At 33.0% G+C, this 144179-nt stretch overlaps 1 protein-coding gene and 1 long non-coding RNA gene across 2 annotated transcripts; one reads left to right on the plus strand and one right to left on the minus strand.

Moving 5' to 3' along the window:
• Nucleotides 1–9848: 9848 nt before the first annotated feature.
• Nucleotides 9849–78995, minus strand: LOC143250549 (suppressor of lurcher protein 1-like). Its single transcript, XM_076501277.1, has 13 exons — nt 78917–78995; nt 72099–72279; nt 67310–67524; nt 63554–63770; nt 60644–60870; nt 58725–58769; nt 39324–39516; nt 37928–38124; nt 35580–35618; nt 29750–29918; nt 17438–17637; nt 10979–11026; nt 9849–10277 (listed from the first exon to the last, which is right to left on the minus strand). The coding sequence occupies exons 1-13, from the start codon at nt 78984–78986 to the stop codon at nt 10201–10203; spliced, it is 1878 nt and encodes a 625-aa protein (XP_076357392.1). The 5' UTR covers nt 78987–78995; the 3' UTR covers nt 9849–10200.
• Nucleotides 33600–36866, plus strand: LOC143250555 (uncharacterized). Its single transcript, XR_013028242.1, has 2 exons — nt 33600–33854; nt 36580–36866. It is a non-coding gene; the product is annotated as an uncharacterized LOC143250555 (long non-coding RNA).
• Nucleotides 78996–144179: the final 65184 nt, after the last annotated feature.

The raw sequence follows: 144179 nt of genomic DNA on the forward strand, positions 1-144179 counted from the left end.
ACGTTTCAAACTCGAACTTTTTCCGTAATTATTAAAACGACATATCCGTTGCATAAAAAATCTGTGAAGAATTTTCAAATCATGACATTCGTTTATCTTTTATAAAATGGTTACGTGCTAATATTTCACTGAGACAAGGAAGGAAATGCACCTCATAACAATGTGTCATATTGATTACATGTTTTAAAACGTAGATAGAAAATATTTAAATCAAAGTATAACACAATACTCGTTTTATCACTCTTAAAACAAAACACATACTTCTAAATCACCAGTTAATAACCAAAATTAATTAATTGAGGTTATTAAACGGTGAATAAAACGACTTAAGCACTGTATAAACATTATGTACATGCTACCATTCTAAGAGGTTTAGATATATATTTATTAGTCTGGTGTTTCAAGCTGTGCTAATTAGTCTGGAGTTCACGAAACAATAGCCCACAAGAGAGAGTACCCGCGATCAGAGAAGATATTAGACCTCTATTCACATATTTTCTAATTTACCTATGGCGAAATAAAAATAAATATATAATGTCAAAAACTTACCTTCAAAATATGTTTTCTTTCTTCATCGTTAACAAGATTCGATCTATCATAAACAACATTGGGTTAAGGTTTAATAGATGTATGTACCATATAATTGTGTAAGAACCAATTCTTTCTGCTCTTATTAAACGTAAGTTATGTATTATATAAGAAAACACGTGTGGAATATTTGCAATAAAAAACAACTTAAATATTTGATTATTACTATATTGGCTGAAACAATTGGTAGTTTTGTTGCCAAGCAATACAATTCAGTCTTGTCTTTCGTGGAAAGTACCTTAAAACTACTTGTGCAATAGGCTGTATTCATACATTTATTCATTGTGTAAGAAACATTAATTAATTACAAACCCCATAATCCTGGAAAACACTTAGTTAGCAAAGCTCCACAAGGACAAATTATAAAAAGTATAGTGGAAGAGCCAACACCAGATTGATTGTTGGAGATATTGGGTTCTTGAATTACGTTTTGTCAGAAGATGAAGTTATGACAAACAGAAGACTTACTAGCGATAACTTGTTTTTCCGAGAATGGTTAGCTTCCAATACCAAATTTTGGTTACAGTTAACTAAAGACGTCACAGTAAGAAGGATATCAAGTGTTTGAATCTGTAAAGAGGTCTGTTCGCAGGTTGCTAAAATATTTAGTGGAGCAGTTTCAGTTGTTTGAAAAACCTCAAAGGAATTTTAATTTTTTTTGTGTGTAGCACTATTTATTTTTAAATGTAACTCACTACGAAATAATGAACATGATAATAAATAGAAGCTTATGTGTATATTTTCTTGCATTTAAACATGAGATATTCACCAGAATTGGGTTTTCAAAGGTGACAAAGTTACAAAATACAAGCAATATAAAAACTCCACTTCATCAAATGCCATTAATGATTGAACTGTAGATCAGCAAAAACTAAATTCATTTGATAATTCAGTTTATCTTCTCTAGGATCTAAACATCCACCCACGTATTTTTTGTGCATGGTGAGTGATCCGTGAATAAGAGAAAAAAATCCCTGTGGTTGAGAGGTCCATCCCTAACAATCATTTTGGCCTTGAATTCCTGTAAAGAAACGGTTTTGGTGATATCCCCCCATGGTCAATCGACTGGTCCACTTAGGCTAGAGTCGATCGAGTACCAGTGTTGGACTTTCTCAACGGGTTTTGTGGACATCGTATCTGATACTGGTGTTTGGATACAGTGCTTACGTAACCCTGACATTGCTGCATTGACCTTGTTTGACATTGTAGTGCGTACCCTTGTTGGGCTCCATGGTGGGTAGGGTCAACGGGTATCGAAATATTATTTCTATATGACAGATCCCACAAATCAAAATAAAATAGTGAAAAACAGACCATAGGTAAACAATTTGTCTTGAAGATTCTGAATATCAATCATCACCTTCTTCAACAACTGTATTTCATTTTATGATATTACATTCTTTGTAAGACAAATCTTCAGGAGAAATGTCTCTCTTTTATGTTCAGAATGGTAGTGTGGCTTTCTGGCTCTTCTATGTCAGTCATAATGCTACGTTGTGGGGACATCTTGGTGAAAACACCCACTCCAAAACACAATGAACTTCTCATGCATTCGAAAACCATTGGGGATAGTCCCATTGAGGTTACTTCCCATGCTACTTTGAATTTGTCTCGAGGAGCTATTGTTGAGAGGGATTTGAAGAACATTCCCTAGTCAGAGATCCTCGCTAGTTTTTATACCCAAGGAGTTTCTGCAGTGTGGCATATCTCCACTTGCAAAGATGGATTATAATGCCAACCAATGCCCTAATTTTGATGTTTACGTCCCCACGTTGACCTGTCTCTGTCAAGGCAGGTTATCAAAACTGCAAAGTTTGGTTGTTCGGTCACTCAAAGATATCATGTTGTGATTCCTTGGCGTGTGCTCGTTGCGGTGGCCAGAACCATGACGCCTACGAGGAAAAACATTTCTTACCCCGAGACTCGAACGTATGCTACTGCAGTCCATTTCACTGCTACAGTTCAAGTGCAGACAGATCTCTCTGTGTCTTCGACAAAACAATTTTCAAACAACTTGAAGAATCCTTTGCCCTCTGGAGTTAAGACAGTTGACGAGTGAACGTCAACACCTATATCTATCCCCATTATCCCTTCTAGTGGCTCTCCAGATCACTTCCTTTGGCTCCGGTATCTGGTGTTTCCTCGAATCCATCTTCTTCTTCGGCCCCGTGATACAGAAAGAGTATTCGCTCACGCTCTCAGTCACTGAAATCTTCATCTACCAACAGAGACCTTTTCCTTCGACCCAGGGGAGAATCCATGGAGGTCGACAGAACACTTTCTACTAAAGAGAATAAAGAAAAAAAAGTTTGAAAACTTGCCCAGTTCTCCTTCAGGTAAATAAAAATGGCTACATTAATACAGTGGAACTATCGAGGTTTTTGTTCTAATTTACATGACAACAAGGCATTGATTGATTCTTATCATCCTGTCTGTCGTTCTTTACAGGAAACGTTTTTGAAACCTGTCTAAATAGTCATCTTTCGGCAGTTTATCTCTATACCGCAACGACAGGTTGTGTAATAGATGAGTGCATGGAGGTGTTGAACTACTGGTTGAGCAATACATGGCTGCTCTTTCTTTGCCATTCGATACACCCTTTGAGGCTGTAGCCATCTATGTTTCCTTGGGTCTTACCATCACTGTCTACTCGCTTTACTTGTCTTTTCCTGGAGAAACCAATAAGAAATTGAATCTTTATGCTATTATTGAACAATAACTGTTTCCCTTTTTAATCCTGAGGGACTTTAATGGATATAATCCCCTCTGGAGAGGTGCTGATATTGATGGAAGGAGTCACTCTGTAGAGTGTATGCTCTTGGATCACAACTTCTCTCTTCAATACTGGTGTTTATACTTATTTTCATACATCTAGTCATTCTTTTACTGCTTTTGATCTCTTTGGCTGCTTTCCTTCACTTTGTCCTCACTTTTCTCGAGAGTTTACAATGACCCACGGGGCAGTAATCATTTTGAGAGAGACTGGCCATGGTTGATGTCACCCAACTCGCCCTTCTAGGTGGAAGCTTGACCATGCCATCTGGCACTCTTTCACTGTTCTCTCTGCCGTCGTCTTTAAGCCATCGACTGACGGCTCTGTAGCAACTGATTGTATTGCTCAAGCAGCTGGTCAATCTATTCCGAAATCCTCGACTCGTTTTCCACTGTGTCCTCGTCCATGGTGAAATCCACTGCAGAGCTGACATTCTTGGTGATGAATGGGGTCCAGCATCTTTAAGGCCAAGGTCCTGGCAGAGCCATAGACCAGTGAGCCATAGTCCAGTTTTGATCAAATAAGAGCATGATATATCTTTAGGATAAAACATCGATCAGCTCCCCAAGTGGTGGAAGAGAGCACACTGAGGATGTTCCGTGTTCTTGTATATTTGACCCGTAGCTACTTGATGTGTGGTATAAATGTCAGCTTACAGTCAAAGATAATCCCCAAGAACTTTGTTGCAGGGATCACATGTTACACAACTTCATCGATACGGACGTTCAGAAACAAGGTGAATACCCCAGAAGGTTCAATAAGGGACCTGGGATACCTTTCGTAGGTATCCCACACTTTCAAACTGCATCACTTTCCAGTAGGACCATGCACATGCTCGGCAAGTAAGACGTAAAAGCCAGAAGAAATTTTGGATTAAGTTCACAACTAGCATCTCTTCTACTATCAGTTCCAAAGTGATATGGGACAAGATTCAGAAGGTCAGTGGACAATATACTTCTGTCTCTTATCGATCTTGCTCTCTGATTGCCAGGAAGTTGCTGATGCTCAGAGCATTGCCGATACTCTCGGCAAAAGCTTTTCTCGTGCATCTAGTACTTCTGCTTCATCCACCACTTTATTAGCCATTAAGTCTTGGGCAAGGTGATCGTCTCTATGATCGTTCCTTTACACCAATGGAAAACTAAAGTTTGTTCTTCATTGGTCTGGCAGTATATCAGTTGGATCTGATGATATTCACTAAAAGATGTGCCATCTCTCACCTGCCTTTCTTGCTACTCGTTTGGTTGTTTCTAACTGGATTTTGCAGGAGAATGCTTTTCTTGGCACTAGGCTATTGTCTTTTTTTTTCCATGCCAGAATGGATCCCAAGATTCCTTTAAACTACTATCTAATTGCTTTGACGAACTCTCTCTGTAAGATCTTAGAGAGGATGGTTCATGCTCGTCTTTTTTGATTCCTCGAATTAAATAATCTCCTCTCACCCATCATTTACTTCTATCCAGATTTTCTGGACACCAGGCCACATTGGTATTCGCGGGAACGAGCTCGCTTGACACCGCAGCTAAGTTTGTCTGCTCTCGCGTTATCACTGCCGTGCCAGTTCTGTACATGGATTATGGTCCTGTATTTAACACTATGCTCCGCGCTAGTTGGCAGTAAACTTGGAATGAACAACGTTAGAATAAACTTTTCTAGATCATACCTTCTCTAGTTGGCAGTAAACTTGGAATGAACAATGTTAGAATAAACTTTTCGAGATCATACCTTCTATTGCTCTTTGTCTGTCTTGCTTCTGTAAAGATCGGAATGAGGAAGTTGTCCTGGCTAGGCTACACATTGGCCACAGCTTTTAACTTATTGTATTCTTTATCTGGAACTGATGCACCAATGTGTGGTCTGTGTGACACTCAAGTCACAATAACCCACATTTTACTGTCGTGTCATTGTTTCTACCGTGAGAGACGACAGCATTTTATACTTTTCTTAACCTAGGTTCACCCCTGACTTTGTGCAGTGACGCTGTCCACCTTACTAATGTTTTTGAATTTTTAAAGATCATTATACTTTTTAACTCTATTTAAGTTTTAAACAGCTATTTAAAATTTGTTGGTTTTGCATTGATTCATTTTTTACATTTTAAAACGATTTTATTTTTATTTGTTACCGGTTGTTTGGTGCAGATAGCTTAGTAGCTTTGCGCCAGTAAACGCCAATCAACCAACAATTTCATAGTATATTACTGGTTTGTTTTAACAAATACGTGGACGTATCATGATGTTATAATTTATTATTTACCAAAACTATATAATCAATACAATCCTAACCTAATTACATTGCTATTACTTCTTATTCCTACTTTATGGTTTACTGTTTTCATGATAACATAGAAGATGTGTATTATGATAGACTGACTTCATTTACATAAAAGTTTTGCTCTTGACCAATTAATTTTAACAAATGTGGTTTGTTTCTCATTCTCTAAACAACAAATAGGAACTTTATATTTTTATATAATAACTCATCCTTTGTTTTGTTTGTTTGTTTTTTGAATTTCGCGCAAAGCTACAAGAGAGCTATCTGCGATAGCCGTCCCTAATTTAGCTGTGTAAGACTAGAGGGAAGGAAACTAGTCATCACCACCAACCGCCAACTCTTGGGCTACTCTTTTACCAACGAATAGTGGGATTGACCGTCACATTATAACGCCCCCACGGCTGAAAGTGCGAGTGTGTTTGTTGTGACGGGGATTCGAACCCGGGACTCTCAGATTACGAGTCAAGAGTCTTAACCACCTGGCCATACTGTGTTGTATGAGAAATTATATCATACAATAGCCCAACATGCTCTAGTTACTCCTTTATTAAATTTCAAAAGTTAAAATATAACTATATAGCTTAAATGAGTTTAAAATGGGCGGAGCATGGTCTAGTTGTTAGTGTTGGCGTTCGCTCAAAATTTTCGTGAAAATTTTCAAAATTTCAGTTACGAAATGCCGCTGAACACGATCTGCATATTCGGTTGTAGCCTTGGAGATGACGATTACTGTTGACTGGTTTTCCTCTCCATGCAACAATTTAAAGTATCCATGAGCTAAGCCTTAATCTTGGAGCATCGTAGTTGACCGTTTAGTGTACGTTAAGCATAAGGTGCCTTTAACGTTAAAATTGCCAAGTACAGAATTTCAAACACCATGCTGTTTTTTTAAAATTTGAATCCATAAATTGTAAGAAACAGATGTGATTTTTTAGAAAGTTAGATAACCTTATTATTTAAGAAAAAGTAGATGAAAAGGCTTGTTTTTACAAAAAATAACAAGAACAAAATACGTAAATTTATGAGCTTTGCATATGAAATATTGTAATGTTGAATAAATCACAGTGTATCTAAAGCGAATCATCCGTGAGAAGTAAACCTTTATAACATTTGATTAACAAATGGAAAGTTTATAACTTCGTATATTGTTTTATCGAATATTTTGATTTGGATACTTCTTCTATCTGGCTTGGCATGGCCAGTAGTTAAGATACTCAACTCGTAATTCGCGGGTTCGATTCCCCGTCACATCAAACATACTAGTTTTTAAGTTGTGGGAGCGTTATAATGTGACGGATAATCCCATTATTCGTTAGCAAAAGAGTAGCCCAAGAGTTGGCGGTGACTGATGCTAACGGCCTCCTTCCCTGTAGTCTTGCCCCCCGCTAGTACAGCGGTAAGTCTACGGATTTATCAGAGCTCAGCAGATAGCCTAATGTGACTTTGCTATAAGAAAAAACACACACAATCCTGTAGTATTACACTGCTAAATTAGGGACGGTTATCGTAAAGAGACTTTGTGTAGCTTTGCGCGATATTAGAAAAACAAACAAACTTTTTCTATCTTAGCTCAAATAATGTTTTGCTTTCCTAATGAAATAAACAGATTATTAAGTATTATCAAGAAACGTGTACATTTCAATTAAAATGCGAAAACGTCTGTTGTTTTTTAGAATTTCTTATTAAATTTTGTTACATATAAAATTTTAAGTGTAAATAACAATAAATCAAGAGAATTAGGTTGAATGATTTATTATTTAGAATTAAACACAAAGCTTCACAATGGGCTATCTGTGCTCTGCCCACCACTGGTATCAAAGGCCGGTTTATAGTAGTGTGAGTCCCGCAAATATACCGCTGTGCCACTGGGGAAGAACTGTAGGACTGAAGTTGTTAACCTGAAGTATTCTTTCTCATGGCCAGGTGGTTAGGGAGCTCGACTCGTAACCTGAGAATCGCGGTTTCGAATCCCTGTCACACCACATATGCTCGCCATTTCAGCCGTGGGGGCGTTATAACTGGAACGGTCAATCCTACTAGTCGTTGGTGAAAGAATAGCCCAAGAGTTGGCGGTTGGTAGTGATGACTAACTGCCTTTCCTCTAGCCTTACACTGCTAAATTAGGGATGGCTAGTGCAAATAGCTCTCGTGTAGCTTTGCGTGAAATTTCAATTTCTCTATTTCCTGAAAACATGTTATAAACTAAAAAAAACCAACCTTCTATTAGCTCGTTAAATGTGAAACAGTGCTATTATAATATTTATTCTCTAATAAAAAATAACATTGGTAGAAGTGGAAAGTGGTTTTTCAATGCAAGTTAAAATGACTCAACCAAATGATACAGTGGTTTTAGCGTTAATATATTCACGTTGTTTTTGGGAAGTTACAAAATAATTGATGATAATTAACGGTTTAATATTGACTTAACTTGAGAAAATATAACAGTAAAGAATTTGTTCATCTTTAGATCATAGGACAAAATAACCCAGCTTCTATTTACAAAACCTTTCTTAAAAGGATATTTTTCTTCATGAAACTTTAATAAGTCTTTTCTTGTTTTGGTCATGTTTCACTTTTTGCTTCTCTACGAATAAATTTCTTCAAATCTACAAATTCACAGTATTAGTAACTTGTTTATTCGATTTAGGTTCACTTGTGAACAATATATAGACGTATTAACTATGCGAAGAATTTATTAATTGACTAAATTTAATTGGTTACATAAGTTATTTATGGTTGCTATTAATGTTTTGGTTTTTCACTCGCGCAAAGCTACACGATGGTTATCTGCGCTAGCCGTTCCTAATTTAGCAATGTAAGACCTTTGAAGGTAGTTCTAGACATCACCGCCCGCCGCCAATTCTTGGGCTACTCTTTCACCAGCCAACAGTGGGATTTATCATTACATTATAATGCCCTATGGCTGAAGTTTGGTGTGACGGGGAGTCGAATCCGCGTCTCTCAGAGTACAAGTCGAGTGCTCTAAACATTTGGCCATACCAGGCTTATCCTTTTTCCAAAGATATTTAATGATTGAGTATTTTGTACATTTTGTAATAACTGCTCTATGCAGATGTCTAAACATAGATTCTAATTTTGGTTTAGAGTTATGCATTTACGGATCAATAGAATATGTTTTTATTTTCACATTTGCTAGTAGTTGTTTTAAATGGTTGAATTGATGACAATATAGCAAATAATAGATGGTTTATATTATTCATCAAATTATGTAACGTTGTTTAAAAATGATTGAATGAGTTAATTTTTTGAACAAAAGATCTCATAAAGTAACACTCTGAAACAATTAGTTCAATAAAATTTCAACCAGTAAATTCTTGAACGCTTTCCTTCATTTAGTCCTACGTACACACCCTTGACTACAGAGATGACTTTTTATTATATGAATCTCGTCTGCTTTGAGATGCATTACATACACGACTGACTTGATATCTGAACCTTTGAACCAGAGAAACTGAAGAAGGCGTCCTCACTCAGTAAGGTCTATATTCGTCAGAATTAGCGCATATATTGTTTAAAAATGCCTCCTCACAAACCACTGAAGGACATTTTGTTTAAAAAAGTAAACAAATTACCTAATTCATTTTTTTTAAATTTGTAATGAAAGTTTTATAGACATGTTTATTAGCTAAAAAGAGGAATTTCCCGCTCCCTTTTAGTGTTGGGGCTGCGAAAAGTGATCTGAAGTGGTAAGATGACTGAAATACGTCAGTGCATCACGAACTTCGACATTTCCTACTAATCACTAATGAAATCATTCGTATTTCAGTTGAAGGGTAAACATAGAAACGTCACAGCAGAAGCATACAAGTTGACAGTTGCTTGCTTAATGATGCTGAGAATGTGGTTTACTGATTTATATACTGAATGTATTCCATCAGGTAAATCTTAGTGCTTGCTAGTATGGAGACTTGAGGATGCTGTGTTTTACTTTAAACATTTATTAATTAAGAAACGAAAACTTGTCTCAAAAAGATACATCCAAAACTATCATCTGTGGGAGTTTCCGGATTGAACTTATATTTAGCATTCAACAAATTAAAGTGTAAAGACAACCCTTGTCTCCTGAGGGACGTGTTAAACATTCTCACTTTACAAATTCAAATGGTTAGATGTATTTTACATTGTCATACAGAATAGCAATTCGTGCAGTTATTTAATTGTCTTAATACAAAAATGACCGAGAGACTAAGACTAAATCGCAGAAAAAACAAAGCAATATTTTATTTCCTTACGAAGAACATTAAACTGCCGAAGTACAATATGATTGGACAGTTCTTGCTTTCTTAAGGCATCCAAAAAACAACCACAACAGTTAAGTACGATATTAAATTATGTGATTATACATAAACAACGACCAACAACAGTGGCTTTACTGGAGATGTACGAATGACAATGCACGTCCAAAAAACCGGGACTACGTAGTCGAAGCATCTATCACAGTTTTGTTCTGTAGGGACGTCGATGTAGGCACTTCAAGGTATCCACCAGGTCGTCTGATTTTTCTATTTAATATTCTTGTTACAAAATAAAAAAAAAACAATTGACTAAGTCACAAGAATCAGTTTTAAATCCATGATTTCAAAGAGAATCACAGCCGTCAGCAAAATCGAGGACAAGTTATCTGGAAAAATATTCCAAATCAGTTAGATATTGAGAAAGAATATTGATTCATAAATATTTTACAATCAGTGTTTTTAAAACATGAAAAAATGGAATTATTGCGTAATTACGTTTAAGCAAGAGTAATTCGCAGAACTATTTTTCAGCCTATTTGTTTTAAGTGAAAATTTTCAATAAACTTGCACACTTGTTCAATGTAATAAACTAAAAAAAATATATAGTTTTGAATTTCCTGGTACGCAGCTAGTTTCATTATTGAAATTCCAAACTTAAACGTCTGAACTGAATTTATTTCGTACTTTTCTGAATGCCAAACTGAGTTGCATAATTATTAAAACTATTGATAACTTAGGCACTTTTTCACTGTGTTATTCTGTACCGGTAGAAATAAATGGTCTTAAAACGTAACGGATTCAAATTTTCGTCTTCTAACTTAAGCGTGCCCGCCAGTGGCACCGCTAAAAACCGTGTTTCAATATCCGTGTTGGGTAGAGCACAGATAGCCCACTGGGTAGCTTTGTACTCTCCAGAGCTGAGGATCGTAATTTTTATATAGTTATACATTAACTTTTCAAAGGTAATTACAAATGTACTACACAAAATGGCTTTGTAAAAAAGAGATAAAAAACTCCAAACATTATATATTAAGAAGTACAGGCAGAAGAAACTGTTTTCGTTGACTGATTAATGATTAGTACTTACAATATGGATTTCCTGCAGAATCGCGTATCCATCTTGTAGTGGAAAGACCTGTAACAAAAATTATTTATCAGAAAATATTCAAGTATGTAAAGTTGACGCCGTATAAAGAGAAGTTATAAATTATTCACCCTTTTGTGTATCAGTAAATATGCAACTTTGCATAGATAAAATGTTAATAAAGTGAAAAAAATGACGATTTCAGATTCTATGTGTGGAGTTTGAATGTTCTTAAGAAATAAAAATGTTGCAGTTATTATTTCTATGGTGATTCATCCATTGTTGGCCCGGCATGGCCAAGAGTGTTAAGGTGTGCGACTCGTAATCTGAGGGTCGCGAGTTCGCATCCCCGTCGCGCCAAACATGCTCGCCCTTTCAACCGTGGGGGCGTTATAATGTGACGGTCAATCCCACTATTCGTTGGTAAAAGAGTAGCCCAAGAGTTGGCAGTAGGTGGTGATGACTAACTGCCTTACCTTTAGTCTTACACTGCTAAATTAGGAACGGCTAGCGCAGATAGCCGTCGAGGAACTTTGTGCGAAATTCAACAAACAAACAATCATCCATTGTTATTATAGGACCAGATTATTATATATCTCAGTGTACAGAACAAATAAAACTATTAGTGGACAACATTTCGACTCCTCATGTATTTTGGAGAATTACTGAAAATAATTTAAATCGACAATCGTAGAAAATTCAACCCGATATTCATTATAGAAATATTTAGAAGACTTCTAATATTTTAGAATTTCTACAGCATAATCATAATGAAGGTATTTAGACGTTTCGGAAATAGCATTAGGAACAGAAACGACTTTTACTTTCCACATAATAACAAAGATACATTTCACCTAACGAAGAAGCAATGGTGAAATGTTGGACGAAATAAAAATATTTTTTTATCGTCAGTGGGGAGAACTTATTAATTCTATAGATTGCTATACGAGTAGATAACAATGATTGTGTATAATCTTGTGTATTTATTGATTAATGGTCATGAGTCATGAATCAGTTTGATCAATAACAGTAAGGTCTTAGTTTAAACATTAAACTTGCATCAATTTGATTAATAATAGTAAGATTTTAGTTTGCACATTAAACTTGAAATATGATCACCATACATTAGTTTTATTACAAACGTTGGGCCGAATGCTTCACAATAGTTAAAGTGTCAGATAATAGACGATTCTCCAGTGTAAGAATCAACAATGTATACCATCATTGTTGTCTTAGCTGAAATTTCTAGAAATTCTCTTCTTCTTATTCTTCAGCTTATAAATCAACGCAACAGACCAAGAAACAGTATATGCTGTTGGTTTGCTACAATTAGTACACTATAAACCTTGGAAGTTATAACTGTCATTAATGCTTATCAATCGGGAACCAATAGATATTTCACCAGGAACGTTTATAGACTTCGAATATTACAAACTGTTTAACTTTAGCAGATTAACTTCGGACATTAGTGTTTTTACGAATAAATTATATAACTTCAGCTCTGAAAAGCTCACGTGTGATCGGCAAATAGCTAGCTAGCTCTCTGTTAAATGAACTGTATCGATATCAACTCAGAATTAACTCGCTTACCGTAAAATTTCGATACAATATCCAGTTCCTGACCAGATAGAAAACTCAATATTGTTTGTATGTCTGTAAAACGTTTGTACATAAATAATTATTTGTGATAACTGTTTGTAATAACCGTTATTATTAATTGTATTATTGTTTGAATATTAAAATATATTTGCATAATGAAAGATTTTTTTTTTAATTTTGCGCATAGCTACTCAAGGGCTGTCTGCGCTACCCGTCCCTAATTTAGCAATGTTAGACTAGAAGAAAGGCAGCTAGTCACCACCACTCAGCGCCAATTCTTGGGCTGCTCTTTTACCAACAAATAGTGGGATTGACTGTAAAATCATAACGGCCCCCACGTTCGAAAGAGCGAGCATGTTTGGTGTGACGGGGATTCGAACTCGCGATCTTCAGATTACGAGTCGAACGCTTTAACCCGCCTGACCATGCCGGACTGCATTAAGAAAAAAAAATTGTGTTTATCGATCTTGTTGGCAAATATCATAGCTTTGATACATTTAGTTAACTTCCAAATGCAAATTATAATTTGACTCAGTTTTTGGTTGTTTTAAATAGTAGTACGTAACAATAAATTGGGGGCGCGTTCAGAATAAATTATTATACGTAACGGTGCAACAGAATAAAAACACGAACGTTTACAGGCAACATTCACAAAAACATATAAAACATTCCAGCTGCTTTAGTTTAATATAAAATAAAAACTTTGACCACAGCTGGTTTAGAACAAAGATAATGTACCTTTAAATTAGATGATTGTTATTAATGCAGTAGAAGAAATATTGAAGGACTTTTTTATATTATTGATACTGGAAATTTATAAGTGTATTATAAGTAGTAGCATTAAGCCTACTTCACAACGGCTTAAAACTAACTCTGTAACCAAATAGGGCAACACTATTGTTATTGTTGTTGTTGGTTCTTAGTTCAATGCTGTACAACGAGTCGTATAATTCTACACCAGGAAGAATTGAATTTCGAATTTTAGTGTTCTAAGTTTTAAACGAACCAATCACGTATTGGGATCAACATTTTTAAATAAGCTTTGGTGATAAATAAAGGTGAACTATTTTAACTCATTTTCTACTGCAGCTACTGTATTTAGGACACGGTGATTGTACATACACAAATAGACAAATAGAATTTATTTGTCCATTGTCGTAATAATATCTTTAAGGTAAACTTTTATCTATAATATATAAACTTGTTGTCACTGATGATAACGTTCTGCAGTCTGATAATCCACTACGTTAAGGTGCATGAGAAGTTTGTAAATGAAGAAACAAAACTTTGAATAACGACTTTTAAAAACATATAAAAACTAACATAAAATTAAACCTCAAGCCTTACTAATTAAAAATAAGATTATGTACAAAAATAACTTAAAATCATAAAACGGAAAGTTTAATTGGAAGGATTTACCAATATACTGATTTAAAAGGAAAAAAATCTGTTTCATAATCATGTTTTTGCGCTCATGAGATAAACTATAACAATAAAGTGAGTTTTTCACTTCATTTTCCTTTTCAAATCGGAATACCCAACTCAGTTTTGCTATTTTCAGCCATTTTCCTTTATAGGCTGTATATGATTGTATACAAAGGATCAGCTTTATGGCTCAGTTTTGTTTTACTCTAATCGTAGTTTTTTCTTTCTTCACTAAAATTTCTATTTGTCGTCACTATTTATATTGACTAGCTTTCAAGGTATGATTTCGTGCATTATTATTGAAATTATTATTTGAAATTTACCTCCGTAATTGACGAAGGGATATTTAAAACGGGAACATCCAAATGTAATTATGAGCGAAGATATACATTTATTATTATATAGCCTTAATTCTTTTTGTTTAGTGGCTAAGCCTTATCAAGGGATGACCGAAACCTCTGTTTTTTTCCTGAAATTAATTACACACACCTTCCTTATGTTAAACTTCTAATACAATAACAGTTATACAACCATACAGGATACTTCACAGAATACACTTGCATCTCAAATCAGTCAGTAAGAGATCCTTCCATTATTAAATCCTAAACACGCACAGTTGTGTACTGTACTTATTTAGAAAATAAAATGAGTGGTTCCCCATGACAAATGTTTGTGTTTAAAAATAAAACATGTTTAGCCACTCGGAAGGTAGTATATCATTCTACCTTGTTCCTGAAACTGTCTCAATTCGTGTTAAATATGAAACATTTGTTAATCAAATTCCTAAACCAAATTTATTAAATAATGAAGATGAAAACGGTTGATAAAACACAAAACATTTATTTACAAGGTTTGAACGGTTCGGAATAACTCATTCCATCTTCAGCAAATATGAAAATTATGTGGTTGTTTAATAAAAGATCTAATCTCTGTCCAAATTATTTTATCTTACACAAACAAATTACCCTTCAGTACAAAGATATGTTAAGTAAGGCCTATCTGGCTGATTTTTCTAACAAAGATTAAATGTAATTTCATAAGCAACAAAATTTAACCACCAACCAATGAACAATCCATTCCCAAATTTCTCTCACTACCTCACTTCCTTTACGAATTCTCACTTCCTACTAATTAAAGAGTAGCTCTTTCATCTAATAAAAATACTTCGACCCTCAAATTTAATTCAGACAAATATACAGATCTTGGCTTCGCATTAAACATTTATTTCAATATAAAAATCAAATACCTAAAGTTCTACGTTTGTGTCTCATATACAGATGTATCTGTAGTGACTGTAAAGTCACATAGGTTGGAAAAACAAAACACCATTCAAAAACTATAGTTCGTGAACATTTAGGAGTATCTAACAGAACCGATCGTCCATTGCTTAAACCCAGACACTAATCAATTTGTTCTGAAACCAAAGATCACAATATTTCATTTAATGATTTCTCTTTCGTTATCACAGGATCTTCAAACCTAGAACTCTACAATAAAGAAAGTTCTCTCATAGATAAAGATCACCTGACTATCAACGACTCATAAAGTTTTTTTGAATCTAAAATTATTCTACATTTACGTGCTTAAAACTAACCTGTTTTACAATGTGTCAATAATCCTTTGTTTCTTATCATTCCTTTTACCACTTTTATTTAATAACTAAGTAAACTAGAGGTTGATGATATTATAGTTTTCAGTAAATTTTCATATTTATAACAAGATTTTCAGATTTTCCTGAAAATGAAATGAGTTTATTCCGAAACGTTTGAATTTTGTAAACAAAATGTTTTGTGTTTTATCAGCCACCTTCATTATTAGATTTTGGCTTTCCCATGATGAAGGAGGCCAGGCACAGCAAGGTGGTTAAGGCACTCGACTCGTAATCAGAGAGTCGCGTGTTCAAAACCCCGTCACACCAAACGTATTTGCTCTTTTAGCCGTGAGGGCGTTATAATGTGACGGCAATCCCACTATTCGTTGGTAAAAGAGTAGCCCAAGAGCTAGCGATGAGTTGTGGTGATGACTAGCTGCCTTCCCTTTGGTCTTACACTGCTAAATTAGGGACGGCTAGCGCAAATAGCTCTCGTGTTGCTTTGCGCATAATTCAGATCAAACCAATCGTGAATAAGAAGATACGTTTTGTTTTTCTATTCATTATTATTTTTTATAATTAATTTGAACATTTAAAATATTAAAATATTTCAGTTTTTATTTCTTTGAAGTTATCTTGTCATATAATTATTAACACTTAATTGTCGTAGCAATGTCGTTTATTTTAATGTCAACAACAACTCTCTCAAAACATTCTCTATTCGGCATCTATAGTTTACTTAGTGTATATTTCTCTTTATATCCGGTACGTCTACGGGTTTACAACGCTAAAATTAGGGGTTTGATTCCCTTCGGTGGGCTCAGCAGATAGCCCGATGTGTCTTTGCTATAAGAAAACACACTCTTTATATCAAGTTATCAAAGTAAAATGTTTTATTCGTTTATTCACTAGGTTCCTTATTCAGTTCGAGTTAGTATAAAATTGGTTTGTTATTAGGTACAAAGTTACAGAATGGGCTCTCTTTGCTGTGCCCGCCATTAATATTGAAAGCTGGTTCAGTTACTGAAAATTTAGGTGCTGCATTTTTCTTTGAGCTATATCACTATAAGTAAAATGTTGAACTATTTTATGGTAAACAAAAACTCACAGATAATCAAAACCATAGTCAGTAAAAATAGTACCCTTGTACATTCATGATACTGTATACTATATTATCATGTGCACATCGCTCTTATAATGTGCGATTAACCAACCATATTTATAAAGAAGTTTAAATAAACTAATTTTAAACTTTATTTCAAAGTAGAATATGATTGGAAAGTTATTGCAAGTAAAGCAAGCTGTGTAAACTGATAACACGTTTAGATAGCTCTATGGATTACTAAAAAGTGTTAAAAACTTCTAAAGCACATTTATCAACAAAGTATAAAAGATGTGTTTATTTTTTTATTGTTGATATATTTGTAAAGTTTTTCCAAATAAAAACTGAAAAGAAGTAAGTGTTTATTTTTAGTCTTGATTAGTTAAGTTGCTAAAATAATTCACAATAATCTTTACGTAATATGAAGGTCAAAGGTTCGAATCCCCGTCATAACCAAACATTCTCGCTCTTTCAGCCGTAGAGGTGTTATAATGTGACGGTCAATCTCATTATATTCGTTGTTAAAAGAGTAGCCCAAGAGTTGGCGATGGTTGGTGATGACTAACTGCCTTCCCTCTAGTCTTACACTGCTAAATTAGGAACGGTTAATTCAGATAGCCCTCATGTGGCTTTGCGCGAAATTCAAAACAAACCAAACCAATAATCTTAAAATGATATCTACCATGACTATATTTGGTGGATTCTATTGGATTCAGCTTTATAAACAAACTTGAAATCCACTTACCTGTTTTATTCATAAATTGATAAAAGGCCTTAAATCCCATTCCGTCAAACTGGTTATTAGATCTGAACGTGACAAGGAAAAAGTCTCCTTCGGATTCAATAGTCTTCGGTTTATTTAATCCACAGTGACGAGCAACTTTCGAAACAGCAGAGCGACTACTAGAAAACTCTATGTAATCACTGGCAGTCTCTTCTGTGCAACTAATGGTAAAGATAAACAACAACAAAAAATTTAATTAAAGCCAACACGTGCATACATGTGTGCGTGCACTGTTATTTGCATGGAACTGACGACTTCTACCTAGATGAACACCATTGTATTAACGACATGCTTTGGTGAGTAATCTTACAATAAAGATGATTTATTATGTGTGTGTTTTAGCATCTGGAAACTCTCATACGATGTACAATGGCTATTTTGTATTCGATTTTTCTTTTTTTTTGCCGAGAAAGAATATAAAAGGAAACCTTGAAATTCAGCATATTTCGAATTTTTATTTTTTTTATAGACTTTAAGCTTCCATCATACAAAGTTGGCTGCTTCATTTAAGCTATTTTGTTTTAAGGTTTTCTGTCCAAGAATGAAAATAAAACAGTCTCAAGTTTTTAAAGAATTTTGCCTTTGAATTTAAAGACATACATACTTTCGTCTGTGTAAGATGAGTTTATGGTTCTATAAATCACATACTATTATTAGATCTTAAACATGCATCGTAACTTTATTTTTTTCACATGTATGGGAATTAGTATCCCCATGATAGACTAAAATTACTGTGTTGGCTTGCATAAATTATAAAACCCTTGAAAACGTGATAACACTTTCATTGTAGTTTACAAGATGTAACGCGAAAATGCTATGTGCCTTTTGTGTACTTAACTTTTCAATGAAATAAACTATATAAACATAACTTTGTTTTATCTTGAGTTTTGCGCACGGTTTTCAAAATGATAATTTTTAGCTTTTATCAGAAACTTGGTAATCTAGGAAGCTGAAATAAGTCTAATAGATTGACCTTAGGGTTAGCATGAATCAAATTACCAATAAATAAAGCACTTAACAAACTGAGTGACTATTGACCCTTCATGTTACAAAGTAACTCAAAACGTTTTACATGGAATGAGTTAAAATACGAAAATAAAAATAAGTGTTAAAATAGGTGACACTTATGTCTTTACTTAGAGGCTGTTTTAAAGAGTTAATTGAAGTTAAGGAAATCACTCAAAAGCTCTGAACTTCTCACAGTTTTAAGTAGTGTATTTAATATCAGTGTTCTAGCCCACTCGACACTGTTTTTCATATGTGAATATTATTCCTGTAGGATTCCAAGCTGCATACAATACCTCTTCATCAGCAATATCATTAGTCAACTTAAATTTGAAATGTTTGAAAATAAAACCAATCTGGAGCAATATTATATTTGAGTAATGTCTTTAGTTAACGTAAAAACCTTAAAGTCACATTTTAAGTGTTGAGATAAAATATTTTTAAAATTATTTTATTCATAGTTACGGTTTCCACGGTTAATTTTTCTTAGTAATTTGATTATATTTTTGTTTGTATTTTTCGTTTTACGAGAGAATTGTATAGCCTTATAAGGTAGATATTTTACATTAATTGGAATTTTAATTCGTCCACCAATATATTTAAGAAATTACCTCACGATAGAAAGTTAATATTTATTACAATTTTACTTTTATTCACCTAGCTTCTTCAAACGTACAAAAATATTTCAAGTTTCTTTAGCATTCATTTAATTTAGATTAGATACCTTCTCTCTCTCTCTGTCATTCAGATTTTAAAAATGAGCTTTTCTAAAATACGATAAACAATAATTATTAAGGTATACCTGTTCTCAATCAAAATAACAAAAGTAAAAATACTTTGCGCATTACTCTTGCATAACCAGATTTCAAATAACGAACTCCTCTGTACTAGAGAAAATGCATGACATAGTCCTCCCTAGTAAATATCTTTTACTTTTTGAACAAAAAAGCAACAGCTTCATAGCCCTGAAACATTTTCAGCAACAACCAAGCAGAAGACAGAACAGTAAAATCAATTTTTTTTAAATAAAGTCCATAATAATTACCACCTTATTTTTATTGGCAGACTAACTAATTTGTTTTTGATGTATTTTTACTATACCAAAAAAACAACAACAAACAAACCTCATGAAGTGATCTATATAAAATCACAAAATCAAATTTTCATTTTTCTTTTTAATTCCACCTATTATTATTAACTTTCAGCTGATTTCAAATACACAGTGTTCCTTTTCTCATCTCCTAAGAGTTTGTAGAAAACCCTCGAGACTGTAGAAAATAATATGTTCATTATTTTCACTTAACTAGTGTTCAACAATATTAATTACACTTAGCATGCGAAAACTTCTCATTTTAATGATTTATTATAAAGATAAAATAATTTCCTTGTAATTATTTAAATTTAGTTTAGTCAGTCCTTAATATAAGTTTATTTAAATACTTGCATGTATTTAAGAAGCAAAAACAATCCTCATCAAGTTACTTCATCGTTTATATCCTTAAAGATCCAAATTATATCCCTAAAGCTAATTAATAATTCCCCACATCTACCATCAGTAATACAAATTTTCAAACAAATATTATAAACAAGTGATAATTCTTATATTTTATTAGCATACTATCTAATTTCAGTGCAACATGTTGAGATGTAATATTATTTGTTCCCTTTGATTAAATAAAATATTAGTTTCCTGGCGTTTAGAATTGTGAGAGTTTTGGATACACGCATCCTCATTGCATAACATTACGGATTTTTACACTTTTTTCAGTAACGTATGTTACATTATAGAAAAAGCAGACAACGCGTTCTCATCGCTAAAGCAAATAAAACAAATTCTTAAAACTATATCTGAACAAAATGTCTCATAACTGAATATTAACTTTCACTGATGCTTAGTGGTAACTGATATTAAGATCGGTCTGTGAAAATGTTTATTCCTTTTATTATCTTATTTAGAAACATACGTAATAACAGCTTAAGTAAGCTTGATTTAATTACTCATAAGACAGACAATTGGAGTTAAAAATAACTCATAAAAGAGAGCATATAGCCTGAAATTAATATTATAATGTTTAATGTGATTAAGGTCTTATCTTACTAATTTTTGTTAAAGACAGTAGGAGTACTGTTTGTGCTCTTCTAATTCAAGGTATCAAACCAAACCTCCCCTCTGTAGCTTAAATTTAACCTTGACCCACTGTCAACTTTGAGACTGTGAAATAACTAACGACTAATGACTTTGTACTGTGTAATATACTTGGTATTATTGAGCTGCAATTTCTTGAAAGCTTGTTCTTCAAGAATGTTATCTTTGCCATGGGAAAGTGATTTTCTTTGCCAGATGTTAAGTGAGCGATTGGTTAAATATATAAGAGTGTCATTTCTTTGTTCTCTGAATTAACCCATCTGTTTGAATATCGGGATGTTTTTGTTTCCTATCACTTATCAGTTAGTTCAGACCTAAACCTTGTTTTGACAGTCCAAGCCCTAGTCATATGAAAAAAGTAAAATTTTGTTAACCCCTTTTGAATTCCTTTATGTGGTGAGGTGACCTTCTAGAAAAGTGTCTTCTCTGGGTCAAAACATCTACCCACATGTTTTCTGGGCAAGGATCGTGGTAACTGAGTAGTGTCTAGGTCATTGCAACTTGTCAATTTGGCCTTAAAGTCTTGTAAATGGAAAGCTTTGGGATAGTAGAGTTGTCACTTGCGGTTAGGATCAATCAAGTACTACTATCACATATGCTCAATGGATGTTGTGAACATTATTTCTGGTACTGGCGTTTCGGTACAGTTTCCACAAAACCCTTATAACGCTATGTTATCCCAGTTTACAGTGCAATGCTATCATTCAATTCCATCATAGGTGGGGTAGTGGGTATTTAACGTTTTTTTATACTCTTATGGCTCATTAAAAGCTAAAAAAACATTAATCATGGATATGCAAACACACAGATAAGATTTTGACATCATACAGTCGCCATTTTCACTAATATATACGACATCGTTTCTGAGTTTAGATTCTCTATTGCCTCCTCCATTTTTTTCTGGGAGATATTAAAATCACATTACACTCTGGAGGTCCCCCGCTAGTACAGCGGTATGTCTACGGAATTACAACGCTAAAATCGGAGGTTCGATTCCCCTCGGTGGGTTCAGCAGATAGCCCGATGTGGCTTTGCTGTCAGAAAACACACACACACACACTGGAGTGGTAACGATGTTGTTAGGAGGGGTCAATCTGTGAAGTGTATGTTCTCAGATCACAATGTATCTCTCTTAAATACTAGATTATTTATTGCTTTCAGGCACCAAGTGAGAACTTTACTGGCATAAATATATTTACTTGTTTCCATTCTCATTTTCCTTATTTTTCTTTGGAATATGAATAATGATCTCTAGGTAATGATCATTTTTGTATTTTTTAAAGAAGATTGGTCAAAGTCAGTACCATATCGCTTACGTGCCATAGTAGAAGATGGATAGGGCTAACTGAAAATATTCTATTATTCTGCACATTAAGCAAATGCAATGGTATTGATAATCTCCATATATTCTTTTCCACCTATAGGTTCTATATTGAAAATATACAGTGCTCTCATTTAATTCAAGCTAGACTATGGATCTTTGGTCTTTCCTTTGATGAAAAACTCTACATCTAAAGTTGTGCAGGATCTTTCTTCACTACTTTTGTGTAGAACTTGTACACAGATTTCTATGAACCTCCATTTCACCTATGAAGTTAACTACACTCTTAGTAGTATGCTACAAAGCCATGAACTTTCCCACAATGTCCCAACTGGCTTGTGTCTTCATGATTTGGTGGGCATTGCATTTTGCAAGTAGATGATCTGTAATTCCCACCTTTGGCCTTCATCCCCAGGCAAAGTTGACTTAAATGTATCTGATTACATTGCAAAATTTGATGATTAGCCACCCCTACCATGGCTAGTTATCACAAAAATTGTAATATATTTTTGATAGACCTGAAAGAATTGGACACCCCTTTCTATAAATATCAACTGCTTTATCTTCAACACCTTTTAAGTTTATTTTTCTGCTAGTAGTTTTGTAGATGATTCAAAATCAGGTGGCTATGAGGACTTTGTAGTTATTCACAAAATCTCATTTACAGATTCTGTGCTCATTGTTGAGTTTTATGCCATATTACTTGGTATGAATCTCCTAAAAGTAAGCAACACACTAACTGTGCAATTTATTCCCGAATTTTATTATTTTATTGCTAAATTATCTTAGACATTCAAGAAAGACTGGATTATATCATATTGTACATCTCATTCAGTTTTTCAGAATTCCAAACCATGTTGGACTTCAAGGGAATGAACCAGCTGACACGATGGCAAGTCAATGTGCACTTATATGGAAATGATTCTATTATTCTCCAATATACAGTGATCATTGAACTGTTTATTCACAAGATTTTTTTTACTGTTACAACCTAAATTCATTTTTATGATTATCTTCTGAATGCTGATTGCTACTTGAGCCTTGCAAGAATTTGGTATTTTAGTTACAGTTATTTTTTCACTTCTACTAACACTGATAACAAAAGTAAGTTTATAAGAAATACAACATTCTGTCGAGAAGATGACTGTGTTAATAAGGCTAATTTACAACCTACTGTAAACCACGTTTCTTAACGATATATGAGTATCTGTGCGAAGTCCAAAAAGACACAGTCAACAGAAGGCTGTTATGGTCTTAAAAACAGAGAGTGACAAGGAAGAGTGATTTGGTAGATATGATAATTTTCTCCAAGTCTTACTATTTGGTATTTTCTATATATAACTAACCATGGGGGAGATCATTAAGCTTTTTCACATGTGTACACAGTCCCAAGTCTGATATAAAGAAGTTTGATTGAAAAGAAAGATAGAGATTTCCAGCTTTAGTGACTAACTGCGAAGGTGTATTTGCACTTACAAAACTGACAGTGCATAATATGCATGGTGTTCTAGATAGGAAAAATATACAAGTCACAAGAGATGAGAAAGAAATTCGTCCATCCATTTAATTTTCAACAGTAAAAAAGAAACTGTTGCAAGACATAAGGAAAGAAGGCTCTGTTTGGGTCAACAAGAAGGCTGATGGGACTTGTCTGGAGGCCATCAAATGAATTTAACACATCCACTAATGCTTATTGTCAGAAACAAATTACCAAAATTGTTTTACAAATATCATTTGTAGTTATGCATGGTCACGTACAACTGCCAAGAAATATAAAATACATGTAAGAAGCATCACTAATTATCCTGTATCAGAAAGGACAAAATGAAGTTTTTAATTAGTATCTCTCGTAGCAGTGATGGGGACATGAAAGAGACGAACTCTCCTACGTTTATAATAATGGCAAAGATTTGGACCATTTAGCCAAGTCATACAATGTTTCTTCATTTTCAACTGGTACTACACAATAATAATAAGCACTTTACGATCATACGTTGATCAGACTGTACTGGAACACGTAAATATTTGTCGAGGAAGAATTAACAACTTAGTGAAGAGAAAGAACATAATACGCTAATTGGCAAATTTGTCATCCGATTAAGCTAAGTTTCATCAGGAAGACATTAAAGGAACATCATCACTAAATGAAGGAATGTCTGTTGATACATGCTACAGAAGTTGCTAGTAATTGCTTGCCTGACTCTAGTGTAGTATACAACTATATATTCATTTCTTATCAGATCAGGACTATACATTTTGAAGAGTCGTCTTCCTCAATGAGATCAAAAGGCAGAAGGAAATTGCAGATTACTCCATTCAAAGATGTGAGTTAAAGTGGCACCACATGATGGATAAGTTGTCCCATCTGTAGCTGAACTAGCGTATACATATTCAAAAGAACACATTTAATATTTGACGATAAAGAATGAAAAAACGTTGCTTGTCTTAAACTTGGTTAAGACGTTAAAACTACATTGTTAACATGCTCTTATTAAATATAATCATCCGTTGACAAATAAATGTTCAAGACCTATCCAAGGAATATTTTATTGGCATTGGATTTTGTGGAACCGGAAGAATGGTTTTATGAGAAAATTTTCAGTGTGAACATAGTCAAGAAGGGCTGTCTAAGCTCAGTACAGAATTGAGGATTACCAGGAATAGCTTTGACAAGACATGGACAGAACTGTTAAGAGTAACAGAACCACTTATCTCAGTTTCCTTTGGCAGCCAGCAATTAGTGAATGTAATTATGTACTAATGTGTTCATGACTTTATTCAGTTTTTGTTTTCAGTTTAATATGAAAAAGTAGTTATATTATAACGTTGTAAGTGATTTTGCTTTGCTAATACTTTCATTGTATGTCGTTTGTTACATGATGTGATTGGTATTAAGTTGTTTCCTATGAATGAATGCTTTATTTTACTATTATGATTTGCACTTGTGACATTACTTGTCAGATTTATAAACAATTATAAACCATGCTACTTTAGTTGGTGTATTTCATTTAGTGTACATTCCTACGTATTGTTTCTGTTTGCTTCATCTTGATTATGAAATTAAACTGTTATTTGTGCTCTGAAATGTGATGTCTTATAACAAACTTACTGTTTTCCATTATTCTCTGCGTTCATTTTATCATTATTTGCTTTAACTCTCTATATGAAAAGTTTAGTTTCGTGTAACAAACTTGAGTGGTCTGCTTCACATATGTCTTATGCTGTTTCTCCCATGTCTGTTTAGTGTCGTGTAACGTCATGTTTCAGTTCGTTTAGTTGAATTTATGTCTAAACGTAATTATCAATCTTAACTAACTTAGGTAAAGCTGAAATAATAAAGTGAATACTATGATGATCCTACTAGTTACATACAACTCTATAACTTAATTTTGAGAACATTCTAAATTCATTTAGTATTTCCAGACTGTAGTTGTCTTAAGACCAACGATCCTGGACTTTATCTGTGTTACATAATACTCCTTTTGTCTGTGTTACATAATACTCGTTTTGTCTGTGTTACATAATACTCCTTAGTTTTAATGTTTGGTAAGCGTATCTTGTTAAGTTATTTGCTTGACTTTTGCTACTCATTTAATAATATTTCACAATATTTCAGTGTGACTGAATAAAACTAGAAAAGCATAATACTTTTTTGTTCTCTGGTTTTACGTGTGTTTTGAATTTCAATATCTCTTTCAGTCTTGTACAAAATGTCCCCCAGCTCAGACTACTGTTAAAGGCATAACTTTTTTTATTTCTCTGATTTTACTTGTGTTTTTGTATTTCACTACCTACTTCAGTCTTGTACCAAATATCATCCAGTTTTAATCACAGCCGTAGCTAAGTGAAGATGCCAAGTTTTCTAGTTTAATGTCAAAATATTTTCTACGTGGGTCTCGAGTTATAAACAGATTGTAATATCATGAACGTTTGTATGTGGGAAGTGCTCTGTTCGTAATCTAAATACAGAAAAGTTAAATAACTTATTTAGTAAAAGTATTAATTAATAATTTGTAAGAAATAAGTTATTTATATATTTACATACCTCTCATGAATTGTCATATTCGTTCTACATTTTAGCTCTATTCACACTACAGTTGTTTTTCTCCTATTCTTATCAACTACTATTATTTTATTCTAATTAATACTACCATAATAGTGAACTATTTGTACTCATTTGCACAACAAGGATATGAAAATCCTATACAACAAATATCGACTTACCGTTCGAGCTACATCCTTAAATCTAAACCAAAAACGTTTTATTTGAAAACAAGTTTTAAAATAGGAGTGATTCATTAAGCGTTCCATAATCATTATAAGTCCATTACTAGTAATCTAGAGTTACAAAAAGTAATTGTAATTACAATTTGTTTTGTAATTTGTTCGTTTTGGACTTTAGATTTTTGATGATGGAATTATGAATATTCCGAAATGTTTAATAAATACTTGCTAATATCACGTTTGTGTTTTACTTTATCACTAAGTTACATTTTTTGATAAAAATGAGTCGATTACTAGTTATATTGGGTTGAGGAATAATTCGTGAGCGTTTTTTCAAGTTAGAAAAATATATTCATAAATGAAACGCTTTCGCAAAATATTTCATGTCATTTGGTAGATAATTTTTTGCTCTAATAGATGGTGTGTTTGATTTTCATATGTCTTTAATTTTTACTTTCATTTTCAGCTCATTAAATGGAATGTCAAGTGGACAAAATCGAGCATTTTCGACACCATCTGCTTTTCGCATTTAATATCTTGCAATTTCGTTTAAAACAATGCATACTATATACCTAGGTATTACATGAAATAAAGCATCATAATAAATGTTTTGGGTGTAATGTGTTCATGCATTGAAGTATTGTATAGTCTTGCATGTAATGCTTGAATGAAATTATTTAAAAACGCTCACGAATTATTCCTCAACCTAATATAACATACCTAACTGAATTTGCAAATGAATCATTGCACAGAAGACAAATGAAATGTTTTGAAACTAGCACTTTTTTGAATAGCATGTATGTGCAGTTGTAATACAAAGCATCGAGACTGAATATTAATAATTTCTGAGGTATTAATATTTACTGTAATCCGATAGAACACTATTTATACCTATATCCATAATATTTATTTTTTTCCTTTCTCATGCTTCTTTACTCGGTGTCGTATGAAAAGTCTTAATATTGCATGAAATAAGGAATCATTCATGATCACTTAGCATTATTGTTAGAGTTATTTATTTAATACAGAATCTATCTAACTGTAGCATTTTCATGTAAAGGTAATAAAATACCATTTTCATCGAGCATTGTAAATTAAACAGACGAGAACACGCATCTAATAAGAGAAGTATTTTTTATCATCGAACGAAATATTCATTGTTTATTAATCGGATATCACACTTGTTCAAACTGAACATCAATTGTGTTGCTAACTTTACTGTTTTATTTTGGAACTTTAAAAAAAAAACGTTTATTATTTTTGAATGGCAAGCTAGCTATAGCAATGTAAAATCTATACTTCGTAACAGTGGAACAGAAAAAAAAACAATTTAATGATAAATATCAACTTCTTCCATTTGCTATTGTATCAGTAAATTGTCTAATGTTTTCAACATAGTTAACCAGAAACGAACCAGTATTGATTGTGTATCATCACTAGAAACAGTAAACGTAATCATTAATTAAATACTTCTAGATTGTTACAGTGTCATTCACATTATCTTGATATATTTGAAAAGACGTTATAGCAAAATTATAATGTATAGATGGGTTTGTTTTAACATAAATACCGAGTTAAATATATAACTTTGTCAATTTCTCTAAATTTAAGGTATTGAGTTACGTAAAGCCTTATTTAAATATACGTTCAATATATATGGTCTTGATTAATCACATGCACATATCTTCACTCTGTTTTATAATGTAAATGTTATTGTAAGACATCACATAAAATATTGTACTCAATTACACGTAAACGTCCATTTATCACAACATCAAAAATAACTTTTCTTCACCAGTGTAGAAAGTTATGTAAGACTTCACATTAAAATGTATTTATACGTGTAAGTAAAACTTCTGTTGACACATTTAATAGAATACCTATGAACATTGTTCAAATTGCAGTTTAAACTTTGAATTATTAAATATGTTAGGTCTGAATTAGTTTGAATCTTATATTGTATCTTTTATATTCTAAATCTTTTAAAGTAGACTTACGCGGAAATCTTGAAGCAAAATGATTCTACATTTTAGCAGTGTTAAATAAGTTATTGCAAATACGATTGTATTTCATTGCGATGTAGTACATGAATATTTACAATGTAATTTTTAAATAACAGACTAGTAACAAATTCGTTGGATATATAAACGAAAGGAAATTATGATAAATTTACTTAATTTAGTAAGATGTTATTTCTTTCTTGTTTATTAATTTGTTTATATGAACAGCAAAGTTCAGTAAACACATTGTTTGAAACATCTCTTATCATTATGATAGTAAACTGATTTAGAAGTATGAAAACAGTGATTTATTACCTTTAGTATCAATGATAACCTTGTTTGGAACAATTTCAGGTATTCATTTAATATATTTTCAGTTTTAGGGTTAATTGTGGAACAAGGTGTTTAGTAGGGACGGTGCTAGAGTGTGAAGAGGTGTATTTGCACACCCAAATTTCACTTTAGTCCACCCAAGTTTTTGTTTTTTTAATTTCTAAGAAGAGTCAACAAAAGCTCCACTGGCCTAAAGTCTACCTACAAGGGTTAATTGTCTCCGAGCCCAATGAGCCATTTAAATCAGTTTTGACAATGAAATGATCACTGAAAGCTTATTTTTCTAAAATCTATAATAAATAACTTATTCTTTTAAACAATGGATTGAAACTGACAATATCAGAAGCTTTTGTGAAGTATTTAAATATATGTTTGTAAGTATACATTGTTGATATAAATTTTCATAGACAATTTGATCTTTGCGTCACTAAGCTTTTAAGTGACTTTAGTTATCCAGTTTGTTTTCTGTGAAGAATTTAATAATGTTGAATTAATTTAAAAGTATTAAAACATCATGCAGAGTATATTGTAATATCTCTTATAATTTGGTAACCTATAAATTTGGAATATTTTCCATTTCCATTATAACGTTACTTCAACAACATTATAAATATTTGATTAAAGTATTTGGAAAATAAGAATAATAACACTTGAGTATGCTTGAAGTATGTTACATTGTAGTTTCACAGTAATATTTTACTTTCATATAATGAACTTCCAAAGTCAAAGAGGTAGGTTAATAACTTGTTTCCAAGATGTTTTGACAACTTGACCGAGATGAATGATTTTGTTTGATCAATTAGTTTCGTAAAAATTTAAATTAAAGACTTACTTTTCGTTTTTATTATTATTTTTCATTATGTCACGCTTGTTCTGTTTTATGTTAAAATAATGTCAGTATTATTAAATATGTTCCTTAAGTGATTTACGTTTCGGTTAATAACGTAGAGTTAAGGAAGTTTCGTTTTGTAATAAAACATTCCACGTTTTTAAATATTAGTAAATCATAGAAAAACATAAAATATATATAACAGTGAAACTGAGACAGAGCTGATAAAGTTCAACATAATATTACCAAATCACATTCAAGCAAAAAAATCATATTCAAATCAGAGATTTTTTCAATTTTCCGATTAGTCTTGACTAACCAAATGAAATAAATAATTTCATTTTAAAGTGGCAGTAAATTAATCATTAAAACATAATATTGTATTGTGTAAAAGACGACAAATAAAGTAACTTACGGTGTTACGCCCTCTACATCAAAGTCAGTGAAGGTAATATGAACTCTCTCGGTTTTTCTCCCTATAAAGGAATAGTAGCATTCTGTGTTTCTAGGATACAATCCTGGATGGTTGGGTGAACAAAATGTTCCGTTAGTTTGTTCCCAGCTATTGAAGATGAAGCCGCATACTGTAAGTCATGTTATTACTTCAGTTATAAAATTATATATCTCTAAACAAGCCGGTTAGTAAAATATCTATTCAAATCATACATGAAGATAATATTACATTTCTTAATATTTGCTTTTATCAGTTATAGAAAATTAATTTATATAATATAAATCTTACATATTATGGTAATGTTAGAAGGGTAATTCTAACATTTCTTCTTTACCAACTCCTCTCTGTTTGCCAATTTTTGTTTATTTTTGACCCATTACCAACACATTTAACACAGAAGCAAATAACACTATGACATATCGTAAAACATATAATCATATATTTATATCTTCTTCTAACTTAATAAAAATTATTGTAATTGTGACACTGTAGTTTCCTATAGATAATTATTATGCTGTAGTGAGAAAATTTTTTAATTGGCAGTCAGAGTACAGCGTTAATACCACGTTTTTTAAACCATATGATAGCACCAACGATTTTAATCGTCTGTCAGAAAAATAAATGATCACTTTTGAAGTTGAAGTAGAATATTCTCCGTGGTAAGTTCTATAATGGCATATTGTTTTTTAATTATTAGTCTATTATCAACATCAAGAGATTGACTGTCACCTTTATGGAGCACCAACAACTTAAAGTACGAGCAACATTTTGTAATGTAGTAAGGATTCGAACCCGTCTCGTCAGTTCCAAAATCTTGAATCAACCCGCGACATAAAATCACCTTTCCATGTTCAATTTTATTTCAGATCTATATCTTTACAGCTTATTTTCCCTGTTATGAATATTCTGAGAAAAATGACCCTAAAATAGAAACATAAAAGGTTATAGCTGCTTATAGGTTTCCTTTCCAGAAATTTAATTTACATAATGTATGTATTTTGTTTGTTTGTTTGTTTGTTTTGAATTTCGCACAAAGTCACACTGGGGCTATCTCCACTATCCCTAATTTAACGGTGTAAGACTAGAAGAAAGACAGATAATCATCACTGTTAACTCTTGAGCTACCCTTTTATCAACGAATAGTGGGATGGACCGTCACATTATAATGACTCCACGGCTGAAGAAGCGAGCACGTTTGGTGTGATGGGAACTGGAACCCGCGACCTTCGAATCACGAATAAAGTGCCTTAACTATCTGACCATGCCGGGTTTAGTGTGTGTATAGTCAAAATAGATTTCGTTTCTACAAATGCACTGCTAAACCTCTGTAGTCGTATTCGTTAATCAATAAGTGCAGAAGTACAACAATTAGCTACGAAGAGTTGATAAACACGTAACATCTAAGAGCTCTTGTTTCTCTGTAGAATACAATGTGTGGCTGAAATAAAAGTTAAAAAACGCATTTTTTATAATTGTAAGAGAAACATGTTACATATTTATTTGTAGTTTGTAATTATTGGTTTTTTTATAAGAAAGTAAAGTCAGTAAGCTAAAAACTATTGAATTATACATTAGGTAAACAGTTTTTGTACCTTATATTTCTTTCCATTCATCTCTGAAGCTCTATGCTCAAGGACACAGAGAAATTAAAAAATCTGTAAATATAATTTTGTCATCTAGCGTAAATTCTTGTGTTTTTCGGTTATTAACATAACATTAAACACCGTTACATAAATATCAATACTTTTATTAAGGCTCGGCATGGCCAGGTGATTAAGGCATTTGACTCGTAATCTGAGAGTCGCAGGATCGAATCCCCGTCACATCAGATATGTTCGCCCTTTCAGCCGTGGGGGCGTTATATGGTAAATTCTATTAATCGTTGGTAAAAGAGTAGCCCAAGAGTTGGCGGTGGGTGGTGATAACTAGCTGCTTTCCTTCTACTCTTACACTGCAAAATGATGGACGGCTAGCGCAGATAGCCCTAGTGTAGCTTTGCGCGAAATTAAAAAACAAACAAACAAATACTTCTATCAAACGAGCAAATTTTTAACACTAATTTGCTCAAGATAAAGAGTAAATAATCGTTTTTTTTTAGATTCGTGTAGTTCACTTTAATTGTATATTGTTTTTTTATTGGCAAGTACAACTGCTCGAGGGTTCAAAAAAACGTGCCACTTTTCTCGCTGCCAAATACACTAATAATGTTTTTAATTAGTAGTAAAATACGTCTTGACAAATGAGCTTTGCCACAGACTAGCTTGAAGTATAATCGTCTATGAAACCAGTTTATGTCGGTTCTACAACGAGACGGGAAATATATTCAACTGAAAATCAGTTCTAGGTTATTGAGATTAGGAATGAAAAGCTCTTAAATTCATGCATATAATTTGCCAAGGAAGATTTAATGAAGTTTTTCTTAAGAAACGTTCCTAATACAAGCTTAAAACTTCATCTTGTGAGTACCTAATCATATAGGATAAGCAGGAAAAACTCACATTTAACTGAGGGCTTTATTGTGTATCAAATAAAGAGGACATTTCACGGTATCTGCTGAGTACTGTGTTGTTCCTTGTTAACATATTTAGTTGTTTTCATTTTAGGATAAAACTACTTGAAAATCTAGTTGAAAACACAGTTATTACTTTTATTGGTGACTGAATCTTGTAAACGCTAAGGGCGTGAACATAACTGTGCAATCTTAAAATTGATATGTCTGAGGACTTATAACACAAAAACGGATTACAATACTCCTGATGGGCAGATCACAGGTAGCTCCTTGTGTAGCTTTGTGCTTACCGAGAGAAAAACAAACATATAAACTTAAAACCGGCCCCGATTTTTAACAAGGATTCCTTTACAACCTTTAAAAGATAACTATAAAAAGATTGGAAGGCAAAACGATTTTGTATAATATATTTCTCAACTTTGACCATGACCTTAAGTTGATGAAAGTTTAACATGATATTGAAATGAATTTCCTTTATAAAGTACATAGTTTGTCAATGTTTAAAATGATCGATAAACATTGAATTTATGTTTAATTTCTCTGCATTAAAACATCCTATTTAACTATGTTAGATCGAGATCTCGAGTTTTCATCTTTAGCTACTCTATTTTATTCACTTAAACTATGTTTGGGAAAAGTGCATATGCACTTTATATATAGACTTCCCTACAGTGACATTTGAGACAGTACAAGAAGTTATCGTCCTACATAGAATTTAACTGGAAAATGTTGTGCAGGTATATACCCTCATGTGTATTTTGTTTATGTACAAAGTTCCTTATCATCACATATATATATATATATATATATATTTCCCATATTTAAAAGCATATTTACCAACGTAATCCCCAAAAGCATTCACGTTTCGCTTGAACACCAATTTTAGTGATTAAAATCGAAAATAGAAATAAAGAAAATAGTCACCTGATAATTGTGAAACATCTTCCTTTGCCATACTTCCTCCTGCACTTTGCTAAAATGATTTCTACATTAATTTTCTTTACGTAAATGTAAATGAAAAAAAATGAAAGTTTAAGTCCAGTTTTCTATTTTTTGTGGTTATAGTTGTGTTTATCGCCAAGTTATCCTTTTATCTTTTAGTTTATCTATGAATTTTTAGTTGCATTAAAACGTTAACTCACATTCTAGCTAATCATTTGCATTTTGAGTAAATATGTGTGTGTGATGAAACTGTCACCAAATTCCCTAGCGGCGACGTACAGATACTATTAATGTAGCATAATATTATTTAAATTAATGATCGTACGAGGTATACTCTCCCGATCTTCTCAGTGAATACATTTTTTCTCAGGAACTTCACTAACAGAGAAAGTCACGAGATAGTTAGTGAGTAACACAGCCAATTATTACTGTTTATCACTGAATATTGTTAACAAAATTGAAATGTAGTTTTGTGATGTTGTATTTTTTGACTTGGGATTTTCTTTATTGTTATTTTTTCCCTAATTGCACTATTTGAAATAATACCTGTATTTATGATATGTTATTCATTATTGTCAAGACTTGGCCACACTTGTGCTTATTAACTGCGTTTTGGTAAGTGTTGACTTTATTTCTAAATGTTTCTATAGTTAAGTAAATTGTTTTGTTGTTGTTGTTGCTGAACCCCAATTGTAGAGGCATGTTTATTTTAGGCCGTTGCAAGTTCTTAAAATAATGTATCGCACTACTGTACAAGCCCTTGATATCTAAAACATTTAAATAAATTAGAGAAATTGACGCAAAAAATATTTATGTTTAGTTAAAACAGTCGGCAGCAAAGAACTATAAGCTAAGGGAAAATTCAAGTTAATAGCTAAAATATTTGATCCTTAGGCGTATAACTCTGTATATTATTAAAGGAAGAAAGACAAATGATATTCAAAAGAAATACGATTCCTATTACAGGTAATGAAGGAACAAAAAACAATGACATTTAAGTAGTTTAAATAATGCTGTTTAAAGCCTTCTTCTTGTGGTAAGTAAAATATTGACTAGAAAATAGTTAATAAATAGTGATTTTATCAGCTGTCTCCACTAGCTCAAACTGCTCTTCTTTAAATGCTTTATTTTATTTGTTTGTCTTGGATATTCACGTAAATTTATACTAAGTGTCCATATTTTTTAATTAATAGAATAGGAGGAAAGCAGTTAGTCAGTAACACCCACAGACAATTTGACTATTCTAATTGGATACTGGGATTTGTACGTCACTCTTATAATATATTTACGCCCCTAGATGAGAAGTATAATTTTTAAAAAATGGGATGCGAACCGTGAACTCTTGGATTTTTCAGATCAGCAAGCTAACCATTAGGCTACGCGAAGCCGTTCTTAAACCTAATACCTCTTTTCAGATAAATACATGGACATGAAAGCAAATGTTTAATAAATATATAGCAGGCATTGACTTAATTATCTTTTTGACGCAGTTGAAATTATAAACATAAGTAATGTTTATATTGCAGGTGACAACTTACTCGTTCACAAATCATGAAGACGTGTAATCATTTAATGTTTTTAAATAATCCTTTGGAAAATATAATTATCATACGTAATTTTAGAAATTCTTTTAATTTTACTGTCATAGAAATGTTACGTTCCCAAGGAAAAGAAAATATTATGTAAACAAAATATTAGAAAACCAATAACTCATTTGTTTGGTTGTTTTTTAGAATTTCGCGCAAAGCTACTCGAGGGCTATCTGCGCTAGCCGTCCCTAATTTATCAGTGTAAGACTAGAGGGAAGGCAGCTAGTCATCACCACCCATCGCCAACTGTTGGGCTACTCTTTTACTAACGAATAGTGGGATTGACCGTCACATATAACGCCCCCACGGCTGAAAGGGCGAGCACGTTTACTGTGATGGGGATTCGAGCCCGCGACACTCAGATTGCGAGTTGAACGCCTTAACCCACCTGGCCATGCCGGGCCAACTCATTTCATCTCATTTGTACTCCATGTAATCATGCATAAGAGCGTTAAGTATAATAACTAAGCCTATAGACCGGCCATTATTAAAAATAAAATTAAATCATATATATTAATATTAAACTGTTGTTGATTTTGATATTTCTGTTAGTAATAATAAACTATACTATAAACTATACGAGGTCTTCTTGTAAAAGAGGTGTTTATACAGTCGTATATTTTTAATCGTATCATATCACGAAATATTCTCCACACTTTATTAAAAAAGATTATAAGTGTGCGAGTCACTCTCTCTAGTGGCGGTGGCCCTCTCTGTAATAAATGTAATATAAATACTGTTTTACACTTACCTGACTGCGGGTCTTGCCTCACTCCGTTGATTCCAAAATCTGGAAAAAATAAATACCATTTGTTGGTGCATTTATTTCAATATGTGTCGTTTACTGATCAAGTTATTAAACAAAAGAAGGAAATATACAAAAACAATCCTAATCAGTCAAATGCTGGTGCTTTCTATAACACTTAGGCCTTATAATAAAATAGGTGATAAACTTTATATGAAAATGGTAGTTTCTAAAAATATATATATATATATTTAAATTAACCCTTCAAATTATTCCAAATTAGAGAAAACTGTTCATCTCTAAGAGAAGATCATCACACCTCAGTACATTCGTTTTATCGACTTCCATTTGTTGTAATTTATTAAGTTGACATATTCTATCAATATTTCAAAATATCATGGATAAATCATTATATTTAAGTACATGTTACCCTATTCCATCTGTATATAACATGAAAAACAAAGTAAATGGGATAGGCTAAAATATTATGGAGATTTGAAACTTAGAGAGTAATGTAGCAATGTAATATTACATATAGTCTGATAAATTAATTATGTAAATAGTTCTTCATCCTAATGAGTTCTGATGTTGTGCGAAAGGTCTCGTCGGTAACGATACGTAAACACTTAATATATTATAGTTGAAATGCAGAATAGACATTTCATACTTGGAAACCTGTTATGAACCAATAATAATAGATGAGGCTAAAATGGTAATATTGTAACTCTTACTGAAATGTAATATAACACATTACCAGTTAATGATCTGTATACTGCGAAAATATTGCATTTGCGTCTATAATAGACAAACATAATATACGTTTCTGGGATTACACCTTCAGTAGATAAGCTAGTTGTTCGGGTGTAATAATATTTTTTACGAGTTTGTTTCCTTAGATATATCTACCTTCCTATAGTTAGTTTCCCAGAGTGCACAGTAGTTCAGGGGTGCGATGCCGCGGGTTTTAGTGTCCATATGTGCTATTAATTTCTTTTTTTTCTGACAGAAGTGAAGAAAAGTGATGCTTGTGAATGAAGATAAAATATGATAGACGGCGTATCTCTGCTACAGTGGGAGCCCTCCTATCAATACTTCTCTCACTAAAGGATGTTTGTTCTTTCCAGTAATCTTCGCACAAGCACATTTTTTTTAAATCATCAAGATGAGAAAGAAAAGAAATTCTAGATTAAAAAAGGGTGATTCAGCTCTGTGGTATAAATTTGTTTTGAAACATCCTGTGTCATATCCAAACTTTCCCAAATAAAACTAAATAAATAAATCTGTAAAATAATATTCAAGTTAATTATTACTTGGTTACCGATAAAAAAAAGAGAGTAAATGTTACGCAACATCAGAATATAATATCGTTTCTAGTTTTCAGCACTTAGCTGTTCTTTTTAATCTCGAATGACCATTTGGGTCCATACGTTAAATCTTTTTTCAAACACATCTTTTAAAACTATTTTTGAACCGAATTGATTGCAGACCCATAACTTGTCTCAGAAACACTTTGATCACGCAAAATATTAGCATAAAATTCCATACGTAATTAAGTATTACTACTTAATAGCCCCCCAGTGGCACAGAGGTATATCTGCGGACTTACAACGCTAAAAACTGGGTTTCGATACCCGTGGGGGGCAGAGCACAGATAGCCCATTGTGCAGCTTTGTGTTTCAAAACAACAACAACAACAACTAATTAATAGTAAAATAATGTACATCTTACATTGAAAATGTGCGATTGCAGTTAGTTTCTTTGGGGCCAATTCTTTACAGTGAGCGTTGTAATAGACAAAGATTCTCAGATTACGCTGTTTGTTAGAATGAGAGTATCCTTTGAATACTGAGAGCTAAATCAACAAGTTGGTTGGTGAACAGAGGTTTAAACCTATTCTTAAATGCAAGAACAACTAATTTATTATACACTCAAAATACATTTTCTGTTTGCTTTCTTGTCAAAAAAAGGTTTGTAAGTATACCGTAATGTTTTTATAATGTGGCTATTATGGAAATATATTTTTATATTATAATATATTAGATTTCAAGGCACTTTTTTTTTTCTAAACTTCCTCGAGACAGATAAATATTGAGGGAAAAAATACAGCTTAATAGCTCAAAAGTATAAACAAAGCAATTGAATAATTTACCATATCTGTTTAATACATTCAACTAAATCATTTATAGTTTACCACATTTTTTGTAAACGCTATGACCGTTGCAGAAACCTACTTGGTAAATTGAACCAGTTTCTGATAATAAAATGAGAATTCATATACTTGTTTACATGTCCAATGGTAATAAAAAATCTCTGTCTAATATATTTTTTAATACGTCTTGTAAAACTTCACCTACCAGAGACAAATCGATAAGTAGCTTGAAATCCTTTATAACTTGTAGAAGATTTGGCCTTGTTTGTATGGAACTCCATGATCATGTAAGGGCCATTGGACATTACCTGGGGAGGGAGGGCGTCTCCACAAAAATTTTTTAGTACTTCTATTTGACCTTTGATTTTGATAAATGCCTGGACAACATCAACTCCTTCACAACTAGAAAAATGTGTAACATCTAAAATCATGTGATCATGTAAGTAATTTTGTTAGTTAATGAAAGTTTGTATTCATTAAAGTTACGAAAAGTTCTATTATGGGTTGTTTTTGTGCTCTTATTAAGATGTTAGATTAATCAAAGTATTAGATTGCATTTAATAAAATTATTCCTTCATCGCTAGCAGTTTCTTCTATGATTTATATGTATTTTTCATGATCATTGGTTATTGTTTTTCACGCGTTCAAAAATATTTTGACATCCTAATTTAGCTCACCCAAAAAATGCAGAAAACATTGAGGTAATATTTACAATATTTTTTTTCTAATATTCTTTTAGCAAATCTGTTTATCTAGTAGTCGTGACCAATGTTTTTGGGGTTCCGTAATGATTTCCTGATAACAAACGTTTATTTCTAAGAAGAATATAATAATTTCTGAAGTATATTACCTACATATATATATAAATTAACTAAATAATACGTCGATATGTATTCGCTCATGTGCCATTTATATCAAAACACGATATTCGATCGTAACATTGTAAAAAATTCTTTCTTTTCTCACTATTAAATGGTCGTTATTTCGAAGAGAAATGGTACCTTCCGTTAATTTTTGAGTTAAAGATCCAGTTTTATGGAATTTTCACTTTAGTGTTTTATAGCAGTGGTTTTCAAATGAAGACCTCAATCAAATATTTCATAATTATAAAGCGTTTCATACTTTACTATGACTTTTTATCTAAGTCTTTTATTTATAGTAAAGTTCTGATATCTCAAGCTTACCACTAGGCCACCAGAGGGCGTGCCTCTGGAAGGTGAGGAATTTATTACCACTGGTTTTAATGTGTTATATATATTTAATTGAGAGGCTGTTTTCCATAACTCTTACAGCATGTTAGATAAATAAACAAAATCTAATATTTTTAATATTTTTCAACATTTATTTATTATATTAAATATACTATATTGATGTTTGTGGAATTTTTATAATAATATGAGCAAGATACCGATTTACAGAGCATCATATATGATATGTGGAAGTTTATAACAATATTAAAATAACAAAAATCGACTATATTTAAGAGAAATTAGAATTAAAGTTCTCAAAAACGAAAAATTACTGAATAAAAAAATTAATCAATTTTGTAAATATTTAAACAGTAAAGTGTTTAATATTAACATAAACAGAAAAATACATACTCCCTATTTGTATTGCTATGAGCTTGGATGTAAAGATCAAAATCGGTGAAATGGATCTGCACCCTCTCTCCTCCCCTTGCGGTGAAGTGGTAAGCACAGTGAACGTTGGAAGGGTAGGGCTCAGGATAATTAGGGCTTGCAATGGTTCCATTTTTGGAAACAGCACTAGTTACCCACATATCACAGTGTACACCTGCAGGATAGATAACATTAATAAATAGCTTCTTATATTACTTGTTAGAATAAACACAAAATGCATATTATGAGCCTAAGTTTTCTAATAAACATTATAGTAAGTGAAAAATTCGACAAGTGAAATAACATCCTATTGTTTTAAGAGATTCATCTCTTTTTATTTACTATTCAATTTTTTCGTGTAGAATTTGTTCTGATGTGGCCCTCAGTTGCACAGAGGTATGCTTGTGGACTCACGCCGCTAAAAATCGGGTTTCAGTATCTGCAGATATGTACAGATAATCCATTGTGTAGCTTTAAGCTTGGTTTGCTTTGTTTTGAATTTCGCGCAAAGCTACTCAAGGGCTATCTGCGCTAGCCGTCCCTAATTTAGCAATGAAAGACCAGAGGAAAGACAGCTAGTCATCACCACTTACCTCCAACTATTGGGCTATCTTTTACCAACGAATAGTGGGATTGACGGTCACATTATAACGCTCCCAAGGCTGAAAGGGTGAGCATGTTTGGTGTGAAGGGGATTCGAACCTGTGACCCTCAGATTAAGCTTTGTGCTTGATTGTAAATAAACGAAAGAAAACAAGCGCTGATATGTTACATGCAAATAATAAATAACTCAACTGCTTAGGTTAACCCTAAGTTGCAGCATTATGACAGCCAGTTTTCCGCTGAATTGGCATGGCCAGGTGGTTAAGGCACTCGACTCGTAATCCGAGGGTCGCCGGTTTCTAATCTTCGTCACACCAAATTTGCTCGCCCTTTCAGCCGTGAGGGCGTTATAATGTACGGTCAATCCCACTATTCGTTGGTAAAAGAGTAGCCCAAGAGCTGGCGATGAGTGGTGGTGATGACTAGCTGCCGTCCCTCTAGTCTTACACTGCTAAATTCGGGACGGCTAGAGCATATAGCCCTCGTGTAACTTTACGCGAAATTCAAAAACAAACAATGACAACAAATCTATCATAAAGCTGTCGATATTCTATTGTCACATTGGTATTCGGCTAAAATGCTACTAGTAAAAAATTAACTGGCTGATAGTAAGCTAACAGCAGAATAACAACATGATATATTAACTTCAGAAATTAGGGTAAAATATCATGCTATATACAAAGTGGTATATACACACAAACGTAGAGGTTCATTACATTAACGTTTGTTTTTTCATTAAATTAATAGATTTATTTTATTCAGAAAAAAATATAAACTACAATAGATTTCTATCCTGTAGGTTTATGTATTTTCGTTAGGGCTAGAAGTTAAAAGTAATAAACACACACAATGTGTGAATTTTATACAGCTCGTTTGTTTTATATTTATTCCCAGAACTTTCTGTTTAGCCTTTTATTCAAAAAATTAAATCAACAACTAAGTTTGAATAAGAGCAGATATAGTTGTTTAATTAACACTAATAATGTTAATAATGCTGATCACTGAAATGTATGTTATAGATTCAGAGATTGATCTTAAATTGGGACCATTTTATTTCAACGTTTTTATCCTTCTTAATAATTTCTCATTGCACTCCAACCCCGCAAACTCCACCATTCACGTTCGGAACAATATAGAAGTATTTACAACGAGAAAAGGAAATAATAATTGTATAATACTACTAACATCATGATACAACGAATAGACTCTAATCCAAACTTTCTGTTTTGTTTGAGTCAGATTGAATAGAATGATGAAAAAAATTGTCCAATATTCTAACTTTTGCAATAGCAAAAATAAAAGAGCAATCCAATATTTTTTTGTGTTTCTAATTAAGCACAAAGATATACAATGAGCTAACTCCTTGTCCAGCAAGAGTATGGAAAACCAGTTTTATCGGTGCGAGTCCGCAGCCGTACCGATGAATACTGAGGGGTTAATCCAAAACTAGCACATCCTTTATAATAACAGGGGATAAAATACTTCTAAATAAATACCTCTGTGAGATCAAGAGAAAACTAAATAGCTCGGTTTTATTATAATATTTCAGCAGGGTGTTGTAAATGCCAATGTTAAGAATTTGTCTGGTGAATGTGATGTTGAAATTTCGAAATAGTTTCCCAATTATTTTAAAAGTTATTGGACAAAATATAAAATTTAAAATTTCTTTAAAAGAACGACTGATTTAAATAAGGTTAAATACTTGATACAGTTATGTCTGAAATGTTCTTAAACCAACACAATTCGACTTAAAACACTATTCATAAAATTATTTAAATGTGAACTGGTGATGTCTTAAAATCTGAGTAAGAAAGTATTAATCGTAACGAAGTACTTAAGTAGATCTGTACTAAGTACGAATTGAGAGTGAAGATTAACAACCATCTGGATTAACAATGTTATTTGGCTTCATGATTTGTATATATGGAGTTACATGTAGTCTAGTGAATAATGTGCTGGACTTTATATATGATTACCCATATTATCCATTGTTCGCTCACCATTACTGTGTATATGATTACCCATATTATCTATTGTTCGCTCACCATTACTGCAAAATCTTGTTCCCATTATTTTATTACAGCAGCTCAAGAATTATTGATGGTCGTCCGAGACAAGATAGAAACGGAAAGTATACTTCTCATTGATCTTCCAAATTTTGTCTTATATGATTTTAAAACTGATGGTAGAAGAGATGCTTTGACATCTAACCTGATGTGCACTAGCACAGGCTCTCTGGAAAGCATTGTGGTTTGAAAGAGCGGGATACGTAGAAAAGGTATCCCACGCTCGTTTTTGAGACTTCCGTTTCTCCGGGTTGACAGGACATTACTATAGACGAGGATACCGTGGTAAACGGTAACATCTCCTAAGGTCTCGCTTAGGAATAGAATGAGCAGCTGTGTGGACGATATTATCAGTCATCGCTACCATGCAATTGTCTATCTATGGCAGACAGACGACGGCAGGGCCAAGTTCCGAAAGAGCAGTAAAAAAGGACCAGTTGGCCTGGCCCAACTTTCACCGATGCACGCAAGTCGGGTGTCATCGACCACGGTCAGTTTCTCTCAAAATGATGGAAAAATGATCACTGTTCCGTGGGTGACTTGGTAGTCAACGGTTCTACCAAAGAAAGAGGAAGTAAGGCAATGGGAAAGATCAAGCCAAAATAAAATACTAAGCAAGTTCAGACTGCAGTCCAGCAAGGACAATAAAATCAATAGAGTACATGTAAATATGCTGTGCAAAGATTGCTGACAAGAGTACATGTAAATATGCCGTGCAAAGATTGTTTCCATGAAATTAAATGTAGCACATGGCTCCCATACAAATGAATACTTTATCCACCTATTAATTGCTAACAGGAGCAAACCTGGTGAAATAGAAGCAGCCGAAAGACCCAAAATGTAGTCTTTGTTGGAGCATACAGCAGAGGAGTTTTAACAAGAGGCAGTTTTTCGTTAAGACATAACCAACTGCTCATAAAACTAGCAGCAACAGTGGACATTCAATGGTACAGAGCCAACAAAAAGAAGGCAACTACAAAACAGCCAGTTTACTTTCTCAGAAAGGGCACCAAACAGAGTGCTTTGAGAAAGCTCTCTATATTAACAACAAGTGCAACACTTGACATTAGAAATCAATGGGAGATAGTAGCCGATTTTCGAGATAGTTTGTTTGTTTATATAATTCTAAGAACACAGAGCAACACAAAGGGCTATAAGTATTTTGTCCACCACAAGTATCGAAACTCAGTTTTTAACGATGTAATGCCATGGACATACTGCTGTGCCATCAGAGTGCTAGAGAGTCTTGAAATGACATGATTTATTGTTTCATATTTTTCTACGTAAACCTTTCATTTTTAACACGCTCTCTACTCATTCTTTTTGCTATTTGGTAAATATTTACCTAATCCGTTTAATAAGAGCACACTATCACAACAAACATAGTTCAATTTTCTAACATTTCTCATTTAAAATAAAGCGCTCAAGTAATATCAAGAATATTATTTAAAAAAAAGAAATCAAAATATCCCTGACACAACAATATAAAATAATTTTTAGGAATGCTCGGGAAGGATACGAGATATGACACGCGCGTAGAACTAGTCAAGCTTGAACTCAAATATCATTACAATGTGAATTTACATAATTGTGAGCGTAGACAGCGCTAACTAATGCATTGACACATGTGAGACTTCGGAAGAAAATATTAAATTTAAAAAACAAGAACAACCTTAATTTGAGAAAACATCCATTTAGCTGACACTATTAAGCTCAGACTGGTATAACGAAATCAGTGCATCCTAACACGCCAATGTGCGTGATGCAATATTTTGTTTATTTTAACAGTATTTATGTACTATTCAAAAAGTATAATGAAATAAAATATACATATATACAAGGGTTAGTGCTAAGAAATAAAATATATGTACTAATTTATAATCCTTGCATTTTTTTCTAAATATATGTAATATAAAAAACTTTATATCGAAGCAGCAAAGAAAGTATGGTAAACAGCATCAACTTCAAACAAGGTGGGAGTTAAATTGTGCATTTCTTCAATGTTCTCCTATCAGAGGACTGTAGGGCTTAATTACCCTGTATGGCTGATTAGTTAAATCATGCAGTGCGCAAAATGCTTAGAGATAGAATTTGTACTTATCTTAGTTGGACAGTGAATAACTTTGTTACGTAAGAGTGTATTGGGAATGATTAGTTGGTCTGTCAGGGTAAAAACTGATGTTCTGCAATCCTAACAAGTAGTCCAGGTGTCTTTATTTATGCATGCTTTCATCAGTTATAAAAACACTATGGTATCTAAAGGTGGTGTTCAGTCCTTCATTGATTTCTTAGAATGCTTTCTCGATAACGACATAATTTGTGGTTTTAAATATTGCAATTTCGATTTATTTTGTTTGGTTCTTCAACCAAGGCACCTTCTTAAACAGATCCTGTATAATATGAATTCAGGTTAAGAAATACAGGTTTGTTTATTGTGGTGTGTAGGGCGTTGGAGTTAGCTCTCAGAGCTTCTCCAGCTGAGTGAACTGAATGGAACATACAATGAGTTGAAATAATTCTGAAATTTTATTTAAAGCCAAGACTGTCGTTTCTGAGACTAACAATATTATCAATAGATTTCAATTAGATACAGAGTTTGGTATCAATGTTTGTTGGTATTGTTTAAGGGCACTTGGATAAAATATAAGCATACATGAAAACGTAAAAGGATCGTCTACTCGGTTACCCATAGCAACAGCATTAAACTGATTGTAGAGAATACTTTTGGTGATGATTTGTTTTTGTTTTTGAATTAAGCACAAAGTTACTTAATGGGCTATCTGTGCTCTGCCCACCACGGGTATCGAAACCAGGTTTTTAGCGTCGTAAGTCCGCAGACATACCGCTGAGCTACTAGGGGGGGCATTTTTGATGATGGTATTTCTAAATTACACACACGTCATCTATGTGTTCCACTAAACAACTAGCAGAATAAAGTGCAACAAATTTTAAAGTTAACAATACTATTTTATTTGTCACCATATATCTTTCACTTGTGAGCCGATAAAACAGAACCTACATATTTTCCAAATGTGCTGGTATATTTAGGGTTTAGTGATAAAAGTTGTTCTGTGAGTTTAACAACATTTTCAACTAGCCTGCTGTAATGGTTACGAATAATTTAAGTTAGCTACTAATATATATATGTACTATAATTGTTTGTAATTGTAAGGGTATGTGTTAAAATTCAGTTTAATATGAATGTAATTTTGATTTGTTTTGATGCTGAAAAAAGAAAAAATATCTTTTTTTTTTTTTTTTTACAGCAAATAACTTTAAGCTATATTTCACACTCACATGTGTTTCACCAGCATTAGCTAATATTAGAAATCCGAACTTTGCTGTGCAAGCTCGTGAGACGATGACAGGGTCTCACATAAGTGATGTATTATAATCAATCATTTCTCGCGCACCGTACTTAAATTATCGCGACATAGATTAAATATAATGACAACTTGATACATAAGAAAAGTAACATTATTGAAACGGATTCGGTATGGCCAAGCGTGTTAAGGCATTCGACTCGTAATCCGAGGGTCGCGGGTTCGAATCCCAGTCACTCCAAACATGCTCGCCCTCCGAGCCGTGGGGGCGTTATAATGTCACGATCAATCCCAATGTTCGTTGCTAAAAGAGAAGCTCAAGAATTGGCGGTGGGTGATGATGACTAGGTGCTTTCCATCTAGTCTTACACTACTAAATTAGGGACGGCCAGTGCAGATAGCCCTACAAGGAGGCATATTTAACAACAATGTGCATTATTGTGATGTGGGCAAAGTATTTTTTTCTTAATAGCACAAATATACAAACTTTAAACAAAAATACGAAAGTGAAATATATGTATGTATTTGTGAGATCCAAAACTTAATTCGCACATTTTTCTCGTGTGTCTTTTTAAAACAACAACGCACACAATGCGCGCGTGCAGCTGGTTCATAAATGACTGTCAAAAAATACAATATATATTTATTCAAGGAAACCAAATTCATATTAAATTTTTCCATAGATACAAAAACATTACAATGTTTTATAGAATAACCTGCATGTCGTTATAATAATAGCTATTGTAACGAGTTGAGTGTGAACAGAACATGCCATACTACAAATCAAATACTGTAAATAAATCTCTTAGCATTTTGGCTCGTTTTCCACAATAATCAAAATGTACAGTATTAATATATCTATTTACAATGCAGAGAATAAATATATTATTGCTGTTTAAGTTTTCTTCTCTTTTCTGATTTCATTTATTTAATTTTTGGTGTTCACTAAGGTTAAAATAAGTGCTTAAGCCTGAATTAAAGAAGTAATTTATAAATTAAGTATTTTTAGAATATCCCTTATTTCTTCATGTAAAATACAGGTACTGTAGAAGCAAAGTTCAATATAATTATTATGTACCAAATTCAGACAGTAGAAATCTTGATCACACTCCCATTGTAAAATTTACTGCTTTAAACAAGAAGTGACGTGCTGCTTTGTCATTTCCGCCAAGTTTCTCGTCTCTTTTGACTTCTATGCCTTCTCACTTACAATCTATTTCTCCTGTCTTATACATGTTTTCTTGAAAAAATGAACGCACCTGAAAATCCTCGCAGAGAATTTACTAATTTTTAGCCAGTTCGTGGTTTGTTTTCGCATTTTCAAGAGAAAAGAAGACAGAAGAGTGTTATGTCCTTAAAACAACCAGCAAAATTTTTAAAGTAAAACACTTAAAGTGTATTACAAGAGCTTAAAAAAATACCATCGTGAACTAAGAGTTTACTTTAACTTGTAGAACTTCACCAAGGATACATAAGTTACTTCTCAGAAGATCAGTCCACTTGCACATCTACTAATTTTTATGCTTTATATAGTAAAATGTCCGAAACTAATGATATGAATATATTGTAATATTGGAAATGGATCACATGATATAGTGTGTAAAGAAACTAATACAAATGATATTTGAAAATGAAACCGAATCGAGCACTGAGCTGTAATTTTCAATGAATTATTTAAATATTTGTTTTTTCACAAAGTCTTAATGTCGTCGTCGTGGTTAGTAGATCATCTACAACTGTCAGTATATTCAACTTCTAATGTAGTAGATCTTTACTGTTAAATAGGACGTAAGTCCTTCTGTCAAAAAGATCCAATATCGAATCGACAAACATAGCTCTTTTCAGGAAAGAAATGAAGATTACAACCGAAAAGTAAGAAACTTATTAGTAAGTATCAATAAAAAATAATCAAATTAATAATCCTATGAGTTACTAACCATGACAGAGATTGATATCCGTTCGCTACAACCTTACAGAAAACTACGTTTGATGTACGCTAATTACATTATCAATAACAGTTTTTAAACACAACATAGTACATTGTAAGTATCTAAATAAAACTAAAAATGTTAATTAGCGATAAAATTATGAATAATTATAAGAGTTCTTGCTCAGTTAATTCATAAGTATTTTATTAATTCGAATTCCTATTGTTTATTATAGTTTCGAATATTTAATGTAAATGTAAATAATAGTTTTATAGAACGACAGTGCAGTAGAACTTGCAGAATGATAAAATAATTAGAGGACGAAACTTGAACTGAAAAATGAAACTAAACTTATGGAAAATCGTATAAAAGCATTATACAATACAAGCGTAAAAAGACTAATCTTATAGTTTCGCCACCATTTAAGTCAGGAAATAAACATCAAAATCAAACAATTAAAATTATTTGCTTGAAACTAGGTTCAATTAATAAACACTTTGCACACTGTATTTTCCTTCAGGTATTTTTGCTGAGCAGATAGAAGAGTAATGAATTCGCCGAAGTAAAAAGGAAGAGAAAAAAAGTGTAAAACGTAAACCTATCTATATTTAAAATCATAATAAGAGACGTTATGTCAAAATTAAAATAAAGAAATAAATATTAACGTAAATCAGAATATATTCACATATGCACTGACGATATAATTATCAAAATATTTCATCATTTATTTATTGTTTCTAGTTATAGTTATTTTTCATGTTTATTCATTCAATCCTGTATTTATTGACCTATTTCACCCTTCATGTATTTATTATATCTATAATACTCATTTGTTTTGATGTTATCGTGGCCACAGTATCATTTTCGCCATTTACAAAATTCGTTTTAGGCCTAGCTAGTAACGTTTCTTTACGTCCCTAATTAATTTAACAGTGAAAGACTAGAGGGAATAACGAATAGTGCGGGTCACATTATAATAAGCCCGCGGCTGAAAGAGCAATCATGTTTAGTGAGATGGAGGTTTGATCTCACGCCCTTCAAATAACGAGTCTTGTGCCTTAACTATCTGAGCATGCAGGGTCACAGTGGCACGAGGAGGAAGTGTGTTTCTAGAATCATTGTTTTGTTTAGTGAGACATTTTGTGACAAATTCCATGGAAGAAAATGCATATACATGTATACGTATAAATATTTATATATGTATATATTAAGGGCGTAAGAGCTGTGAAGCCAGAGGCATGCGTCTCACAATAATTTATACACAACACGTCATGTGAAACGCACAACCATTTATGAGTAATCAATTACAATGTCTGCATTTTAAAGCCAGAGAAATGTTATAGATTGTAGAATAACACTTGACTGGTCTAAGCACAAATAATAAAATATGTTAAATTCACCTTACTGAAACAAGACAATAATTTGTATTTATTTATTAAAACCAAACTACTGTTGACTGTATTATTGACCATGAACGATGTACACCCTTGTGCAAATTAATTGAAACAAATGGTCATTTTACAATATTTTCAGCATTGCGGCCGGTGTTTATTTTTGGGATATATGACGAAATTTTGAGGAATATTACGTCATTCGAAATTGCGTTTGAAGGGCAAGGAGACCAGTCAAAAAAAAACTTCTTATGAACTTAATGAAGAAAAAACGGTATCAATGGGGTTTGAAATACAAGAAATGCAAGTACAATGGAGGAAAATGTTATTCAGTGACGAGACTCATTTCTTCGTACAGGGTCAAACAAGTCTGCATGTTCGCAGATCTCCAGATGAGAAACTTCGAGAATCTCACATCAATCAGTTCGTAAAACATCCCTTGAAGAAGATGTTTTGGGCCTTTTTCAGCTACTATGGCGTCGGAGGCTTACATATCGTAGAAGGTATGATGCGAGGACCACAGTACATCGAAGCTTTGCAGAGAAGAGTCGTTCCAGAATTGAAAAAGAGATGGATCTGGCATTTTTCAGCAAGATTTGGCTCCATGCCACACATCGAAACTTGTGAAGAACTTTGTGACTACAACGCTAATAAAGGTACTGAACTGGTCTGGAAACTCTCCGGAGTTAAATCCTATAGAAAATCTTTGGGCTATTTGTAAAGAAAGACTTCAGGGAAAAGACTGTACTACGAAAGATAAGCTAATTGAGGCCATAATTGAGGTGTGGTATCGTGATCCAAAAATTAATAAAGATGGCAGTCAACTCGTGGACTTAATGCCAAAGCGAATTAATGATCTTCTGAAAAATAAAGGCGGTCATATCATGTATTAATTTGTGAGTAATTTTTGGATTCACAGAAACAAAACGCAAAAGTTAAAAAATCGTAATTTTCCGTCTTTTTTCAATTAATTTGCACAAGAGTGTATTTTGTTGCAAGAATTGTCTCTTCAACAAATTAAACAAGCTGCTAAAATGTTATCTTAGAATGTACTCTAATTCTATTTGCACATTTCAACAAAAGGGCCAAGCATGGCCAGGTAGTCAGGACGCTTGACTTGTGATCTGAGAGTCGCTGGTTCGATTCCCCGTTACACCGAACATGTTAGTGCTTTCAGCTGTTGGGGCGTTATAATGTGAATCCCACCATTCTTTGGTAAAAAGCGGCCCAAGAAATGATGGTGGGTGGTGATGACTCGTTGCGCTCTCTCTAGTTCTTCATTGCTGAATTAGGGATGGTTAGCGTAAATAGATGTATTTTTGCTCGAAACTCAAAAACAAACCAACAGTTGGTTCATACCATAAAATGGTATGATCTTAATATAATTGTATATATGCATATGTGCGTTAGTGTTACCAATAAGTAAAATATAATCCACGTGGGTTACGCTCTTTATTGCATTTAAATATGGTGCCATGAGTATAATCAATCATATTATTACAATATAAATAAATAATACTCTAATGTTATGAAAATGGTCCAAATGTAGATATAAGTGTAGCATCTTAAACAAGAACACTTAACTATATTCAAAGAATCTTCAAGTTTGTATTTAAAGATTTATTAAAGTTTTATGAATTTAGCCTAGGATTTAGAGAGGAAGGACTGAAGCAACTAAAACTTCAATACACTGATAGAAGTGAAGGTTAGGCCTGTGACAACTAGTATTTGTATAGGCTGAAGTTATAATAACGTTGTGTTTCTGTGGTAACTGAACATTTACTGCTTATTTCCACTACAGATTAAAATATATTTCACTAATACGTACTGATAGCTAATAGATACGTTCATTTATTCTTATATTGTAATATAATATCTGTTTAAAGAACAAATAATTCACTGAACAAATAACAAAATAATATATGCGAAGATAGGCTACACGTTAACTTCCACTCAACCGATTTAATCGACTTTGTTGGTTAGGATGAAATTGAATCCAACATGAGGGACAATATTTATTCTCAATATAACTTATTTCCCGTCGAGTAATTGGGTAGAAACCTTTGGTTAACTGGAGGCTTGCCAGAAAATGTATTAAGCAACAAAATTCAATCTCAGCTAAATTTGGCACAAAGAAAAAATAAACCTGGACAAAAGATGCACCGGGTAAAATAGTAGTTATTTCAAATTATACTCAAACAACAATCAGCGTTAAAATAACACTGATTGTTTTTTGAGTGTATTCTAAGAGAAATATGAATTACATATTAAGTTACTGAGTGTGGGGAGAATTCATGTCAACATGAAAATTAACAAATATTAACAGAAATAAAAAATATATTTATAAACACATTTATTGCTACATTTATCAATTTATTTCAGACTGTTGTAGGCTGAGTAAACATTAGATTATATATTAACAGTGAAAAGTCATTAGTCTAAGAGTAAAGCCACTTCATGTGGCTGACGGTGACTCTCGATACAAAACAAAAAATGTTGTATTCCTTTAATATTTCCCGTCTTTTATCAGTGGAAAAAGTCACTATAAAGTTTGTTCGACATTACATAATATTTCTCACAAAAAATTGCACGTGATACATTTATTGCCTGATCTGGCTCCGTGAGTAACCAGGGTGAAAGAAATTTAATGACTCTCTTGATCAACATCCTACGTTAATAAAAACAATCGATATGAAACGAAGTTTCGTAAGAATTGAGAATATTAACTAAGGAATTAGGAAAGGTATGGTGTACCTGTATACCACATTATTATTCAAGAGACTCAATGAAAGCCTAAAGTATAATATTTAGACGTTATTTTTAGGAAAATATCTTTAGAAAGTTCGTAACATATATCTGAGAGAAATGCACAATTTGCAGGTCATAATAATAGAGTGTACTCTTACATTCTTTCCTCGCATATAATAGATATATCGATCTCATGAATGCTGGATTAATAAACATTGATATAATTTCGTTCAGTAATTTTCGATTATCAATCCATGAAGGATTAATTATTTGTAGAAATGATATCATTCCGTAGTTTTTATTGGAACATCAAAATGTAACAATTAAACAATACATTTAGAAGTAAATAAATGAAGAAATGTGGAAATAAATAAATACAGAAAACAGTAGTGCCCCTGGTGGCTCAGCGGTATGTTTGTGGAGTTACAACGCTAAAAACCAGGTTTCGATACCCGTGGTGGGCAGAGCACCGATAGCCAATTGTGTAGCTTTGTGCTTAATTCAAAACAATAACAACAGAAAACAGTAAACAAATTTCAAATAAATATGTAAATAAACATAGTAGTGATGACTTTATAAATATACTTTATTTAATATTTTTATTTTAATTAATATTTTTAATTTTTAAATAAAATATCCTCTATACATATTTAGTACATACATATGATATGATACAACAAAAAACTTCTAACGAGATTGCTCCTGCGTGATAATTGCTGCGCACGTCTGTCAAAATTAATCTAAATAAGATTATGACGTGGACCATTTGGTTAAGTAAATTGGCGGCCAAAAATTTTGATCAGAAAATATATGCATGGAGAAGCTAATAAAACCATGCAAAGCCTTACACTCAAACATGTTTCAGATTCAGAGCTGGCAACGTAAGGGACATAAATATAATCAAAGAAAATGAAATTATATTTACGTTTAGTCTACCTAACTGGTATCTTTCACTAAAAATAACGTAAACAACAACTTGATAAACTCAGGATTTATGATAAGCGTAAAATATTTAAAGTGTTAGTAATCTCGGACGTCACTGCTACATAATGATAAAAACAACAGGCTAATTTTACAGTCTCAAAAAGCAATCATAAAAGCTGGATATGAGTTGTCAACTAAGCAGAAATTTCAAGGAAGTAATCAGTCAAAAATATAAAAAATTATTAAACGCTGTAAATGATAAATAGCATAAAAATAATCCATTAAGCACATAACAATTATTTGCACATTTGTTATTTAGATATTTTTCTACACACTGTTTAAACTGCATTAGCTAACAAATCAAGAAACCAATTTCGGCGAAACTCATATAATTGCATTTCTCGAAATTAGGATAATTATTTCATTGGTTTATAGTAAGCTCGGGTTTCGATACTTGCAATGAGTACAGCACACGTAATCTATTGTATATTTCTGAGCTTAACAACAAACAAATAGATCACTATTTTATATCTTCGTTAATATCGTATATTTAGAGAGCTATGGAATTAAAACCGTCATAATTTTAGGTATGTCTTCCAAACAATCATTATGCCTTAGCTATAATTATTAGGCCCAGCATGGCTAGGTGGTTAAAGCACTCGACTCGTAATGCGAGAATCGCGGGTTCGAATCCCCGTTACAGTAAACATGCTCGCTTTTTCAGCCGTGGGGGTGTTATAATGTGACCGTCAATCGCGCGATTCGTTGGTAAAAAAGCAGCCCAAGAGTTGGCGGTGGGTGGAGATGAGTAGCTGCCTTCCCTCTAGTCCTACACTGCTAAATTAGGAACGACTAGCGCAGATAGCCCTCGTGTAGCTTTGCGCGAAATTTAAAAACGAATAATATAATTATTTATTTAATATAACTTTATGAACTGTATGCTTTGGTGGGTATAAATCGTAATACACCTTCCCGCCATGGCCAGGGGATTAAGGCACTCGACTCCTAGTCTGAGGGTCGCAGGTTCGAATCCCCGGCACACCGAAGATGCTCGCTCTTTCAGTCATGAGGGCGTTATAGGGTGACGGTCAATCCCACTCTTCGTTGGTAAAATAGTAGCCCAAGAGTTGGCGGTGGGTGGTGATGAGTAGCTGCCTTCCTTCTAGTCCTACACTGTTGAGTTAGAGATGGCTAGCGCATAGTTATTAATAAATTAGAAGAACTTCATCAAAAATGATTATAAAATTACTATTAATATTACTGATTTTTTATATATTATCTAGAATATTCTAACAATAAATACATTATTAGCTAACAATTAAAATAATTAAACAAAACATTTTTTTATTTTATAAATAAACTTTATTTTTGAATCATTTAAAGTATTTAATTACACCAACGGGGGAAAAATTTTGGAATCATTGAAAGTTTATATATATATTATGTTTTTGTTTAATGTTAAGGACAAAGCTATACAATGTGCTATCTGTGCTCCGCTAATGTTGACTATCGAAGGCCGATTTTTAACATTATGAGCTCTCAGATTTACCGCTGAGCCACCGAAGTGAATTTATTATATATATATATACAGTACAAATTGCAATTTAATGAAATATGTAATTAAAATTCCATTTTAGACTGATGGTATTATTCGATCGTAAGAAGTCGACCTTACATTATCTTCGTGGTGAATGTTTGAAAGATTATATGTTCATTAAATGTATCAACCGCGAGAAAAAAAACAGTTTCGTAAAATCTTTTTTGCTTAATTGATTTTGTTCTTTTAAGTTAAAAAGCTTTTTTAATATTTTGGTTTAGATTAAATACGTATTATTAATAACTTCCATGCAGTTAATCAATTTTTATTTCATTTCAAACCACACAATAAATTATCTCAAATGACAAAAATATCAGGTACATTTCCATGCATTAATTAACTACTTGTTCAGCTTAATTCATTTATATGAATTGTCGCTATTTAATTAATTATACTTCCGTGTTGGTTGAGACTTTCTTTGTACTTTATTTCCATGTATCCAAAGCAGCTTATCGGTAAGTTTGAAGGTTTATATTTAAAGGTCAAACTTGGAGGAGTGTTACTTGCGGTAGGCAGAGCGTATATTAGCCCTTTGTGCAATGGTTAGCATGCGCATAATGTAGGTCTGAAGATTCGTGACTGAGTCTTTTTGCCAATCAAATTGCACTCTAAAGTTTGAGACATGTTTGTGTTATCAGAGTTACAATGAAATGCCGCTAGTCGGTGATAAAATTTGCTCAAGGGTTGACGATGGGAGCTGTTAAGTACCAGTCTTCTTTTTCGTTCTTTAAATCAATATTATGAATGGCTGTGCGCAGATAGCCCTTGTGTAATTTTGTGCGAAAATTCTGAAGCAAATATTTTAACGTACACAGAAATAATTAGTGGTCGGAAACTTTAAATATAAAAAAAAATCCCATGTTTTGTGCAATAAAGAAATCTAGAAATATTATGGTGTGTACGTCTTTTACAAGCCGGCGAAGAATGATTACAATTATATTTGTCATAAGACAAATGAGGCTTATTGCATTTTTAAATAGTACATTTACGTATTGTTAAGAACTAAAAGAGTGTGCAATAACACTAGTCCAACATTAGTAAATTTTGTCATATGCATTGCACACGACATGCTTCATTTAATTCAGAACTGCTTGGTTTGTTTTATCTTGTCAGCTCGAAGAACGCTGGACTGAAAAGAAAAAAGCTCAGTGGATGTGGACAAATACAGTATAATTAAAGTATCATCTTTATATACTCTTCCAATTCTTCAAAATACCTAAGGAACTAAATTATGAATATAGTGTTTTAAGAGTGTAATAGGATTAATAGTAATGTATTATGACAAATATAATTGAAATCTAAAAATGTCCTAACATTGCATGCCAATGTACATAAAGTTGTCTCCACGTAATGATATATCAAAAAATTATTAGTGTTTCAAAACAAATGATATAATTAATTTCATATAGTAAAATAAATTAATTTACGAAGCTTTAATATGGCACCTAAGTAGCTATCATAGAAAAAAAAATTCAAGTTGTTGTCATGTAAAGTTGAAATTGATGTAATTTATATTAAAGGCACAACATAACATTAACTTATAAAATGATTTGATTTAAGCTATGTTGAGCTTAATGTTCGTAAAGCAATTCTATTTGCATACAAACGTCACACAAATGGAATAAGCACTTTAAAAGTCAAATTCCAATGTTTAAACGAAAGAGATATTACTTTGTAAGTTTTATTTAATTGTACATTGTTTACCGTAGACACTTCAGACTGTACAAAGATTTGTGTCTTAAACATATGATACATTACGCAGAAGGACCTTATCCAATCTGATGAAATGAAATATGTAATATTTATGTCATATAGAACTTTGTTGTGAGCTTAGTGGCTTCAGTCATTGCTTTAGTATACCTGATATTAATGTTCAATCTGGGAATAAATGTACTTCAGGTCTGCGAAAGAATAACGTTTAGAAAGATATTCCGAAGCATCAGGAGATACAAATTACGTAAAACATTGTTGTTAGCTATTTAAAGGATTTGAACATTTTAATACTTTAGAATTGTGTTCAATCCCAGGTAAAACACAGTGTTCTTTGTATCATTGACGATAGTATATAAAACTTAAACATTTCACGTTATTAGTTTCTTTTAACGTCTACATATAAGCAGTGAAACTTTTTATTACATTTTATTAAATCTTAGGTGAATATTAAAAGTTTGTAGCAGCCAGACATGGTCTAATCTTGAATTGAAAGAACTTCGGAGTGGAAGATCCGAGGTTCGAGCTTGCGATATGCCACCAAATATGCTCTATACTTCCAACTGTGTGTGAGTTATAATTCTATTATTCGTTTGAGAGCAACTACATAAACGAAGGGTGTTGCTGATTGTCTGCCTTCCTTGTAATAAGCAATTCCCAACTGTGGATGCCTCAACTGGAACCCTAAGGACCTCTAACCTGATCATTAGCTAATGTGCTGTGTAAGATCGGGTTCAAGTTGAGAGCCATAAATTAAGAACTGAAGACGTTATATGATTTTCTCTTCAGTTCGTTGTTTTTAATTAATATTTACTTATTTGCTTATACGTGAAATTTCTGTAAAATTAATCACAAAATCAAAGTTTATCTTATAGAAACAAATTGTAAAAACTGTCGTAAATATATTTTCTTTTACATGAATTTAATAATGTTCACAGACACATAGTAATGAGCTAATAAGACGTGATAAAGATATTTGGGAATCTACTACATACAATTTATGCTTGATATACCTGTGTGTGTATTAAGAAGGAGAAAGTATTTTTAACATTTAAGCCTATAAGAAATATAACAAAATAAAGATGCACGTGCTCAAGATTAAATTTTTAGTTAAATTATAATTAGAATAGCTTAAGCAATTTAAAACATTTCTTCAGCCAGCAACGGTAGTTGTATCGAAAACAAAGTATAGAACTAGAAACAAAAAGATCGCTGTTGCCCTGGAATGGCCAGGTGGTTAAGAATGCTCGATTCGCAGTATACGGGCCGCATGTTAGAATTCACGTTCCATCAAACATACTCCACTTTCAGCCGTGGGGGTGTTATAATGCCACTGTCAATTCCATTATTAGTTGGTAAAATAATAGCCCAAGAGTTGGCGGTGGGTGGTAATGACTAGTTGTTTCCATTTAGTTTTTCACTACTACATTATGGACGGCTTGAGCAGATAGCCCTTGTGTAGCTTTGCGTGAAATTCGTAGCAAACTAAACGCTGCTTTCGCTTTCTTATCGAAAATATGCGCAAAGGACTTCCTGCTCTTTGTCTATCGTGGGAACCAAAACCCCGTATTTTAGCGTTGTAACTTCTTAATCTCACTAGGTCACCGAAACAAATATATATTTCACAATTAAACATTAGTGGATATAAATAAATAAATATATTAAAACTGATAATACCTAATTAAACTTAATTTCTAAATTTCTTAATGATATAATATTAAACAATATCGTTCACAACTTAACTTTGTTTTCTCTTCAATTTCACTCCAAGAAGAGCAGTGCTAGTTTTCTAAGTCAAATATTTTTTTATGTATGTAAAGTTTTAAAGTTTATCATTATTATAAGTTTTTATTGATTACATAATTATAGCTTATCTTCATATACTGATGTCAAGCTATTTGAAAATAATCTATATGAAACATGTTTCATTTGACACCGCTTCTGTTTTCAATTGTTGTAAATACTAACTTTTCATTTCGTGCAGTTTTTTTTTATTATATATAAACAATATCGAAAATAATAATATAAACAGTCGCAAAAATTAATATAGAGTACAATATTATGGAATTATTATCCTACTGTTGTATGAAAATAGACTTCTCCAGAGTACTGACAAGTGTTGAAAGTGTAAATTGTGAATGGCTGTCATTCAGCCAATACGAAGTGCAACATGAACGTAATATCTGTAAAAGCATGGGAAACACTATTATCTTCAGTAGTAATGTAGCGCATACAGTCACAACTTCGTAGAAATCAAACTTCTGGCTTGGCACGGCTACTCCACGTGACAACAGCGAGGAAACATTTTGTTTCATTAGAAACTGTATGGAAGCTGGAGATACTAATAATTTTAACACCAAAAGTGCTCAATGCAGAAAGCACAAGCAGTTAATAAGCTACAAGCTGTAGTATCCATCCTTTGTTCGGGTTATGTACTTAAAATATTTTGGGGGTGGATACAAAGATAAATAACACAAAAGTCCTAACTTACATATAATTTATTTATAACATAACACGTTATTACAGTATTCATTATTACCTCACTAAACATTTTGTATAAGGTGTCAGGATTTAATATTTATATACTTAAAACACGGTACACAGTCATATACTGATGTGTTTTGGTAGTATGTAGACATGATGTATTTTAAAACAAATAATAACACTCTTGTATTGTACAATATACGTCTAGCACAGTGCGAAATTCAACAAACAGATAAAACAATGTTTTTATTATGGATCTACAGATATGAAAGAAGTCTTTGTATATATATATATATATATATGTTTGTGTGTGTGTGTATTAACGGAATCTTTTGATTTTAGGTATATGCATCGTTCTCTTTAGGTGAGAGCTTATAAATGTACATGTGTGCTTTCGATTTATATTAGTATTTATATTGAGATAACCTTTAGCTTTATTCTTGCTCTCATATTTATATAAATGTTTAATATAATGAGGACATTCGAGAGAAATACAAAAATAAAGCAAATACGCTTGAAAGCTGCAGAACTGTTTCAATGATATCAATTATGAAACTACAGATATTTTGAGAGTAATAAAGCAAGCTAGTTTCAAAACTATATACTTACGACGTTCTTCGATAACTGGCAACAGCAATCCGTTATTCAGAGGCTCTATGAGAAAAGAAATAGGATAAACCAGAAGGTATTTTTTGAAAAGATATACTGGTAGGTAACTAGAACTAATAATAAGAAAGCCATACATAGCTAGACTGATGATGAATCACATAAATATATAAACTGTAAATTGTTTTACCAATCTAATAAAGAGGTAGAAATAGAGATAAATGAAAAGGGCAACCAGATAACAAACATAGAATTGTACTGAGTAGTTTGTAAAACAAATTATTTTGTGAACTGTTATGTATTTATATACGTGTCATATTGTTAATTTACTTATATTTTGTATAAGTTTACTATTTATGTTTGATTTATTCCATGTTCTAAACAAGTTGTATAAGCCAAACACTATAAAAATAACAAGTCATGAATTTTTTCGCAAAAGCAAGTATAATATACTCTTCAAAAAAAGAAACGCCAAAGGGATATTTTTTTTATTTTAAAGAGAAATATATGTAATAACGTTACAAGCTCAGAGTGTGTGATGTTACACGTGTTAAGGCACTGATTGTCAGACCAAAATGACAATAAAAGTTGTGCACTTTGAAAACGGAGGAAGACATCGGATTTTTCGCCAAAACGCATTCGTGTCCAATAAATTTGTTTGAGAGATCTGCATGTTCTGCAAGTGCAACATGTGCAAAATCCCCTATAAAAGTGACGGGTTCTCGGTTTCCATAGCTCAGTGTTAAGCCATTGACACGCAATACAGTTACGCCAAACCTGACTGAAGCACAACGCAACAACGCCATTGGTCGCTTGGAAGCAGGCGAATCTCGATCAGATGTTGCCAGAGCTGTAAATGTCCACCCAAGTACCATCACAAGGCTATGGAACCGACGTCTGCGACGGCGACAACCTCAACCGCGGACTTTACCTCAGCTTGCAGCAGCTTTGCAGGCTGAGTGGAAAGTCATTCCACAGGATGTGATTCGTCATCTCATCGCTTCCATGAGCAGGAGATGCCAAGCAGTTATTGATGCTCACGGGGGGGCATACTCGTTATTGACGTTGAGTGACGTTAAACTTCAACTAGTGAGCGTGGACTTCGCCTTTGCAGACTTTGGATGTTCAGCAGTGAATGTGCAAAGTTTCACACATGTCATACAGAACTACCCGGAATAAACTTGTTAACAATTTGTCTCAAATTTTGCCTTTTGCGTTTCTTTTTTTGAAGAGTATTTATGGTGGTTGAGTTTATTTTCTTAGATATTAGAATTCACGCTCTCAGGTTGCTTATTTGCATTTTAGTTTATATTGGATCAAATACATTTTAGATGCGAAATATTATCTTAACTGTGAAGGAGAGCTAATAAAATCATTACGTTTTAGAAGTTAATTGAATTAAGATATTTATACGAACTATCAACATCAATGGCATGTAATTAAAAGATACACGAGGAATGTCTTGTAAGAAGGACTAAATGTACTTATTTTACTTTTACCAATAGCATGTTTTCACACAGATAATAATATAAAGGATTTTCTTTTTATTTTTATGATAAAAAGGTAAGCACATTAACGCTGCTACTCGAGCTATTATTCCTGGACAGTTAAAAAAGGCAAGAAATACAAATGTTAAAAGTTATATTACATTAAGGTTTTGAATTTAGGTTTAATATTTGAACACAGGGTGTGCTTGAGCATAAACTCAAAAAAATAAATGAAAATAATGAACTACTAATTTAAAAAATAACGTATAGATAAAAACAAACTATGACCAGATGAAGTAAGCTAACTTCAGAAATAAAAGGTCGAAATTTAACAAAGAGGTCAAGAAGTAGCAATAAAGGTAAAATATAAGTTTATTTCAGTCATTAATTAATTAATTCCTGTTCCTATTTGATTGTTTCATATGTTTGTTTTACCTGTCGATGGAAGATTAAATCCTACGTTAAGGTTTTCTTCTTTAAATTCGAAAGCTGCTTTGAATCCCTGGCCAGCAAAGTGACTCTGGCTTTTGAATTCAATATACAAGTCAGGACCACTAGATAGAAATTCTACGAAATCATAGTAGTTACATAATTGTCCAATCAGAGGGCTCCGGGCATCCTTTCCGTCGTGCACTTTGATTTTATCTTCACTATAGAGACAGCTAAATAAGATGGTTTTTACATTAGTTTAATGTTGGTGTTTTCCTCTAACAAAAATTTAACAAGAAAAAAATTGACACGGATATGTTTAATCTAACTTCAATTCATTCTTACTTTCAACAGCTAACATCTACTAATAGCCTAGTTATGTGTGATAAATTCAGTGCTAGCGTGGATAAAACATAAAGATTAGTTTCATTATTTCAAATGATACTGATATCTCACACTGACTTCGTTCACATAGTGTGAGGCCTGGCATGGCCAAGTGGTTAAGGCACATTACTCGTAATCTGAGAATCGCGGGTGCGAATCCCTGTCCCACCAAATATGGTGGCTCTTTCAGCCTTGAGGACGTTATAATGTGACGATAAATCACACTATTCGTTGGCAAAAGCGCAGCCCAAGAGTTGGTAGCGGGTGATGATGAATAGCTGCCTTTCCTATAGATTTACACTGTAAAATTAGGGACGGCTAGTGCAGATAGCCCTCGTGTAGCTTTGCGCGAAATTCAAAAGAAACCAAACCACATAGTATGACGTCATATTAACTCCAACTTTACATTTCTTCATAGAATAACTTCGAAACAGAGATTCATTCATTTTAAAAATGAGAAAGAGCTCCACTATAAACAATTTTTGAAAATTACACAAATTTGCGGAGCAAGTAGTTTGTTTTATTTCAAGACATTTCATTAGTTAACCAAACACCATCAGATGACTTATAAGAAACACACTTAATCTTAAGAAAGAGAAAACGAGTACATAGAAAGTTATGTATCAATCAATTACAACAAGAAACGATATTTCAACAAATTTTAAAGTAATTTGAGTTAATATTAAATAGTGATATTCAATACTGACTTTAACGTCCAAGATGAATACTTAAACATATTTGTTTCAGTGTAATAGCCTACTTTAAGGTATTATGAATTTACGATAAGAATTTATATAACATGTAATCAAATTAAATTATGCATCACTTAACGATCAATTTACAGGTGAATCCAAATACGGAATTTCTTGTTTAGATAAACAGAAAAATATTAATCAAAACAAGATACAGCGGAACAGATTTACATTTTCTATTAAAAGCACTTTTATTATTTTACATCTGTTTATATTATTCTCTCTCTGTTTCCAAGTAATTACTGTGTTTAGACATTTAGACGTATCGATACACATGAAAAGAAATTTAAAACTTCTTCCAAACTTGTGAAGAACTGCTTGCTTGTTCCTCCAATATGTAAGCTTTTACAATCTGTAGGTTCAACTTCATATACCGTTTTTGATGTATCGTTGTCAGTATACATCCGAGAGAGTCTGACCCAGAAAGTAACAGAAACCGTCCCTCGTTCTTTATTATGAAGTTTTCGTTTAAGAAGTTTGAACTTAATTCACCGGAAAGAAACTTAATGGACGTCTACTTTTGCCAGATTACTTTTCTTCGAACTGGTATAAAAAATGTTTTGGTAGATTGTTATTTTAGTTGTAAAAGCAAATTAATCGGATAGATTTTGAGGCATGACCTTCAAGAGTCGATTTTAATTTTTCTCTCATGACTGATATTTTTACATGAAAGAAAGAGTCTTGAATTGAAGATCAAACCTCCTTACTTTATTTTCTTTACAATTATGAAACTATCTTTCATAAATGTTACTTGTCAAACTTTTCATCTGGCATTCCCTACATGTTTCTAAGGACTCGGCCAATAATGAGAAGTTTCAATATCTGTATTTTTATGAGTGTTAGCTCACCATTTTCATTAAAAATGTTTAAAAATACTCATCATCCGAAAGACGGAGATTAAAGTGTCCAGCACTTGGACAGCTACGAACCATGGCATTCAAAGGAATTTATAAATATAAATTAGTGATAATATTGCAGGGTAATAATAATGAAAACATCATACTTAACATGATTATGTCTTTAAAATTATGTTCTAATGGAGGTACATTTCACTAGAGGACAAAATTATCGAGAATCATAAATTACTTACAGGAAAACTTGGTGTGTCTCAAGATTGGTTTGATTTTCGCGCAAAGCTACTCAAGAGCTATCTGCACCAGCCATCTCTAATTTTCCAGTTTAAGACTAGAGTAAAGGCAGTTAGTCATCACTACCCACCGCCAACTCTTGGGCTACTCTTTTACCAACGAATAGTGGGATTGTCCGTTACATTATAACGCGTTCACAGCTGAAAGGGCAAGCATGTTCGGTGCAACGGGGATTTGAACCCGCGAACCTCAGATTACGAGTCGAACGCCTTAACCCACCTGGCCATGCCTGGCCTGTGTCTCAAGAACTATAACTGAATCTGCTGAATATGTTTTTTATCATTGCAAATAAACATATCTTGTCTACATTCTAATAAAAGCTGATACATCTGTTATATTGAAAGGGCTCATCCGTCCTGATAAAACCCTGAAATTAAACTGTATTTTATTCAGATGTCGTAGTTTTGGTTTTTCTAACCCCTATGCATCTAAAGTGTAAATGATATGTTAGAACCCTTGCGAAGAATGAGAACTTGTACCCGGATAACAGAAAGATGCCAACTGAAATGAGTTCTTAGAAGTACTACAATTACGCTAACAATATGAGTTACTTATATCCAATTAAACAAGTAAATAAGATAGTGCCTGAAATGCTTAGTAATCAATACTGATTTCCGAAAACAGTTACCAACCTGATGTCTCCTAGCTGTAGCCGGACCTTTTCAAAATTTATCGAAACTCTCTCATTGTACTTTCCCATAAAATGGTATGCACACTTAACGTTCCGAGGGTAGATACTGGGGTATAGAGGTGAAAAGAAATAGCCTTTACTCTGGGACTTATTACTTCTAAAAAACTGGTAGTCACACTTGGTGCCAAAAAGAGGCTCTCCATCATTCAAAAACAAACCTAATGTCAAAGAAAGTACATAGGTTTCATCACTGATCTAGGTTCCATTAGCTCATCGAAAAACAGGTTAGGAATATACATGGATTGATATATGGTGTGCACTTACTCTGATAATATACGGAGAAAGTAAAATGTCTATTTTCAAATTTAGATACACTGCTCATTGAGAAAAAAAACACATAAATTCGTGTACTATCGAGAATGACTGAAATGTAATAAGCACTCAAATAATGATAATTTATTGCCAGGATCATTAACTACTTGGCAATATTTTTTATTTCTTTGTAGCACTTTCTTAGATCAGCGGAGTAATGGGGAAGTATTATGGCACGTTAAAATATTTTTTTCAGTAAGTTTTTTTTTGTCAGTTAAAATGTTTAGAAATAAATCTTATCCTAAAATCATCAGTAGATTATGCAATATATGATTTAACGTATAAATGATACAGTTATTGTAGTTCGGAGGTGAAAACCAACATGTTTTGTTTAGCAAATTAAAGGTTCAAATCTTACTAATATTAAATTAATATTTATGGATTTTTTGATCGTGCACAAATTATTTATCATGTCAAATAAAATACTAACTTACCTGCTAAGAGCTGAGGATTTTACTATGTATGTTTAATGCTGAGAGTCTTGACTTTAGAGCCTGATTTTTCCACAAAACCATTATATAGAAGAAAACTGTTTTTGAATTCAGGGCATAAAAGTACACACTGATGAATATTACATTTTTTGTTATGACATTTACCGATGTGTCAGTAACATTTGTTTCGTGACAACGGAAAGACGTGTATTTTACGTTGTTAGCAATATTATTAGATATATCGCATTTGGTTAGAATACAAAAATAAAATTTCTTTAGTAATTTACACAAAGAACAGTAAGCTCAAAGCAACAGACATTATGTGTGTGTTTTTTGTTTTTTTTATAGCAAAGCGACATCGGGCTATCTTCTGAGCCCACCGAGGGAAACAAACATTATATATCTGTGTATTGTTATGAGGTTTATTTCTTAAAGACTTGTCTGAGGTATTTCTACGTGTATTAAATTTACTCGTGTTTACGTGAGTAAAGAGTAAAATAATAAAGCTGAGAAAATATTTTGACAAAAATGCATTAAATTAACATTGCAACGAGTTTTAATGTCTTAAAAGAATAGTTAACTGGGTCATATTAAGCACGTGATCCATACATTGTCAATATCGAATAAACCCTTTTGAAAGATAATTTGTCTCAACAGTACGTTTGAAATTTGTAAATCTAAACTGGAGGTTTTTAATCCTGTAGAGCACAGATAACTTATTTGTAATTTTGTGCTTGACAATAAACAAATACTGAAAGATAATTAGAATATTATAATAAAGGTGCTTTCACCAAGAGATTTGTCTTTTAAGAAGTTAGTGATATTTTCAATGAAGTCGACCAACAACCTCAGATAAATGTTTATTTGTTCTACCTGACGTTTCGTCTTATGCCTTTTGCAAGAGTATGAACATCACAGGTTACAAAACCGCTCTTTAATTACAATAACTGAGAATGTACAACTACAGCAATATATTTGAATGATGCATTTTGAAGGATGATAAACGTATTGTTGATCAAATTAGAGTTGCGTAATATGAATATTAAATATTAAAATAAATAAATAATAAAACAAATAAATAGAATGAAAACTTAAATAATAATAATAGTATTACAAGGGACAGGCATCTGGATTGAATCAAAAGAGATTTTTTTAAATTATCTGTGAATAAAGTTGTCATAAACTTTTGATTCAATAAGGTGTCTCGTTAATTATGACGTATAAGTTGAAGTAACGGTAAGCGGCTTCTTTGTCGTCAAAATCTGCAGTGGCACGAATATTTTATTTTTAATCGTCACGTATTGGACGACTTAGTTAACCTACATATGTGGCTTAACACTGTGTATACGTACATGTCATTTCATGGACAATGTTCTTAAATGTGTAATATTTCTCTCTGCCATTGGCTTTAGCAAAATAAATTTTGGATTTGCATAATTTGTCGTTATTTGAGGCTGAACAAGTAGGTATATCGTTCAGTTGTTACAAGGATTTTCTATTATTTGGATGTTCAAACCAGATATTCTAATACTTGAAAATATGATTAGTTAAATGGATAATATTCTAAGGGCATAATCCATGAGACAGTATTTTGATGTGATGTTTTCATTTTCTGCTGCCTCTTTTAAAAACTGTGGATTGTCTTAGTTATGTAACTATCCTGAGAGCCATTGGACAACATTAACTTTTGAAGTTTGATCCTGGCTTGTATCTTACAACGTATAATGTAGCAGCTTTTTTTTTCAGTTCTATTTAATTGACAGTAATGACACTAGACATTGGATGGTGTGAGCTATAGTGTAGAATAATGGGTTTAACCGAAGGTTTGGAATATACAGTAGTAATAAATTTGCTGTTTTCAATTGTAACCGTAACATCAAGAAAGGGTTTAGACTTCAGGACATTATCAGAATGGTTAAGTGTGAACTTTATGTCGGGGTGTTGATTATTAAAGAATTCAAAAAGTACCAAATTAGTAGAGAGTTGGTGATTTTATAAACCGAAAATATCAAGAATATATCTGTATCATTTTCCTGGTTCAACATTACTTTCAAAATTCAACTGAGTAAGAGATAATGGTTCAAAGAAAAGCATAATAATAGAAACCAAAATAACATCAATATTGTTATCCATAGAAACTGAATGTAAAGGTCAAAACTGAAGCTATATTGAATAAAAATAAATATAAAGGTAGAATAAGTACACATTTATGTGAAATTGTTTCCATTGTTTAATCAGCAATGAAAGCTTTTAAAAGTGATAACAAGATAGTGTTATTTTTTCGTTGGAATATCTTGTAGCTCTAATATCAGGAAATGCCTTCCTTAAGTCGATCAACAATGCATTTTTGTTCCGCTGTCGTTATTCTCCTAATTATATTATTACCTGAGTAACTTGGTGTAAGCTACATGTTAATGTTGTAATTTGTTCATTAGTTAGTGAGAGCTGCTAACTGTAATGATGTCTTTAAGACAGCAAAAGTTAGTAAAATATGCCGAGAAACTTCTAAACATTCTGATGTGAGACTTTCAAGTAAATTCGAGGATATATTATAAATAGAAGGTTCGGTGAAGCATCAAAAGAGATTATTATTTTTTCGATAGTTTTTCTAGTTGATAGAGGGAATCAGTTTTGTTTTTTTATTTTTTATATCTTCAGCATCGTAGTTATATAAATAAATTTAGTTGTTCAGGTTAGTGTATTGCAGTTATTGTAATTTTTAAACGTGGCTTACAAGTTACCAGTATTCAAACTTGTAAAAGTGTTAATAAATAAATAAATTAATAATTTATCAGGTACATGGACTAGCCATTGAATTATTTTCGCCAGGTAATTCAACAGAGAAACCACTAACGACAGGACAAAGTTACAAAAAATCTTAGTCACTAAATATGGTATGACACAATAATACGTTTCAATATAATACAAACCACTTATAACCTATATCTACTTACTTTTGTTGAGAAAACGGTAAGTTCCTCGAAATCCGGTGTTGTTGCCAATTTTCCAATCTGTGTGGAATTCGAATATAAGAGCAGAAGAAGAGGAGTAATGTGTCTGGATGATATCTGCCATCTTCCCACACAGTACGGAGTTTGCTTGTGTTTTCTGATCAACAGCTGATTCCTTTAAGTGAAGAAATAACCTCACGTAATCTCCTAGATGGCACCTGTGGTTCAAATTAAGCAGATTCATGTGTTTTTTTTTTCGAAATTGTGATTATTTAGAAAAAACATATCAGAAATATTATCGATTTCTTTTGGACTTTTGTGACTAAAAATAATATACTCAGAGTGAATCATTCGTCCATTTAAATTTAGAATGGTAGGTTTGCTATCTAAAATTCTATGTGTAAAGTTTATGGTTGACAAATGATGTTTCTAATATTTCAAAGTGCTGATGCAATAAGAAAACTTATATCAAATATAGTTACAATATAAAGAATTATACTTACCTCATAATCCTCAAGCTGAAGGTCGGGTGAAACTGAAAACGTATCGTATTGGTTGTTCTCTATAATAACACTATGTAACAAAATTTTTATTTTTTCTTGTTCATGAGCAGAAAGTGTTATTTCCCAATTGCTTATGCCTAATGTAAATGGGAATGACCTGTTTTTCTCTTCAAACTTTGCTTTTGTGATCTGGGTAATTTAATTTTCAAATTTATCCATTTTTCAGATCATTCCAGGTAAATTCAGAGCAGAGTAGCTAATAGAGAGTTTTCTAGAATGTTGTAGAACTTACGAGAATTTTCAAGTACCTTTTAGAATTGTCTGGAACTTTCAATAGTAATATATATACAGAGGTTCATCATTTCAGTTTAGTTTTAGCTGCCTGAGTGAACAGAGGAACCTATCTGATTTTATCAAAGATGGCATTAAGAAGCTGCAAGTATTATCCAGACCTATTCTGCTATGTATGTGGCCAGTTTATCAAGACAAGAGTGAAAAAGTACCCTGTGACGGCATCTCCTGAAATGTGTGAAGCCTACAAGGCATATTTCGGCATGCTTGTCAGGGATCAGGACAAACCCTGGGTACCTCATTTTACCTGTGAGCACTGCAAAAAAAAAAACCTCTAAAAGATAAGACAGACAATATTTGCTTGCTTGAGTAGTAAGATTTTATATTATATAAATTTTAGACCTTTTAAAATTTAAATATCTTTTAATTGTTTTACATTTCCAATGGTATAGAAAAAATATCACAAGAGTGCATCTGCTATCATGTATCCGTACCTTCCATCATCCATCACCATAGTACTACACTGCCCTGAGTTCCCTGTACCCAGTCCGCCAGAGAGAAAGCAGCCATTCTCAGAAGAGAGCAGCAAATCAGAAGAGGAGGTAGATGTTGAAGGTTTAGATTACAATTTCAGAGGTGCAGCTGGTGAGAGAAACCCATACTACCCCAACCAATGAGACCTCAATGATTTGATCAGAGATCTTGGTCTAACAAACTCGACTGCCGAGCTTTTGACATCTAGGCTCAAGGAGTGGGATTTGATGGATGAAAGTGTGCCAGTCGCAAGTCAGGGGAAGCGTCACCGACATTTTTAAAGCTTTTTCACTCATATGTTGTTTTATTCAGACCTTATGTAAATGAAAATGTGCAAATTTGCCCATTTTTACATAGAAAATAGGTTAATTTCTAAATTTCATTATCCAGGTCACAAAAGCAAAGTTTGAAAGGAATAATGGCCATTTTCTGTACTTTTACAACATAAGCAAAGAAATAACACATACTATCCAGGAACAAAATTTTTGTTACATAGTGTTAATAGACATATATTTCAGTGATGCACTTTAACTTGAATTTGTATAGCTAAATATTATTTCAATTGGTTACAATGTTGATGAAACATTCATTTATTTTGCTTATGAAAGCTCTGGTAGTGGCCTGGCAGGGTATGCTGGTCACGACGCTGATTTGTCCAATCTACTAGGATAGGGATCGAATCCCTTTACCACACCTGCTCACCCTTTCAGCCAGGGGTACATTATAATGTGATTATCAATTACACTTTTTGTTGGTAAAGAGTAGCTCAGTAGATGGAGGCTGATGGTGTTGGTTAGCTGTCTTTTCACTGATTCATCATTTCTAAATTGGGAACGCTTAACGCAAACAGCTTTGTGCAATATTCAAAAAAGAAAATCTCTGTTGGTTTCTAAATAAGGGAGCCTTTAGATGGCATTGTTGAAAGCCTTAGAATCACATAAGTCTAATCCTTAATTAGCTACATTTTTTCTTACTTAGATACTAATCACCAATTATTCCAACATATATTTTACTTTTCGGTTGTTAACTTGCTGCTGTTGTAGTGGACGCTAGAATTCGATTCCTATTTTTTGAGGTGATTATCGTTTTATTTTGTTTCTGAAACTAACTTTTAATTACAAACCTGTTATTTATAAGTATATAGACTATCAGTTTATTTTGTTTCTCAATAATTTAAAGGGCTGGTGAATTCAGATCCCTATTATTTCTAGCTTAACCGTTTGTTCGTGACTCGCTGCTATATTATGTTTTGAGCTTAAGAAGAGTTCTGAGGCAATTACTTTTTCATATCTTCATCTGGTTGACAACTCACTATTACTGAAAATTTTAACAATACTTTTCTGGTATATTATAAGAACAAACGTTAATTTCGTTGTTTTGTAGAAAGCTGGGCTGCTGTCAAATTCATATGGTCTTTTAAAAAGTGAGCACGTTTGTTTTCTTAGGTAATTGCATTTATGTAAAAGTGTGTTCATACTGTCAGTAGAAAACCAAAAATATATTATTTCAAGTTTAATATCAAGATGCTTAAATGCCACCTGCTACATTATAAGTAAGTCAAGCTGGACTTGAAATAGTGTTTAGTTTGATTAAATTAAATAATAAAAAGTATTAAACAATTCCTCTAACTACGTTGAACAATCTTACATGTGCATTACACGTATGGACCAGTTTGTATCTTTGGACAAGTATATTTTCACGTCCATATGTTGTGAAGATTTGTAGGTTTCCAAAATAACAGATCTAAAGATTAATTTAATTATTTTAAGTTAAATTACAACTTCTATTACTAAAAAAATCGATAGCAAAGAAGAGAAGATTTAGTTACTCCTAGTCACTAATCTATACAGAATGTTCTCAAACTGGTGGTTATTAGATACATATTCACCAGAAAGTTGAGTACATTTATTCCATAAAAATATGTGTAGCTTTATAATTCCGAATACAATTAATAGATGAATCACACAAACAAAATATTTTTATCACTTTTACACATTCTGCTAAGAGTGCTAAAGTAATGTAAGTGATTTAACTTTGTCGTTTTGATATATGATTGTTAGTTGGTCCATGTAGTGTTACATTTTCTACTTGAATAGACCATGAATCGTTAATCATATTTTTATATAAGTTATTTTTTCACCACATGCATTTTACATCAGACTTAATTTATAATGTGAATTGCTTTTATATGATATTACGAGAATAAACCTCGTTATACCTTAAAATTCGTCTGTTCTAATTTAATACAATTTTGATATAAATATGTTTCGAATATAAAAGAAAATTACAGCTTATAAAGTATTTTCAAACAATTACAGACACAAAAAAAAATAACTAGTACATATAAACACTGAAGTCGAACTGTTTTTTAATACAATACACTCATATTCTATTGTTTTATAATATTAGCCTTAGAAAGACTCCTCTTTCGTGTACTCAGGCTTCTTCTGTGACATCTCTTGATGATACTTTAGAAGACAACTGCAACTATATTACAAATATTTTATACACATAATTCCGCTAATTTTATCTTTTGTAATTCATGTATACATATTTTTATAAGTCTAGCCCTATGAGAAAAACTTTATGATATTATTGTTTATGATATTAAAATGCGTTAGGCTAAGTTTATACATATATCTGGGGTACGTAGGAGTTGAAAGAAATTATAACCCACAGCCAATCAAAATTTAATTTAATATTTTTTATCTCTAATAAAAACTTAACAAAATTATTCAACATATCTGGACAAATATATTCAAAGATTGGTGGGTTTTTATAAGATATAAAAAAGATATATTTCGGAAAACAGTAAAACAGTCTTAAGAAGAAGGGTAAGTGAACAACAGAGTTCACTAATGTGATCCTTTTCCACAGGCAAGAAGAAATAATAAGTTGGTTAAAACAACTATTACTAGTCATCCCTCACTGAAAAATAGTTTTCTTGTAGGGTTTGTGAAGACACCTAATGTAGAATAAATGACTTCTGTCCCTGTCTGAAGAAATAATTTTTTTTCTGTTATTAGTGAGCACCGAATGTAGAAAACACCAACACTAGCCATTTTACATTTAGAAACAGCAAGTTTTGAGGTGTTTGTAAAAACCGTAACCTAAAATTCGATAGTATCTGGATGTCATCCACTTGTAAGAAAAGAGGTTCATTTTAAAAATAATAAATATCTTAAAATGTAGGATATTCTAGCCCTCGCATCTACAATCAGTAGGAGTAAATATCTACTAAGGTACGTGAAAATAAGTGAACTAATTTAACCCCTTTCCTCTATATATGGTAATTCAAATAATTAATATTTATAGATTTTTATATGTTCCTACGTAATATCATCGAAACAGAGCATTTTCTTGAAATCTGTTAAATTATTCAAGAATTAGGATCATAGATATACATTGACTTTTAAAATTACATTCACGAAATACGGTTTTCAATTTTGGATGTCAGTACTTACTCTGAATTTGACTTTTGAACGTCAAAATCGGTGAAATTGATCTTCACGATTTCGTCTTCGTGAGCTTGAAACGTGTATAACACACAGTCAATGTTATCTTCGTAGGGAACAGGCCAATTGGGTGAAGTAAACATTCCATAATCATTCCCAAATGTACTGTCATACACAATACAGTGACAGCCTGTAAAATCAATATAATGATTTAATATCGTGTAATCCTAAATAAAACTTTACTGATAGTTTTATTACAGTGCTTTAGTTTTGGTTGAATAAAATCAAGTAGTTTAAGCATTTGAAGTTTCATGAAGGTGCAGTCATTTTATTTGGGGAAATGGCATTTTGTACATTTTGTGGAAAAATTCGTTTAGGTTTTTAATTATTTATTTATTTTCACATTTTATGTCATGAATAAGTTCTTATACAATGTTTTTCATTGCGACAATGATCTAGAAAACTAGTATTAAAACTTAAATGATATTTTTTTATAGTTTAGGAAAAAACAGTGATGTGTGGCTATAAATTGTTAGCTTTAAAAAATATGATTGACTCGCTTATTTTTTTTACAAAAATCCTGAAATATCAAATAGAAATATTCCAAAAGTTTCACAAGCGTGTGTCTCAATCTTCAGTTCTGTCTTCCAAAACTTAGCACATTTAGATATGCGTCTCATAAAATCCTAACAGAAACCTAGACCAATAACAGTTAATTTAGCGAGTAAGTTACTAAACATTTTGGGCTAGTAAGTTGTGAATATTCAGGAGATAGATCTTTGACTTCAGTGCAACTTTCTAAAGGATCCTGAATATTGGCTATCATCATTGCGAGTGTTTGATATATGTGTGTGTATATACATATATTGATACGTTTAAACGTCTGTAGACAATATATGTGTACACGAGCTCCATGGAAACATAAAAGTATTGCACAGTGCAAACAACGATGTTTCAACTTAATTTTTTTTATGGGTCACCCAATACATTTTACGTGTCACACAAATTCAACATCTAATTTGTGATATAATTTTCAACATATAGTAGCACTGTCTGTCCATGTAACCCCTTCAAAGGGTGTGAATGGATCTTCACTAAAATTGGCATGGAGGTTTATGAGATCCATGTAAAGGTTCATACAAATTTTAAGTTTTGCATTTTGCGTTTTTTTACCAGTATTTCCCTTCAAATTGATGGATCTTCAACAAATTTGTCAGGAAGTGTGTGTTATTTTTTTTGGTGGGGTATTCCAGCTAGTTATAAACATGACAAACATAGTTCGTAATTGTATGTGAGAAACACGTAGAGATCACCGTAAGAAACTAAAAGCAAAATTTTGACATTAAAGCTGTGGTGGTCACCTCAAGTGTGTGTATATATATATACACCTTACATCAAGAACAGCAAAACGAACGAATAAGAGAGACAAAAACAATCGACAGCACATAAATATTTTAGTTTAACCATCTCTTAAATGGGAAACCTAACGCGTCTTGATTGGAGAATTCTAAAGACTGAATATTCTGTGTGGAAGCGTTTCGACAAGTTTCGAGCTGCAAGGACGGTCTCTAATCGGTAAAATTAATCATGATGTGTACGCGAAATACTTCTGAAACACGATCGTAATTGAGAACTTGGTGATTAAATCCTAAAACATGTAAAACAAAAATTACAATGTGACTTTCTGAAAATATACACTATCACATGTTTGTATACCAGGAAACGAAGCATAAAGTTCTAAGCTTCACCACCAGAAGCTTAGTTAATGTGATGTTATGAGAAAGTAATCTATGGCTTTTATAAACTGAATTATGTGAATAGTTTTTGTTTGTTTGTTTGTTTTGAATTTTGAATGCTATAGTTGTAGCTACCAGTTTGGTCACCAATTTTGATTTTATTGTTTTAAGTTTCATTTTGAATCAGCCCGACATGGCCTGGCGGTTAAGACACTCGACTCGTAATCGAGGGTTCGAATTCCTGTCAAACCAAACATGCTCGCCCTTTCAGCCGTGGGGGTATTATAATGTGACTGTCAATCCTACTATTCGTTGGTAAAAGAGTAGCCCGAGAGTTGACAGTAAATGGTGATGACTACTTGTCTACCTTCTAGTCTTATACTGCTAAATTAGGAACGGCTAGCGCAGATAGCCCTTGTGTAGCTTTGTGCGAAATTCAAAACAAACAATCTAGTATTTTCTGTGACTTAATTTATTATGACAAAGTGACACTAATAATGATAGTTCTGACATTTATTTATAGTTATCAACCTTTTCGTATAATTTCCACCTGCGTTCTGAAGTTCTCACCTTTTGGCATTTATATTCTTGTTCCAAATATAGATTATCACCTCACACTTGTAAAGTTATTTATTTGTTTGTTTTTGAATTTCGCGCAAAGCTACTTGAGGGCTATCTGTGCTAGCCGTCCCTATTTTAACGGTGTGAGGCTAGAGGGAAGGCAGCTAGTCATCACTACTCACCGCCAACTCTTGGGGTACTCTTTTACCAACGAATAATGGGATTGACCGAATTATAACGCCCACACGGCTAAAAGGGCGAGCATATTTGGAACTCTCAGGTTATTTGTCGAACGCCTTAACCCACCTTGCCATGCCGGGCCAAAGTTATTTACTTGTTTGTGGCTATTAAGAGGTTTGGGTAACATACAAACAAATAAGAAATTATTTTTCATTATTCTAGGCTATTTGTTATAAGGCACTATTGATTCATATTAAAAATTTCTTACAATTTATATTTTTACATTTAAGACACATCATAAATATTAACTTCTGGGTAAAGCAAGCCACGTACATAAGTATGAAAATATTTACCTAATGGAATAGCTAAGTAATTATAATATCCAAAAGATATTACTTATAACGATTGTTCTATGAGTTCTAAGACTTCTTTATGTGTAAGTAAAGATTATTGTAAAATAGCCAGATAACTTATTTTATCTTTCTACACACATACTCAAATCAAGAATTTCATGTATGTGTTCTGTTGCCGAACATTGCTCTCTGCTATAAGATCTTTGCACTCCACAGATTTTCAATACAGATCTTCCGTGCTGATTGGGCTCAGCTTACACTTGAAAGAAGACCTAAAAATCCTTTTTTTTTTTCTAATAATATTACGTTTTACTTCTGAGGTTTCATAATCCGTTTAGAAATACGATCAATGGAACACATGTTAATAAGACTTTCAAACACTCCAAAAGTTATATTTTGTATCTGTTAATATTAGGGAGAAGTAAAACAAAATATCCGCACGTAGACATGTTGTTGTGTATCAATTAAACGTTTTATTTATATTGCTACTAAAAGTGAACTTGTTAATTAAAACAGAAACACAACTTTATTTTTCTTAAATAATTTACCATAACGTTATTGTACCACTTTCAATAGCTCAAGGATTACTTCAAAAATAATGGAATTTGTATCTTCTGTTTAAAAATTGTTGGTAACCGTGACAAGTAGACTTCTGATTATAAAATAAGTTTTAGGCTTAAGTGAGTTTGTTCAACACTTTTGTAATTTTATTAATATAAGAAATATAGTTTGTTTGTAATTATGCACAAAGTTACACAAAGGGTTATTGATGCACTGCTCACTACGAGTATAGAAACCCGGTTTCTAGCAGTGTAAGTCCGCAAACATACCACAGTGCCATTGGGAGGCAAGAAATATAGAGTTTTGAAATAGATAAAATAGGTTTTGCTTTTAGACATAAATTCCACAATAATATTATTAAATATTATTATTAATATTATTAAATTCCAAGATGAAATGTAGAAGTGTAACATGTAGCACTCAAGGCATGGTGTCAATTGACATAGAACTGGTTTAGTACATGTACTATTAGCATTTACAATTGGAATTCTTATTCATTCTAATGACACCAAAAGTAGAGAAAATATCGTTAAGAGATAAGGTATATTAAATTAACGCTGTTAATACTTACAAAGTTAATTTTTTTCTAATTAAGTATTTCGTCATTCATTCACGCAATAATTTATCACTTGATGTGCGAAACGCGTTTTTGTTTTTTATGTGTGTGTTCAAGTTATCAACCATACATAGAACCTTTTGTTCATGTACGAAGCAAACACCAATTTGGAAAGAGCGTTAGATGTCATATTCTAATTTCCAGAAAAGTTACAGTGGCATTTCACTCACAATCCTTTGTTTTTTTTCTATGGTAGTGAAATAGCTTGTAGTAATATTTTATTTTAATCTCCTTGTCATCTGATTGTCTCAAGGCGCTCGCGTAATTATATGTATTTCATAATTTGAGAAAAACAAAACAAAAAAACCTTTTGCTAAACTATCTCATTTAGACTCTACGTGCGCTTATATGACTTTCGACAAACACTTAGGGATGAAATTATCAAAGGTGGACTAAAAATAAGGTAAACGTTTAATTATTTATGTAAATATTTAATAACTTCTTCCCCTCCAGTAGTACAGCGGTATGTCTGCGGTTTTACATCGCTAGAAACAGTGTTTCAATACCAGTGGTGGGCAGAGCATAGATGGACATTTGTGTGGCTTTGTACTTGACTACAAACAAACATGATAACTTATCTAACGATGATATCGAATGCACTATAAATATTAATTCGAGAATGCACTATATTTTTATGTAGATATATACTTTTTGTATTTAGGGTGTGATTAGATCATTTTACAGATATCAGAACTACTAAAGCATCAGGGAAGGTTTAAGTTTTGCACTTAACAACAAACAAAAAAATAATTACATTACACACAGGTTATAATATTAGTACACAAAGCGAAGAACACAATAACTAAATCATCAACTAAACTGTTTAATTCTATAATAATTTACTCTTTTACTTTACTTCCAGTAAACAAATAACGTTAATATTTTCACGCCGAGCTATACAAGGGCTATCTGGATATAACCATCCCTAATTTGGAATTGACAGACAGTAGGGAAGTCATTCAGTCAACATAACTCACTGCTAAGTGTTGAACAAGTCTTATTTGACCAAACTGATGAAGTTGATTATCACAGCAATATATCTGACACAAACTGAATGGCAAATAGTTGACAGACAGTAAGTGTCCGGTACAAAGTGTGACATAACTTGTGATGAGCAGCGAAAACTTTAGTAAAAAAGTGCCACCAATCATCTAGAAGACAACAAAGATCTGATGATACCGTGTAAGATGCAGGAATCCGTAGAAAACAAAATTTCCTCTACAACTTGATCTCCGTTTATTTTATGAGATAACAACGTCTCTGTAACATCTGGATGTAAGTGTTTATCATCATTATACATCCTCTTCAGAATTAGATAAAAGCACCAAACACTAAAATCATATCAAAATATAATACAACTACTATTCTTCTTTTTTAAACTACACAAACAACAAGATAGAAAGCGTAAAAAACTAACTTGTGTTGTGTAATAATTTCTGCATAATTCATTAACATAAAACTAAAACTGAAATGACATTTCTTATTTCGGAAAGTTGCATTTTTTAAGCTTATAAAGCGTTTCCTGGTATAAACCAGGCTAACTAAAAGATGAGGCAAGTGGCAGTGTTTTGAGTACCCAGACCGTAAATCCATGGATTTATGGTTCGTATTTTATTGTTCTAGAAGCAGGCTGTGAAATTTGGGTTGTGGGTGAAGAGTATAGTGAAAAATTGATGATAAGGCCTGTTGAGTAGGTACATATCCTCTGGTGGGTCAGCTAATTTACAATGCTACAATGCCAGTTTCGATTCCTTGCGGAAGACAAAAGAGTAAAAAATATATACTAAGTAGTTTTTGTGCTAGAAACAAACAAACAAAGCTGTCTTTTTTACCTTCAAATATTCATGAATCAAATGCTACTACTTTGCATTATTAAAAAGCAGAGAGAAAAGAAGATTGTTTAAGAAGCAACTGAGAGCCAAGTGACATTCGTAGATATAAAATTGAAAGGAAGCTACAACTATTCGCTCCAATTCTTTATATCTTTTAAACTTAGTGTTCTTACAAAAATGACTGGAGAGAGAACGGACCAAGAAGAATCTATGGACCCCGTTTAATAAAAGCTGAGCCAATAAGTGTGTGCATTTTGTTACAGTTTATAATGTGTAATTCAAAGTAAGCTATGCCAACATGTAAATTGAGGATTTCCGGCAAGATTACATCTAACTAAATCTGTACTAGTATTTGTATTCTCATGTGTAGTGAAGTTTATACAACCAATTATGCGCAGAAACTGTTTTTCTAAGGTGAAGTGACAAACTGTAGTATTTTCCCCAGAAATATAAGTGGGAATTTACATTTACATAATGATATATTTGTATGCACTAGAAAACTGGCTTTAATATGATAAGATTCAAATGTCTGTCTTCATCCAAATATTTATACATAACAGATATATTATTAGTTGACATTAAAAAATTGCAACAAGGAAAGAAATTATTCACGATGACGAGAAACCCAATTAAGTAAAAATTTATTCTAAAGACTGCTGGTATGAGTATTAAAACATTAGTTAAAAAAAGTACAGAACAATGTTTTGACCTTCTTAGGTCATCTTCAGGTTAACAAAGTACATATTAGTTATTGGGTATATGTCTTAGGGACGTGAGTGTGGACGTTGTTCTGCATACCAGCCGTCTTTGGAATACAAGATAAGAAACTAGTTTTATTGATTCTATCTGTGTGTTTTAATGCGTACATTAAAATATAAATTCACTGATTTTCCCAGAGTCGAATGCCTTAAGTGCTTTATTATAATTCGCTTAAGAATTTCTTAATACATCATTATCATATAACATATATTATAACATTTTTTCTTACCTGCATTAACAGCTTTGGTTGCCAAAAACAAGGAAAACTGAAGGCACATGAAAAAGGTTAACACTGCCATCTATAGAAATAAAATGAAAACAAACATTTGAAAATGCTTTAAGAACATAGTAGTTTTAACTTTAGACCTAACAATATAAATATTTCTATATATATTTTCGTTTGAGCTTAACGTATTTAAGAAACAAGAGTTTTTTTGTCGAAACCAAATGAAAGAATAAAAGTTTAAGAACAGTTAAACCATTAAATCAAAATTACTTGAATTGTAAACAAAGTAATGCAAGATGTATGAATGAACTACATACACCATACCATTTTTAGATACTAAAACAGTGAATTTAAATAAAAGTTTTGAAAGTTAGTATAAACCAACATTTATTGGGCTATATATTCACTTTTGGCAGGTTTTTGTCATTTGAATTTAAAAATAGAGTAATATCTAATTTTATAGATCGGACGTATAAATTTTTTCTTTGTGGATTTCAAGAAGAAATTATAAGTATTATAAAAATATCTTACAGAAATAGATTTCCTCTGAATTTGGTTCATAATATTATTGATAAAGATTTTGAGGATTTTACACTTCTAAAAATATTAAATGTTTTACAACTACAAAAATAGGTTATTGTATCTTACAATATATACAGGAAAACATGTGGGAATTAATGAAAAAAGTAAGATTGTTCTGAAAAAACAATAGTTCAAAAATTAAAGTTATAATAGCTTATAATCAGATACTTCGTTTAAGTACCTATTTAGAGTTTAAAAACATAAATTCTAAGACGTTATCTTACGTCATCTATAAATTTACACATTTAAAGTGTGACCATAGTTATGTGGGTTCTACAATTCTTATGAAAAAAAAGTTTTTATTTAAATAATATTATCAAAACAATTTCTTTAAGAAAGTGTTACAACATACTTACAAGATTAATACTCTATCTCTCTATCTGTCTGATTGTCTTTCAAATAGATAGTTTGATGACAGTGAAGAATCTTCAAACTCGCCGAACAGGAAAGGCTTTTAGGCTGCGCTTTTAGTGAATATCCTTCTAATGGCACAAGACCTAATAGTCAATTTATCTGACGATAACCATTATTTTCAAACTTTACTCCTTCGATAAATTATTGTCAACGCCCCTTATTTCGTGTGTGCCTTTAATTCATGAATATTTATAAGTTCAGACTTTTGCTCCAAATCTAGATCGTGTACAAAACATGGTACTATTTCTTAAAGCTGAAGGGAAGTGTGGTCAGGAAAGAGAATTTTTTCCAAGCAAAAAAGTAATTGTAATGAAGCTGAACATATCTTTTGGCAACGTTAACAAAACAATAAACGAGGACGTGAAGTTGATCTTAGTTTATGAGCTAAAGGTTCTCTGTTACTCATCGAAATTGTTGTTTTTCGCGAGAAAGATTGTCGAGGGAAATGGAGCCATTGCAATCCCATTTCACGCACCTTTTAAGTTTCCGGTGCAGCTCCAATGTACTTTTGTACCTATAGTCTGCAGAGGAGTGTCTGAGAAAAGTTTGTCAAGAGGTATGGCGTAAGATTTACTTCAACCTTTTATACATAAGCTTGTTACAATGAACATAAGCTTGTTACAATGGACATTGCAGTGTTATAGAATTTGTTTATTGAAAGTCATCAGTGTGACTACAGTTATGGATAGAATAAATAGTTCCACGTGTGAAGAACACCTGAAATATTTTCAGTATGTCATTAATCTTTGAAATTTTATGATAACGATTAATTCATTTAATAAATGCTCACTATTAATAAGAACGTCTGATTTAATAGAAAGACAAACGTATTTATCATAATTAGAATGATATCTCACAATATTTAGATGAAAATAAGCACATTAAGTCACACAGTGGAATGTCTGTCATCGCATACTGCCAGAAACACGGTATCGATACTAGTAGTGGGCAGAGCTCTCATGTCCTGTTCTGCAGCTTTATGTCTAAAAACAATTATAATTCCAAAAATGTATTACGACCACTACAGCGGCAACACTTTGCTGAAACTATCTATAAGATATATAAATGATTTTTTACCTGCTTAATGACGTCTTTCTCTCAATAATAATTCAATAGCATGATTCTTCGTATGTAAAAATAAAAATAAAATATTATGCTTATCATAAATCTAGGAACACAGGAGTATGATTTCGCTTTCTGAAATTCATCTCTTTTTATTTTGGAGATGATTTTTATAGTATGTACACTTAACAGTACTTCTAAGGTATTATAATACTAAAATTAGGTTTCGATACCCTATGTAAGCAGAACACACATAGTTCATTGTAAAGCTTTGTGCTTAAAGACGAACAAACATACATTAGCAGATGTAGTGCACAAATAGAGTTAACATCATAAACTTAAACTCTCATGAATTAATTACAAGAGTAATACAAAGTATTTTTGCTCAATGAACCTTGTTGTTTTCCTATAAATGAATAGGTATAAGCGTGCTTACATATTGCATAATGTTACCTCAAACGAATATGAACGCATTAAGTTTTGCATGCTACAGAAACTACACAACTTTCACTTGTTTGTGTGAAACATGTAGATCTCTTGTAGCTTGTTTATGTAATCTGGAAAGAGTAATCAAGAATATAAAGAAACTTCCATAGATACATACTACACATTTGAATCTAAGCCTGTTTATATAAATAAAATACACGCTATATCATACAGTTAAAGTATTTGGGATATAAGTGAAATAGATGTTGCCATACCTCACGAGGATGAGTTATATCTGTGATTAAATGGGTTCGTTAGCCGCGAGCAAAGGACTGCGTAGAAACTAGCTATGAAAGCTATTTCACTAATAAATACCTTTAGGATGTGTATCGATTATCTCTGAACAGTAAGACAGAGCAGCTAAACATCCGCAAACCAAAACATGCAGTTTTATTTGTAATTTTTTTTACATACGGAATGGTTTGAGGCTGAGATCCACAACTAATCAAAAAATATATACAAATTGTTTTCGTATATCATGAAAGTAAACGATTTATACGTTGGTGTTCGAAAGATCTGAAATACTAAACGCAGTTGAAGGTCGTATAACGTTTCGGTCAATGTTTCTATTGAACTGCGTATTTGCTTCTTTAATACATTATTATTGTTGTTTTTTGTGATGAAGACATGATCAAATGCTTACTTTTTATGTAGTATGCATATTGTATAAAATATATTTGAATATTGTTTGTGTGCACTTAGATACGTTATTATCACAGCGAACCTAAAATGCAACAAACATTCATATTATGTGAATTTCTAACTGTTTTTACGTTATGTAGCAGCTTGTTTTTTACGTCCCCCCTGATCTTATGATATGTCTCCGTTGACATATCATAAGATCCACATGTGAATATACTTCAACAGGAAAAGCTGTTTGAAATAGGAAAAAACACACAGTTGAATAGAGCTTATGTAATTCAGCTTGATAGCTAAACACCTTCTTAGAGCCTCCCTTCGTAGGTCAGTGAGAAGTTTGAGGACTTATGACGCCAAAATTGGGGTTTCGATACTCGCCGTAGGTACAGTACAAATGGCTTATTGTATAACTTTGCTCTTCTGGAAATAGAAAATACTTATAACTAACAAGTTCTCGGTATTATTAATTACTGTCCAATTAATATTATTTATTTTACCTAATTATTTATAATTAAAAAAAATTATAATCGAATTATTTCGAAAATACAACAATGAAACTGGATCGATTTACTTAGATTTGACAATTTTATTGGTATTAATACTGAACTAGGCTTACTTTTTTTCTCTATTGATATAAAGTCTGATAATAACGTTAAGGAATAAATGAGTAGTCCTTTCTTAATTGTTAAAACATTAATGTGTAAGTATAAAAACGACAGAGTGTCACGACATTGTTACAATTACTCAATATTTCAATAGTTTATTTTTGTTTTAGACCAAAACCACATTGGGAATCTGCTGTGTCTACCGTGGTAAGTTGAACACAGGATTTTAGCGTTATAAGTCCGTGAACTTACTACTGCCTCACCGAGGGACTACATTACCAGTGTCAGGAATATGATTACTGTGAATCAAATACTTATCTTCGGTGTAAGAAGAAAATCCTTGTATTATATTATATTAAATTACTCGGTTTTTACAACGATGTGGTAAATTAAATGTATTTTAATTCTATGTTAATTTCCCCGTGAAAACGTAACTATCTGTTATTTTTTAACAGTTTTGTCTCTTTTTGCAGGCGCTTTTAACAGTGAAGATGTTAGTTAATGTTACACGAAACGTATGAAGCAAATTATAAAGTTTGTTAAGAAAGGAAGACAGGGAAACTCAGCCAAAGAATAGCGAGAGAAAAAGAGAGGATTTAAACTCAGCAAAAGAGGTCAACCTTATTTTATGTCTTTTTTAACTGTTTGGTTTCAAATGGAAACTATTGCCTTTAACAGACAGTGATTACAAGTCTATACGTATGTATATACCCGAGAAAAAGATGCATTGAAAATTCACTTGTACTACAAGATTTCAATATAGAGCAGGATCCAAAACCATCGTGATTAATGAAGGGGTAGGTGAGGAAAAAAATATGAAAGAAAAGTCACCTTGAACAACTGATAGAATGTAGAAAAGAGGATGGAAGTATGGCAGTAGAATGAGCACAAGATAACTTGGAACTGATAGAAACTACTTAAATCAAACTGAACTGGTCCTTTTCAGGAGTAGCCCAAGAGTTGTCGGTGTGTGGTGATGACTAGCTGCCTTCCCTCTAGTTTTACACTGCTAAATTAGGGACGGCTAGCACAGATAGCCCTCGAGTAGCTTTGTGCGAAATTCAAAAACAAATCTTTTCAGGAAATTATTGAATGAAAATTGGCCAAGGTTAAGGCTAGCGCCAAACTCCCCATCGTGAAATAGCAGAAGTTACATTAAAAGTTGCTTATTTACACTAAGTATCTAGTGTAAAAAATAAAACCTATTAGAATAGAAAAGTAATATACAATAATTAATAATACTAAGATATAAAATAAACGTGGATGCTGAAAGCAACTAATCATTCCTGTGATTGATGGTTCGCAATTAGAAACGGCACACTGTGTTTGTACTGTGTTGCGACAGTACTAAACTACACTACACATATTTTTTTTCAGAAAAAGTTTTGTTATTAACGTCGTAAAATTACCTTTTTAAATAAAGTTGAACTATTTCAATATTTAATATTTACTCCGAACGACAGCTTGCAAATGTTATACATCTGAGAAGAAATTAGTTAGTTAGTTAGTTAATTATTTTGAATTTCGCGCAAAGCTACTCAAGAGCTATCTGGACTAGCCATCCTTAATTTAGTAGTGAAAGACTAGAGGGAAAGCAGTTAGTCATCACCACTCACCGCCAACTCTTGGGCCACTCTTTTACCAAAGAATAGTGGGAGTGATCCTGACGTAATAAACGCCTCCCTGGTTAAAAGGTGCGAGCATGTTTGGTGCGACCAGGATTCGAACCCGCGACCCTCGGAGTACGAGTCGAACGCCTTAACCCACCTGGCCATGCTGGGCCTAGAGAAGAAATTAAGTACAATATTGTAGTGAAGAGTGAAATACTTTTAAGCATGTTTATACTCTCTTAATTTCGCGCAAAACTACGCGAGGGTTATTATACTATCAGTCCATAAATTAATGTTATTTTGTTATTTTTTTACCAGTGCATAGTGGGATTTACCATAACACTACAACGAACCCATAGCTGAAAAGATTGAGAATGTTTAGTTGGAAGAGGATTCGAACCCTCGACACTTGGATTGTGACTCAAGTGCTTTAATCACTTGGCCACACTCGGCTTCTGCATGTAAATAATTAACCACACTGACAGAAATCACGACTTGAAATATTGTTTTATTTTTAAATTATTTCATATCACGTAATGGATTTACTATTTATGTATTTAAATTAATATTGATGCTTGTTTCAGTTAAATATATATTTAGAAATACACGTAAGTTCTAGAGTTAAATGTTATTGCGAAATTCCTGCCTATTGTACTAAATTTGTAGAAGATTTTCCAGTGTAAGATGAAACAATGTACCATGTGTGTAGGTAAAATATTAGTGACGCCATATTGTTACTGTAGCTGAAATTTCTATAATCTCACCGAAGGATTATGAGAGGTAGCTATCGTAACACGCGAACAGACAGTATATATTGTTGGTTTGCTACAGCTGGCATAATATAAACTTCAAAAACTATGACTAAAATTAACTTTTATTAAAAGGTAACATCAGATATTTGTTCAGATAGTTTCCAGATTTAGAACATTAGAAACCATTCAGCAAATCTTCGTCGAACGTTAGTATTTTTAGGAAGACGTTAAATATTTTCGGAGGGAAAAACTCACGTGTGAAGAAGCTAGCTGGGTTCCCGTCAAGTGAAGTGTACCTGTGTATAACATAATATTAATTCGCTCATCGTAAACCGTTAATAAAATATCCAGTTTACACCAGTTAGAAGACTCAGTATTCTTTATAAAACTTTTGTATATAAATTGTTTGTAATAACTATTATTATAAATTTTATTGTTGTCTGTACATTCAAATATATTTGTGTTAAGAAAGAAAATTGTATCAATCTTGAGGACAAATATCATAACATTTTTCTGATATGTACATTCAGTTAAACTCTAAATTAAAATTAAAATTTCCGGCAATTTGAAGTCGGAATACATAACACGGTTAATGAAATAAGTTATAATACGTAACAATTAGTTATCCCGAAACTATTAGTTAATCCCCTAAATTTTATCAACATCCGTCTTAAAATTGTGCTACACATTTTGGAAATGTTTCACTAAATACATATTTATTGTAAGAAAAAAAGGAAGTATGAAAGTAAATTAGCTTTCATGAGGCCTATTTTAAACACTTTTACAAGGGAGATATTCTTCTAGGATAAGTTATCTTGTGTTTCTGAAGAAGGATTCTAAATAAAAACCCTTCTTTTTTGGTTGATCTCAAATAAAAACATTGTTATTGATCTGCATCTAAAAACTTCTTATTAAAATTATTCTTCGATCATTAACAGTGTGGTAGCCTTCTATAGACACAAGTACTTGAATATCCACGAACAAAACGACTTAGCTGTCAAGAAACACCCTGTTACTGAAACAGTTTTCTAATATCCAAGAAAACAATCGTTATTGTTATTTTTATGCTAATCAATATTTGATACTTCATGAAAAAACGTCCAATAAAACAATGTTGACAAACATTATCCCATCTGGACCAAATATTTTAGAGTTAGTTGAATATTTTCAACAAAATATTCCTTTGTTGAAACCGTTCTTTGATCTTCGGACAAAAATCATCCTTATTCAAATTGTTCTTTTGATCATTCCTGAAAAAATCTTCTATTTTTCAGAAACGGTATCCTTCCATTAAAACTGTTATTGTACTGTTTATAAAGAAACAGTCCTTTTGAAACTGGTTGGTTATCCATGGGAAACGCCCTTCTATTGAAGATGTTGTTTGATTATGCTTGGATATTATTTTTACAAGTAAACCAATTTTTTCATCTTTCAAAGTTCCTGCATACTGTGATTATATTATTCATATGTTCGAAAGTATGTACATATTTTCTAAAACACTTCTTATTTCCTAGTAATTTTTTCCTTGTATTTATTTATTTTTCCACAGAAAAGCACATCGTCCTGAAGCGTATATTTGATCGTTTAGGAAAAAGTTTTTCATCGTTTACATAAGAATGCTTTTGACACAAAAAGTTGTTTAATCAAGTATATACGAGCTCTACAATTTAAATATCTTAGATAAAATAAATTTCTCGATCAAAAACAGAAATAAAACAGATGCTGCCATTTTTAAGCAGTAGGAAGAAAAAATAATGTCAGACAAGAATAAGAAAATTTCCCTTTATTGATATCGTATTACAAAAGATAGGGAGTTAAAAGAGAAACAAGGAAGCACTAGGTTTAAATGATTGGAAAAAATCTCAGATAAGATTTTAGATTTTCCTGTTGGCTAAGTTTCTGCCTATGTGAACAAAGTTCAAATGTAACTTACATGAAGAACTGACCAGAGTAATTAAGTCTCTGTCAAATAGCTTCCTGACATTTCAACTTAAACATTCTAAACGAGTTCTTCTATATAAAATACAGTGGAAACCTAACTACAATAGTACCACAAGTAAGAAATATGACTAAATCCTCCTAGTCCTTTCTTTTTTACCTATTAACTAGAAACTGTAAAAATATGTTTAATGAAATGTTATATAATCAACCTTGTTATATTTTACCAAATCTTTCCGGTAGGATTTTTACATTTTGTCATGTAATAAGTAAATAATATACATTGGTATTTCCTTTATTTTGAATTTCGCGCGATGCTACACAAGAGCTATCTGCACTAGCCGTTTCTAATTTAGCAGTGTTAGACTAGAAGGAAAACACCTAGTTATCACCACCAACTCTTGGTTTACTCTTTAACCAATGAATAGTAAGATTGACCTTCACATTATAACGCCCTCACGGCTGAAAGGGATTCGTACCCGCGACCCTCGGTTAACGAGTCGAGTGCTTTAACCACCTGGCCAATTTAGATTAATTAAAATAAACTGTTAGACAGTAAATAATGCATGAAATTAATAGACATTTAAAGGAGATAGAAAATAAATGATTTTGCTTTGGATCAGTAAACATACAAATCAGACTATGTATTTGCTTTGTTTTGTAATGGAACCTTGAATGTGTGATGATGTTGAATGGATTCTTATTTCATATCTTTTGTGTAGTTACAAAACTCTTCATTATATTATACACACACACAAACATATTTGTGTACATTAAGCAGCCAATTACCGGTTGAATAACGATATTAAGTAAGGTCATATTTTGAGAACATATCATGTCATAGTTTTGTTAGATAAGCTGTATAGACTATTCTTTCATACAACCTTTTTAAGTTCTATAAATATTACACCACAGTTTCAGAAGAATGTTCTACTTACTCATTGACCTTTTCCCGTTTTGCAAGATTTATGGATGAATGAAACGAAGATGATACGTTCAGTGACGTTTCTTAAGTATAATCTTCATTAACCCATTCAGCCACGATACCACGAATACATAGTGTCAATTCAATAATTACAAAATAAAGTTTCATGAAGGAAGTCACACAGACTTCAATTCATGCATTGCAGGAAAGTAGGATTTTGAATTCTATGACGTGGTTTATTTATATATATCAAACACTAACAGGTGTATAAATTCACAACTGTACGTTTAAATCCATCGTATTCAACATAATGAAAGGTTTGAAAAACATCAAATAGCTCTACCTGAGGAGAATCATCTTAGCAGCTTTCATGAACCATTTACAAATGTATGAGAGGCATGTCTCTTTTCACAATTCACATATTAAAATATAAGTCACAATTGATAAGTTTGAATACCATTGTATTCACTTCCTTTTCTACTGCCAACTGTCTTTGTCCAACAGTTCACACGTTAGATTCTTTATGAAATTAAAAAGCATCGTACTGTTCTATTAGAATATGAAATGCAACATGTACGTATAAACACTAATCTAGAATTTTTATCGGAATTTTAACATTCAATAATTTATCTTGAACAACAACCGCAATTAATTTATCAGTTAAGAGATTTTGTAGACTTACTTTCCTTCCTATAATATTAAATATTAATATTAAAATTGAAAGTAATTGTTTCTAAATATTCAGTAAATGAGAGTCAAAGATAAAAACATATTATGCTTGACATTTCTTGTATTGATAAGTTCTCTTTTAATGTCAAAAGATTATTATAATTGTATGGATCGCTTACCAAATGCAGTTCATAGGTTAATTCTTAATAATGTAAGGATTTTATAAGTTTCTAATTCCCAACTGATTGGTCCGACATGGCCAGATAGCTAAGTCACTCGACTTGTAATTCGAGGGTATGTGTGTTTTCTTATAGCAAAGCCACATTGGGCTATCTGCTGAGTTCACCGAGGGGAATTTAACCCCTGATTTTAGCGTTGTAAATCCAAAGACTTACCGTTGTACCAACGGAAGACCCTAGGGTCGCTAGTTCGAATCCCGTCACATCAAACATTCCCGCACTATCATCCATGGGGTCGTTATAATGTGACGTTCAATCCCACTATTCGTTGGTAAAAAGAGTAGCTCAAGAGTTAGCGGTGGGTGGTAATGATTAGCTGCCTTCGCTCGAATCTTACGCTGTTAAATTAGAGACGGCGAGCGCAGATAGCCCTCGTGTAGCTTTGCGCGAAATTCAAAACAAACCAAAACACAACGGATTGATCTCTAATAATTTAAGTCAAAGGTACTGTTTGGTTATTTGTTTTAAAGCAAAGCCATATTGAGTTATTTGTTGTGTCCACTACGGGAGTTCTAATCATAGTCTTAGAGCTGTTCCACCTATTGTTCGAATTAGGTATTATGTGTATGCTTATTGAAAAAATATAGATTAACTAAATATTTACCAATCAGTGAAAGCCACAGGAAATGTTACTAAGATATGCTAAAGGTAAAGACTCAAAGGTAAAGATGAAGACTAAATCGCTACAACACTGGGTTGAATCCCCACGATAAACGTTTTCTGAAAACATACTTCTGTAATACACAACAATATAATGGTTTAACATTTTTTTGTAAAAATTGTCTCAACATAACTAACTGAGTTACTTGAAAACGTATAATAAGTAGTCATATTTTTCTGTAACCAGAATTAATATGAAATTCTAATTCAGTTGTATATTCTTTTGGCTAAACCTTTAACATATTTAATGAAGCTATACGTATAACAGCTGCTACAACAATGAAGTTACAAATCAATTTGAGAGTTACGAGTAGCTGTAAAGTAACACAATAACTAAATGTAACTATAAAGTAACACACTCTAAACTTAAACATTCTAAACTTTCTTGGTGAAAGAGTTTTGAGATTGCTTTAAAAACCTCATTTTTGTCATGTTGCCGTTTACACCTAATGATATATTTATGTTAATTCTACTATAGAAGAGTGAACTTTTACTATTAATGATCGTTTTTACTCTAACATTAATGTTACACAATATTGTTCAGTACCATAATTTTCATTGTAACAAATTTTTGTGAAGAATGGCGAAATCAGTCATAGACTACACGTCTTGATAAGTCGTCTATTGTACGTAGGCGCCGCCTTCCAAAGTAATATTAAATTAGAACAATGACACAAAGTTACGGTAAAATTCCAACAAGAAATTGGACAAATATATGATACAATGATAATGCTGGAATTGCAATTTCTCCGGTTATTTTTCTCATGAAAACAACTGAAGAGTTTTAAGAATGACAACAAGCTAGTGAGCCTTTAGCTCGTAAACTTGATCACTATCTTGTTTACTTGGATTTATGTTCATCTAAATAAAATTTGTGTCAAAATTTGTTTTCTAAAAATCATTTGCTTACTTTACGGATGAAGTTATTGCTACGGATTGACTTGCGATGTGGATTCTGAGCCTAGTGTTGTCCATAAATCTTCACTTGTAGTTAGAATGCTACAGATTTCATTTGTTGAAATGTTGTTTTTTGTGCTACCCCTTTTAACATTCTCATTACAACGAATATTCTTTCTAAAAACAAATACTGTTATGTAGCTCTCCAAATGGTGTTAGTTGATGTATTGCTCGAAACTACAAGTTGAACTGATAATGGCAATGGTCATATTATCCACTCTGAAACACCATGTTTATTTTACAATGTATATATTTTAGTGAAAGTAATTACATTTTAATGAAGTTAAATAAATAAGACCATAAGGAAGAATTGCGTTGAAAACAGCAAATATAAACCTCTGACTAATTATATAATATGTTTTTTAACTTAAAAACAAGCCGAAACAAAAACAAATCAAACAAATATGCTGCATCAACTGAAAGGATCCCAGGGTATAAGGTACAGTGTGGGATTATAAAATGTACCCTAAGTTTTGGAGGTGACTGAGGAAGTAGGACCCACGTAGTGGTGGGGATACACCGTCTATCAGTCTTAACCTCCATTTGCTAGTCTCACATAAGAAATAAAGAATAGCAATAGATATAGAATTAGAAATAGAAATTAGGAGAGCGAGATGTGGGTACTTAAGTCCACAACGTCCCACATCCGTATTATCCTTCACTGCGTGAAGTTGAATAAAGTTTGAGATAACAACAAAAATTGAATATAAAGACAAGTAGTAGGCTTGTAAGTTTTAGTTTTAATAATTAATGGATTTCTAGATGTCTTCCATCATACGCTATAGTTAATCTAACTCTGCGTTTCAATTATAATAAAACAGTTTCCAATACATCAGTAGGTATGGATAGGATAACAATACACATCTGACGTTTCAATTTTTCAAGGTCTTATGGTACTTTTGTTTTCAAAAACCCCTAGAGAGTAAAATTTAAAGGGGTTAAGTCGAGCGAACGAGCAGACCATTTTATAAATCTTCCTCTACAAATCAAACGTTCTGGAAAAGTTTGGTTTAAAAATACTTGAACAATTCTAGTAAATTGGGGTGGTGCTTTGTTCTGTTAGAAGATAGCTCCATGTAACAAGCCAGGAGTTTCTCGGAGTTGTGGAATAATAAAAAAAACTCTTTTAACACGTGTAGATTAGAATTTCCAGCAACAGTTAGTTCATTAAAGAAACAAAAACAAAACAAAAATGAATGCCACAAAACAAAACTTACAAACATAATATTTGTTTCTATGCTCAACTCTTGTTGTTATCTTAAATATCAATAAAGTTATTTAACTTTTATTTTTGGAATATTCATTTTCGAAGACCCTGTACATAAAGATAATTCTTTATATTTTTGATGTACACAACCTAAACTGTTATAAGCTTTAGATTCGTTGTAGATTACATTTCTTACACTAAGTTAAAACAGTTTTAAGTTCAGAGGAATAATTACAAACAGTCTTCCCATGTTTTTTATCTTTCAAGCTACCAAAGAGTAGGTGATTGCTGTAATATCTCATTCTTAATTATTTTAATACATTAATTTAGTCATGAGAGAAGAATTTTATCTATGAATTACTTAGTTTTAGTAATATAAATATATATGTATATCAAAATCTTATTGTTAGGATGTTTTCAATAGAACTAACGATAGTATCTTTGGCCAACCTCACAAATAACCCGTCTCTTTTCTTATACTGTATTTTATTATGTGATTATTATATTATTAGAGTGTATTTCAAATATCCTAATTAAAGAATTGCTTTAATAACACTATAGAGCCTGGCGAGGTTTAGTGATCAGCCTACCAAATTGTGGACCTGAAGATTTAAAGCTTAAGCCCCGTTACCTAAATTTATTTATTCATTAGAGTAGCTCAAGAGTTGACAGTTGTTAACACTGGATAATTACCTTCCTTCTAACTTATCACTTTAAAATTCACAGGTAGCCCTTTGTGTAGCTTTGCGTATAATTACAAACAACCAGTTCAAAATTATAGATAATTAACAAAGATATCGTAAACGTAGCTTTCCACGAAATCTTCATACAAACAAATATAATGGTAACACTATAGCATGGCCTGATTTTAAAGGTTAATTAAACATATTTTAAACTATATTGTTATTTTCTCTGTGACAGAAGTTTAAACAATAATTTTAAACTTTAAAGTATAATGCAATGGTAAATGATATTTTAATCAATATATATTTTTGTTTTTGAGTTTTGCGCAAAGTTACACGAATGTTGTCTGCGCTAGCCATCCCTAATTTAGCAGTGTAAGACTAGAGGGAAGGCAGCTGGTCATCACCATCCACCGTCAACTCTTGAGATACTCTTTTACCAACGAATAGTGAGATTGACCGTAACAGTATAACGTTCCCACGCTGAAAGAGCGAGCATGTTTGGTGTAAGGGTATTCGAACCCGCGACCCTCGGATTACGAGTCGAATGTCTTAACTACCTGGCCATGTCGTGCCTTTAATCAATATAGAAGACCTTTTGTGTATTAATTGTTTTATATAAAAGTATTTTACATATACACATACGTAGCAAATATAAGCATATACTATATCATAACCTTCGCATTACACGTTTGTATATGTGTAAAATAATAAACTTTAATAACGCACTAGCTTTAACAAGATTAATTTGATTGACAGATGTGGAAATAATACAATATTTTTAGTATTTGACTCTTTACACATGGCCATTGAAGGTCCTTTTCGAAACATTTATCTACTGTAGCATTAAGCTGCACAGCTGCGTCGTTTAACACCGAGCTAGTAATTTAGCAAAAGTGCTCCTGTGATAAGGCAAGCTCTGCTGCAAGGAGAGAGCTTAAAGAAATGACCTTGAAATGGTTCTTAAAGCTAAAATCTCTTTACGTCAAAAAGGATTCTTAGAGCAAAATAAAAATAAGGTTGGTATTACTCTAACCAAATCTCGTCTACTGTGAAATTTGGAAGTAGTTTATTTATTTCGAAAAATACAAGTAATGAACGGAAATGGCTCCAATTTTACACTTTTCATGTAACCCACGTCTCAAATTACATAGCTTTTTTAAAAACGTACCTAATTAATTTGTTAACATTAATAGCATAAAAGACATTAAAATTAGTTTCAGATCGAATTATTTTAAATTAAGAAAAAATATATTTATTTTTTATCTTTAGGTTTAATAGTGGCAAGACGTGGACATACTTCACTGTTGGTTTGGTATGGCGAAGAATATGTTTCTTATGATCGTGTTAGGGCGCTTGACTCTTAATTTGAAGGTCGTGGGTGCGAATCCCCGTTACACCAAACATGATCGCCCTTTCAACCATGTGGGTGTTATAATGTGTCGGTCAGTTCCACTATTTGTTGGTAAAAGAAAAGTCCAAGATTTGGCGGTGGGTGATGATGACTAGCTGCCTTCCCTCTAGTCTTACAGTGCAAAATTAGGGACGGCTAACGCAAATAGCCCTCATGTAGCTTTACGCGAAATTCAAAAACAAAGAAACAAAAAATAAGAAAAACTGCATATCAGCAATTGTTTTTATAAACCAGCTGCAGCAGATAGCTCTCGTGTAGGCCCGGCATGGCCAGGTGGTTAAGGAACTCGACTCGTAATCAGAGGTTTGCGGGTTCGAATACCTGTCTCACCAAACATGCTCGCCCTTCCAGCCATTGGGGCGTTATAAAGTGACGGTCAATCCCACTATTCGTTGATAAAAGAGTAGCCCAAGAGTTGGCAGTAGGTGGTGATGACTAGTTGCCTTTCCTCTAGTCTTACACTGCTCAATTAGGGACTGCTGGCGCAGATAACCCTTTTGTAGCTTTGCGCGAAATTCAAAACCAAACCAAAACCAATCTCTCATGTAGCTTAGCGCGAAATTAAAAAAGTAAACAATGATTGTTCTATACTCGCACTTAGTTTTTCCATTCTTATGTCTATCAACTTCATTTTGATTGTACTTACACAGTGATAATCAAATGGAACTGGTTATTCATAAAATTTAATCCTAATTTTACCTCAGGAAACTTTAACTGACTTTTTAAACTTTAGTAAGAGGTTCAAGTTCTCAAAACAGTCGTCTCCACGGAATACATTCTTGTTGTTTTCAAAGTATGACAAGAAATGGTCGTAGAATAGCAAACATTGCAAAATTCATAAAAAAAACGAATAATCGTTTGAAAATACTATTTTTATTTGATCATTTCGCTAAAATTATGTTTATAATCATATCAATACAACCTACCATCTGGAGAAACCTCGATCAGAATAATGCACTTAAAAGGAGGTAATAAAAACGAAATAATCTATAATAATAATAATAAATAGCCATGTGTGTCTATGTGTGGCTGCTATAGCTCCAAGAAGAAAGAACCTAGAATCCGGAACTTTTGCGCCCATACTAAGTGTATCCAGAGGGTGTGCAACCGGGTATTAATTACATTACTCACGAGCGCGCACATCTTTTTAAAGAGACAAGCTAGTGAAAAACCTCATAGGAAAAAAAAGTGGTTCCTTTTATAATAACTTTTAATATATAGAAAAGCTAGTGTTTTTATGTCATGTTATTTAGTAACAAAAATATAGATGTGGTACCTTTATGCTGAAACGGACTCAGAATCCTCACCCTATCAACCTTATAACCCGACTGAATCCGAGTACTTTCATTGGTATATAATATAACACCAACCGCATTTTTTTACTCTTGTAACCTATATAGATGTCGATTATAGAATATATATTCAATTTTATGTATGAACTAGAAAAATAATTTACACATTTGCCAGCGATAAATCCTAATTATACATTCATGACAAAAGTTTAAATAGACCATCCACGATCACAGTTTGGTATGGGACTTAATATTTTGGTGTTTTCAAGATATCAAAATCGTAAATAAATTATATAATGCTAAATCATTGGTAGTTATGTAACGTCCAGGGATAGCACTGTAATGGATATTCCATTGCCTAATACAACTAACGTACTTTAAAATTCTGTGATGAATTTCCTGGTCAGTCTCTTCAATATAAAGATAATTACACTCTTCGTATATGTACTTTATATACAATATTCGTTATGCAGCAAGTAATAACTGCTTCTTGTATTTCGTCTTGTATGAAACAACACAGGATCATAATATGTCAGAAATATTATTACGAAAGTTTTCAAAGTTAAACACATGATAACACCTTCATTTGTTATGGCATGTACGTCTCTTACAAATTGGCGACCCACATAACAATTTTTATTTTATGAAACGGCATATGTAAATAGCGTGTCTCAGGTTAACCTGAAAATGACCTGAGAAGGTCGAAACGTTGCTCTCTGCTTGATTAGTAAGAGTGTTAATTCACATACCAGTCATCCTGAGATACATTCTTACTTTAAGTGGGTTTCTCGTCATGACAGATAAATAAATAGTGTTTCGATGGCTGCACTGTTTCTTGTATCCAAGCCAATCTCAAAAGCTTTGGATTAAGGTAAACGCTTTGTCGGTAAAGGATATGACAAACATAGTGCGGTTGGAATGTTACTGATACGTACTAATCCACTTCCTGAAAATCATTAAGAGACTGTATAAGGAATGTTGTGTTTAAAATGTTTCCCCAGTGGCTCAGCGGTATGTCTGCGGACTTACTGCGCTAAAAACCGTGTTTCGATACCCGTGGTGGGTAGAGCACAGATAACCCACTGTGTAGCTTTGTGCTTAATTCAACACAACAACAACAACAGCTTAAAATGTAATAGGCCTAATACTAATGTATAAGTGGAAACATTCTTCGCCGGTTAACAAAATGCTTACACACCATAACAATGCCGTTGTATCAAATGGCTTATGTAAATAGTGTTCCTACACTACTATATTTTTGTATTCAAGCCTATCTGAAGAGTTCTGGATTGATCGAAAGGCGTCATCGCCAATGGATATAATACATATAGTATAGTTGAAATAATATTAACAAATACTCTTCTACTTCTTCAAAATTCCTAATGGACTAGATAAAGAATGTAATGTTTCAAAATGAATTAGGCCTAAACTAATCTCTTATGAAAAGTATAATTGCAACCACGTAATCAATGTTGTCACGAAATCTAGATATACGTGTGATTGATATTATGTGAAGAGTGTTTCTAATTTAAAATGCGATAATTTGTTGAAAACAAATTAAAGTGACGCACAGAAGCATTCAGGATTTATTGCAATGAATAATTCCTAAATCAAGCAGTTGTAATTGGCAAGAAAGTAATTGCACTATGTAAAAAAAATTGTTACTTTTTCTTGTTCCTGGGCAGAAAGTGTTATTTCCCAAATGCTTACGTCTAAATTAAATGGGAAAGACCTATATTTCTCTTCAAACTTTGTTTTCTGACCTGGGAGCGTATAACGTAAACATGATGGGAGATTATATTTGGGAGCTGATACGTGAAAGTGATTTACAATACAGTCGCAAATCTCGAAAAACAACTCACTTCTAAACATTTTTGTATAACTTTAGTACAAATACATGTAAATATAGCTTCATATGTTGCTTAATTCAGACCTTATGTAAATAAAAATGTGCAAATTTGCCCGTTTTTACACAGGAAATAGGTTAATTTCTAAATTTCATAATCCAGATCACAAAAGCAAAGTTTGAAGGGAATAATGGCCATTTTCTGTACTTTTACAACATAAGCAATTAAGAAATAACACATACTATCCAGTAACAAAATTTGTGTTACATAGTATTGTTGTTATTTCGTTTGTTTAGAAATAAGCACAAAGCTACACAGTGAATCATATGCACTCTGCCCTCCACGGTATCGAAACTCGGTTCTTAGCAGTGTAAGTTCGTACAAGTACCGCTGTGTCACTGGGGGATCTTGTTGTTTCGTAGCCACTTTATTATTCACTTGCACTTCTTCAACCTATTACTAACTAGGCTTCTACAGTCACGTGAAAAAGTTAGGACACCCTATGAAAGCCTGTGTATTTTTGTAACATTTTTGGATAGAAAGATTTTTAATCTCAATTTCAACAATACTGAGAGATTATAGGAATATAACTAAACAATTAAAACCAGAAAAAAAGACTTTTCAAGATCTCTATAAATGTAATTCTAAAAAAAAATGCATATTCTAACTGAGGAAAATGTTAGGACACCCTACCGCCTAATAGCTAGTGTTACCCCCTTTAGGTGAAATAACTGCAGTAAGACGCTTCTTGTAGCCATCTACCAGTCTCTGACATCGGTCTGAAGAAACTTTGCCCCACTCCTCAATGCAGAATTCTTTCAGCTGTGAGATGTTTGAGGGGTTTCTTGCATGTACAGCCCATTTCAAGTCATCCCACAGCATTTCAATGGGATTAAGATCTGAGCTTTGACTTGGCCATTCCAGGACTCTCCATTTCTTAGTTTTCAGCCAGTCCTTGATGGATTTACTCGTATGTTTTGGGTCATTGTCGTTGTTGCAGGGTTCAGTTGCGCTTCAGCTTTAATTTTCGTACAGATAGTCTCACATGATCTTCAAGCACCCTCTGATACACAGTAGAATTCATGGTGGCTTCTATGATTGTGAGCTGTCCAGGTCCTGCTGCAGGAAAGCAGCCCCAAACCATGACACTTCCTCCTCCATGCTTCACAGTTGGTATGAGGTTCTTTTCTGGAATGCTGTATTTAGTTTACGCCAAACATGTCCTCTGTTCTGGTGTCCAAATAATTCGATTTTGGACTCATCTGTCCAAAGAACATTATTCCAGAAGTCTTGGTCTTTGTCCACATTCTGTCTGGCAAACTTCAATCTCGCCTTGATGTTTCTTTTAGAGAGCAAAGGTTTCCTCCTTGAACACCTCCCATGCAAGTTAAACTTGTGCAGTCTCTTTCTGATTGAAGAGGCATGCACTTTCACATCAACAGTAGCCAGAGCCTGCTGTAGGTCCCGTGCTGACATGTTAGGGTGTTTGAAGATCTCTTTTAGCATCTTGCGGTCTGCTCTCGGGGTGAACTTGCTTGGACGACCAGACCTGGGCATGTTGGCAAAGCCCTTCACTTGTTGACTATTTTCCGGACAGTGGAATAGCTAATTTCAAAATCCTTTGGGATCTTTTTAAATCCCTTACCAGACTCATAAGCTGCTACAATTTTTTTTCTGAAGGCCTCAGACAGCTCTTTTGCACTCACCATGGTGCCCACTCTCACTTCAACAGTCAGGAGCACACCAAACTAAATGTCTGAGGTTTGAATAGGGCAAGCCTCATTAAAAATATTGAGTAATGATCTTCTAGTCATGTGCACCTGGTGTGATACACCTGTGTGTGAGTTGAGCCATTTAAAGTGGGAATAAATGTGGGGGTGTCCTAACTTTTTCTCAGTTAGAATATACATTTCTGTAGAATTTTTATTTACAGAAAATCTTGAAAAGTCTTTTCTTCAGTTGTAATTGTTTAGTTATATTCGTATAATCTCTCAATATTTTAAATATTGAGATAAAATATCTATGTATCCAAAAATGATACAAAAATACAGTCTTTCATAGGGTGTCCTAACTTTTTCACATGACTGTATCTAATGTTCTTTCTTCCCAAATGTTTGAAACTACCGCTATCAAAATCTGAGAAATTATTGATTGAACGATAAATTTGTTTTATATCAGTTACTCTTTCAAGTAATAAATAAACAAAAATAGATAAAAAATTGAAGCACCTTTTTTTTTTCTTTTTGTAAAATAAATTTTCAGACAATAAAATCCATTACGTTAAAAGCCCGGCATAGCTAGGTGGCTAAAGGCACTCGACTTGTAATCAGAGGGTCGCGGGTTCGAATCCCCGTCACACCAAACACGCTAGTCATTTCAGCCGTGGGGGCGTTATAATGTGACGGTCAATCCCACTATTCGTTGGTAAAAGAGTAGCCCATGAGTTGGTAGCGGGTGGTGATGACTAGCTGCCTTTCCTCTAGTCTTACACTGCTAAATTAGGGACGATTAGCGCAGCTAACACTCGTGTAGCTTTGCGCGAAATTCAAATCAAACCAAACTATGTTTAATTGTAAACTCCATGTTAACGACTTAGCAGATTGTTATAAATGTTTCAATTCTTCAACTGGTAGCATTTGTTGAGTTATGATTTGTAGTTTCCCACAGTGCTGATTTTTTTTACAATATAGTCACGTTGTATTTGTACGAAAACACTCTTGTATGAAGTATTTTGTAAAGCATTTAATTTACATGTGTGACACATACATATAACGATAAGCCAACACTGTAATCTATTTCTTAATTCTTAAGTAAAATATCCATAACTGAACGGTTGACTGATTTTCCCGACTTCTTTGATATTTTGTATTGCTGCTGAATTCCTTAGACATCAACCAAAGTTTTGGTTTGAGTTTTAAATTTCTAGTTCACCCTAAAGCTAGTTTTGAAAATATTCAAACAAACGCTGCTAGAGATAGCTATTCAGTCAGAGACTTGCATAAGAAACAGGCAAACTGGTAAATATTGATATATATGAATAGATTAAACAAAAATGGAGATAAATGTTTATAAAAATAGAAATTTTGTCAACAGAAATACATTGATAACTTTAGTTCAAACACCTTCGGACACATTATCCGTAAATGTTGATTGTTAAACATTGATAGAAAAGTTTGCACCATGGCTGATTGTGGTTCATTGACTAGCTTGCCGAAACGTGTGGAGAGTTACTTGTTATCGTCAAAAATATCGTGTTCTGTACTGTGGGCCAAGGGGAAATTACAAGAGTGACGGACAAATCCAACTTTTCGGATGTGATAACAGTAATCCAAGAGATAGAGGTCAATGGTGTTGACTAGCTTCCTTCATTATTATATTAAAAACTAGATAAGTTAGCCCTCATTTAGATAACATATAACAAAACAAACAAACAATCTTATACCATCTAATCTCTGAAACAAAAACGTTGCCTATTTTTTTTTATTTGTTTTATACACCTAACCAAAATAGTCTATGACTACCAGGTGGTTTGTGTTGTTAAAACTACTTTGTTGGTAAGTGGTTTGCGATTGATCTTAAAACTTCAGTGCAGGGAGATGCAGTAGTTAAAGTACCTCAAATCTGAGGTACTCCTTATTAAATCTCCGCTTTATAGTCCTGTCTTTAATATAGGGCTATACTTTATTGGTCAAGCAATGGATCGTCTTTAATAAATAAAACTAGTTAGAGCATCAAATGGATCATAGTTATCTATATAACCCATGTGATGCATTCCCTGTATTCATATCTTTATTCAACACTTGCAATTGAGAAATGTTAGACTTTGAGTAAACGTGAACAATTTTCGTTCGTTTTTGGTTTTTTCTTTCTTGGGACACGTCGTCTTTAGCTCTCGAGTTGTAGGAAATAGGATATAAAATTTATGAAAAACGAATCGACATGCTTCTGAAATCTTATGAATTGTTCAATGCTTAGACAACGTTATCAGATTCTGTAAACTGGTTAACCCAGGGGGAGGTTCCCCATTTATTCTTATATTGGTATTAGAAATATATCAAAATCTAATGTTTTGTGTACTGGATATACATAGAAATTATAACGTGTTTTTGTACGTTTCTCTGTAATTGCTTACAAAATATATATCTGGTAACTGATTATTCCTATACTAAAAGTGTAGAGCCTGTTCCTCATAACGAACGTATATATATGATGAATACGTTGAAATATTCTTCAAATATGAACAATCTGTAGCCTACATAATTTGTCACAGTTTTAATGATATATTATTCTTAATAACATTAATTTTTAAGTAATTATTAATGTCCACAAAAGCAATGTATTTATATCCTTGGTAGATTTACTTCAAACCATCGAAATATCGAGTTTCACGCGTTCAAAATGTTTTAGATCGTGTTCACTTTTAAAATCTATTACTGTAATTATAACATAGAAGTAATTTATGAAATTATGATTAATTAAAACAAAATGAAAGCTTAAGTAAATAACTTAAATAAACAAGACTGATAAACATGTACACTTTCATTAATTAATTAAATATATGCCTATGGCACAAAAACTCGAAAGGTATAGTTAAAAATGCATAAAGTTATGGTAAGACCACTCGAATGACGCTGGGATATCCCATCTAAAAAAATATTAATCGAAAGATGGTAAACGTTAACAATCATATAAAACAAATACTGCAGGTGCTTTAAGCCCAAAATACCTCGTGTCCAATTATCAGTTGTGGTTATTACAATGATTCTCTTGTAATATCTATTAAAGATCTTTTTACTATATTTATTTGTTAAATGCAAAATTGGGAGAAAATTATAATTTGTATCTTAAGTAACAAATGTTACAGGGTTATTTCTGTAACCACAATTTGTGTACTTTGTGTACTTCCAACGTTGAGATTCATTGAACAGGTATATTTCCACTTTTGTCGTGATTCTGTTGGAATGGTATTAATGTAGATATTTACAAGTAAATTTAATAAAAGACGTGAATTTAACATTCTAATGTCTGGTTTACCTTCCTCTCTTAATAGTAAGTATTCATATAATTTCTTTAAGCGTGCGATAACTTCACAGTTTATAACATGAACAGTAGTTTGTGTTAAACATTTTTGTTTTCCTAAATAATTCCTTCTTATTAAAAATACGTTTATAAAACTTTGATAATTATGAAATGCGAACAATTATTAATTATTTTTAATAAATAGACAAATTTGCTGAACAACTTTTGCTTGTGCTTTTTATTAAACAAACGTCTGCGTTAGTACGTAAAAACGTTTATCTAAAAACGTATTACCACAATCACGTTTTCTGCTTATAACTAAGTGTAGACGAAAGCATTTATTTTTACGAAGTAATTTATTAGTTTCGTTAGAGAATTATTGCTTTGGAGACTGATTGGATGACACTACATAAAATCAAGCTATTTTAGTGGAAATATAATTGTAACTGTTTTTATTTTAATACATTATGTAATGGCCCGGCATGGCCAAGTGTGTTAAGGTGTTCGACTCGTAATCTGAAGGTCACGGGTTCGAATCCCGATCGCACCCAACATGCTCGCCCTTTCAGCCGTGGGGGCGTTACAATGTTACGGTCCATCCCACTATTCGTTGGTAAAAGAGTAGCCCAAGAGTTGGCGGTGGATGGTGATGACTAGCTGTCTTCCGTCTAGTTTTACATTGCTAAATTAGGGACGGCTAGCACAGATAGCCCTCGAGTAGCTTTGCGCGAAATTTTAAATAACTAATGTTATGTACTTTAGTGCTACCAGGTGAGTAAAGATTAAGTCCAAGTACTTGGGTTAGTGTAAGTTTACATAGAAGCTTACTAATAATTACTTAAGTTTCTTTCATTTTAATAGTTTGTACATTTGTCATTTCTTGTAGTTTTCTATTTTAAACAACAGCAGTAAATTCTGTCATAACTTTAGTCCCAGGTTGGTGTAGGTTTACTTTATTATCATGCAAATGAATTCGTCAGTTTCAGTAACAATTCTAAAAATCATTATTCTATTTTTTAATGCATCAGAATGAACTGGCAACAAAGAATCTTAAAAATAAATGAGAATTCCAATATATGTATCACGCGATTCACCAGTCACTAAGTTATACTATTTTCAAGGAATTCCAACTTTTACAGTTGTTTTTATTATTTTACCTTGTTTGTCTGCTGAATAATTCACATGTTACAGGTTATATATCAATATAGGTTTACTGTGGCAAGTAAAAGACAACTCCAAATATTGTACATATAATCAACAAATTCTGATATAACCGCAAATATTAACGAATATCGTAAAGAATGGATGAAGTGAAACATTAGGTTCTTCACTTTTAACGTCTGAACAATCATGCAACTCTTCGAGACAGTGTATAGTAAACACTTAAACATATATAATTATATTTCATAACTTTTTCAGACTTAATAATATTCCTCGTTGATGTTTGACTTTCACATGACTTGTTTTAGCACGAAATGTGTGACATAGTATCTCATGATAATGATATTTAAACCCCATTAATATCTGGTCTGATATTTCCAACATTAATTTGAAGTTGTTTTGATTATTGTGTTAAAAATTTATTATTTTTTAATAGTTTGCGAAACAAAAATCGATCTCCTGTTCTCTGGAGGATTTCTTTTTCTACTGCAATGCCTTAAACATGGTATGTACTAGTACCTGTTTTATTCAGTGCAACAGAAGTTTTGTGTACATAACTTACATACACAATACATCCGATACATAATGTTTCTATCCTAATGATTATATGCGTCATTGTGAGTTGGCTGAAATTCCCTGAAATTGTGTTAACCTAATTAAAGTTAGTTCAAAACTATACCCTAATATTGATCGTACTTGCATGTTCTTTGCGTCGTATTTTAATTATTTTATGACTGATCACGCTTAGGCTGGCAACAAAAAAGTTGATAACCGTGTTAGTAAAATGTGATTTTTGTTCATTTATATCTTTGCGTCTGTTTCGTGTTGGAGTTATCCGTATCTTTATTTATGATGGATAAAACTTTTGACAAATGCGCGTATAACTTGACGCCCCAAGCACAACGTACGTGTAAAAATGTAGATAATTTTTCTATCAAGCCCTACATTCTGGTGAACAGATTGTGAATGTTTTTTTTAATTGGAGACCATTCAGTAACGATGTTGAAGTGTTTCTAATGTAAACAATGATACACTAGCACAAGTCTAAAGACAGATTTCTATTTACTAAGAGTATAAACAGTTTTTTTTTTTTAATTTCGCCCAAAGCTACTCGAGGGCTATCTGCGCTAGTCATTTCTAATTTAGTAGTGTCAAACAAGAGGGAAGGCAGCTAGTTATCACCACCCACAGCCAACTCTTGGGCTACTCTTTTACTAACGAATAGTGGGATTACCGTCACATTATAACGTCCCCACCGCTGAAAAAGCGAGCATATTTTGATGTGACTGGGATTCAAACTTGCGACCCTCAAATTACGAGTCGAGTGCCTTAAACACCTGGCCATGCTTTCCATAAACAGTTATGTGTCATTAAAACCAAAGTTGTTTTAGTAATGCTCATTTTGCTAATTTTCCAATGGAGAGAGTATGTTTAGCATAAATAATAGAAACTAAATGCTCTAAATTGAAATATGAATTATTAAGTTGCTTTAAATTCAATAAAGGTAAGTGCTCTTCAAAGGTTATATTTCGTATTCTTGCCTCATCTTTCTGGAAACTTGCATTTAGTTTTAAATGAATTTAATAAACTCGAAGCTCAGTCTTGTAAATCGATTGACCTTTGTTTTCCTTGCTAGTATTTGCAAAGTTTCTCACTCCATTTATCACTTTTCATTTAAAAAAGAAAATGATAGGATGAAATGGAACATATCAATACTTTTCTAATTACTTCTTGTATATTATTTGAAACTATTTCATACTGTATATTTTTTTATTGTTATGATGATATTGTTTGCTTTGTTTTGTTTTAGCCAAAAACTACACAATAGGCTATTTGTGATCTGTCTGCAGGGAATCTAAACCCGGATCTTAACATTTTAATTATATAAACTTACCGCTGACTGAAAGTACATTGATATAGCATCATGTATGTTTAATTACTGCAATTCCATGACTTACTTAGACTTGATTTAAATTTTTGTGTATCAAATACAGTATTGAGTAATTAAATGTAACTTATATATTCATTTTACATTTCAGATATAAAATACATTAATACTGGTACCAGATGGTTGTTAAATTATTCATTAAGCAAAAACATCTTTATTATGTTTCTCTCTGTGTGTATGCACATATATACACATATTCTTTGTTCAAAGGCAAATTTGTGATAACTTAATTTGCTCCTATGTTACATTATAAGTTTAATTATAAAAATACTTTCAGTTCACCAGTTTAGTTTTGTAAGGCAATATTTCATCATTTTGTACAAATAAGTTTACTTTTCATCCAACCTAGAAACGTGGGATGCCTTACATGTAAAGAACGACCGTTTCTTTCCCATTCAATAACGATTTTTAGTTCTACAATAAAAATCGTCTAGGATATTGATCGTAAAGACTCCAGAGTTGAGATGGTTCGTAACAAGTTAGAGTAGTAACTGAACATTAACTTGACTCACATGTTTTATAAAACGTTTATATTCACCAGTTTATCAATAAAAACATTAAAAAGTTGGAAATTATTCATTCTATTCCTGAGAATTACGAGTTCTTGTATGAACCAGAGGAAAGAGCTGACATTTGAGACTGGTCGATACTTTTAAGATTTTGTACTAGACAACAGTAACAAAGAAAGTAATAAACATACAACAATGACTTATCTATAGTAATGTGAAATAAAGTAACAATAGTATTATTGCTTGTTGTTTGAATGTTGTAGTATACAAGGTGATTTATAATTATCAGATCACCAGGAAAAATGGAGGAAAAGTGGTGGAAGATGACATATGAATTACTAATGTCTATAAAAGAAACATTCATTTTAATTTATTCAAATAAAGATATTATCAAGTTTTATTTAAGCCTATAATGTCCTTCATGAATACAACTGAGCGATTAAAATATTTTCACTGATATTTTCTGTCTGTGAGGGGAATAATAAATATATCTCCAAATCATTTATAAATTTTAAAGGTAAATTCAGGAAGACAGACTGACGATACCCAACATCTAGTTTTATTTTAGTATAACAAGACCTAGTAATTAGTGTGCCTTGTTTGTGGATCCAATAGTTAATATTTGCGTCCCGTTAATGCAGAAACGCGTCTTGCACTTTGAGGCTCTTGATAATGTGTAAAACAACATTATTAGAGCCTCCCAGTGGCTCTACGGTAAGTGTCTGGGCTTATGATGCTAAAAATCTGGTTTTGATACCCGTAATAGGCATAGCACAGACAGCCTACTGTCTAGCTTTGCGCTTATCGACAAAACAAATAATAACACCAGAGATAGCTGTCAGTTTATTAGTCTAGCTTTCTTCCCTCTGGTCTGTAAGCTCAAAATTGAATACATCTTTCTTTGTAGTTTTGTGTGAATATTCTGAAACAAACAGTATAATAACATCAAACCTCTTACATAATAAACTCATGTTTGTAAAAAGAATTATAATTCTGATGAAATATATCCATCGTGTTTAGTTGTTTATAATACCTTTCCATGCAAATAAACAGTGGTATTAGTAATAGTATTTTCTTAGTGAAGAGTTGCACCATGGGATATCTGTTTTTTGTCCACTGTGGGGAACCAGTCTCTGGATTATAGAGGTGCAAGTTCGTAAAATTACTACTGACCCACTACCTATAATAAATTTTCCAGCAAAGTAATTTTGAGTATCGATGTGTTGATCAACAATAAATTTTGCTATGGAGCAGACTGTAATTTTATACGTTAAAAGCGCCGTCTAACCTTTTATTATTGAGAGTGATCTAATAAAGATAAATAGCCTTGTAGTTAAGGTGCTTGACTCTCAATTTGAGAGTCGGGGTTTGAAACCCCGTCATACCAAACATGCTCACACTTTCAACCATGGGGGTGTTATAATGTTTTGGATAATCCTACTATTCGTTGGTAAAAGTGTAACCCAAGAATTGGTGGTGAGTGGTATTGACAAACTACCTTCCATCCAGTCCATCACTGCTAAATTAGGAACGGCTAGTGCAGATATCTCTCGTATAGCTTCACAGAAAATTCAAACCAATAAGAAATAAAGATAAATTGAGTAGTTGGTGCAGACTCAGCTATTGCCAGCACTGAGTTTACTTGTATGCATTCTTCTGATTAAACAACGGTGTATTTCAAGTCTGAAAAATAATGTATTAGATTGTCCAGAAAAAATGAGCTGCGAAGTTTGATAAAGTATAATCCAGAGTTGTAAAACATGCTTTAATCAAATTAAACACTATTTGTTTTAATACCCTTTTGCCAATGTGTAACGATGCTGTTTATGTCTCTGCTTTAGAAATCAGAGTTTCTATGGTCAATGAACTCCCTGAAAACTTCCGCAGCTGCCTGGTTTTTAAAGCGTTTATTGTTCAAAAAGTTGTCAAAGTGCTTGAAAAAAATTGAAAATCTGCAGAGGAAAGGTCTGGGGGATAAAATGGATGAGGCAGAATCTCGATTCCTAATTCGTTCAATTTTTGGAGCTTCATCCTTGACAGGTCTCATAACGCCGAGTTTGTTGATCTTCAATCAGCTCATGCGGAACCCACTTATCCAGTTTGTTCGTCTTTCAATCGCACTCAGGTGGGTGGATATATATAATTTGCTTGTGCCAAGCTTTTATGCCAGCTCACGTACTTTTGTGCAAGGGACTGTCTCAACCGCTTCCCTTAATGTGTTTTCATCTAAGAATGGCTTCCTTCCATTACCTTTGTAATCTTCAAGACTTTCAAATCCATGTCGAAACATTTGGAACCAACACTGAACTGTACGTTTAGTAACATAATTATGGCCGAATGCCAGGTTGATATTCTACGTACTATCGGTAGCTTTTCGTCTAAGTTTGAAGACAAAAGTCTTTCTTGTCCATGCTGCTATGGGGGTTGCGAAACTTACTCTGAGTAGTGTTGAAACAGCAGACAATTAAGACACCTTGTAAGCGACAAACGTTGGATTAAACCAACCAACTAACGATAATTTACTCAATATTCAGCTTCTAAGTGTGAGAGTTCCGACATTTATTTCTGGACAACCTAATATAAATCGTACAGTACAAAAGCGATCATACAGCGATAAGCATAAACATGTATAGAAATCGTAGATAAGATTTCGATTCATCAGTGTGTTGATACCAGTGCATGCTTACCTATTGAAAAACAAAGTGTTTCTAACTCATTTTACGATGAATTTGTTTTGCTTTTCCTTAGAATCTGGTTTAAATTCATTTGAAATTTCTCTAAAGTCATGCGAGGGCTCTCTGCGTTAGCCGTCCCTAAGTTAGCAGAGAAAAGCCAGAGAGAAGGCAATTAGTGATACCCACCCACCGCCAACTCTTGAGCTTCTCTATTACCAACGGATATTAAGGTTGACCGTCACATTATAACGCTCCTAAGCCTAAAAAGATGATCGTGTTCGGTGTGACTGGGAGTCAAAAACCCTAACCATCTGGTCATGCCGGGCCCTAGGGCACTTGGAAACAAGGATTGGGTTTTTACATTGATAAGCGAAATAATTATTTACCGAAACTTTGACAAGTTAAGAATGAAAACATCTAAAATTAATTGAACTCGACGTTTCTTCAACCACGTGACATTTTCATAAATTATTAAAACTGGAGATTTTATGGGCATTTCTTTTGTTCCTTAATTCTGGTAAAAATAAATTTAAAATAAAACATATGCAAATGTAAGAGTAAATATGTGCATTTCTGTTAGGAGGAGCCATTAAAATAAAACTGTTGGTATTATTTCATTGAGAATTAACAGTGAAGAAAAATATGGTGTAAATAATCTAGAACTTATCAGTTATTAAAATAATATTTGAGATAAATGGTTGAGAATCGATCATTTTCAAACTAGTACAACCTTATTTGTTATAAATATATCTTAATTAAAATTGTTAATAAATACAATTATCATAATTCCTATTATAAAAAATATGACAAAGGACCGTAGTCTCATGAAGAAAGGTCGTAAAATAGTTAATACTGATGAAGTGATAAAGTGTAGAATCATATAGATTTATAACTTTACATAACGTAGTGGCCGGGCATGGCCAGATGATTAAGGCACTCGGTTCGTAACCTGAGTCTCTGTCACACCAAACATTCTCGCCCTTTCAGCCTTGGGGACGTTGTAATCTTACGGTCTGTCCCATTATTCGTTGGTAAAAGAGTAGCTCAAGAGTTGGCGGTGGGTAGTGATGACTAGCTGTCTTCCTTCTAGTCTTACACTGCTAAATTAGAGACGGCTAGCGCAGATAGCCCTCGAGTAGCTTTGCGCGAAATTCAAACCAAACCAAACCACAAAGTATTATCATCAGTTCGAAAACAGAAAATGTCCCATGATATTCGGTTGCCTAAAGAGCATTGTTGTTCTGCTTTCAGTCGTTCTCTGCTGGGACAGCGGTAAGTCTCCGAATTTACCTCATTAAAATCAGGGGTTCGATTTCCCCTCGGTGGTCACAGCAGCTAGCCCGATGTGGCTTTGCTATTAGAAAAATACAAACACACGCTTTCAGCTAATAACTGAAAACCGAAATTCCTATGTGGAATAATTGCTAAATAAACCACAAATAACTGAAACAATTTGTATTAGAACCCTGTTTGAAGTCCCTGCTCTACATAGATAAAGCTTATTGTCTGTAAAAGTGCAATAAGATTCACTGAATATCGATCAAGTTTTTTTTTAATAATTTGATGGTTGAATTTATGGTCATAACAGACTAAAATATTCATTTTAAGCAACAACGAAAAATGAACTTTATAAACGTTGCACCACTGGTAAAATCAAATGTTAATGCTAGTGGTATTAAAGTAAAAATTCATGCATATTAATAAAATATCAAATATTAGTATGTATATATATATATATATGTTATATAGGACAATTTTGTTTTTCAACAGAATAACCAATTCTGGCATAAACGCAAGAAACTATAAGTTAAAATCTTAATGAAATCATGAGAAATATACGTGAAAAGATACAAATGACTTATAACTATCATATGGCTGAATGTGGACCAGTAGACAGTTGCTGAATGGGGAATCGAGGCTCTATACCTTTCGCCATATTACTGCAAAATCTTATTCTGCGCTATTGGGCCGTAGGTGTGTTATAAGACTGAAGATAAAATCCAAATATTTGATATAAGAATCCATGCGTTAGCAGTAGGTTGTGTTGATTAACTTCTTTCTAGTCTCTCACCTAAAAATTAGGGACCACTCGAGCAACTAGCCCTCTAAATTCAACAAGCAGCATATATATTATAACATTTATAGAAAAGGAAGCAGGTGATTAAACTAATGTTTTGTAAACTATATCAATCATTCTTGGTAAATGTAATATAAAATAAAATATTCTGTGAATAGTTTCATTGATTGTTTGTTATTAAGCACGGAGTTTGTAGCGATGTGAATCCGTAGACATATAGCTGTGCTACCGGTTGGCATCCTGTGAATATAAATTGTTACTTGTACGACTTACTCAAACACGTAAAATACAATTATCGTTAATAAATAACTACATTAAAATTGTGCATTCAGGGATGTTCTTCACCTGTTTACATAAGTGATTTTGTTTTAGTTGCTAACAGTTTCGTGCAAACATGAAATACAGCTAGTACGCATCACTAACCTATATTTTTAAGCAGGAGATACTGAGTACTATCGTTTATTGATAATGTAAGTATTATTTTCTAATAGGGTTTATTTCGGAATAAAAATAGCAAAAGCGTGAACCAAATACGACGTCATGCATACGTTTTTTATCCAGCACTGTATCTCGGTGACATGTCCTTAGCTCAATTAGCACATTATTATTTTTATATGTTTATGTGTGGAAATTTTCATCAGTGATTTTGCAACAACAAAATTGTAATTATTTCTGTAGCTGTTATTTCTAACTGAAGGCTAATAATAACAATATTTTTCCCTCAAAACCGTTATAAGTGGTCTGCTTATGATGAAGCCAGGATTTTAACTTGGAGAGTACCTGAGGAGGCGAGTGACAGAAGCACAGAAGGTTTATTTGTTTTTGAATTTAGCGTAAAGCTGCATGACGGCTATCTGCGCTAGCTGTCCCTAATTTTGCACTGTAAAACTAGAGGAAAGGTAGCTAGTTATCACCACCCATCGTTAACTCTTGGGCTACTCTTTTATTGACTAATAATTTAATTGACTGTCCAACCAAAACAACACCACGGCTGAAAGGGTGAGCATATTTAGTGTGATGGGAATTCAAACCTATGACCCTCAGATTATGAGTCGAGCGCCCTAAACATCTGGCCATGCCGGGACGGCGCGGTAAGGGTTGGGTACGAGTCGGGAGAAACGCTGGAACCTTAACCTTGGGGTGAAGTTGAAACAGCCAACGCATCTTACAAATTAGAAAATATCTAAAACACGACAGAAAACAATAAAGTTTCATTGATCTAAGTTCTGAAAGTATTCACAAAATGAGATAAACTATACGTACAGTAATTTCACGCCCAACCAATCACAGCATTCTGTCGTAAAATCAAATACACTGTACCTAAGCATTTTAAAAGAGTCTAAAATTGATTTTAGGGATAAATGACATATAGCTACAATTTTGTAGTGATTTTAGTCTTTGTTTCTGTAAAATCTTACGAAACCCATTTGAGTCTATCACTGCCCACGCAAGTGTTTTTACAAGAAGTGCTGTCATAACAGTACAAAACACTCTTGATGACGAGAAACCCACTTGAAATAAAAATGTATCTCAGAGAAGAACGTTTCGCCCTTCCTAGGTTCTCTGCTTTATTAATAAAAGTGTTAATACCCATACCAGCCATTCTGAGTATGACACATTCATACAAATAATAATAGTTTCATGGTTTTCCCAATTTATTAAAACTCGGTTTTAGTTTGTGCATTCCTAAGATTCCATTGGTGTTAAGATACCATTCGTTTTGGTTATAGAGGTGTCGTTAAATTATTATAGATGGGTCTGTGTTTAACATAAAAGACCGGTTTTCTACGAAGGATTTGGGGGTAACGTTAGAAAATCGCAAACTATTTTTTTAATCAAAATCCCAATAAATCTATAAAGTTTTATCATTGTTACTCCCATGAATGAACCATTAAGGATGTCGTAAACACTTCCATTCTGATCTTCAAAATCACTACTGTTTCCGAAAGCTATTATTAGTATCACAGCACTCTATAGCTTTCCTCGTAACTTAGTTTGTTTGTTTTTTATTATTATAGTAAAGCCACAGCGGTCTATCTGCTGAGTCCACCGAGGGAAAACGAACCCTATTTTTAGCCTTGTAAATCCATAGACTTACCATTGTACCAGCAGGGTACTTCTAATTTGTTCAAAAATGTAACATGTCAGCAAAGAGATTCAAAACTGATGTGTTAAGTACTGTAATATCACAAAGTATATGGCTATATGATTAATCATGTAAAGTGTTACAGTGTGTGTGTTTTTATATTTTTATTTATGCATAAGCCACATCGGACTATTTGTTGCGTCCAGCGAGGGGAATTGAGCACCTGATTGGAACATTGTAAACCCGAAAAATTTACGCTGTCCCACTAGAGGGCAAATTTTAAAGATCAAATATGACAATGTACAGCTTTGGCATGATCTCTTACCGACGTACCACATAAAACACTATTAAATATTAAAATAATAAATAGAATGGTACTAAGCGGAAAATTGGCTGGACATGATGACAGCCAAAAGTCATTTAACCGACTAGTTCTCTTAGTGAGCAAAAGGCTTTTTGTATAGTGACTCGTACACGCAGAAAACATACCTTAAATGCCATTTTTGTACATAGCTGATGTGAAATACACACCGTAGTAATTAAACAGAAAACTGGAAAACAATTTTTAACTACTTTATGACGAGAATTAGGCCTATCGATTTTATTGGTTTGTCCTTCTTTAGTCGTTTAACAAGGTTTTGTTTGTTTAGAATTAAGCACAAAGATACATAATGGGCTATCTTTATCGAAACTCGCTGTCAGCAGTGTGAGTCCGCAGATATACTGTTGTGCCACTGGTCAGCCGTTTGACAAAGTAAAGACAGTTATATAATCAGTAGCGTCTGTTGTACATAACGTTTCGTTTATAATTACGTTGGTGAATGTGTAATTATTCGAAATATTTTGAAAGAATTGTTTGCATTATCAGACTAAAGGAGGGTGAGTATTCGAGAAAAACAAGAGGGAATCCTCAACAGCCACGGCACCTTAAATATTTTAGGCAGGATTAGAGTAAATTAATTTATGAAACCTTTGTTTCCATTTTTATTAATTATATTCTTGCGTGTCAACAATACGAAGCAGGAAGCGCATACACCCGATTCGATTTTATTACTCATAGGATCTTTATTAGCCTACTTTTAAATTGAAATTCTTTTAGGCAGGATTAGAGTATATTAACTTACGAGACCTATGGTATGATCAAATACATCGATTAAAAGAATTTGACTTTCTGAGTTTAAAACTGTAATTATATATCAAATCGGCTAAGAGATGACGGAGTTACGAGCTAAAAATTTGTACTTGAGGGAAAAAAAGGAACTCAAATCCGTTATATGAGCCGCTATGTTGAGGCTAAAATCATACTAATGAAAAACAAAATGTTACTCTTAAGTAAAAGATAAGAAAAACCAAAGCGATATGCTGTTATTAAACATTTTCAGTTTGCCCACTAACAAGTTGATCCAATAATTTTGACATAGTTGTTAACCTAAGTGGCTTACTTTGAACTTCTACAACGTGGTCCTCATTCATAAACATGTGTATAAAAAGAAACAAACAAGACAATAAGTAGTCAGTAAGAATTACGCCTGTTAACCCTGTTTTACAGATAATATAGATTTTCTTACATGTTGCGTGGTCATGTCTGTGTAGACCACCCGTGTGTTGATATATTATCTCGATTTAGCTGACTTTTAGCTTTCTTCTTACCATTTTCAATAGAAACTATTTCCCTTGCTTTATCATCATAAGACATGCCTACGGTCTCTCTAGCTTTCTCTACTTTCAGTGGTTGAAAGCAAATGCATACAAAAATATCTAAGAAAGAGTACGTTTCGGACGTGATCAGCTTGTGCGCTTGTGAAAACAAGAAGTGTGAAAGAACGCTGAAGAAGTTAAAAGGATTTACGATATCGTGAAGAACAGTTAAGTTCCATCTTTTTGCAGATCCAGATTTGTATGTTTTAATGCTAGTGACTTTGAGAAAGGTGCTATGTAAGTTTTTTAACTATTACATGTTATAGACTGTTAGCATGAATATTAATGCTTAGCATTTTATATTTTGTATAATAATTTACAAATATTTTCTCGTTGATAATTAGAAGACTTGAAGTTTAAAGGTGGACACTGTTAGGTATTATAATTTATTATGTTATGTGCTACGATTTCAAATAGAAGGAAATTAAAACTAAAATTTAAAAGATAGTTTAATGTGAATAAATTAATTTAAATAATGTATCAAATGTATGATATTTTTCAACAAGATTGATACACACAATTTTCTTTCTTAACACAAGTATATTTTAATATACACTCTTGTGCAAATAAATTGAAACAAGACGGAAAATTACGAATTTTTCAATTTTTTGCGTTTTATTTCTGAGAATCCAAAATTACTCACAAATTAACAAATGATATGACCGCCTTTATTTTTCAGAAGATCATTAATCCGCTTTGGGATCGAGTCCACAAGTTGACTGCAATCTTTACTAATTTTTGGATCGCGGTACCACACCTCAATTATGGTCTCAATCAGCTTATCTTTCGTAGTACAGTCTTTTCCCTGAAGTCTTTCTTTACAAATCGCCCAAAGATTTTCAATAGGATTTAAGTCCGGAGAGTTTCCAGACCAGTTCAGCACCTTTATTCGCGTTGTAGTAATAAAATTCTTCACAAGTTTCGATGTGTGACACGGAGCCAAATCTTGCTGAAAAATGCCAGATCCATCTGGAAATCTCTTTTTCAATTCTGGAACGTCTCTTCTCTGCAAAAATTCGATGTACTGTGGTCCTCGCATCATACCCTCTACGATATGTAAGCCTCCGACGCCATAGTAGCTGAAAAAGCCACAAAACATCTTCTTCAAGGGATGTTTTACGAACTGATTGATGTGAGATTCTCGAAGTTTCTCACCTGGAGATCTGCAAACATGCAGACTTGTTTTACTCTGTACGAAGAAATGAGTCTCGTCACTGAGTGACACCTTCCTCCATTGTTCTTGCGTCCAGTTCTTGTATTTCAGACCCCATTGATACCGTTTTTCTTCATTGAGTTGGTAAGAAGTTGTTATTTGACTGGTCTCCTTTCCATTCTAACGCAATTTCGAATGACGTAATATACCTCAAAATTTCGTCATATATTCCAAAAATAGATTGACCGTACTGCAAAACACAACTAATGACGCCGTCTGTGTGAAAAAAAATGACTATTAAATGAAATCAGCGGGTCCAATGAACCTACACCGGCCGCCATGCTGAAAATATTGTAAAATAACAATTTGTTTCAATTAATTTGCACAAGGGTGTACAAACAAGAATACAATTTATGATAACGGTTATTACAAAGAATGATTTGTATACAAAATTTTTACAAACTTACAAACAAACAATATTAAGTTTTCTATTTGCTCTAGAACTGAACATTTTATCGACAGTTCACGATGAGCAAATGTATTCAATGTTAATACACAGACACACTTCATTTGGTGGGAAACCAGCTAACTTTATTATACGTGAGTTTTTATCCGAAGAATATATATAATATCTTCCTTGAAATACTAACATCCTGAGTTAATTCACTGAAGTTAAGCGGTTTGTCATGTTTGAAATCTATAAGCATTCCTAGTTAAATATCTTTCGTTTTCTTATTAATAAGCATTAATCACAGTTATATCTTCCGAAGTTTACAGTATATTAACTGTAACGAGCCAACAATATACAACAGTCTCTTTGCGTTGAATTGGTCACCTTTAATAAGCTTCAGAGGAGATTTTCTAGAAATTTCGGCTGAAGTAACAATACTGGTATACACTTTTTTTATCCTTACCCTCAAGAATCTTCTACAAATTTGGTAAAAAGGCGCAGCCAGGCATGACCAGGTGGGTAAGACACTCGACTCGTATTCTGAGGATCGCGGGTTCGAATCCCTGTCATACCAAACATGCTCGCCCTTTCAGCCATGGGGATTTTATAATGTGACGGTCAATCCCACTAGTCGCTGTTAAAAGAGTAGCCCAAGAATTACCGGTGGATGGTGATGAGTAGCTTCCTTCTCTCTAGTCTCACACTGCTAAATTAGGGACAGCTAGCGCAGATAGCCCTCGTGTAGTTTTGCGCGAATTTCCAAACAAACCAAACCAAATAAACCAAGTAAATAGGCAATAATTTCAGAATTTACATATAAGTTACATGTATTTCTAAACGTAATTAACTAAAACAAACATTTATATAAAAATAAGTTCGTTAATAAATCCATCACATTATGGTTTTTGTCTTTAAAACCAGAGTATAAACACAATTATGTCAAGCAAATACGTTGTTTTTGAATTCATAAGTGAAATACAAATTAAAATATTCAAGTAAAACATTACCCGCCACAGATTGTTCAAGATGAAGTTTACATCATTTTAAAACACTTCTTAATGTCGTTGTTTTACAGTTTTCAAACAAACTAAACTAGGACTATCTGCACCAACCGTCGTCAATTTAAACAGATAACTTTGAAGAAATATAATCAACAGAGCCCATCGGCATCTCGTGGAATACGTGTGTCTGACCAAATTCAGAAATCAAGAACGTTATATTAAAACGATTTTGCAGCCTCCTTACATTGCTACAGTCTAGGTCCTCACGTCTGGTCATCCTTTATCTGGCAACAATCCGTCTGCACAATCGCCGTACTGAGTGGGTTTTAGTGTAGAAGTCTTCATCGTAAGATTGGGAGGTTCAAAGCATATCACTACACTCTGTTAGATTCCATATCTTTTGAAACAACGGTTCCAATGGTCTGATCATGCAGAAATCTGCAGACGCTGTGTCCGACGAATAGACCAATATGTATTTGAATGTAAAAGTATGAATATTCATTTCATTCTTCAGTCGCTTGAGGTATGCCATGGTTGAATGGATATGCTGTGTTACTTTGTGCAAACATGACAGATGTTGCTTTTTCAGACTGTGGTATTTTTGTTATGTTTCACAGTGTTGCCTGAGGCATGAAGAAGGCTTTCTACTTGAATTTTATGTTCGAGAATCCTCGAAAGACGCTGCACTTTGTTCATCATGACAGGAATACAAGTGTATTCTTAATGGTGTCCAAAGTTGATTCACACTTTTTTGTTTTCTGATATCATGAGAATTTTCATCTGAACAAATACTTACGAACTGAATGTATGAATATTTTGTGTTAAACACATTTTTCAAAAGCTATCAATTTTTTTTGATATATCACTCACACAACGCCAAAAATCACAAAATTTAATTGTGATGCATGTCGATTTACTGTGACTTTATATCAGCTGTGCTTTTCACGTGAATTACTGATTCCAAAATTCAGAATCGTTTAAACATAGCGTACTCAACCCTCATAGTGTTTATTTAACAGTCATTTTTATAGTGTACCCACTTCCCAGACGTCCAGAACATGTTTTTTTGGAGCATAAGACGCGAACTACTAACTCTGGTACGGCCCGGCTTGGCCAAGCGTGTTAAGGCGTGCGACTCGTAATCTGAGGGTCGCGGGTTCGCATCCCCGTCGCGCCAAACATGCTCGCCCTTTCAGCCGTGAGGGCGTTATGTGACGGTCAATCCTACTATTGGTTGGTAAAAGAGTAGCCCAAGAGTTGGCGGTGGGTGGTGATGACTAGCTGCCTTCCCTCTAATCTTACACTGCTAAATTAGGGACGGCTAGCACAGATAGCCCTCGAGTAGCTTTGTGCGAAATTAAAAAAAAACAACTAACCCTGGTTACATAGTCTGGACATAGAGGACATGTAACCTCTATCCCAACTCCATGCTTAAAAACTCTCTAATCGCTTAGAATCTATGAAAAAAAAACACAATTCACTTTTTTCAAACTAACTAATTATTTCTTGTTGTTTTTTTAATATAAAACCAATTTGATTTGAAAATCATGTCTTATTTGCTTAAAATAATTCACATGTTTATTATGCTTAGGTACTGAATTTAACACGATGAATGTTTTTTGTTTCTTCAAGGAATTAATCTTTAATAACTGATATCCGTTTGTTTATGTCTAACTTGAAAGAATTTTCATGTCATACTTTTTAAAGATTAGCATCCATAATTAAAGAAGATTATACGGTACATCGCCTAAAGTGTATTGGTAAAAATTGAAGTTTTGAATAACACTGTTCCAACGTTCAACATTTGAGTGCTCCAAAAGACTAGCCCCCTAGTGGCACAGCAGTATGTCTGCTGACTCACACAACTTCAAATCGGGTTTCCCGATTGGCGGAGTACAGATAGCCAGTTGTGTAGCTAACACAACTAAACAGTCAGCCAAGTGAATAATTTGTTGAATTTTGCGCAAAGCTACGCCACGGCTGTCTGGGTTGACTGTCACTGAGTTAAAAATAATAGACTGGAGGGAAGGCACCTCTTCAAAATCACCCACCTCAAATTCTTGAGCTACTTTAATCTAATAGTGGGATTAACTATAGTACTTGCCACAACTGAAAGGTCGAGCAAGATCGGTAATGAAATCTGAACCTGCATTCTGTAGATTGCGAGTGAAGCGCCCTCACCACCAGGCTGTGCTAGTGAATAATGTAAATAACTTTATATATATATATATCTTCTTGCTGTTCGATGAGTCCCATGATAATACTTCTGTAGGCATTAACGTAACTACTGCTGCATGTCAAATGTTTAAAAGTGAAAATCATAAAATTATCCAATATGATGCGATATGTGAACCCATTGGTTGTTAATAGTATAAATACAAGTCGGGATTTGATTAGTTAGAGCTTTTGATTTTAAAATAATCTAGATTGAATTATACGTTCAACACAAAACAAATTAAGTGTTATCAGAGCGCTCATTATGATGCAACATATCATCTATTACTAAACTAATATTTATTTGTTGTCCCATCAAAACATTAGTGAGTTCCTTCTGGAAAAGTAACACAGTTTATCAGCCTTATAAGGAACTTGAAAAGTTCTGTTGTCTGAACAAAGATATTTTAAAATTGTAAATATCAATACATTAAATAAATAAAGAAGATGAAGAAAGTGTCGTCTCTCCTTGATTCTCTTCTCATTATCGTTATATTTTCTCTAATCACCAAGCGTGTAACTCTTTTTTTTTTTTGGAATTTCGCACAAAGCTACTCGAGGGCTATCTGTGCTAGCCGTCCCTAATTTAGCAGTGTAAGACTAGAGGGAAGGCAGCTAGTCATCACCACCCACCGCCAACTCTTGGGCTACTCTTTTACCAACGAATAGTGGGATTGACCGTCACATTATATGCCCCCCGGCTGGGAGGGCGAGCATGTTTAGCGCGACGGGGGCGCGAACCCGCGAATTACGAGTCGCACGCCTTACGCGCTTGGCCATGCTAGGCCAAGCGTGTAAGAGATGGTGTTTTTCTTACACGTGGTTGTATTCACAACATTGATGATGCAACTCTTATACTAATGTTCCCTAAATCGTAATTCTAGCAAAATTAAATTCAACTATAATGTAATGAACTACGTGAACATCAAAGTCAATAACGATAGGGTTAGTCTAATTTATTGTAATTTGAACAGTTTAAAGACAAAATGATTATGTTAAAAAATTACTAAATAAATAGTTGTTTTTTAAAGAGAACTTAGAACTGTTGGAGTCTCATTTAAGTCGAAAGTTTAAAACGACTTGTATCCATTTCTTTTTACTAAAGCGGTGCTGAAAGTTTCTACCATGTTTGATATTTTTGTTCAACACGATCAAATTACTATTTAACGTTTAGTGGCCAATTTATTTCTAAAAGTTGTAAGTAATGAAAACATATAACAATTCAATAATTAAATACATAAGAAAAAAAGTGCATGCCATTTCAAAAGGTAATATGGGAATTCGTCAAATTTTATATAGATAATCAAACTCTAACGATTTTCTGGTAGAAAATTTGTAGTTCACCTTCCCCTAAAGAAAAACACGTGTTAAAAATCAAAACGGGCCAGGCATCGCCAGGTGGTTAAGGCACTCGACTCATGATCTGAGGGTTCCGGGTTCAAATCCCTGTCACACCAAACATGCTTGCCCTTTTCAGCCATGTGGGAGTTATAATGTGACGGTCAATTCCACTATTCGTTGGTAAAAGAGTAGCCCAAGAATTGACGGTGGATGGTGATGAATATCTGCTTTCCATCTAGCCTTACACTGCTAAATTAGGGACGGCTAGCGCAGATAACCCTCGTGTAGCTTTGCGCGAAATTCAAAAAACAAACAAAGAAGAATCAAAACGTCAGCCAAACAAACTGGAACCCATGAGTAACGATTTAATTTATGTTTAATAACAAAGGACTTTGGTGTGTATATTTTATAAATAAAAGTATAGAGCACAGATTATACAAGCATTTCTATTATTAGCATTTCAGTTTTACCTTGAAGTATCATCATATATAGGTATTATAATCACAAGAATCATGGGTTCGGTTCCTCTCGGTGGACTCAGCAGATAGCCCAATGTGGTTTTGTTATAAAACACACACAGTCACACTTGCTATTCTCAACATGGCCTAGCGCGTGCGTAATCTGAGGGTCGCGGGTTCGCGCCCGAGTCGCGCCAAACATGCTCGCCCTCCCAGCCGTGGGGGCGTTATAAAGTGACGGTTAATCCCACTTTTGGTTGGTAAAAGAGTAGCCCAAGAGTTGGCGGTGGGTGGTGATGACTAGCTGTCTTCCCTCTAGTCTTACACTGCTAAATTAGGGACGGCTAGCACAGATAGCCCTCGAGTAGCTTTGTGCGAAATTCCAAAACAAACAAAGCTATTCTCAAAAATATAATCTATACATTAAAATTATCTTAATGTGTGTGTGTGTTGTTTTTTTTAATAGCAAAGCCACAACGGTTATCTCCCGTGTCCACCGAGGGGAATCTTACCCCTGATTTTAGTGTTGTATATCCGTAGACTTATCGCTGTACCAGCAGGAAAAACAAGGGCTACTCGGAAAAAAAATAGCGTTTCACTTAAATAATTAAATTTTATTTCGTTATAAATAGAAATCATACATTTTTGATTAACTACTTTTAGAACCCACTAGACAATCGCCCCAAATTATATTTATAAGATATTCACTAAAGACGTTCTATAGACACAAAAAAACTTAAATTGCAACAATAGCTTAACCTGCTTCCAAAGTTTCTGTTTCTAAAGAATTATAAACTAAATTAAAAACAAATAAAGGTTTCGTCTTCTTTTGTCCAATATATCACAGACAGTCATTTATGTTGGTTTTTGCTTAATTACAAACAAACAAACTTGTCAAATAGGGATCTTTATATGCAGGCTCCTACTGTTTTAAATGCTCCATCTAGCTGTATGTATTGTACAACATTTGTTCCTTCCGGTTTGTTCTTCTCTGATTTTTATAAAGATTTGTTTTGAGTAATTTTACTCTTGCGTGTACAATATTTTACCAAGGTATTCTATAGCTTTGTGCTTAAAAACAAAACATGTTCTTCCGAACTAAAATTGAAACTTTGTGTTCGACTAATATATACATTACTATTTTAAATAAAATCCCTATATTATAAAGCTTCATATAAAAATGATGAGTAATGTTACATTGAGGACAGTGGTATGAAACTCCCCATTAGAATCAATGAACTTCATTCATCGTTTTCATACTGATTTCAACATAAAATATACACTTTTAAATGTTTAATAAACTTATTTAGTATAAAATGTTATTACATATAGTACAACAGAGTAATGTTTATTTTCTCTTGGTTTCTTTCTTTCATGTTAGGCCTAAGTTAATTCAACGAACTGATACAAGTTTCGTTTTTCCGTCTCTGCAACCTTGTAGTATTTATAAATATTAGATCAGTGTTCGCCATAACACTTTGTTTGGATTTCTATTTTTGATTGGAGGAGACTGATAACACGCCCTATTATTGACAATGGTAATGGTAATAATGATTGGTTAAAGTGTATTACATAAATAGTAAACCTATGTCATGTGCAATGTCCGTACGCGTCATGTTTGTGACGCTTCAGTGAATATTGTGGCATGCATATATATTTGGTATTTTGAGCCCTTGCATAACCAGATCAGAATTCCATGTATTAAACCACAGTCATTCCCAGTTTAGAATTACCGATTTAGAATTAGGACAACCAAGAGCAGTAGCAAGACCACACGTAATCAAAACGCTTGTACACCCACTCGTATAAAATTTAATATGTTGATTTTAAGCTCTTTTATTTCAAGTTAAAGAGGACGCTTTTTTATATTTACGAATCTATTGCTTTAGGGTTACATTCACTATTAAACTCAGAAAGTTGTACTGTTTAACAATGAGAATTGCTATTTTTACCAGATTGAAATGTTTGTTTTTACAGGTGTAAGCACATATATACACTTTTATAATTCCGTAACACAAATGTAAAGACTTAAATATATTGTAGACGCTTACATTTCTTTCCAGATGATCCATAAACTCATTGAAATGGTACTTTCTTTGGTGCAATACTTACATTTATTTATGTAACTAATAAGCAGAAACTACTGTGACTATTATATAATTTGCCAATGTTTTCTTTATTGTGGAGAAAATTACAAACAATTGTATTATTCAGTTTGCAACTCCTACAGATGTTAGGATCGTGTCCGTAATTTCAGTAAATCCCCGAATACAATACGCTGTTAAGAATAAAGTAAAGCTGTCAACTAAAGTTAACATATACTGTAACTAATGAATGTTTATGACTTTTTCTCTTCTGCTTTTGTTGTTCAAGGTTCGCTCCCGAGTGATTCTAGCCGAAAGACAATAAAAAAAAAAAAAACTGTGGTAGTCTCAGTTTTGTAATATCAAATATAAAGAAAGATATACAGATAACATTTTTCACTTGAGAGTGTCCTGCTACATAAGATAATGTATTATTATCTTCTTGGTATTTTGCTACCCAAGACAATGCTTGTTAACTTGTACGTTGTTATCACTCTTTTTACATGTTCTTTTGTCCATAGGGACAAACAGAGGGATAGATAAACATGCCTCAAAGACATCCCAGAGAGCTCAGTTGAAGATTTTCATTATGAGTATGTACTAAGCCCTCTAAACCTAATGGTTGTGAATTGAGAATGCTGCAAGACAATTATTAATGAATCTTACTTAGTCAACGTTTACACGCTTAGGAAAACAAGTGTCACTACAGTAAAAAAACAAAACAGAAAGATATATATGCTGTGTGTTGTTATTCACGTGATTACTTAGGGTTTTAGAAATGATATATGCTAAAACTGTTCAAAAAGAAAACCTTATTAACGCATTTAATTACATCGAGTTGTTCATGATAGCAATTTACGAGCGAAGTTTATTTAAAATGATGATCATACAAAGGAAAAATCCCTACCATAATTCGAGTATTATATTAGCCTTAAGAAGTGAATTTAGATTACTATAAAACTAATGTTAAAATACGATTAATGTAAGAATTTTACACACCTGAATATATTTGTAAACTTAAAGATTATTCTATTTGCAACAATATTTATGCTAGAAACTCAAAAATAGGCTTTATTTCGCTAAAGTTTATACTGCAACTTTTTAGGTAATGTTGCTTCATTAAAGAAAGGTCTTGATAAAACTTAAGAAATGGGTTTAATTCAAACAAAGTTTATTGTTAAAGTAAGTCTTCCTAAACGATTAGGCTCGGCATGGCCAGGTGGTTAAGGCACTCGACTCGTAATCTGAAGGTCGTGGGTTCGAATTCCCGTCACACCAAACATGCTCCCTCTTTCAGCCGTGGGGGCGTTAGAATGTTACGGTCAATCCCACTATTCGTTGGTGAGAGTAGCTCAAGAGTTGGTGGTGATGACTAGCTGTCTTCCCTCTAGTCTTACGCTGTTATACTAGGGAAAGCTAGCGCATATAGCCCTCGCGTAGATTTGCGCGAAACTCAAAACAAACCATAAACGATTCCCATTATTTGTTGTGATTCATAGCATAATGTCAATCAATAAACATTTACAAGTGACTTAAATTAATTTTATGTTATGAATTAAAACAATTAGTTTTTTTTTCAATTTTGTGCAAAGTAACTCGAGTGCTATCTGTGCTAGTTGTACCTATTTTAGCAGTGATAAACAAAAGATAATACAGCTAATCAGCATCACTCACCATCAACTCTTGAGTAACTGTCGTACCAATGAATAGTGGGATTGGTTGAACTATAATGACGCCCTTACGCTTGAAAGAGCAATTAGATTCGGTGAAAGGGGTTCGAACTGGAATTAGATATTTTATGAAAAGGTTTTATTTTGGTAGAAGATCCAACTGACTATTATATAGACAAAAGTTTAAAATAAAGTTTGACAAAATTATTTCTTAGCTTTACATGATCGTACGTATTAAAACTGTATAGTTCGATAATAATTTCAACTGTAGTGTTTGTAATTTCACAATTGCTTAAATTTCATCTTTTAAAAGCCCTTTTTTATATGCTATATCAGTAGCGTCGTGTGAATTAACTGAATAATACAGATGTATAAATGCATTCTAGCATGTATATAGAATTTCTTGAAGGTTCATAGATATAGAATAAAGTATACAGAATACACAAGCTCAGTACATGATAGAAATGAATACAAACCCTATTATCCGAGTGCTTTCCAAAGTGGACTGTTCTTCTTTGAGGTGGAATTGGCAAGAAAAATACGTTATATTAAAAAATATATATATACATGCAAGCCAGTAAGTCCTATAACAACCACAGTCAATATAAAATCACGGTGAGAGCTATCTGTAGGAACTGCATTTTGATATTTTCCGGCTTTATGTAAGTTGTCTGATGCCATCGGAAATCGATCTATTTTTTTGGGGAAAGGTGTGTAACAGCATACTTCACTGCAAAATATTCGTGCATCCAGATCATATGAATGTGTTTAGATCGAGGATTAAAAGTTTCTAAGATGTGAAAATCCCTTGTACTTAATGGCATAAGAAAATAAAGGAATAAGTATCAACTTGAGGCACAAAGCTACTCAAAGGGCTGTCTAATGCTCTGTCTACCTCAGTATGGAAACCATATTTTTAGCATTATGAGACTTCTTATTACTGTTAAGCCATCAAAGAAGGGCTATAGAAAAGTACTTGCGACAAGTCCTACCACTCCCATGATAACCAAATTGTTTCGTCTTCAAACAAGTGAGAATAAAAGCTGTACATATATATATATTAATATCTAGCATACAACATAATTAGTAAGAATCTCTGATTAGAAAAGAAACCACCAATACAGGGAAATCAGTCATACCTTTTATTCAAGAAACACATATCCGAAACATCTGTAGAACGAAACGGATATTTATGTAGTTTCGGAATACGATACGGCAGCCGCTATAAATATCTGTTGAAATGTACGTTGGGAAACCGTTGTTCTCGTACACTAGATAGGTTATGGAGAACTAGCAGGGAGAAGTGATGTGCATTGGACGTGACAGCCCTAAGGCAATGCCTTTTGCCCTGCACATTATGGTACAGGACTATTGTCATAATGCATGATCGTCAAGTAAAACATGATGAGGCGTGTCAACATGGACTGTATTAGTGTGATGAGACTCCGAAATCGTTCTAATACAACATAACCCTTTGTAGATAAATATACTTTACAATCAACTGATTGTAAAGGTATTTTATCATTAATCATGTGTATTTTGTTTCTCATTGATATGAAACACAAGTATGTGGTATTTATTTCAAACAGTAATACGTCATAACCTATCCAAACATGTCTTATGATGATATCTGAAACTATATAATTCTAATAGTTAACAGAGTATTCTAAAAGGTTTTAAATAAAGGTTGTTATTAACTTAATAAGTGTTTCATGGGATTTTATCTTAGAATGTAATTCAGTAAGAAGATTCTTTAGCTTCATCACGCATGATTTCAGTAAGAAGGCTCTTTAGCTCCAGCACGCATGATTTCAGTAAGAAGGCTCTTTAGCTCCATCACGCATGATTTGAGAAGATATTATTCAAGAACATAATATAACTCTTTAGAGTAGCACAAATCATAAAATAAATTATATTTTCTCGACAATTCAAATATAAGAACTGCAATAATAAGAAATTCAATGACCATTTTGACTGTACTTGATATCCAAGTTCATTAATCACTACGTTATTTTCAGATTAATAAGACCATGCTTTCAAACAAGTCAAACATGTCTCCGAACTTATCATGGGTCAGTTGCGGCCAAATTTTTAGTCCTCCAGACAGTGAATATAAAGGTCCATAGTTTGCATTACGTTTTCAAAAAAACGAATTTCGCAGTTGGATCATAGGTGCGTTTGATTAGACTAGCTGCCTTCCCTCTAGCCTATCCCACTAAAAATAAAGATGCTAGTTTGTATTACTTTGCGCGAATATTCAAAACAAATAAATAATATATTTATACAGTCTTGTCACTACGAACAATAACGGCAGCCAAAAAATGGTAGACATCGAGGGTATTCACAACCATTTACAATGGCACTTTTATCACTTGAAACAATTTAATACAACCTTTCACGTCATCCAAGAGCATGATGGAATTTAACTTTGATAAGGGTACAGATCACGCTAACTAGTCAATTTTGCCTTCTTCCAGTAATGTTTCGACTAGCTTAACCACATGTACAGGGCAGAAGTTATCACTCATTAGACTGAGAATTGGCCTCATATAGAAGAATGAAGGGTCATAAGATGAAATATTTACAATATGAGACATTAATTCCAGGGAAAGTGGAGGACAGCACATCCACTACTGTATATTTCTGTTCCCACTCTACTTTTGCCATCGCCACATGCGTCTAGTTAACAAACGTCAAACTTAGTTTGTTAGTATTGTGGATAATGGTCGACCTTGTTCAAGTAATTGTATCATTGGTCTGAAAGAGCCTCAAGAGTTTGATAGCGAAATCTTCGAGTTATTCTTCCAATAGCTCTGTATCTATGCGAACCATCCAATTTTCTTCTTTGAAATCTGGTTATAGTTTCTGAACAACTTAGAACACTTTGCACTTAATGATTCACTTAAACTGACAACAAATGTAACATTGTGCGAGACCTATATATACATATAGCATAGGTTGAATGGCGAGGCATTTTTATTTCCTGTCAACAGATATCGACAATTGGTTTGTATTAGAAAAATATTCCGACAGTCCTGCAAATTCTAATAATACGTGTGTGGCTGATTCGATATATCATATCATGATATTGATTTATCTAATTATCGTATATAAATTTATATTTCTGTGGTTGACCGCGAACATCAAACTTCTCTATATTAGTACGTCGGCCTTTGATTTTACAATATATATTCTAAAATACAGGCTCATGAAGTGTTTTCTTATAGAGCTGGATTTCTTTCTAACCAGTTTATCCTCAGAGGAAACTGACTTTGAGTGTTTACATTATAAAACTAGATTTTATCCTTGCCATCTTCTTTAAACCACTTAACGGCTTTACTTGTACGTGCTTTTGCACTTAATGGTGTTAGGAAACAAAAGAAAATGGACCAAGTTGTAACAATAAGACATTCTAGAAAGAAAGTAGTAAGAAGTCGTACCCCAGCAATTGTAAGCAAAGTGCGGCGATTTGTAACACGTAAAAATCCACGTACACAAAGGTCAGTAACAAAAACCAGACATTTGCCCCAGGCAATAGTACGCACCATAATTAAGAAGAACCTCTGTCTAGAAAATCGATAAAAGTCACATCTATATAACTTGTTTCCAAAAAACTATCCATTCAACCGTCACATACCTCAAGCGGCTGAAGAATTATAAAATGTATTCACGCTATTCTATAACAAGATACGCGGATTAAGTCTTCCGACAGAGTGCCTGTGGATTTCTGTGCAATTGAACTTTTGAAACAGTGGATGTGAAATCGTCGTCCTTGTACATTAGATGGCTTGTGGATGAAGGAATGGTATGTTTTATAGACGATAACTTTACAATGTACTCTATCTCAGTAAAATCTACAATAAAGGCTATTGTGAAGATACGTATGTTCTCAGATAGAGCATGACCAGACGTGGCAACGTGGGCTGTAAGAACTTAATGAATTTCCAAATCGTTTCAATATAACGTACTAAATTGTGATGACGAAAAACCCACTTGAAGTAAAAATGTATCTGAAAAACGGCTGATATGGGTATTAACACTTTTAAATAAACCAGAGAACAACGTTTAGACTTTCTTAGATCATCTTCAGGTTACCGAAAGATGACCTAGGAAGGCCGAAAATTGTTCTCTGCTTTATTAGTAAAAGTGTTAATACCCACACCAGCCCTTCTGTGATATATAACGTACTAAACCTCTGTATATTGTGTATATGATGGTCCAAACAACAAAATTGAAAAAGTATTAACGGTTTAAACATCACCATAGTAAAACAACGCTGCGTTTACAGCATCATGTGATGTATGCTGTACCAACAACGTAAGTGTTACTGAGATAGCTGAGCTTTCGCCAAGATTGAAAAACGCTTATCCCACCTCCATCCACTGCACAAAAGCAAATAAACCGAGAGTGAGTGTACGTTTACAATACTTGAAATCTCTGTTTTTCATGCTACGCAGCAAAGTACGTGAATTTATTTTGCACGTGAGAGATAGTGTTGTGTTTATACGTTGATTTCTTTTAATCGAATTCTTTCTCCTTCCTGTTTCCTCGTTGTTTGCGTAAAGTATTTACACCTAATGTTGACCAAAGGAAAGCTTATTGTGTAATATGCACAAGTAGTCTAAAATCAAATATATGTGCAAAAACGGCTCGTTTGGGTTGAGAAAATATTTTCTCGTCAGGTTCTTTGAGGTTCTTTGTGAACCTGACGATGACCGAAGAAGGTCGAAACGTTGTTCGCTCTTCTATGTAAAATATTTTCTCAACCCAAACGAGCCGTTTTCACATATATATTTCTCTACAAGTGGGTTTTCTCGACATCACTGATTAGTCTAAAATCAACAGCTTGTTTGGAAAATAAGATTCTTTCATTATTATTTATGACTAATTACAGTCTTTTTGTTTTGTTTCTTGTAAAATCACTAAAGCTATAGGGTGTTCGGAAAGTCACTGTGCAGTTTTGTAATCATATTTTATTCAGTCTATTTGAAGCCAGCAACTGATAGCAGTGTTTAGAAACAAACTAATTAGGATCCAAGCCTGTATTGATGCCAACGGGGGTCACTTTCAACATTGTTTATAATTATCATTCATATTTACGTCCTGTATACTATATTAAAACATCTCTGTTAATAAATATATAAGTGCACAGTGACTTTCCGAACACCCTGTACTTTTTGGATCTTTAATTTTGAACTAAATCAATCGGCAAGCATCACTGATCAACAACTGTTGGAGTGCTCTTTTTATTAACGAATAGTGGGGTTAGCCATAATATAATAACGCCTCTACAGCTAAATGGGCAACGTAATATAAAAGGCTCAAAATAATATGATTTAATTCAGTTTTTAACGATGCCGATCTATATCTATATTATCAAGCAGGTTAAAAGTAGTATTTTCCTTATTATTATTATTATTCTCAGAGCTCCTTTATAGTTATCGATCGACTGGTACAATCGTAGGAAGTAAGCATTTTTCTATCTTTTTACTGAATTTGAATATAACAAGACAGCTGAAATAAGTGATCATTCGATCTCTACTCCAAAAATGTTAGCTTGTTCCTTTTTTTTTCTCTCTCTTTCTAGGCCCAGCATGGTCAGGTGGTCAAGGCACTTGACTCGCAATCCGAAGGTCGTGGGTTTGACTCCACCGTCGCACGAAAATGCTCGCCCTTTCAGCCATGACGACGTTATAATGTGACGGTCAATCCCACTATTCGTCAGTAAAAAAGTAGTTCAAGAGTTGGCGGTGGGTGGTGATGACTAGTGTTCTTCCCTCTGGTCTTACACTGCCTAATTAGGGACGGCTAGCGCAGATAGCGCTCGCGTAGCTTTGCGCGAAATTTAAAAACAAACTTTTTTTTTTTTTTGTTTGAACTTTAATAAGGATAAACCGTATGGCGTTAAAATTTTAACTTTCGAGGCTCGTTCCGCACCATGAGTATAACGTGAATATTCCACTGTGCAGCTTCATGCTGAGCAACAACAAGAGCGAAGATCAGTATCTTTGTTTGCACAACTGTTGACTATAAATTTAATATATTTGTTAATATTTTGTTGTAACTCCAACAAACAACTGAAGGGAGCGATATTAGAGCCACTTGCTATAGAGTATACTAAATGTGTAAAGAGGGCAGTTTGGAAATCTTCTATCTCGATCGACATCGTTCTTTGAATTGCACTTAAAGAGGAGAAAATTTCTTAAGATGAAGCGATTTTGTTGTGATACTCACCTAAAAAAACAAAACACATAACGCAGTGTTTATTTATTTTGAGTGAATTTTCCTAAATTTACAACACAGCATTATGAGGTGAATGCATTTCAGTTGCGAGATTTTAGACAATTAACGAAAGTACTAAATTATACAAAGATCATATTTTATTTTTCATGATATTCAAAATATGTGTTTCTGAGACAGGTAAAGTTGAATATATTTGCATATTTTATGGATCTGCAACGCTAAAATCCAGGATTCGATTCCCCGCTGTGAACCGATACAAGTAGCCTATTGTGTAGTTTCGCTTCAAAACTAAAACAAACAACAAAAACTGTGACTTATCTTTATTTACAATATTTATTTATTATTCAGCCGTTTATTTGTTTTCGTATCTTTACAACGTTTTGGCACTAAAAATAAGTACGAATTAACTTTCGACAAACAATGTTTTGCCGAAAAATACTGAAACGTTGTCAATGCTGAAAGTAAACATTATAGAATTTAAAACAAATCTGTAAACGTTTCCTGACATGTAAGACATTACTTTTGTTGATGATATCCACTATAGGCGCTGATTTCTTGTCAGAGTCAAAGATTTATTCGAAAATACGAAAACGAAGATATGAACCCATATTTTACATTTAAATTCTGACATCATGATTGCTCATATATACATATGTGTAAAATGGGCAAGATTCGAACGGATTCAAAATCACAAATTGTTTTCCAATACATTATACCTGAAACATGCTGAAAATTTTGTTATTGTTATAAAATAAAAATAAATATCATTACGATTTTATTTACAAAACATTCTTAATATTCAATTAATGGGCCAAATTCTATTTATACTTTTTGATTGCATACATATTTCTCCCGCTGGTACAGCAGTAAGTCTACGGATTTACAACACTAAATATCAGGGCTCGATTCTCCTCGTAGGACTCAGCAGATAGCCCGATGTGGCTTTATTATAAGAAAACACACACTAACATATATCGTGATCAACTCACATAACGAAGCATGTAAAGAATCATTTCTGTACTATTACAGTTTTAGAATTATTTCCATTGCATTATTCAAATTACTTGAAAAGCTATTTTACTTGAAGACCATATTTTTGTGAGTTATTTTTACTGAAAGCCACCTGTTTATGTAATGAAAAATAATGGCATAATTTAACATATTCTAAAAACTGTAAAGATAGCCAAAACAAACTGCCGTTTTGATAACATGTATTTTATTTCACAACACTAAATACGAAAATTATCTGAAATTTGTTGTCCTTTTGGAGACAAAACTATATATTAGACTATTCGTGCTAGGACTACCACTGGAAATCGAACCTCCAACTCTTAACATTGTAAAGTCCTAAATTTATCGCGACACAATGGTGGACTCTTCGAAACGGCCTTGTTAGTTTTAAATTTATTGGATGGGTTGCGTAAATTTATATCTGGAATAAACTGAATTAGTTTTCTAATGTAGGTAATTTAGTTATGGTATTCAAGCAACAAACGATATTAATAAAAATATAAATTTAATAATAGATATCATGGCATTTTAATAAAATTAAATACAACAACAAAAGTAATGTTAAAAAGAACTTATGCCAAACTGTTGAAAATTCATTACACTACAAAAAAAAAAAAAAATCCTTAGTAAAGTTACTTCAATTACAGCTTGCTTGTTTTGAACTTATACGAAACGTCACGGTAGCTTTCGAAACATGGCCGAGCATTATCCAGTCGTTAGCGTTTCAAACCATGGCTTTGTGGGTCCAGAGAACGCGTTCCGTTACTGCCTGTAAAATAAAAGAAAAATCGCCTACCGCATTTTAGAGTCATAAGAATGCTATAAAGATGATGATAAAATCTCAGTATTCGGTCAAACAAAAGTAGTCCAAATAGTCTAAACATTGGCGATGTGGGGTGCTATAACAGTTTAAAATTAGGAACAACTAGTGAAGACAGCTCTTGTGTTGCCTTTCTCAATTATGTAAAAAACAAAATTTTACTCCTAGTACGAGTCTTGCATAACATGCCTGGTTATTTAAGACAATTTATACAACTAGACTCCTATTTTAACACTGTATTGGTAATGAAGTAGAGCACTAGTGTATTACTTGAAACTATACAATAAATTTCAATTTTTCATCTTGTAGAAGTAGTTATGAAAGCGACATACATATATCAGCTTTAATTACGCTGTTTGAATGGGTATGGAACTATTATGAGAGCTGCAATGGCAGCTTTGGTAGATAGGTTTTAGTTATCACCTTGTGTGATATGTTTCAATCTCCTACAGAGTAGGCGGAAATTTCGCAACACAGATTTAACAATGACATGCATTTCTAAATATATATTTAACTGAAACAGATATGGATATTAAAATAAAAATATATTAGTAAATCCTTTACACAATAAACGTTAGTTTTTGATGAGAAAAAAATGAAGCTTGAGCACTCAATTCTCCATATTTTTGTTCCAGTTTCTTTACTCACATACTGATAATTTTATATAACTTACTTGTTGAAATATTTTTTAATTTGTGTTCGTCAATTTGCAACAATTATAGACACCGCGTGCTGGTTATTACAACACCCACAGCGAAAGGATTTTGTGGGTTGCGCCTCACCCTCTGCCAAACAAATATATATTTTTAAGGCTAAGGATCTGTTACCTTCTCTTGCCAAATGTTGGAAAATCATAATAAGCTGAACTCTTTTGGGTGTCACGGCAGCTACCTGTTTTTGGAATTGTAGCTTTTGCAGTTTCCTGTGACTGATACAGGTTTTTTTATGCCTATTTCACACACACGTGCACATGTGTGAACTCATTATTTCAAAATTAAATATGGAAGTGCAAAAACAAAGCAAAATTTATATTAAGTTTCAGGTGATGTGGTGTGAATATACATATTTGCTAACCCTAGATTTGATCACTTACTGTTTAATGTTTTTCGATGTTTCTTACCAGTGACCGAGGTACAAACAAGCTAGATGTTCAAAAGTTGGAAACCAGTCATATATAGAGTTTAATTTGTGGACCCAAATATACATCAAGAAAACTTTAAATACGCAATGACGCAACTGTTCTGCACATCATACAGTTGTGGAATTTCAATTATGCCATTTAATAACCACAACTGTGAAATATGACCATCAGGAATCTTCAGCCCATTGTTCACTGACTACACATTTACTTCAGCACAGTAATAAGAAATGATTGCCAGTGATTAAACGAAAATAAACGGACTTCGTGAGTCTAATTTAAAGGCTGAGGAAGCCTTTTGAACCCTAACATTCACTATACAGTTGCAACATATGCATTGTATCCCTCCTTCTTTAGAATAATATAATTAATATCACCTGTGCTCTTCACGGATGTTTTTGTCTCGTATCTCTATTAATTATCGATGAATTCTGTCTGAAGTGCCAGAGATTAACTATTTATTAGTGTAACACTAATGGATATAACAGCTTCAATGAAACTTCAGTTGAGGCGTCAGGAGATTTCAATACAAATAAAGGTTATTGGGCTTACGAGAGACAGATTTACTCCATCAAATAATAATGGTATTTTATTGGACATACTTGTGTCACCTTTAACGGATGCAGTTAAAACATATTTGTCCTGATGCACAATAATGTTCGGTGCTATATTACATGAGGGTGACAAAGTACCTAAAACAGGAATCCACAGAGGTAAAAAATTAACCAACTCGACCTAAATGCCACAGAACACTTTTGAGACCTCCTTGGACTGTAATATCAACGCCTTAACCCATAACCAACGTCTGAGAGACTGGTATTATACATATCACGTAGTTGAAGCATTGATTCATTGCAAATAAGTCCCAACTCGTTTGTGAATGTTTTTGGTTGTTTTTTGTGTCAAACCATTCATTCAGTCAAAGTGACTCGGACTACTTTGATTTTGAGGGTACTCCTGCTCTACTTATTGTAACCACAAAGTGGTGTATTGTTAGTGGAGCTGATTGATTAACTCAACTGCTGAATAAGTTATACTTCTGAGACGAACACTAATTTTAGATCCATTGTTCATTTGGGTAAAAAACAAGTTTAATCATAAAGTCTCTTTCTTTTAACTTCTGTCTACATATTTTCACGAGAAGAAACTTCGTTTAGAGAGTAAATTACAATTTAAATCTGGTGTGTAATAGAGTGAAAGTCTCATATGTTCCTGATTCTTTAGTTGTATGCTATTTTAACATCCGTTCTTTATGGATAAAATGAAATCACTCTTATGGTTAAACGTTTACGTTTTATACGAGGATGCCTGTATGTGTTTTCTTATAGCAAAGCCACATCGAGCTATCTGCTGAGCCCACCGAGAGGAATCGAACCCCTGATTTTAGCGTTGTAAGTCCGTAGAGTTGCCAATGTACTGGCGGGGGGTTATGAGGATGCAATGTATGGTTATTGTTTGTTTGTTTTGGAATTTCGCAAAAAGCTACTCGAGGGATATCTGTGCTAGCCGTCCCTAATTTAGCAGTGTAAGACTAGAGGGAAGGCAGCTAGTCATCACCACCCACCGCCAACTCTTGGGCTACTCTGTTACCAACGAATAGTGGGATTGACCGTCACATTATACACCCCCACGGCTGGGAGGGCGAGCATGTTTAGCGCGACACGGGCGCGAACCCGCGACCCTCGGATTACGAGTCGCACGCCTTACGCGCTCGGCCATGCCAGGCCGTATGGTTATCAATACGCAGTTTTATTCGTTTTTCCTACATGTGTGACACATTATTTTACAGTTGTTTGAAGTTATTTATACATCACTGAAAATAAGCATAGAAATAGACAATAAAATGGGTATAAAATGTAAACTCTGTTAAACTGCTGTCCGTCTGGTGTACGAAAACGATCTGTAAAAATGTGTTGGATCATTTCATTAGCTATTACCCAATCAATCAGATACTGTCACACTAGCAAGCAATCATACTATTCCAATGTTACTTTACCATTACTTATGATTTTTTCTCATTAACATTCATGTTAATCTGTGTGACTTTTGAATGTCACTTCCCCTGCTTTCCTTTATTGTAGCTAGATTTATATTATTATTATATATCATAGCCTTTTTTAAGAACTTAAGGGTCGAATTAGTTTCTTAAGCTCCTTCTCTTCGTTAATTAGTCATGCCTACCCTACTCTAAGCTGATGTACTAATCAATGCCCACGTACTTTCAGAACCACGGTAATACACGTCTAGTCATCGACAAGCCTTTACAGCCTTTCCACGTCACTTACTATCGACGTCATCTTCGAAGGTTCCACGTGTCTCCTTTGTCGTAGGTAGCAAACCGTTTAACAATTTATATTTGCCACTTTCAACTTACATTTCCGTTTCATTCAAGTACATTAATAAAGTCTCCGCATAAACAAAATTCTAAATTTAGTCTAAGCCTACTCGGGTCTCGTCATTTACCCAGGTACGGGGCAGAGTGAAGTATTTCTTTCTGAGCACCTCCTGTCTATCTTTCGTGTTTCATATCTTCGAGTCTTGAAAGTGTTTAAAATGAAATACCTACCAAGATTGGATTGAATAATCCTAGTGTAGTGTGATGAATACACACAAGGTTCCCAGGACAGGACATAAATGCCACGCGATAAACACGTGGAAATCAAATCTTCGCTTGTGAAAATTACCTCATGCCACAGACAGAGGCGAAGGTTTATCCTTTAGTAAGAACTATGTATAAACTCCGAATAGGACACATCCAGCCAGACAGAAAACCAAACCTCTCATGAATTGTTGTTAAGTAAATCAGGATATATTCTTTTTTACGATACACTACAATCCAGTAGAGACTTTGCCAATGGCCTGGTAGTAAGTAAGAGGGTAAATGTTACTTCTAGAACATTAAGATACAGATTAACATGAAACAGTCTCAATGATTGTGTGATTACTTAAAAACCACTAATTAGACGAGATAACCAAACAAATGGACATCATTCTTCAAATAATGGATAAATAAAGCTGGAACATATTACTATATATGTATGAATTTAAATTGTTTGTCAGCAATCTGTAATATACAACTGCTACAATGCACTTTACACAAATTTGATAAATTATTAACTGTTAGTACGTATGAGAAGTCCATCATGGTATTCTCTGAGAAACAATATAGCATTTAATATTCCAAGCATGTAGAAAATGTGATGAAACGATATATGAAAGGATAAAAGATGCTGATGGAATACTCACAATTGTGGTTTGACCTGCAAAAGGTCCTAACATGAATATTAATAAGGCTGTGTGAGCTTATATGGTAACTTAGAAGATAAATTTGTGACCAGACAGCTTGTACGAATTCTGAGACGTAACATAAGGCAGTTAAAGTAATATTTTATAATAATGCAGTAGGAAAAGTATGCATAAAAATAAGAAAGACGGCTGTTTTTAAAGCAAACACAAAATACAAATGCATTGAAAACTTCGCTTTTCCTTTATATTTTCTGTAATAATGTGTAGTGCTGATGATATATTTACCATTTTATTTAGAAGTAGTCATTGTTTGTGAATTCTGTAAGAAGAGTTATGATGAGACGGTCACCTTAACTTTGAATGCAATTTTTACCAATTGAGATGAATGTCATAAAAAAATAGCAAATGGATTTGAAATGACTTTTTGTTCATTATATTGTAAACCGTTTTACATATAAGTTTGAATAAGACGGACCTCCAAGATAGAGGAAAATGATCCCCATGTCAACATAAATTTAAAATAAATGTTGCATTTAGCAGTCGAATTAAACTATTTTAGCTCATTCCAGCAGGGACGTGAAGGGCTGCACATGCTATCAAGGATAATGGTTCAAAAAAGCGTGGATACAAGTGAGGAGATAAGACAGCTCTGTGGGGACTGTCATTTTATTTAAAAAGGAAAAAAACAAAACATTGGACACGAACTGTATTACCTCTGTGGTTTATTTGTCTGGTTATAATTTCTCACTGTTTGAAATCAAAAATTAAATTTCCTGATATATCGAACTTGTAAACATAGAACTTTCAAAGTGTTTACTTTGTAACGAAGTAGTTCAGAAAGAAAAACAATATTAAAGTTAGACCTAAAACAATTCGACTTATAACTTTCGATTTCTACGACTAGAATTTTTTTTTGTATTATACTATAAATAACGTAATTAAAGGAGTATTGTTGAATAAAGATACTAATAAGACAGTAAATGTTTTGCGGATTTCTGCCAGAACTAAAACAATAAAGTCGAACGTTATGACAAGCATATATTAACCCCTCCAAAAAAAAACAAACAAACCTGTATTTGTTAATGTCTCTGTCTTTGAACATTATATGTGTTAAACAATAACTGAATAAACGTATTTTTTGTGCAATTAAAAGCTATTGCAGTAGTAGATGCTGCGTTTTGTAAATTGAAATTATACAAAAACACAAAATATTTGATTTTAAAACAATTAATTTGAGAATTTAACAAAAGGAACTGTGTTCAGGTAATTAGACTTAAGATCAATATAAATATATATAAAGCAGTAAAATGTCGTAAATTACTGTCCCACGCTGGAATAGCGGTAGACCTATGGATTTACAGCATTAAAATCAGGCGTTCGATTCCCCTTGATGGGCATGGCCAGGTGGGTGAAGGCGTTCGATTCGTAATCTGAGAGTTGCAGGTTCGAATCCCCGTCGTTTCAAACATGCTCGCCCTTTCAGCCCTGGGGGCGTTATAAGTGACGCTCAATCTTATATTCGTTGGTAAAAAAGTAGCCCAAGAGTTGGTGATGGGTGGTGATGACTAGCTAGCTGCCTTTCCTCTAGTCTTATACTGCTAAATTAGGGAAGGCTAGCGCAGATAGCCCTCGAGTAGCTTTGCGCGAAATTCAAAAACAAACAAACGATTATTGTATTGAGAATCTAAAATAATATATTGTATTGTACAAAAAAATTTCGTGTCGTCACTTTAGGTTTCTTTATTTTACTATTCATTTGAAGATACGTAATTCACATTTTCTCTTTCTTTCTTTTTAAAATAAGGTCCCTTAATGTGAATATGAGGTTATGTGGTTCATGTCCTGTTAACACGATACGAAAATTTCTTTTTTCACTCTTGAGCCTCGTTGTGTTATAAAAGTGACGACCAAATATCACTACACTGTCTGACAAAAGTAATAATCCGAGACTAGTATACAATGGGCGGTATTGATTATATGACTTACTACTTGTCTATAGCTTCAAAATTTGGGACGCTTAGTGCAGATTTTTTTTTTTGTAGCTATGCGCAAAATTTAAGAGAACAGACGAATTTTCTAAGACAGAAAACTAATGCAAAAAGTATATACAAATTAGGTCTTATTTCCTATATTTGTTGCTTAAGTAGTATGCATAATAATTATAAACGATAGATGATCTCCATACCAGAGGTACCCAACATAATTTACTTGAACTTTGAATAAATTCTATTTCATTATAACTATTAGTTTAAATAATTTTAAAAAGCTTTTACATTTAAAAAAACAACAATAAGAACTAAAACTTAATAAAACTTCAATGAATCATAAATTTTATTTTTTCATCTGTACATTAGTATAAATCTATCTTCAGAGACTCAAAACTTGTTCAACGTACTGTAATAGATTAGACTGAACAAGATGTAATCTCATTTTTGGATTTTAATTTGAGCGAATCATTTTTATACTGGTCGAATACAAAAAAAAGTACATTTTGATATTTTCATAATCCCAACGTTTGTAAAGCATATTTCATTACATACTATAGAGAGAGTTAAATAACTGGATTTTTTAAAGTATATAGTACTAGAGTCAAAAGGTTTGTATGTAGTAAAAAAAATGTAAAAGCGCTAGCATGTAATAGATTTATGTTATATATTTATACACAGAAGGTTTAGATATATATGAGAAATGTGTGTGTGTTTTCTTATAGTAAAACGATATCTGGGGCTATCTGCTGTATTCGTCTAGTGAAATAGAATCGTTGCTTATAACATTATAAATTCGAAGACTTATCGCTGTCCCACCGTAGGACTTGCATACGAGAAAACCCTGAATTTTTGTTACTTTTAATCAATTGTGTATCTTATTAATTGATAATATACGGATGAATTATTTATTCTAGTTCCTAGTGGACAACTAAATTAATTGGCCATCATTTCATATTAACCATACCTGTAATACAAATGCCTATTACAGTAAAAGAAGTAACAAAACCGTTTAACTACAGCGTGAAAAAAATCTGGAATCTGAAATAACCTTCAAAACATAACTGTATGAGTAACGTTTCGATCAAACGATATTCGTAGAAGCAAACAAAAGTCCATTCACTAAAATATTAACCACGTATTTCTTTTCCCTTTTCAACCATGATGACCATTTGTGTACAGAGGTTAATTATAATAACATTCATAGATATAAAGGTAAAGCTTCACTGGCCGTTAACTGCTGTATTATTTGTAACAGGTATAAACAAGTAGTAAAATATCTATTTACTGAAAAGAAAAGAGGTAAAATAACAAGAATTATTTTTTATTGTTAACCACAAAGCTACATAGTAGGCCACCTCTGCTGTGCCTACCACAAGTATCGAAACCCTAATTCGTGAGCACTTGTTGAGTCACTGGTCGCTCTTTTATTTCGCAACTAGTAATTTAACGTTAGTAAAGGTTTTTGAATTAAGTATACTAGCACTTCTAGTTACTTGGTTTCCACGAAAAAGTGGAAGTTCGCTTAGAGAAAGAGAGCTGCAACATCCATGGAAGTAAATCGCGAAATATGGAGTTATTTAGCATATGTACGAACACACTTGACGCAACATAATTAGTGACTGAATGTTATATATTCTCTGCACATACTTCTTATCTATGACTATTGTGGTTTTGATCTTTTGCAACTGTAAAAACCACTATCTAAGCTATCCATACCTTAACAAATAAAATAGTAATGACCCCGTTAGTTTTACACTTTTCTGGTTGATGAACAAACATCATGTTAATGAAAATGTTGGACGTAAAAATTTGCATACGAGTAGCTCAGACATCATATAAAGTAAAATGTTCGAATTCCTGTTTGAGACATTCTTATTCACATAGGCCTCTGCTAGTTCAGCGGTCAAACATAGGGCTTATAACGCTTAAAATTCTGTTTCAATAGTCGCGGTGGGCACAGCATAGATTGCCCGTCGTGTAGCTTTCTGCCTAAAAGCAAACAAACCATTTTTATAGTGCCAGTGAATATATTATTTTATCCTTCAAACCAACATAAAATCTACAAATGTCTATCTCATACATAGTTCTGAGTTAAGGTAGATATTTCTAACGTCAAGGATGTAATATATATAAATAATTACATGCTAACATAGTTTTGCATCTGGTAGGATATTTTACTCGATGTATGTGGTTTTGGACTACATTTATACATATACATAAGTATATATTACTCACACATCTAAAAATTCTTCTAGTTCTATACATAATTTCAGAAATTTATATCTCGGTTAAAAACAGCCTCGTTTTGGCTTCAGAAGGGTCTTTCTATTATATCTGTAATAAATACATCAGTAAAAACTGACGTTAATAAATTGTGGTGGATCACGATGAACCGATCAAATGAAATTAATTTAACTCACGATCTTGCTACCCAGCACCAGTTATTCATATTTCCCAACCTTACTGCTAAAAGTATCGCGTAGTGTCCATATTTCCCAACCTTACTGCTAAAAGTATCACGTAGAGAATCATTATTGTTAATGTCATTCATTTATCGTCCGACACGTATTTACTAACGGATTTTTTTTTCGTATTATGTTAAGTGCAAATAGTATCATACAACTAAATCACGATTCTTTCTGTAATTACCAAACAATACTATAGATGTCAGTAATTGTTGGCAATTCTTATTAGCGACGTTTTCATTATTATTATACATAGGACAATTAAAACAACACAAAAAAGTGGCCGCTTAAAATCAAAACAAATTATATTTGTGACTTTGGTTTTTTTTTAATTTCCAAGACAGAAACATTCCATTTATTTAATTCGGCAGACATACAAAGATATATATATATATGCTTACATATAATATTTATATATATATATTTGGAAGGCACTTGTGTTTACTTTAACAATCAATTTTTATTGGTAGTGCTTTTGAGTGTGTAATGCAGAATTTTTTAACCAAATAAGTGTGATATTTACTAATTCAATGTACTGTCAACATTACACTTAAGCTTTCTATAGGTATACAAGAACATTCTATCTGGTAGTGTTGCTGATCAAATACTAAATTGCATCCATATAGAGTGAAAACTAATAATGATATACAATACCATATAACGTAGAATACTTTCGTACGTATATATTAAATGAATGAAAATAAGCACAAGAAACAATATCTTCTTTGTTCTGATCTCAAATGAAATTAAAACATGGTAATAAAAAACGGACAAATACACATACAAATCAAATAGTGAGTAAACAATGACATTCCAAGAAGAGAAACAAAAAGCAAATTAAGAGATAAAGAAATTGTAGACAAAGATATAGACAGTAGTTGGACCTGCAAATGGATTAATTTTTCTAATGCACAGTAAACCTATTCCCAGTGCATGCATTGATAAATATTACTTAGAGATACGAATAACCGTAAAACATTTTCCATATATTACAAACTATTTATTATTTTCTTTCAAAAAGAACTGTCTTACCTGAAAAAACTTGAAAAACCTGAATGTAATATTTCCACTTGTAGTTATATTGTCACTAATTTCCGAAGTCAGAAAAATTCAATCTAGTTGTTGTGTAGAAGCTTCAGTAAGTCAACGAACTTTTTTTTTCCGACAACTTTACATCTTCATCGTTCAGCCACTTTTATTTTCTCCAGTTAGACCTAATCAGACAGACAGGCAGAATTCCTAAAGCAGGAAAAATAACTTCTCTTTGTTTCATTAACGAGGATGTGACTGATAGAAAAGTTCGAAAAGGAAGAAATAACGTATAACTAGACTGGTAATATATTAACTGTATAATCGGTTCTTAACCAGCGATTAATTTATATTTTCCTCTCTTTCGATATATATATATGTAGATTCACAAGTTTCGCGGAAAATTTTGTAGTTAAAAGCTGTACTCTAAACTTGGGAAAGCATCGCACAGAATATCAGACTTGTCGTTAATACGTGCGACTACGGTGTGTAAACGTGATAAACGCGTGAAATGTAGTGATCTTCTGGCGAATGCCTTCTTTCGACGTTGAAGCACAACCATAAAACCCACAGATGGCGCTCGTGGTAAGTTGCTAAGTGGCAAATGTAACTCGGAGACTAGCGACGAGAAGGCCATAAAGTGAAATCACCCAAATCAATCTATGACTTTATCATTATAACCAGACACAAAATTCGCAGGAATTAATGAAGAACAACATTTAATAACGAATAAAAGTAAAACGGTAACAGCAACAAATATTTGATACTTCTGAGACGGCAATATATATCTAAATAACAAAAGTTTCGAAATATACACGTTCCATCTACAGGAGGATATATTATTAAACAGTTAACATCCAAGATAAAAGTTTTCTAACATTATGCAGTTCCAATATTTTAGGAGATGAACTAAAGTAAAAGATAAAATAATAAAATAAATTAAAAAATAAGGATAAGTAATAATTTTTACAATACTACTGTTTTTAGCAGTGTTATACACGTTATGCAAAACAAACGTAACTGTACCAAAGTTGTATTACTATGTATAATGGGATATTTATTTATAGCATACAGATTATCTTTAATAAAAAGTTCATCATTTGACGATCCACATGAGGTGGATTTGAAATTTGTAACAAAAGTGTTGTGGTCGCTACATTCTTGAAACATGGAAACTGCCGAGTTTGGAGGATTTTAAAGCTGTTTTCTAATTCTGCTTGATACACATGGGTGTTCATAATTGTAATTGTACATGTATCGTGTTATCAATGTTTGTAGCATTGCAACAACAATATTTATTTTCTTACACAATCCGGGAACGTATAAGAAAAGGTTTTCTTCACTCCTTAGATCTGAATAGATTTTAAATCCGAAAAGATTGTTTAAATATTCAAATATAATTTGTGCTTTTAAATTGTGAATAAAAATTTTATTTTAATTATTCTTATATTGTGTTATTTTTGTATAACACTTTTTTAACTGTAAAACAACAACAACAACAAAGAACAATAGTCGTCATTTCTAATGAGTAGTTGTCTACAGTATATGACTTTAGTTATAAAAGTTCGTCTACCTGAAAAAGGAATACATTTTGTTAATAGGTATTTATCTACAGTGTATAGTTCCCCCGGGAGTTTATTTTTGTTGGAAAGTAATTTCAACTTTCGAAATTCACCGTAGGCACAATAATCAAATATAGCTTGAAAAATCGGATACAGTCTTTATTACCGGCAATCTAGATTAGACTTATGGTAGCTTCAGGAGGCATTATAAGAGCAGGTCTTCAACTATACGCATTAA

This window comes from Tachypleus tridentatus, chromosome 1 (genome assembly GCF_004210375.1).
Source record: "Tachypleus tridentatus isolate NWPU-2018 chromosome 1, ASM421037v1, whole genome shotgun sequence".
Taxonomy (NCBI): Eukaryota; Metazoa; Arthropoda; class Merostomata; order Xiphosura; family Limulidae; genus Tachypleus; species Tachypleus tridentatus.

Coding starts and splice junctions, on each gene's coding strand:
- LOC143250549 (XM_076501277.1), bottom strand. CDS start 78,986: ATGGCAGTGTTAACCTTTTTCATGTGCCTTCAGTTTTCCTTGTTTTTG. Junction 72,280..78,916: donor AACCAAAGCTGTTAATGCAG/GTAAGAAAAAAT, acceptor TTGATTTTACAG/GCTGTCACTGTATTGTGTAT. Junction 29,919..35,579: donor GAGGCAAGACCCGCAGTCAG/GTAAGTGTAAAA, acceptor CATGACTTACAG/TATGCGGCTTCATCTTCAAT.